The sequence below is a fragment of the Aspergillus piperis genome (assembly GCF_003184755.1).
Source record: "Aspergillus piperis CBS 112811 unplaced genomic scaffold BO85scaffold_2, whole genome shotgun sequence".
In the NCBI taxonomy this organism is placed as follows: Eukaryota; Fungi; Ascomycota; class Eurotiomycetes; order Eurotiales; family Aspergillaceae; genus Aspergillus; species Aspergillus piperis.
In genome coordinates this window covers 2953928-3081912 of record NW_020291592.1, presented here as the reverse complement: position 1 = coordinate 3081912, position 127985 = coordinate 2953928, and the positions used below count along the sequence as shown (strand labels likewise).

At 46.3% G+C, this 127985-nt stretch overlaps 43 protein-coding genes and 5 non-coding genes across 48 annotated transcripts; 16 read left to right on the top strand and 32 right to left on the bottom strand.

Annotated features, from left to right (window-relative positions):
* Window positions 1-163: 163 nt before the first annotated feature.
* BO85DRAFT_137273 (uncharacterized protein) lies at window positions 164-966 on the bottom strand. The gene has a single exon (XM_025654046.1). It carries the CDS (start codon window positions 789-791, stop codon window positions 327-329), a length of 465 nt encoding a protein of 154 aa, XP_025520409.1. The 5' UTR covers window positions 792-966; the 3' UTR covers window positions 164-326.
* Window positions 967-2738, top strand: BO85DRAFT_137274 (MFS general substrate transporter). Its single transcript, XM_025654047.1, has 3 exons — window positions 967-1337; window positions 1394-1767; window positions 1825-2738. The coding sequence occupies exons 1-3, from the start codon at window positions 1141-1143 to the stop codon at window positions 2583-2585; spliced, it is 1332 nt and encodes a 443-aa protein (XP_025520408.1). The 5' UTR covers window positions 967-1140; the 3' UTR covers window positions 2586-2738.
* Window positions 2551-4392, bottom strand: BO85DRAFT_516984 (uncharacterized protein). The gene is made up of 2 exons (XM_025664875.1): window positions 3483-4392; window positions 2551-3390 (listed from the first exon to the last, which is right to left on the bottom strand). The coding sequence occupies exons 1-2, from the start codon at window positions 4312-4314 to the stop codon at window positions 2891-2893; spliced, it is 1332 nt and encodes a 443-aa protein (XP_025520407.1). The 5' UTR covers window positions 4315-4392; the 3' UTR covers window positions 2551-2890.
* Window positions 4393-4769: 377 nt separating this feature from the next.
* Window positions 4770-6393, bottom strand: BO85DRAFT_390128 (pepsin-like aspartic protease). The gene is made up of 3 exons (XM_025656760.1): window positions 5987-6393; window positions 5072-5932; window positions 4770-5017 (listed from the first exon to the last, which is right to left on the bottom strand). The coding sequence occupies exons 1-3, from the start codon at window positions 6329-6331 to the stop codon at window positions 4943-4945; spliced, it is 1281 nt and encodes a 426-aa protein (XP_025520406.1). The 5' UTR covers window positions 6332-6393; the 3' UTR covers window positions 4770-4942.
* A 3527-nt stretch (window positions 6394-9920) lies between these two features.
* Window positions 9921-9992, bottom strand: BO85DRAFT_t34. The gene has a single exon. It is a non-coding gene; the product is annotated as a tRNA-Ala (tRNA).
* Window positions 9993-10293: 301 nt separating this feature from the next.
* Window positions 10294-11779, bottom strand: BO85DRAFT_137256 (DUF914 domain membrane protein). Its single transcript, XM_025654045.1, has 2 exons — window positions 11373-11779; window positions 10294-11311 (listed from the first exon to the last, which is right to left on the bottom strand). The coding sequence occupies exons 1-2, from the start codon at window positions 11597-11599 to the stop codon at window positions 10336-10338; spliced, it is 1203 nt and encodes a 400-aa protein (XP_025520405.1). The 5' UTR covers window positions 11600-11779; the 3' UTR covers window positions 10294-10335.
* A 752-nt stretch (window positions 11780-12531) lies between these two features.
* Window positions 12532-14962, bottom strand: BO85DRAFT_413768 (Arabinosidase A; the record flags this gene model as incomplete). Its single annotated transcript, XM_025657620.1, has 8 exons — window positions 12532-13116; window positions 13173-13661; window positions 13712-13863; window positions 13913-13945; window positions 13994-14070; window positions 14119-14202; window positions 14251-14765; window positions 14819-14962. The coding sequence occupies 8 exons, from the start codon at window positions 14960-14962 to the stop codon at window positions 12724-12726; spliced, it is 1887 nt and encodes a 628-aa protein (XP_025520404.1). The 3' UTR covers window positions 12532-12723.
* A 1212-nt stretch (window positions 14963-16174) lies between these two features.
* Window positions 16175-17016, bottom strand: BO85DRAFT_137220 (uncharacterized protein). The gene is made up of 2 exons (XM_025654044.1): window positions 16430-17016; window positions 16175-16247 (listed from the first exon to the last, which is right to left on the bottom strand). The coding sequence occupies exon 1, from the start codon at window positions 16798-16800 to the stop codon at window positions 16462-16464; it is 339 nt and encodes a 112-aa protein (XP_025520403.1). The 5' UTR covers window positions 16801-17016; the 3' UTR covers window positions 16175-16247; window positions 16430-16461.
* Window positions 17017-18038: 1022 nt separating this feature from the next.
* On the top strand, window positions 18039-19132 carry BO85DRAFT_502359 (uncharacterized protein). Its single transcript, XM_025664191.1, has one exon. It carries the CDS (start codon window positions 18423-18425, stop codon window positions 18807-18809), a length of 387 nt encoding a protein of 128 aa, XP_025520402.1. The 5' UTR covers window positions 18039-18422; the 3' UTR covers window positions 18810-19132.
* Window positions 18967-19305, top strand: BO85DRAFT_445897 (uncharacterized protein; the record flags this gene model as incomplete). Its single annotated transcript, XM_025659376.1, has 1 exon — window positions 18967-19305. A coding segment is annotated over exon 1 (274 nt), but the record flags the coding sequence as incomplete, so codon positions are not given.
* Window positions 19306-19894: 589 nt separating this feature from the next.
* Window positions 19895-20897, bottom strand: BO85DRAFT_474943 (uncharacterized protein; the record flags this gene model as incomplete). Its single annotated transcript, XM_025662687.1, has 2 exons — window positions 19895-20402; window positions 20464-20897. The coding sequence occupies 2 exons, from the start codon at window positions 20895-20897 to the stop codon at window positions 19895-19897; spliced, it is 942 nt and encodes a 313-aa protein (XP_025520400.1).
* A 590-nt stretch (window positions 20898-21487) lies between these two features.
* BO85DRAFT_t40 lies at window positions 21488-21577 on the top strand. Its single transcript has one exon. It is a non-coding gene; the product is annotated as a tRNA-Asp (tRNA).
* Window positions 21578-22259: 682 nt separating this feature from the next.
* BO85DRAFT_466176 (uncharacterized protein) lies at window positions 22260-23945 on the bottom strand (the record flags this gene model as incomplete). Its single annotated transcript, XM_025662116.1, has 4 exons — window positions 22260-22337; window positions 22388-22837; window positions 22893-23256; window positions 23317-23945. The coding sequence occupies 4 exons, from the start codon at window positions 23943-23945 to the stop codon at window positions 22260-22262; spliced, it is 1521 nt and encodes a 506-aa protein (XP_025520399.1).
* An 863-nt stretch (window positions 23946-24808) lies between these two features.
* On the bottom strand, window positions 24809-25959 carry BO85DRAFT_363788 (putative 2,3-diketo-5-methylthio-1-phosphopentane phosphatase; the record flags this gene model as incomplete). The annotated part of the gene is made up of 4 exons (XM_025655672.1): window positions 24809-24916; window positions 24978-25406; window positions 25475-25800; window positions 25914-25959. 4 exons carry the CDS (start codon window positions 25957-25959, stop codon window positions 24809-24811), a joined length of 909 nt encoding a protein of 302 aa, XP_025520398.1.
* A 1176-nt stretch (window positions 25960-27135) lies between these two features.
* Window positions 27136-28867, bottom strand: BO85DRAFT_484479 (MFS transporter; the record flags this gene model as incomplete). The annotated part of the gene is made up of 5 exons (XM_025663241.1): window positions 27136-27473; window positions 27527-27781; window positions 27837-27954; window positions 28022-28426; window positions 28505-28867. The coding sequence occupies 5 exons, from the start codon at window positions 28865-28867 to the stop codon at window positions 27136-27138; spliced, it is 1479 nt and encodes a 492-aa protein (XP_025520397.1).
* A 536-nt stretch (window positions 28868-29403) lies between these two features.
* On the bottom strand, window positions 29404-31689 carry BO85DRAFT_456415 (uncharacterized protein; the record flags this gene model as incomplete). Its single annotated transcript, XM_025661440.1, has 2 exons — window positions 29404-31134; window positions 31204-31689. 2 exons carry the CDS (start codon window positions 31687-31689, stop codon window positions 29404-29406), a joined length of 2217 nt encoding a protein of 738 aa, XP_025520396.1.
* Window positions 31690-31971: 282 nt separating this feature from the next.
* On the bottom strand, window positions 31972-32292 carry BO85DRAFT_137146 (uncharacterized protein). The gene has a single exon (XM_025654043.1). It carries the CDS (start codon window positions 32257-32259, stop codon window positions 32098-32100), a length of 162 nt encoding a protein of 53 aa, XP_025520395.1. The 5' UTR covers window positions 32260-32292; the 3' UTR covers window positions 31972-32097.
* Window positions 32293-33950: 1658 nt separating this feature from the next.
* BO85DRAFT_362354 (putative cytochrome b5 reductase) lies at window positions 33951-35402 on the bottom strand (the record flags this gene model as incomplete). The annotated part of the gene is made up of 2 exons (XM_025655626.1): window positions 33951-35257; window positions 35309-35402. The coding sequence occupies 2 exons, from the start codon at window positions 35400-35402 to the stop codon at window positions 33951-33953; spliced, it is 1401 nt and encodes a 466-aa protein (XP_025520394.1).
* Window positions 35403-36156: 754 nt separating this feature from the next.
* On the top strand, window positions 36157-38040 carry BO85DRAFT_390103 (cytochrome P450; the record flags this gene model as incomplete). The annotated part of the gene is made up of 3 exons (XM_025656759.1): window positions 36157-36289; window positions 36352-37188; window positions 37241-38040. The coding sequence occupies 3 exons, from the start codon at window positions 36157-36159 to the stop codon at window positions 37945-37947; spliced, it is 1677 nt and encodes a 558-aa protein (XP_025520393.1). The 3' UTR covers window positions 37948-38040.
* A 138-nt stretch (window positions 38041-38178) lies between these two features.
* On the bottom strand, window positions 38179-38268 carry BO85DRAFT_t33. The gene has a single exon. It is a non-coding gene; the product is annotated as a tRNA-Asp (tRNA).
* Window positions 38269-39261: 993 nt separating this feature from the next.
* On the top strand, window positions 39262-41272 carry BO85DRAFT_445895 (putative MFS transporter). The gene is made up of 4 exons (XM_025659375.1): window positions 39262-39805; window positions 39896-40384; window positions 40452-40593; window positions 40658-41272. The coding sequence occupies exons 1-4, from the start codon at window positions 39390-39392 to the stop codon at window positions 41045-41047; spliced, it is 1437 nt and encodes a 478-aa protein (XP_025520392.1). The 5' UTR covers window positions 39262-39389; the 3' UTR covers window positions 41048-41272.
* A 299-nt stretch (window positions 41273-41571) lies between these two features.
* BO85DRAFT_466170 (uncharacterized protein) lies at window positions 41572-43774 on the top strand. The gene is made up of 6 exons (XM_025662115.1): window positions 41572-41920; window positions 42007-42268; window positions 42338-42736; window positions 42808-43128; window positions 43196-43425; window positions 43490-43774. The coding sequence occupies exons 1-6, from the start codon at window positions 41577-41579 to the stop codon at window positions 43578-43580; spliced, it is 1647 nt and encodes a 548-aa protein (XP_025520391.1). The 5' UTR covers window positions 41572-41576; the 3' UTR covers window positions 43581-43774.
* Window positions 43775-44051: 277 nt separating this feature from the next.
* Window positions 44052-45910, bottom strand: BO85DRAFT_456410 (3-oxoacid CoA-transferase; the record flags this gene model as incomplete). Its single annotated transcript, XM_025661439.1, has 5 exons — window positions 44052-44186; window positions 44272-45025; window positions 45078-45264; window positions 45322-45606; window positions 45673-45910. 5 exons carry the CDS (start codon window positions 45908-45910, stop codon window positions 44052-44054), a joined length of 1599 nt encoding a protein of 532 aa, XP_025520390.1.
* A 288-nt stretch (window positions 45911-46198) lies between these two features.
* BO85DRAFT_456409 (uncharacterized protein) lies at window positions 46199-49119 on the bottom strand (the record flags this gene model as incomplete). The annotated part of the gene is made up of 7 exons (XM_025661438.1): window positions 46199-46899; window positions 46968-47041; window positions 47096-47172; window positions 47230-47368; window positions 47791-48315; window positions 48377-48871; window positions 48929-49119. 7 exons carry the CDS (start codon window positions 49117-49119, stop codon window positions 46199-46201), a joined length of 2202 nt encoding a protein of 733 aa, XP_025520389.1.
* Window positions 49120-49529: 410 nt separating this feature from the next.
* Window positions 49530-49602, bottom strand: BO85DRAFT_t32. The gene has a single exon. It is a non-coding gene; the product is annotated as a tRNA-Lys (tRNA).
* Window positions 49603-49624: 22 nt separating this feature from the next.
* On the bottom strand, window positions 49625-49697 carry BO85DRAFT_t31. Its single transcript has one exon. It is a non-coding gene; the product is annotated as a tRNA-Lys (tRNA).
* Window positions 49698-50268: 571 nt separating this feature from the next.
* Window positions 50269-51275, bottom strand: BO85DRAFT_137005 (putative SNF7 family protein Fti1/Did2). The gene is made up of 2 exons (XM_025654041.1): window positions 51116-51275; window positions 50269-50995 (listed from the first exon to the last, which is right to left on the bottom strand). Exons 1-2 carry the CDS (start codon window positions 51158-51160, stop codon window positions 50405-50407), a joined length of 636 nt encoding a protein of 211 aa, XP_025520388.1. The 5' UTR covers window positions 51161-51275; the 3' UTR covers window positions 50269-50404.
* A 289-nt stretch (window positions 51276-51564) lies between these two features.
* Window positions 51565-53255, bottom strand: hacA (transcription factor HAC1). The gene is made up of 2 exons (XM_025662114.1): window positions 52813-53255; window positions 51565-52751 (listed from the first exon to the last, which is right to left on the bottom strand). Exons 1-2 carry the CDS (start codon window positions 53016-53018, stop codon window positions 51650-51652), a joined length of 1308 nt encoding a protein of 435 aa, XP_025520387.1. The 5' UTR covers window positions 53019-53255; the 3' UTR covers window positions 51565-51649.
* Window positions 53256-55104: 1849 nt separating this feature from the next.
* On the bottom strand, window positions 55105-56704 carry BO85DRAFT_456406 (snoRNA-binding rRNA-processing protein ENP1; the record flags this gene model as incomplete). The annotated part of the gene is made up of 3 exons (XM_025661437.1): window positions 55105-55969; window positions 56025-56272; window positions 56336-56704. The coding sequence occupies 3 exons, from the start codon at window positions 56702-56704 to the stop codon at window positions 55105-55107; spliced, it is 1482 nt and encodes a 493-aa protein (XP_025520386.1).
* A 478-nt stretch (window positions 56705-57182) lies between these two features.
* Window positions 57183-57669, top strand: BO85DRAFT_136977 (uncharacterized protein). Its single transcript, XM_025654040.1, has 2 exons — window positions 57183-57258; window positions 57326-57669. The coding sequence occupies exon 2, from the start codon at window positions 57329-57331 to the stop codon at window positions 57569-57571; it is 243 nt and encodes an 80-aa protein (XP_025520385.1). The 5' UTR covers window positions 57183-57258; window positions 57326-57328; the 3' UTR covers window positions 57572-57669.
* On the top strand, window positions 57534-59802 carry BO85DRAFT_136966 (SPRY domain-containing protein). Its single transcript, XM_025654039.1, has one exon. The coding sequence runs from the start codon at window positions 57767-57769 to the stop codon at window positions 59618-59620; it is 1854 nt and encodes a 617-aa protein (XP_025520384.1). The 5' UTR covers window positions 57534-57766; the 3' UTR covers window positions 59621-59802.
* An 87-nt stretch (window positions 59803-59889) lies between these two features.
* Window positions 59890-61758, bottom strand: BO85DRAFT_466162 (glutamyl-tRNA(Gln) amidotransferase subunit HER2). The gene is made up of 4 exons (XM_025662113.1): window positions 61579-61758; window positions 61183-61507; window positions 60931-61106; window positions 59890-60858 (listed from the first exon to the last, which is right to left on the bottom strand). Exons 1-4 carry the CDS (start codon window positions 61715-61717, stop codon window positions 59984-59986), a joined length of 1515 nt encoding a protein of 504 aa, XP_025520383.1. The 5' UTR covers window positions 61718-61758; the 3' UTR covers window positions 59890-59983.
* A 222-nt stretch (window positions 61759-61980) lies between these two features.
* Window positions 61981-63783, top strand: BO85DRAFT_413720 (enoyl-[acyl-carrier-protein] reductase). Its single transcript, XM_025657619.1, has 2 exons — window positions 61981-62482; window positions 62566-63783. Exons 1-2 carry the CDS (start codon window positions 62253-62255, stop codon window positions 63605-63607), a joined length of 1272 nt encoding a protein of 423 aa, XP_025520382.1. The 5' UTR covers window positions 61981-62252; the 3' UTR covers window positions 63608-63783.
* On the bottom strand, window positions 63704-66241 carry BO85DRAFT_445886 (metallophosphoesterase family protein). The gene is made up of 2 exons (XM_025659374.1): window positions 65680-66241; window positions 63704-65616 (listed from the first exon to the last, which is right to left on the bottom strand). Exons 1-2 carry the CDS (start codon window positions 65877-65879, stop codon window positions 63921-63923), a joined length of 1896 nt encoding a protein of 631 aa, XP_025520381.1. The 5' UTR covers window positions 65880-66241; the 3' UTR covers window positions 63704-63920.
* A 342-nt stretch (window positions 66242-66583) lies between these two features.
* BO85DRAFT_362252 (pyruvate dehydrogenase (acetyl-transferring) subunit E1 beta) lies at window positions 66584-67942 on the top strand (the record flags this gene model as incomplete). The annotated part of the gene is made up of 4 exons (XM_025655619.1): window positions 66584-66825; window positions 66901-67024; window positions 67117-67403; window positions 67471-67942. The coding sequence occupies 4 exons, from the start codon at window positions 66584-66586 to the stop codon at window positions 67940-67942; spliced, it is 1125 nt and encodes a 374-aa protein (XP_025520380.1).
* Window positions 67943-68078: 136 nt separating this feature from the next.
* On the bottom strand, window positions 68079-69443 carry BO85DRAFT_466156 (putative C2H2 finger domain protein). The gene is made up of 2 exons (XM_025662112.1): window positions 69181-69443; window positions 68079-69091 (listed from the first exon to the last, which is right to left on the bottom strand). The coding sequence occupies exons 1-2, from the start codon at window positions 69223-69225 to the stop codon at window positions 68471-68473; spliced, it is 666 nt and encodes a 221-aa protein (XP_025520379.1). The 5' UTR covers window positions 69226-69443; the 3' UTR covers window positions 68079-68470.
* Window positions 69444-69614: 171 nt separating this feature from the next.
* On the top strand, window positions 69615-71234 carry BO85DRAFT_390064 (MCP1 family protein). Its single transcript, XM_025656758.1, has 2 exons — window positions 69615-70098; window positions 70185-71234. Exons 1-2 carry the CDS (start codon window positions 69864-69866, stop codon window positions 70970-70972), a joined length of 1023 nt encoding a protein of 340 aa, XP_025520378.1. The 5' UTR covers window positions 69615-69863; the 3' UTR covers window positions 70973-71234.
* A 70-nt stretch (window positions 71235-71304) lies between these two features.
* BO85DRAFT_445882 (tRNA (guanine26-N2)-dimethyltransferase) lies at window positions 71305-73676 on the top strand. Its single transcript, XM_025659373.1, has one exon. It carries the CDS (start codon window positions 71531-71533, stop codon window positions 73601-73603), a length of 2073 nt encoding a protein of 690 aa, XP_025520377.1. The 5' UTR covers window positions 71305-71530; the 3' UTR covers window positions 73604-73676.
* Window positions 73677-73687: 11 nt separating this feature from the next.
* Window positions 73688-79977, bottom strand: BO85DRAFT_136828 (trifunctional fatty acid synthase subunit FAS2). Its single transcript, XM_025654038.1, has 3 exons — window positions 79225-79977; window positions 74203-79151; window positions 73688-74143 (listed from the first exon to the last, which is right to left on the bottom strand). Exons 1-3 carry the CDS (start codon window positions 79751-79753, stop codon window positions 74033-74035), a joined length of 5589 nt encoding a protein of 1862 aa, XP_025520376.1. The 5' UTR covers window positions 79754-79977; the 3' UTR covers window positions 73688-74032.
* Window positions 79978-82407: 2430 nt separating this feature from the next.
* BO85DRAFT_484459 (tetrafunctional fatty acid synthase subunit FAS1) lies at window positions 82408-88733 on the top strand (the record flags this gene model as incomplete). Its single annotated transcript, XM_025663240.1, has 2 exons — window positions 82408-88200; window positions 88260-88733. The coding sequence occupies 2 exons, from the start codon at window positions 82408-82410 to the stop codon at window positions 88731-88733; spliced, it is 6267 nt and encodes a 2088-aa protein (XP_025520375.1).
* A 322-nt stretch (window positions 88734-89055) lies between these two features.
* Window positions 89056-91888, bottom strand: BO85DRAFT_390053 (transcription factor IIF subunit TFG1). Its single transcript, XM_025656757.1, has 4 exons — window positions 90348-91888; window positions 89978-90271; window positions 89681-89924; window positions 89056-89613 (listed from the first exon to the last, which is right to left on the bottom strand). Exons 1-4 carry the CDS (start codon window positions 91692-91694, stop codon window positions 89372-89374), a joined length of 2127 nt encoding a protein of 708 aa, XP_025520374.1. The 5' UTR covers window positions 91695-91888; the 3' UTR covers window positions 89056-89371.
* A 302-nt stretch (window positions 91889-92190) lies between these two features.
* BO85DRAFT_445876 (protein HGH1) lies at window positions 92191-94125 on the bottom strand. Its single transcript, XM_025659372.1, has 5 exons — window positions 93905-94125; window positions 93782-93827; window positions 93563-93666; window positions 93373-93486; window positions 92191-93315 (listed from the first exon to the last, which is right to left on the bottom strand). Exons 1-5 carry the CDS (start codon window positions 93923-93925, stop codon window positions 92524-92526), a joined length of 1077 nt encoding a protein of 358 aa, XP_025520373.1. The 5' UTR covers window positions 93926-94125; the 3' UTR covers window positions 92191-92523.
* A 1991-nt stretch (window positions 94126-96116) lies between these two features.
* BO85DRAFT_390047 (inositol monophosphatase family protein) lies at window positions 96117-98026 on the top strand. Its single transcript, XM_025656756.1, has 3 exons — window positions 96117-96607; window positions 96710-96791; window positions 96956-98026. The coding sequence occupies exons 1-3, from the start codon at window positions 96454-96456 to the stop codon at window positions 97632-97634; spliced, it is 915 nt and encodes a 304-aa protein (XP_025520372.1). The 5' UTR covers window positions 96117-96453; the 3' UTR covers window positions 97635-98026.
* On the bottom strand, window positions 97727-101555 carry BO85DRAFT_445871 (lipase ROG1 family protein). The gene is made up of 3 exons (XM_025659371.1): window positions 101118-101555; window positions 100196-101029; window positions 97727-99964 (listed from the first exon to the last, which is right to left on the bottom strand). Exons 1-3 carry the CDS (start codon window positions 101306-101308, stop codon window positions 98104-98106), a joined length of 2886 nt encoding a protein of 961 aa, XP_025520371.1. The 5' UTR covers window positions 101309-101555; the 3' UTR covers window positions 97727-98103.
* Window positions 101556-102126: 571 nt separating this feature from the next.
* Window positions 102127-103927, bottom strand: BO85DRAFT_435047 (glycogen synthase kinase mutation revertant; the record flags this gene model as incomplete). Its single annotated transcript, XM_025658499.1, has 4 exons — window positions 102127-102133; window positions 102417-102471; window positions 102682-102803; window positions 102867-103927. The coding sequence occupies 4 exons, from the start codon at window positions 103925-103927 to the stop codon at window positions 102127-102129; spliced, it is 1245 nt and encodes a 414-aa protein (XP_025520370.1).
* A 489-nt stretch (window positions 103928-104416) lies between these two features.
* BO85DRAFT_363203 (inositol polyphosphate kinase VIP1) lies at window positions 104417-108310 on the bottom strand (the record flags this gene model as incomplete). Its single annotated transcript, XM_025655652.1, has 3 exons — window positions 104417-104480; window positions 104552-105881; window positions 105931-108310. 3 exons carry the CDS (start codon window positions 108308-108310, stop codon window positions 104417-104419), a joined length of 3774 nt encoding a protein of 1257 aa, XP_025520369.1.
* A 1974-nt stretch (window positions 108311-110284) lies between these two features.
* On the top strand, window positions 110285-113872 carry BO85DRAFT_474917 (rRNA-processing protein UTP21). Its single transcript, XM_025662686.1, has 5 exons — window positions 110285-110448; window positions 110543-112045; window positions 112099-112356; window positions 112418-113056; window positions 113155-113872. The coding sequence occupies exons 1-5, from the start codon at window positions 110326-110328 to the stop codon at window positions 113737-113739; spliced, it is 3108 nt and encodes a 1035-aa protein (XP_025520368.1). The 5' UTR covers window positions 110285-110325; the 3' UTR covers window positions 113740-113872.
* BO85DRAFT_445868 (uncharacterized protein) lies at window positions 113783-116127 on the bottom strand. Its single transcript, XM_025659370.1, has 2 exons — window positions 115546-116127; window positions 113783-115483 (listed from the first exon to the last, which is right to left on the bottom strand). Exons 1-2 carry the CDS (start codon window positions 115794-115796, stop codon window positions 113857-113859), a joined length of 1878 nt encoding a protein of 625 aa, XP_025520367.1. The 5' UTR covers window positions 115797-116127; the 3' UTR covers window positions 113783-113856.
* Window positions 116128-127985: the final 11858 nt, after the last annotated feature.

Genomic DNA, 127985 nt, shown 5'->3' with positions numbered 1-127985 from the left:
GCTCACACTGATCTACAAAATGAGATTATCTCTTGACCTTCCCTGCATTGAAGGCGAATAAAGATGACAGGCTTTGCTCTCTGAAATGAACCAGATGGGTAACCACCCACCCAGTTGGCATCAATCAAAACATCTATATGTGCTAATAGGCTACGCTCTAGTTTATCGATGGTCGCAATGCAAAGCTCGGTTGATAAAGTTACACAGCAGGGTAGTCCTACGGACGTCAGCCACGTACAAATAAATGCGAGCGGAGAAGGTTCGCAAAGTTCAACTGGAAAGACCACTAAAGGCTCCAGCTTGAAAGATCCAGCTTCCCCTGGGTTCTAAGCAAAGATGGCTACTACCTGAAGAGTGACGAGCTTCAAGAGATTGAGCCGGAGATGAATAAATCGTCGGTTGCTTCGCCGGCCTTGCCGTGTTGTTTTTTGGTTTGGCGGGGGGCAGGGGGCGGTGACTGAATAGGACTTTAGACTCTGCTTCTGCTGACCTTGGTCTGATCTGATAGAATCACGTCGAGCCTTATAGTGTTTATTGTCGGACAATAAACCTACAGATAGTCTTTGTACTGGCCCAGTCCAATCACAACACCTGGCCAGATCATGCAGTGTTCGCATCGCTGCGGGCATCGCCCACACCTTCCCGACCGAGCACCCCCTTCTACCTACCTTCTCCGTCTTCCTTGTTCTCCCGTTTGCTCTCGATAAAATCTTCTCAGCAAGAATCAACCAAAAATCACCTAAATAAAACAACAGGCGAATCTGCTGCTTCTCTTGCTTTTGCATTAACATAGACCAACACCCCAGTACGAGATGACCATAGCAATAGCTTAGCTGCTTCGTCACGCTGCTTCATCAGCTGCCAATTATCAGCCAATAAGAGGCTTATGCTGGGAGTTAAGCTACAATGATCTCCTTTGCATATTCTGCCGTCCTTCTTAGGAGGCCGACAACGAAGCATTGTGCGATCCTCTTCTTCTGGTCTCTGACAACACCTTGGTCGGTCCTCAGACCAATGGGCGATTTCTGATGTTCATAACAACAAGCTCCATTGAAAGCATGATCAGTATTACAATATGGTGCTGTGGCCCTTGGGGTCCCATGTGTGGCCCCTCAACAATCTTCGCTCAAGGTGTTGACCATGGCTGTCCCCTCGGATAACGATGCTTCCTCAATACGTCCCCTGTCCGCACATCACATAGCTGAACCGAATAATGTAGAAACAGAGAAACACTCGGCTGCTCAGGATTCTGCTTTTCCATCCTCTCCTGCACCCGATGGAGGCATCGTTGCTTGGGTACAAGTAGCTGGCGCTTTCTTCCTTTTCTTCAACTCCTGGTCGGTCTGCTGGATCTTCCCTGTGCAGTCCCGTTAACTGACCCCGAGGACTATAGGGGCATAATCAATACATTTGGCGTTTATCAGAGCTACTATGAAACCAGGCTGCTCAAAAATTACTCCCCATCCTCTATAGCGTGGATCGGAACAGTTCAAAGTTTCCTCTTACTTTCACTGGGACTTGTAGTTGGTCCGATCTTTGATCGAGGATATATCAAGACCTTGCTAATAACAGGCACGTTTCTGGTCGTGTTTGGACTGATGATGACCTCGGTATCCAAAGAGTACTACCAATTCTTTCTGGCTCATGGCGTCACCGTGGGCATTGGTTCTGGCCTTCTCTTCATCCCTAGCCTTGCCATACCCGTCACATACTTTACCTCCCGACGAGCGTTGGCCGTTGGATTTGCTGCGTCAGGAGGCAGCGTCGGTAAGTCCAGTCTTAACGATTTCATCGAATTATACTTACTTGAAATTCACATGCTAGGCGCTGTAATTTTTCCCATCGTGTTTCACAAACTAATCGACCGCGTCGGATTCGGCTGGACCACCCGTATAATTGCTTTCATTGCTTTAGCCGGCCTCCTCTTCTCCATAGCGGTGATGAAATCACGCCTCCCTCCTCTTGAAAAGACTCGGCGGCTCCTTGATCTCACGGCCTTTCGTGAAGTTCCTTTCGTTATCTACTGCCTCGCGCTTTTCTTCGACCTTGTGGGCCTCTACTTCCCCTACTTCTATCTCCCGACCTATTTCACCATTTATCTCCACGCAGGTGATAACATATCCTTCTACATCCTATCCATTCTCAGCGCCTCTTCTTTTTTCGGTCGGATTGCACCCAACATGCTCGCCGATCGTCTGGGACCGCTGAATGTCATGATTCTCGTGAGTCTGATCGTCACTATCCTCGCATTCGCATGGATGGGCATACACAGTAACGCTGGCGCCATCGTCTTTGCTGTTTTCTATGGCTTCCCATCCGGAACGATTGTCGCCCTAGTATCTCCGGTTCTGGCGGGATTGTGTCCGGACTTGGCTATCATGGGGACGTGGTTGGGCATGGCTTCTGTGTTTGGGGGGCTTGGCATTCTCATTGGCAATCCTATTGCCGGGGCGTTGTTGGATCTGGAACATGCTGTTTTCTGGAAGGGGCAGCTGTTTGCGGCTGTTACGGTAGGAGCTGGGATGGTATTGTTTGTGGCGTTGAGGTTGTGGCAGTGGAAGGACGGAGCAGGGTGGAAGGTCTGACCGGGGCCCAGTGAGTGTTTCATTAGTGATTCAATTGAGAGCGATGGATAACACAACTAGATACGGAGTGCGAGATTGCTTCTATTATATACTATGTACATGCATGTGAACTCAAAGCCACTGGCATCAATGAAAAAGACGGAAATTGGTATTATATAACATCAGAAAACTGAAACTAACCAACCCACATAGAGGTGATACGATGAGCTTGCTAGTCAGGTGGCTGGTTGAACCAGAAGTAACTATAGACCGAGCGACACCAGGTGTATCTACTTTCTGTTCTAGAAAAACAACCCCAAATCAGTTCAGAAAAATTCTCTCTGGTCTCTCGCATCCTCATTCTCACCCCACATCAACTCCCACCCCCTTGCCAACACTTCCTTTGCACCGGTGCGCCCCAACCGGGCCGCATCCCACATAACATACCCCCACATGTGGAATTTATCAGGTATATAGCTTCCTAACATATTGCTGTATGTTCCTTTCCACAGAAGTGTCCATGCTAATGGCGGGTACGCTCCGTTAAAGTAATAGTAGTCGTCCACCCTATCACCCCGGAAAGGCAACGGCTCTCTTCGCTCCTTTTTCTTATCTCGCTCAGAAGGCGCCCTAACTCGACGTCCACTTTGTGCCGCGTTGGTGAACGCGCCGTGTACATCTCCTTCGAGGAACTCCTCGAGCCAAAGAACCAAGGTCTGCTCCATTACATTGACCAACTCCGCGTGCTCTTTAACCTTGAAGAAGATAGTCTGCAACCGCTCGAGGCCCTGTGTAATAGTCCCGATCAAATAAGCACGGCTGTGCTCTTCATTTGCGGGTTGTCTGCCAGTTAGCTAGGATCATACAGTAGAAAATTCACAATCAAAAAAGCTTGCATATATTTAGAGGCTCACTAACGTGGTATATCCACCGCCCCATCCGGAGTAGGCGGTCTTTCCTGGTCATCAAACCGAGGATTCCTCTCACTGAAATCCCAGGTCACAGCATCATGAATCTCACGACATTTTGTTTCCGCGAAGATATTGATGCAATTGATCTCCTCCAGTTCCCAGGGTTCCCATAAGTCTTCCAGCAGCTTTAGAATCTCGTCATCACTGAGTTGGAACTCTATCCTGAAAAGATCAAGCTCGTCCTTATTGGGTCCCACGCCGAATACGTTGCTGCATAATTGAAAGCGATACAGAGCGCGGATTATCCTAAACTCTTCTGTCTCACTCGGGTCTTCATCTATCTTAGTGTGTGTTGCTTCCGGCTCTTTAGCTAGGTTGCGTAATGCCCACGCAGAATAGTGCCGTGCGAAAGGTTTCAAGACTGAGAAATAAAAGGTTACCATATCTATGGTATCTTTCAATCCCAGTCCTGCCGGTATAAGATCTGAGTGACAGCGCCGCTGCGTGAGAGACCCGAAATATTTAAGGATTCTATCGTGGTTGCGTGTCTGCGAGAAGCTCACTGAGCTAGTCTCTTGGACTATACAAGCTTCGAAGAAAATGCTGCCCAGTGTGGTCGCTAGGCAGTTGAGGAGAAGGCGCTTGCGATCTAGAAGATACTGGTCATGATAAACGGGTGATGCTTGAACTAGTGATTTAAGCCCTTCCGCATTGAGTAGAAGGAGAATTTGGACTCTGATTTCTGGTGGCAGGGTTTCCAGGTGTATACGTGAGTTCGAACGGACCGAGTCGTTCGTCGTAAAACTTTCAGGAATTTGATCGACCAAGGATGAAGCCATGAGAGGAGTGATGATGCAAGAGGATCTAAAAGAGGCAAATTAGGGGTGGGAGGTTTGAGAAATAGAAGGGAGCTTTAGTATCTATTGTAGGTTTCGAGAAGTTGTTCGAAGGTGAGGGAATCCTCGTGTCGCTGACAAGCAGCCTGGTCTTCCTTTGCCTGGTGTTTCGTTAAGCGCCAGGAACAGCTGCAAAGACCCTTTCACCACTCCAACATGGGGGGGCTGGATTTGCTGATGACTAAATTAGAAATCTAGTGGATAACTTGCCTCAAATACTATCTGTCGAGATTATAGGCGGCGCCAAGCGCGATGGAATATAGTCCAATTATTGGTGCTCGTATGTCTGGAGTGACTGCTATGCGCCGTCGCAGGGGAATGCATGCTACAGATATCTACAAAATGATACACACTACTGATACGCCGCATCATGCTGCTAAGCACATGTACCAAAAATAAGACTTTCGTACTAGGTCTCAAACGTTCAGTAGTACCAAAACCTCAATTATTGAGGGTAGTAGCCCTTCGTGACTCATGAATTGAGGCGGAACACATTGCGAATGAGTATCGGGAAGTTGATTGACTTGCAATTACATAACATCATTAAACCATAATAGATCCAGTCACTCGTTTACTCCGACTTCAGGCTCTGGCGCAACTCCTCACGCTGGACGGCTCCAAAACGCAGGTTACCGACATCGAAGATCTGCAATCCAGTTAGTAAACTTCAACATCGTCAGCAGCAAACGGATACACTTACAGCGTAAATGCTCTTCAAAAAGGTATCTCCCAAGATATCCATGGTCATATCACCACGACTCTGGATACCTCCATATACATAGCCCGTCTTCGCCTCCGAAAAGGCCAGGTCCTCCTTTTGCACCACAAATTGCTTTTCGCCCACGGCGAAGGACACAGTGGGTAGCTTATCCTGCGCCGTATCGGTCGGATAGATCCAGCCCTGGACTTCCTGATCGTAATACGCGCCGTCAATTGCGCTATAGATCGCTTCACACGTGTCATCGTCCACCAACGCCAGCGTGGTGCCAGTATCAGCAATGGCGGTGTTACCCGACCGGTTAATAGTCTTTCCATTGACCGTTGCAGAGGTTGAGTTGAAGAGCCAGAAGCCTTGGCTGTTATCAACAGGAGTGTAGTAGACCTCTTCGCCTGCCGTCTTCACCAGATCTTGATCAATGAAGCCAAAGGTGTAGAATGACTCCTCATCAGTGTCCCGCCAGGTATCCAGCTTAGCCGTAAACAGCTCAGCCGACTTTGGAATGTCATCCTGCAGGATCATGTTCTCGACGGGCGTTTTCACAGACTTTGGCTGCACAGTGTTGATGTTGCTGAATGCTAGACCGAGCAATCCGTCCCCTTCGCCTTGGGCGAATGTGCTGGACATCTTCTCCGCCAGCTCGACGGCTTGGTTCTTGACCACTACGCCGCCGATGTTAACGTCGTCGGTGCCGACACTTCCCGATGCGGAGGATCCATCTCCGTAGGAGATTTGCCATGATTCACCTTCCAGGGTCTTGAAGGTGCTCGATTTGGACGAGTCGAAGATGGCATGGGTCTTGTTCTCGGATAGAAGGGTTGAGGGGAGTTTGTTCGACCAGACCTACATCTGTCAGTACAATGATTCTCATGTAGATGTTTCATAATGGAAACGTACCCAGAGGTCAGCGGAGCCAGTGTCAAAGTCCAACTTTAGATTCTGCGCCGGGGTTCCGATACCCACGGTCGCCAGGTACATGGAGTCGTTCTGCACATCTTCGGCCGGGACTTCGCCAACCTCATCGCTGGTGGTGCTCTTCTTCCGCACCAGCTGACGAATATGAGCCCGACCCCCGATGGGCTTGTCAGTGTACGGACGGCCGGTCTGTTGGATGGAGCTGCTGAGGGTGTAGGGGCCAGGCTTGGTGGGATGGAAGCGGTACTTGCGGATCAAGTGCACATAGGACTTGGTGCCTGAACGCTTGTAGTTGAGGTTGGGGATGAGCTTGATTTTGGTAGCCATGATGGAGGATGATCAATTAGACTGAGGGGCAATTGTTATGGGACAAAGTGAGTATGAGATGGAGAGAAAAATGACGAGAGAGAAAGAGAAAGCAGCGGCCTTTTAAACCACCTACCCAGCCAGCAGCTAACTAACTACTAGCTGGCTAGTGAAGTAGTAAGTGACCCAAGATTGAGACGTCATTCTCTCCCCTCCCGTCCAGCGTAGCGACATGCATCCACTGACAGTCTCGGCAGCCGACCCTTTCAGCTGGCCCTGGAATCTCGCCCCCAGTCGGGTGATGCAGATTGATTGAATGATTGGTTTCAGCTGATCGCGAGATCGGCACCGATGACGCGATAAGCCCATGACTTATCTTATCGTGGAGGCCCAGAACCGGGACATTCGTCGCACTATTCAGGCCGAGTTGTGTTAGGGCCAGTTAGTGGCGTGGTGCGACGGGCCTGTCATCTTGTCCCGTTGGACTTTCAAGCTCCGGTGATCGTCAAGCTTGGCGTCTCCTCCCCGAATTGCTTCAGGTCAGCCACTATCAGTGACCCCCGTGTTATTGGTGGGATTGCTTATCATCATTACGCAGGTCTTCTTCATGATGTGATGTGATTTATTTTGTTAGTTTCGTTTATTATTGGTGTCGCGTGTGTGTGTGGAGTGTCTGTCACGTCGCCACTTTCTCTCTTCTCCCTTCCCCATGATGGATGGCACTGAGATTCCGTGCCCTTATTTTGTTTCTCCTCCCGGGCGGCCCGACCCTAACCGGGTGGCTCTGTCTCCATCTTCTGTTTTTTGATAGCATATTCTTACACAACCCCTGAGGAACAAAGAGATGGCGACACTGTACAATTGAGCGATTTCTAGTCACTTGGTATATCTACACCGGTGTCATGTTCTACGTGCAGCTAGATTCGACCTCCCCTATGCAGACACCAGAAGTTGCAGGATGCGGAGTAGCGGGCCTCAGAAATGCCTCATGGCTCACAACAATCCAAAGCATCAATGGATTCTTTATGAGACCGGTCTATATGAATGATGTCATCAAGTCAGACAATGAGGGGATATAGCTGTGATATGGTTGCGATGCAAAGATGCCTATGTAACTAGTCATAATTGCACGCAAACCATGGCCGGAATCACCTCATGGAGTTTACTGTTTATCTCTCCGGTGCGGTAAGCAGCCTAGTAATTCTACCACGTCCAGAAAGGGCCATGTTTTACAAGGCTGTCACTAATACTAACTTTACAACAAAAGAGATCACTGCTTATCTGGAAGTTTGCTCAGATGAGAGCAATCAATTGTTTACAATGATCCAATACATACTCAAGTCGATACAAGGCAGAGGGGTAAGAACTTTAATCATATAAGAACCTTACAGTGATCAGACCAGCTGACCGATCATTGAAACGGACGTGACATGTCCCTTGAGGTCTTCCTCTTCTAGTGCTGAACCATGAAAGAGATCGCACATGGTATAGTACCACGGGTCTTTTTGTCGTGAGCCTTAGCAGCCTACATTCCTCTCTTCTTCGCTTCCTTCCTTTCTCTCTTGATCGAGGGAACCTCACACACAAGTCATGCCACATTAGTGGCTAAATATTTGTTTAATTCATGTCCAAGAACAACACGATCTTTGAGGATAGTTAGGGGGAATGATAGATCCATTAGGATGAGCGATCGATGAATTCAAACCCTGAAGTGGCGATCTACTGTCCTATTAGACTGTTAATTGCATTGGTATATCACGACAACAACTACGCATACTAGAAACCCCTCGAGAACATCTCACTATCCACTCCCAAACTCCACCACAACAGAAAAAGAAAAGAAATAAAGCTCATCTTAGCTTCGCCACAAGGCTACTAGACTCCAGCACCACGATGAGGTATACGCTTTGTCGCTGGAGACCTGTCAATCTGTTCTGGCAGGGAACAGGTACCCGCATCCACTTATAGCCCATGCAACGCTGGCCCAAGTTTCTTCTGCTGGGATTTTAGAGAGATGAGGCAGATGGGGATGTCCCTTCTGCGCTATTGAGAAGAAGTCCGGGTTAGCTAATGCCAACCATTCCGGTTACAAGAAGACTTACCTCCGATCTTGAGACGGATCTAGTCTTTGATGCCTGACCACTAGACAAAGCAGCTACTCCGAGCGCAATCGACGAGGTGCCGAACTGCAACACCGGAAATTGAACTGTCCTCCTGCTGCTTCCGGATGGCTCAACCGTGAGCATCTCGATATTGAGATCGTCATCGTCAACCGATGCATCTTCCGCCGGTTGAGCTATCTTCCAGCAACCCCTGCCCGGTTGCCTGCTGATGCATTGTTTCTCCCAGCGGACACAGTCGCAGGACGAAGATTCGAGCATCTCCTCCAGCTAATCCTCGCCGAATGGCTCGACCGCGACCATCTCGATATCGAGATGGTCGATTTCACCCGACGCATAGACCGCATTAAGCTACCCCCACCATCCCCGTTTTATTCTCTACCGAGGCATTATTTCTCTAGCGACCAGATGCGCAGGATGCAGGTTTGAGCCTCCAGGTACGGGCGTACTGTACCATATCTGGCATCACCACCACCACCGCCGCCATTACGGCGTCGCTGGTGACGCGTTATCATCAAACTTTCCTGTAACATCGACCGCATCTTCCAGTGGTTGAGCTGTTCGCTTTGACTCCCACTTCCTTTCCGATTGCCTACCGAGGTATGTATATATGTATAGTATGCTTGCAATCAGCAGCCACGTGCAGGGGATGGATGCTCGAGCGTCGAGGTGTGGGTTTGTTAACGTCATATTTGGAGCTTCCAGAAAGGGAGGGGTTTAGTATTTCGTTGACGGTGCGACGTAGGATAATACCCGATAGGTCAGGACTTTAACTATGTCTTTATCGATAGTGGGGCGTTATTCGGGCTTGCAGCGTGGATAGAAGGAAGACCGACCCTGCGATAGAAGAAGGCTTGGCTGGGGTTTGCTTAATCTTATTACAGAGGTTTCGATTGGCCTTTTATCAGTAATTATAGAATCTTCCTGGATAGATTATCCGTGGCCATAGGGGGTGGATAACGTCTTTTTGTTGAGGATATATATATCATCACTAATAGAGACTGTAGGAAGTAGCCATCCCTCCTTCAGATAGATATATATATTCGAGATTTTCCTGGGAAAGAAGAGAAAGAGTAAGAAGAAGAGCAAGAAGCAGCTTTATATAGACGATCCAAAGAGCCAGACAAGTGAAATAGCCTATCTACATTGAATCACCATATTCCCATACGGGCTTGATTCAAGGTATCTAAAGTCACATATCCTACCTAGATAAACTAACTAACCTACAGTCTCCGTGGCTGCTACAAAATGGTGAAAGTGAGGTGTCTAATGAGGTGAAAACGCCATCTGGTGAAGGTGTAAGGGTGAAGAATCAATTATTCATAGAATTCGGGTGGTAGTAGATGACTATGTACGGATCCCGGCTTTACAATGGTGTCTCATAGAATCGAACGAAATAAACTGACTGGGACAGGCGGCGGTAGAGGATTGCTCTCGGGTAGATAAGATGACGGCTAGGAAGAAGGCAACAAAAGGAAAAAGACAAAAAATGGAGCTGCGGGGAATCGAACCCCGGACCTCTCCCATGCTAAGGGAATATTATACCACTAAACCACAGCCCCATTTGATGAAAAATGACTACAACTTATAGTTTATCAAGGAGGCACAAGGCTCCACCACGTCGCGCGGACTGTTCAGCTCAAACGCTAGGAGGTACTCCGCACCTGACCCACGAGAATGTCAAACAATCTACAATCATATCAAGTGGATAATCCAGTCAAAATCCCATTTAGCAAAAACTGTTTGAGTTGCAAAAGTAGAAGAAATATCAATAAGATCACTCATATTCCATTACATTCCGTCCTGCACAGCAGACTCTAGCACTAGTACTATATATTAAGTTGAAGTAAATAAAAACCAGATAAACTTTTGTTCCCGTGCACAGTATTCTCATACCACCCACATCTAGACAATCGCATGTCCCGTCTGCTGCGCGCGACGGCCCGTTCCAATTCCATCCACTCCACCCTCCTGGTCCTTTCCTAGCCACGGCTTCTTCGCCTCACCCATCTCGCCCTCCATGATGAAGTACACAAACAGACCAATGACGATCAGCACGAAGGCAATGGGATACAGGAATTGCACGGAGTAATGGAACACCTGGATACCGATGATCAAGCCCCAGAAGTTCATCGTCAGCAAGGAGATGTTGAAGAACATGGCCGATGACACACGCAGCATAATGGGCGCCAGCGTGTAAAAGATGAACAGCACTATGGTGTAACCCGCAATGTACCCGCCCACCTTGTTGTCCCAGGTGGCGCCGTGGAAGGAGCTCCGGTCGAAGATGGCGCACTGCACGCCGTTGATGAACATACCCCAGAAGCCCATCTGGCCGATGACCTCGTACATGGGCCGCTTGGAAACCATAAACTCTTCGAACAGGTTGCTGAAGGCATAGATGGTGCAGGCCAGGAGGGCAAACAGGTCACCCTTCACTTGATCTTGGGCGGGGTAGTTGGCACCGCGCAGGTAGTCGGAGGCGATGAGCATGCCTAGACCACCGCAGGCGAGGAAGATACCAAGATATTGGGTGATGTGGTAGCGGACGCGCAGGAAGACGAAGGAGATGATGGCGACACAAATGATGGTCCAGAAGCTGAAAAGCTCGGCACTGAGCAGCGAGGTATAGCGGTAGGCGAGCACCATGAAGTAGTTGCCTTCGACATCCAGGAAGGAAAGAATGAAGTACCGCCAGCAGTCGCGATAGAGCATTCGAAACCATTTCTTAAAGCCGTACTTGTAGATGGTAATGCTGGTGTAGACGAGGTTGAGCAGGATGTAGTTCCAGAGGGTCTGGAAGGCGGGGATACTGTTGCCAGCGTTGGAGAGGAGGGAGGAAAAGGTAGAGGAGCTGATATCGGCCAGCGCGATGATTTGACTGTTCTAGATTAGTCTTTGGCCGCTCTTTGAAGTGATTTTTTGACAAGATATGCACTCACCCTAGAATCAAAACCAACCAGAAGTCGCGGGTCTTCATGTAGGCAAACAGCCTGGCCGCGCGACTTTGGGTTGGCTGCTGCTCCTGCTGAGCTTCCTGGTCTTGCGATTGACCGGTCTGCTCCGACGACTCGGTCACAGTATGCACCTGCTCTGTCTTTTCCGTGGAATATTGGGGTTGAGGCTGCACGTCGGCGACAGCCGTGGACTTTTCATTATCGGCAGACATGGCGGGGAAGCTGCAGAATGCGACGAGCGCACGGGAACTCAAAAACAGAAACAGGAAATGCGAAAGAGGGTATCCAATGGAGCTTTTCGCCAGCAAATGTGAACGCAAAGCTCCGAAGTCGTTCACTGCCAGGACCAAGGGGCGCAAAGAAGAAAAAAAAGAGAAAGAAAGCAGAAACGGGACGCTGGGATGAGAGGAGATTTAAAGCAGGCCAACGAGGCCAGACCGCGAGGGCGAAACTAAAAAGCAACTAAAGCAAAAAACTTCAGATTTCCTTATCGCGGAGTGGGCCGCCGCAGCGAATGGCAGGCCGGGTGGGGAGATTTCTATAATGTAAGTAGAATGCAGTAGTGTCTTTCCATGATGACATCTCGGGATGGGAACCACCAGACAATGTTTGGTGGACTTGAGGTCCAGCAGACAGTACTACTACTAGTACTATCCCTGTATGAGATGGTAGTAGTCAGCACTTGTCAAATCATAATTAACTTACAGTATTGCAAAAGGAGAAGTGGAGGGAAATAGCAGTTGTAAAAGAGAAAAAGTGAGGGGAGCTGCAGACGGAAGGCGCCCGAACCCGTCTCGGCGCACGGTCTTCGCTTCTGCCCAGTTCGAGTGGAGAAAAGGCCGCCCGTTTGCATCCAGTCACAACCAACCAATCCGCTTGTTTTCTCCTTCGCTTACCTGTGCCTTGTTTTTATCGTATCCATTGATTGTTTGGTTCAATGTGTCGTTAGGAGGCCATGACAGGAAGTAAGCATAAAGTGATCCGGAAGTACACGTTCGGGGATTGGGTGCTTCTTTCTCTTCGTTGGCGGTGTTCAAATTTCCTCCCCGACCGACCGCTACATAGCAGTCAGTCACACAGAGACACACAGTCGTCCTGTGCTACTCCTCCCTGCCTATTAGCATAGTAAGTATAGTACTAAGGTGTTATGTGTATCGCCACGTGTGGTGGCGTTGCCTTTCATTGGACAATGCCCTATATACAGGCAGGTATATAACATGGATCTATCATCGCTTCATCACTAAGTTTTCCCTACCGTGAATCAGGATACTGCAATACATGACATCACACCTGCAGATAATTTTCGACTTGCCGCCCATGCAAGCACCAGTCAACGCTAGTTCGCAGCCAGGACAGCCACCGCCCATGCCGGCAAACTAAAGGTAAAGGTACCATTGCTCGCCTGCACCGTCGATTCGCTCGGCGTGACCAGCGTCTGGGTGTCAGAGTTGTACGCGTCGGGGTCATTGTCCGCCAGCACCGTCAACTTGCCTGTGCTCGTTCCTGGGATGCTCACGGTAAGGTCTTGCGTGTCCGAGCCGTAGTTGGCCAGCTTCACGTAGTACGAGTCGCCGGCGCTCGACGCAACCCAGTACAACGGTCCAAAGTCGCTGTCAGAGGTCACCTCCTTGATGGTATCACCACGGTTGCGCGAGAACATTTCCTGCACGTAGTAGCTGGTCGAGAGGAAAATGTCATCGGGTGACTGGGTGTATCCGATCAGGTCCGGCTACCACTCGTTAGCTCATCCATGCCGTCGAATACCGCTGCGCAACAGTGACTTACCGTCCACTGAGTCGAGTTCACCAGCTGGAGCAATGGCGCATACGCCGCCATCTTGACCACATCGCTGTTCCTCTCGAACCCGATCATGAAAACAGCCTCGGAAACCGACCCCTTCATGTTGGGCCAGTCGATCTCCCAGCGCGAATACTCGCCGATGAAGTATGGCACAGAGCGGTCCAGGTTGTCGAAATAGTTGAACTGGCCCACCAGTCCATCGGGCGTGCTGTAGTCGTGGTAGTCGACCCAGCTACCCTCGGGCATCGACTCGGGCAAGCAATCCGCCTCGCTGGTGCTGGCAATAAGGATGAGATCCGGGTAAGCCGCATGGATCGCATCATAGAAGGCAGTAAACCGTTCGGCGTAGGACTCGCATCCGCCTCCCAGCATATCTTCATTGCCAATCTCGACCATGGTAAGGTTCCACGGCTCCTCTTGTCCATTGGCAGCGCGCCATGCTCCGTAGGTCGTGCTTGTATCACCCAAGATGTACTACCGTAGGGTTAACCTCAGCTACCAATGGGATTTGTTGCTCAACATACTTCAAGTTCGTTTAGAACATCATCGATATAAGGGGTCAGTGCGTCGCCTGTGATTGGGGTGTTGCCACCCGACTCCAGAGCGAACCCATCCCAGACACCGAGCACCGGCACGAGTCCCAAATCCTCACACCAGTAAAAGTATTCATGGAGGCCTACAAGCGTTAGTACCGTAGTTAGGTAGTTGCATATATTTGTACTTACCAAGGCCATCGGTGTTATAGTAAGTCCAAGTGCCTATTTACCGTCAGGAATGAATGTTTCGCTCCTGATGTTAAGACATACCTTCACGGCCGGGACGATCCCAGAGATCGCCGATTGTCTCGTTCCACTTCCAGCGGTTTTCTGCGCTGTTTCCCTCACTGTCTCTGGTGAGCGCCGCTATCCTTGCTAGATGAGCTGGGACTTACAGGTTGTTGCCGCCGGGAAACCTCAGGAAAGATCCTTTCATATCAGCCAACACATTGGCCAGCTGGGGCTTCAGGCCATTTTCCCTACACAATCAGCCCCTATGTCACTCTTCAGGATATAGACATGCAAACCTTGAGTTATAAGTCTCGCCAAAAAGCGTCAGGTATCCGAAGTTCAAAGACGAACCAGCAGCCACGCTTCCATCCACTGTGAGCTCGTACAAGACGTTGCCATCTGGAGCCTTGGTGGTGGGGAACTTGACGGAGGCTTGGGTGAAGTTGTCTGCTGTGGACGTATGGGTGATAGTGGCAGAGCCGTACTCCGTGCCGGTATAGTTTCCAACCAGTCGGACGGTGATGTCGCCCGAGTAATCTCCCTTTATCCAGAAGGAACTCTGGAATTCGCTGCCGTCGACTGGGATGCCCCAATATCCCTCATTGGTGAGACCCACCGCACCGGTAGCATCATCCGCAACATCCAGCTTTATAGTGCTGGGAATGGCAGAAGTCAATGGACTGTCACCATCAATCGCGATGGTAGCATCACCGACAGCCGCCCAAGCAGTCAGGTTGGGTGTCGTTCCCTGAAGGCCAGGGTTCTGCAGCAATTGCCCGTAAATTCCTCCGTCTCCTGAGTGATTGATATCCTAAACCATCGTTAGAGAATGAATTATCAATGGACCCCGTTTCTGCGGCCTACCTCAAACATGAATCCATACAGGATGGGGCTGGATGAGTTGCCACCCTGGGTGGAGACCTTCAAGGAAACTCCATGTGCATGTTGAACGAGGCAAAGCAGTAAAGAAAGAGCGCTGACGCCCGAAAGAGCTGAGAAAGCCACCATGTTGCCGGCTGTCTGGAGGAAGCTGAGCCTGGTGTCATTGTTGCGAACGGAGGATACGAGGCCTTTTAAGATCGGACTTCATGAAATTAACCGGGGGCAGTAAACAACCAAGGCAGCAGCGGATGCGGTGGGGTCATTACAACGAAGTCGAAGACAATCAACCGAGAAGCCAAGAAATCGAGGAAGAGGGACGATGCCAGTGGAAGAGTGGAACAGTGGAGGAGAGTGGAGGTGGAATGTGGAATGTGGAATGTGGAGGAGAAGACAGAAGGAGGAGGAAAAGCGTGACTGCACGGGGCATGCACTACCCTGCCACGATGTCTTGGAACCTCTCTCCTCCGCGTTCTCCGAGTCCCTCCAGTTGCTCACTCCACCATCTGTGCCATCTTTTTTAGCCGCACCCACGCTGAGATCCAAGTAGACAGTGAGTCTGTGTCGTACCGAAATAATCCCGACGGCTAACCCCAGAATTCCCCGGCTCTCCAATTTTAGGTCCCTTAACCGATCGTACGACATGCCGATCCACCCATTCTTCAGTTCTACAGAAAGTTTGGCGCATCAAAGCTCGGTTCATAGTCCCCGTTAGCAAAGGTTGATGTCTCAGACATGTCGCCTCAACTTCGTCGCAATGTCCAAACAACTGACAAGTTTTGTGCCTGCGCTTTACCAGTGCGGAGTCGATAGTGATACCGAACTCATATCTATGGAAGATATTGTGAGATAAAATTCAGTTTTCTCAACAGATGGCCAATCCATTGTCTTGAACCCTCAGGGTATGTGCTGGACTATCGGGCTAGTCAGCCGCCTAGCCTTTGCAGATCCACCCAAGCGAAACTCTGACGTCGGCCGTGCACTTTCCCCCTCATCGTTACTCCGCATTTTGATGTGGTGGATGTTCTCCGAGCAAGGGAAAACCCCGGCGGGACCCCTGAGAAAATCCTCCGATACTGGAGTAGACCTTGAGTTCCTGATCCAGCCACAGCCGTCCCTTGGTTCTTCCCGGCTTTTCTCTCTCCGGGATGTCACTGCCACCTTCGTCATAGTTAGACTGTTAGAGTTTGCCCCTGTTTCTCTTTTTACTCTAATCATTGATTCCAACCCATCCTAGTTCTGCTCTTCTCATCCTTTGATGACCGATGCGCCTACCGCGCTATGCGAGACATTATAAACTTAGACCTCAGTTATAATCGTTCATGCCAGTTATGGCGATCGGGTGCAATTTTCCATGACGCCTCACTGCAGGCACACCGGCTTAGTTTACTTCCGACACACCCCACTGGTCTCAGTAAGCTCCGATTTTCATACTTTAGTTAAGAATATAGCTGTATGCTTTGGTATTGCGGTACCCCGAAAATTGGGAAGAGTCGACGGTCACGCTGATCTCTCACTTTGCAGGCGTACGAAGTTTACCCGTCTTACTAGATGGTTGGCGCTGAGCTCCCTTTATGCGTGCTAACTTCGATCAATCCAGTCTTAAGATTTAGGACATCTTTGAATGTTTATATCGGTGTATTAGATATATTGATGGAGTCATATCCGAAGAAAACAGATGCTAGAGACGTGATGTTCGATTCCACAAATTTGCAGATACATATTGGCCTTCGGCGTTCTACTACATGCTCCATATGAAAAATCTTACAAGTGTGCTCTGGCTCATTTCTTTGAGCAACATTGTGTCTCTTACACAGATGCTGAGGGTGATCCTGATCATATTGGTAAGAGAGAGCTCGTCTTAGCTTCACCATAGGCAGTTCGCCCTGGCTACTAGACTCCAGCACCACGGTGAGGTGCGAGCTCATCGCTGGAGGCCTGGCCGAAATCGACCAGGCACCCGGCATCTACATGAGACCTGATAGCCTCGATACAGGCCTCATGCTCCGCTCGGGATTTTGTAGGTCATCAAGGAGGCCCTTGAATGCGAGGACACCTGACCCCAATTGGCCAGGCTCCCTTACTGCGCCCGAGTCTCGCATATACTCTATAGGCCAGGCGCCGTGCCCAACATGAGCCCTGATCAATGCGATAGAGGACTCATGCTCTGCTAGGGATTTTTAGCAGAGACACAAGATAGCTGGATGTCCATGTACCAGCACCCACTGACCACCTGATCGAAAAAGGACACAGGCCTCAGTCTCTGCCAGGGATTTTCAGCAGGGAAAATCGCTGGGCACCTGACCGGAATCGACCAGACACCCGCACCCACCAGTAACCTAATCGAGTCGATACAAGCACTGGTTGTCCACTCGAGACCTGGTCGGGTCAATACAGGCCTCAATCTCTGCTCGGGATTTTGTGCAGCGGAGTTATCTGAGCAGGGAAGCTGGTCGGAATCGACCAGAAGCCGGTCTCATTTGCTGCTAGGGACTTTTTAGCAGTATATATAAGCTGAACCTGATTGAATTTGACCTGATCGCATTTGACCTGGCACCAGCACCCAATGGTGGCCTGATCGAGAACGACCAGGTACCACATCTTGAAACTGCTAGGGGCTTTTTAGCAGTATATCCGAAAGCTGAGCCTGATCAAGGTTGACCTAGGCACCAGCACCCATTGGTAACCTGATCGAGATCGACCAGGCACCACTTCTCGGCCTGTTCGAGTTCGACACAGGCCAAGGGTAAAATCAAGGTTTCAGCAAGGTGACATCCATCGCCGGATCCTGATCGAGTCGACCAGGCATCGCATCCACTAAGCCCTTGTCGATCGACAGGGCCGGGTTTCCGCGGGCAAGTTCAACATCCTCGAGGAGCCTTTCGACTTCTCGCTTGCTGCTGTCGTTCCTCCTCCTGGCGGGCTCGCCAGGCCCGCGCCGGCGAGGGCGAGAACGTCTTCATGGTGGTCAGCTTTTTGGCCTCTCCGGTTGCTAGCCAAGGAATATTGTTCGTCTCGGCTGCCACGGTCAGAGGGCCGGCGGACCCCAGACGTCGCCAGACTCGGGCACCACCATCACGACGGTTCCGACGAAGTGAAGAAACCGAAATGCTGGGGAGGTTGACAGAAGGGAGGGAGGTGGGGGTGGAGAGAGGGAGAGGAAACACAAGGAGAAGAGGATGTTAAAACGAGATTGTCGACGTGTGAAAAGATAAAACCTGAACTAATCCTGTTGGCAGAGCCGTTTGAGATGGAAGCAGGTTGTGGTGAGAAGAAGAAGAGGAGGAAAGGAGAGAAAGAAGAGGCAGAAAAGTAAAAGGAAACACGAGAAGCGAAGAGCTTGCAAGTGAATCAAACAAACCGAATTAAATTTCTCCCACAACACAAGAAGGGCTGTACCACTGCGAGTATTCACTGAGCCTCGCATCCCCAGTCATCTACATCCCACATCTCATCATCAAGATCATGAGACTCATTCTTGTGTATACTCTCTCATATTGTCATAATGACGGCCCTCGTCCTTCCTGGACAGTAAATTGACTGGGAACTCCGAGCTAGAAGAGAAAGAGTCGCAAAGCAGACACTCCGGATGAACGTGAAGATATATTCGGCATCGCAAGTCAGCCTCCGACAATATCTCCTCTTTCGGACCCTCGTTCCCCCCATTGTACTGCCAAACCAGCTGAATGTCCAGAACCTTGGGATTTCGCATCATATGATGCAGGCCATTCAGTGGCTAAATTCCCTTTCCTTCAATGAATACATCGCATGTTTCTCCAACAGGCAGGCGCAGACGACTGGGTGGGTTTGGGGTGGCACAGACCGCCTGTTTAGGGTTATGGCCATGCAACAGCAAGAAGCTATTCGTAACCTCACTATTAACGGTATCAATTGCGGTGTATCTGAGTCGACAGTCAATACTGCTTTTCTATCTTTCTTGAATGCCATCTCAGACTTGGGCCCGCAGCCTGCTTAACGCCTATGGACGCTCACACGCAAGAAGCTTGTGGCGGACTTCAGCACACCGCAGCGCGAAAGAAAATTTGTGTCCTACACAGATGGGCAGCTGGAAAATGCTGTCACCGGCCGGGTTCTCGCACTCGTCGAATGCAAAGGTCCTGGGGGGACAATCACTCGCCGAAAGTGGATATGCAAGAAGTCGCGGAAGTGATTGCCTGGATAAAAAGCTTTCCTACGGCAGCGGGGACTGCTGATTCACGAGTACTCTTGTCCAAGGATGGTACCGAGCTCTACATTAGTATCTTTACTTACGATGATGGATGGTTGAGGTATCTGCAGGGGGGGGGCGCGGGCTGTCTCTCCAGAGCTGGGTTCGCGAACATGCGCCGTTTTGGCCCCTGGGACATATGCCGGCCAAACGACATGAGGAACTATGCCCTGATTGTTATTGCACTTTTATTGATTTAACATAATCATTTCTAGAGACCCTCCAATGCAACAAAGGGAAAGTTACTGCAGATAAGATCTCACTTCTTTATCACTTTATTTTTTTTTTCTCCCACAAATAACCAGCCATTCTAAATAAAAGGAGGAAGACAGAGTAATTGTAGATGGAATGTAAAAGTATCATTTCTCTTTCGCTGTATCCTACTCAGTGCCTTTCAACCCAACCTCTAGTGAAGATAGTATTGGACCATCGAAGAGCAAAAGACCCAAAAACATTTCATTCGTTACACCAGATGTAGGTTGGGTCTTCTCGATGTGAGAGGGTATCGGATTATCTTTTTTTCAAGTCTACGCTGTTGTCTGCGCGTGATTTCCCCTACGAGCTTGTGTTGTGCATTGTGGATCAGTTTCAAAGTCGAAGAAGAAGATTCCGATAGAAGATTTATTACTGTCACCGCATATAATATGCTCGCCAATCCGCACAAGTGCTCCTGAATGAGTACTGTCCCAAAATCAGCCGGACGACGCCGCCCCAATCTTTCTATTGTATATGACCAGCTACTACTGCGCAATGACCAAAGCAACGTAGCACAATGCATTGAATTAGTCCATAATAAGGAGATTCAAATTCAAAATGCCCTTAAGAACAATCTGTCAGGCTCCCGCCACAGGACGCGCAAACAGCCAAGACATGAATAGATCGAGCGGAGCATCCTGCTCTCTCTCGAAGCTATAAAGCTTCGACACGTGAATGATCAGAGCATGTGTATACATGGAGGCACAAAGCAGTCGTGCATGCTGTGGCCCCACAAATGAAACAAGTAGAACTGGAAACTTCTGTTCATCTGGGAAGGCTGGACTCTTCTGGGAAAGATCTTCAAGCTCTTGCTTATTCATATCAGATAGATCTTCTATCATCTCTTCACTTTCCACTTTAAACTCCTTGACGCGACTACGCATGATTGAGAGGATTGTAACGAGCTCACCACCCAAGATTGAACCATCTCTGGCATTCATTGGCTGGTAAGCCACTGCAGCAATATGGGGAAGTGGTGGAGTATCGCGAATCTGAGGCTCAAGGAAAAGACGGATGCCCCAGCAGCGTCCTGTAGATGGACACGGTCCAATTTGTGTAGCGTAACTCATGAAAGGATTCGGTGGCCTAAAGATTAGCATGCTTTAATGACTGAACCAGTGATCCAGCTGGAATATATGGTACTCACGTCATTTTGCGTACTTCGCAGAAATCCATCAGTGATGAGTACGGACGGTGGAAGACTCGATTGGCAGTGGCATATTTGGTAAAAAAAAGAGCAGCCTCATAGGAACAGTTCTCTTCGTCGGTCACCAACCACCCTTTTTTCCGAGCCTTGTCTCTGTCGGCCAGTGGGATGTACTCGGGGAATGGAAGATGAGAGGTAGTGGGGTGGGCTTGTAGAAACGACTGAGACCGCGGGACGAACGGTAGAGATGACGGGTATTCAGAGCTTGAATCAAGATCCCAAGAAAATACAGATATGTTATGCTCTTGCAGAAACAGCGGCATGACGTCCCCTTGTGAGCCAGGCGAATTAGAGACGAAAGGTGTACTATGCTCTCCTCCGACCACTTCAAGGTACAACGACCTCAATATCTTCCGAGCTTTACTCTCCGTCATCGTAGATGATAGTCAGGGAAAGAGGTCTAGGCCAGATTGAGGAAATTAGGTAGCCGATTAGTTCCGTGGATGACAGTAGAGTGTTTTGGGAGAGGGGAAACAGGGAGGGGGGGGGTGGCGGTTAGAGTAAAAGGAACAGAACGCAAGCCTGGCCACACTCATGTGACAGGGGTATTCACTGACAAACCTCACCAATTCTGACCTCAACTTGAGTGAGTTTCATAAGTAACAGATAGCTCATGCTGTGGATTGGTGTCTTTCTAGTATTATGACGATAACAGTATCTTGAATCCACTGCATCGTGACAATCGCTGCGCGGCTAGGGTTGCCACTATATATATCCGGCAACCATACCAGCAGGTTCTGATAGTACTAGTCACGTACGAGATACTCGGGTGATTACAGAGACACCTAGATCATGAATACGGGATGTAGATACACTCTAGGTTCTAGTCATATTATATGAACGCAAGCGACAACGTACATTGTAGATGGGTGGTGGTATGCTGCCTCGTTGAGCGTGATAGCCCGAGTCATTTGAGTAATTTGCCAAGAACATAAAGCAAAATAAAGCTCCAGCAAATAAGAAGTCCTCGATGGTCTAACGGTCATGATTTCCGCTTGTCAATCCCTTTCCGGAACAAGCGCGGGAGACCTGGGTTCGACTCCCAGTCGGGGAGATTTCTTTTTGCATATTTTCCATACCTACTACTACTTACTACTTACTACATACACTATATACTCTTTGTTGGCGTGATATGACCGCAACACAGGCAATTTATTTGTCAATTCAGTTTTTCCATTCGCACTTCCTCTAGCTCATCCAGTATCAATACTATAAAAGAAAGTCTCGACCAGCTGGCACATTTTCAGCTTAATTCGTGTTTTTTGATCATGATCCGCGTCCCATGCATTCTACGCAGACGGCTTTTTAGAACATGGCTGACATAGACCTGCATTTTGGTAATTACTCTCTGACGCAATAGCAAGCTTATGGGCCTTGATCAAAGGTGCCACTGGATGAGCTATTCTGAAAGCGCGGGTGACGAAGTAGGGGACGCTATGCTTCGCTGATCAGAAGCGCATCGCTCACCTATCATGCTCTGATCATCAATCGCTGCTAATACTCTGCCATTTTGTGTGACAACTAAAAGCCGGGCTTTTAAGGAACCATTTGAGTCGCATCCCATAACTGAAACGATGCAGGTACTCATTACCCTAACCAGTCTGAATCACTACTCTGCACGTCTTTGCTATTATATTGGCATCGCTAAATCCACCAAAAAAGATCAATAAAGCAGCAGAATTACCAAGTCCCGCTAAAGAATGAAGCGACTGATCGACGCAGAATCAAAACAGTGATTACGCCTGGAGCATCCGCCGAGCTTCCTCCATGTCTTCCTCCGAAGGCATATTGACAATCATGAGATAAATAATGTTCTGCCATCATGTTAGTATCTGCCAGCCATCGGAAAGGGTATCATACACACCTCTTTCAGAAGCTTCTTGATTCCTCCAATGGGACTTCCTAGAGGACCTGTCTGGCGGAGGTCTCTGATTCCACGTCCACGACCAGGAACGCTTTGGCCGCCATACGAAGTATGAGTCGGTGAATGCTGATAACTCTCTTCGCGGTGCATCTCATCCTGCCCTTGTGGATCTTCCATCGGTAATCGTCCAAGCCTAGCTGCACGAATACCAGCCGCCAGCCCTCCAAGGGACAAAGGTGGCGATTCAATTGACTGCCTGCGGAGACCTCTTCTTCTATCGGTTCCATTTCCGCCACTTCGAAGTTGCACCAATCTCTCACCAGTCATATGTCCACCCGTAAGTAGACCGACCAAGGAGCCGCTGCTGGCAGGGTGGCTAGGGTCGGCATAACGTGATGTGAACGTTGGCTTATGACCCTGGCTCAAAGCACTATCGGGGTTCTTCATCATCTAAAACCCCCAGGTCAGTTCCACTACCCACTAGTATATGGTCCCGATGACATACAAATTTGGCCTGTGACCTCCGGTCCCAGTAATCTGAGACGAACTCCTTTCTTCGCTTCGTACCCTTCAGTTTAGACTGATTGTCTCCTCGATGTTCTGCTAACTCATCCAGGTCGGGAAAGATAAGAGGGGCACACTCCGAGAAGGGCAAAGTGCCGTGCGTCTTAGCATCCGACGACTTGAGTCTATGCCGAACCTTGTTCATCAATCCTGCTCCACCATGCTCGATGGCTGCGGATATCGTGGAGTTCATATCGAAGGTAGCGTAAGGCGAGTCGGACCCGGGCTTCCATGTCATAACCAAACAGAATAGACCACGAGGGCGGAAGAACTCATCATTGATCTTGTCAAAGAATTTGTTCGTCCTATATACTATGCATCAGCATCACCTAAAACAGCACCACACCCTACCACACAAGCCTTACCTTCTCCTACCATCAACAGCCATAGCCACATCAGTCGCCAACTGTATCAAAATCGAAACAGCTATCGAAATAGGCTCAGGAATGAACATAGTCCCAATAGAAGCCAAATTAATAGCTTGCAACCACGGAGTCGCCTGGCATGCTCGGTTCGACGTCTCCAAAAAACCAAGAAACATAGTCTTGTCGATACCAAAGTCCTCCATAACAGGAGCATAGGCTCGAATGAAGCCTCGCTTGCGAGACTTCGGCCTTCGCTGAGGCAGCACCACAGGACAAGACAGTCTGGGCAAATCCGACGCGGGGGCGTACGGAGGTGGAGCGGGATAATTCTGAAGAAACGAAACTGCTAAACCTTCGATATCACCACCAGCAGGCTCTGAGTCGGCACGGTGCTCATCCCCAGCTAATTCATCTTGCGCCTCGTCAAGAACCCATTCCTCCTCGTGCTGCTCGTTGATGAGATGCTCGACTTCGACGGCATCCTCTGTAGTCGCTTCTCTGACAGTATTATCTGTGTCCGATGCATTCGCCTTTTTCTCTTCTCTACTTGCTTTATAGGCCGATATGCTCTCCGAGGCTAGACCGATGCCGGATGCGATACCCTTGACGAGGTTGGCTCTGAGAGCCATAACTTTTGGGGAAGCGTTGTCGCTGACGGTGTCTAGGAACAATGCCACGAGGTTGTGGGGCGTGTGAGACGTGGAAAATAAGTGAAATATGGGGTGAGACAAGCGCCCATCCGGACAAAGAACTCTTATAGTATTCTCTACGACTATACATTTAAGCTGATGTTTCGGCCATATCCGACAAACACTTGCCCCGATTAGGCAGTCAGCGCGACGGGAGGGTCAGATTACGAGGCTGTGCTGCAGCCACACTAGGCATCAGCCATTACATCTGTTGCAAGGTCAGGGTGTTACGCTGAAGAGATCATGTCGATTGGGTGGAATATATCAGGGGGTGCGCGACTCTACTAGGAAGAACATGAACCTGATTATTGGCGCACAAAATTATCTCCGTGAGGGCTGTGCACAAGGACACTTCGTATCGGCAAGCAGATTTATAATAACCCTGTCAATAATGGCAGCAATACTCGGTGCCAAGGTTGAAATCCAGTAACATATCTTCTCAGGGGATATACTCCAGAGCTTGTCGTCTCTTGGCAATTGCTTGGCCCTCGACGCCACATGGCGTGTCGATGAGAGTTTCGCATCAGTTTCCTTTTCGGGATCTCAATTACCATTTCTTTGTTTGACATGTAATGGTCACTATCCCATTCTACTAATCAACACCAAGCACTCAAATGCAAGCTCTCAAGGTGTGTACTAGCCAACCTAACGCCGTCCCAGTTCTCAACATATCCAATATAACACGAACACTATAGAAAATATTATAAGTGACATTCATTCGGACACATCTAGGATCTATGTACCCAGCTCACTCCACCAAACGCCTGAAAATGAATCATCCACACATTAACTGAGATCGGCTCTCACACTCGGATATCATCCGCATTCTTGGGTCGGTATTCGGAGAAGCTCTCTGGCCAGAGGAACATCTTCTCTTCGTTGGATGGCGTCGCAGCGACAAACTTCGGAACCTGTTGTGATATTGTTAGCTTCGATGAATTATGCGTCTGCAACACTCGAATATGTACTTACAGCCTGCCTGCTGGAAATCCGCCGCCACATGTTAGCCCGGGGGTTGAATCGGGCAGGCTTGCCCACACCCTTGGTCTTCTCCTGATCCTCCTTCATGATCGCTTCTACTTCCCGCTTGACGTCGGAAAATGAGTCGAAACCAATGTAGGGGATCTTGTTCTCAATGCAGTATTCTTCCAAACGCAGACCCTTGCGCGCAAAGAGAACATCTGCTTCGCGAGCAGCCGGGAGGTCGGACACGCCGTCGCCAATGAAGATGATAAGAGGGATCTCTCCTTCCAAAGCATCTTCTGCTGCTTGCGCACGACCCTCTTTGATAGACAGCGCCTTGTCGTGGCCAAGCTCTGTTTCATGCCTCCAGATCGGCTTCCACTCCGACCCGTCGGACTTGATTTCTGCATCATTGGCGACAATTTGAATGCGCGAAGCCTGAGACAAAACAATCAGCAACTACCCATCCAAACCCCCACTCCCACAATGAAATCAAATCACCATACCTCTTGCTCTCCCAGGAAAGTGTCCAGCACTTTCTGCAAAACAGGCTTCAATCCAGCACTGATCACATTGAACTCAATCCCCTTTTCGATACAGAACTTGTGAAATTCCTGGAACCCAGGATCAATATCCAGTTCCTCCTGCATCACATCGAAGCCGTCCTCGAAGGGGATCCGTAGCGAACCCCACATTTCCTCGGAGACTTCGCGGAACGAGCGCTCGCCGGACTTGATTTGCTCGTCGAGCATTTGGCGGCGCTTGGCGCCACATCCTAGATTATCGAAGAGGACATGGCCTGTGTCTTGCATGAATATCGTTCCATCGAAGTCTGTCCGATAAGTCGCGGATTAGCGGCATGGTCCAAGTGGAGATATACTGATCCACGGCACAAGAAAGCAAGAATACAAGTAAGGTACAGGGGTTACTTTTTCTCTTACATACCTGAGAAGCAGACAATCTTTCTTGTTGTGGTACCGCTGGACGACATATTCAGACAGGTAGGTGTTTATTTACTGGACGGGTTGAAAAACCGGTGAAACAGAAGTAATAATAATGCTGATAATGATGATGTATAGATGGCGACAGCCCAGACTAAGAATATGAGGATATGCCCCTGGTGAAATAGCTTCGGGGAGGATAAAAAAGAAAAAAGAAAAGAGGAGAACTTGTGGCGACGAGAAACCGGACCTTTCCAATGACGTACCTGGGCTGTGAAGAAACCGGCAATGATGCGACCACTGCCGACTGAACTGACTGACTAACGGTAGTCTAGCCCCAGTGGATCCAGAATTCCCCGGGGGGTAAGTTGTTGTTGTTCCATCTGGTGGGACCGACAGGGGACCAAATAATGGTGCAGCATGAAAGGGGGGGGAAGAGGATCTGTGGCTAATATTGGATCCCCTCGGCTTGCCGAGGGGACACTAAACAAAGTAAGTAAAGTTAGGGATTGGATTGGCTTTGGGGTTTCGCTCTGATTTTTTCTATAAACGTCATCGCCCCTTTGGTGACATAACCAACTGTTCGGATCTACTACCCTTTCATCCGGTTACGGAAGGTATCGCGGGCCAACATGCTCCCACATCCACCAGTCACACATACTGGACTTATTGAACATTGAATACTTTGTAAACTGCGTTGACTCTAAACATCTTCGCAATAAGCATGCATTCAGTTTTCAAGATACTCAGCTGTAACACATGGCATGCTCGGTTCCGAAGAGCCACCCGCCACAACTATCTTGCCGAGGAGTGGTTCCGCAAATCCGGATGAAGCCGCTCGGCTAGCGCTGGGTTATGACAACATTCCTTCTCCACCGGGTCACTTTACGCCCAACCAGAGGCCGTGCCATCCCCAGATATCATCAGTGCCTACATAGGCCTTTCCACGATCCTACATTAAAATCGAGAAAGTTATCATTATAGTATCTGTAGCTTGCCTACTTCCAACGTATATGCATGCATATAATACAGGTCACGTCCCCCTCTTAGGATATGAGACGGCCATTGCCATCATCGCATTCTATGTATCCAAATGACTATCAACAGCATCTCGATAGATAGAGTCTAGCAGGTACCGGAAAGAAGCAAAAATAGTTAAATGGAGGGTCTTCAAAAGCCACCCGATACCCCAGAAAACACATGGGTCGATGAGTGCGAATTCAGGATCATGCACCATGATTGCTCCATCGACTTTTTGCACGAATTCTTTTGCCAAATGCAAAGAAGAGAAATGGAACGGGGATCAAGACCGCCGCAACGCACCCAAATACCGTGATGCCCCAACTCACTCCGATGCCCTGGAACATCGGCTGCACAAATAGAGGGAATACACCTGCTAGGATGGATCGAAGAAGAGTGGTGGCCGCAACTGCGCTCGCGCTGACGCGCAAGAATGTGTCAACCAAATAATTGATTGAACTCTGAAAGATGGTGGTAAAGCCGAAGCCCGTTAATGCGATGCCAACGAGTGATAGCCAATAGTTGATATGAGGCGATGAGGTCCCTACATCTAGTCAGTGTGGCACAACAAATCATATCGGGGAGTTAGGGACTGACAGGCAAAAATAAATAAGCCTCCGGTGAAGGCAACCCCTCCAACCATCATCGGAGGCAATCGTGCTTCGGGCACGGGTTTGCCGTCATTCTCGCGAAGCTTTCTAAAGTAATATCGGTTGTTATAAACGTTGGCTAGAGCCGCGGCGAAGATCCCGACGAGGAGGGCGACGAAGGGAAGGCCTCCGGTAACATGGCCCCAGCCGCGCTTCTCCTGGAATTCAATGGGGAAGCTTTCAAGGTTTACATATAAAATCGCTGTTGACAGAGTGAGTAACCGCATCCACAACCCTTGCCAAAAATGAGTACCAACCGTAAACGAAAGACCCATAGATCGACATGAACAGTCCAATTGGGGTGTTCAGTATCTGGAAAGGACGGATCAAATATTTCTGCGACATTTCGGATATCGATACGTCCCATTCTTCGTGCTATTACTCAGTTAGTATGAAGCCAACTCTAAAAAGAAACAACTTTCTTGGTATCTGCCTTGCTCACCTTCGCGTGCAGAGCCCAGTTCTTGCCTTCCAGCCGCAGCCGGCGTGCTTTTCGGACCAACAATGCCGGTGCATAGCTCTCATCAAGAATCAAGAAATCCAGCACCGATTGCACTACCATCAAAATCCCCGTCAGGTATTCCGTCCAGCGCCAACCTAGGCTACTATTAGACACAAAGGCCCCGCCAATGATGGGACCAAGACAAGGTCCGCCAACGAGAGTGACCGAATAAACGACGATGGCCACACCGCGATGTTCTGGCCTCCAGATATCCGCCATTGCACCGCCAGTTATCGCCACGCTAGAGCTGCCGAAGAATCCAGAGAAGAATCGGGTGATCATCAATGTCTGGATATCCTTTGCCGTTGCCGTCCCAAAAGAGAATATCCCTGCTATGAAATAAGGCTGTATCACAAGTCAGCTCGAATGGCTAAACTTGGTGACTTGACGTCTGAACTAACGGTCGCATGATAGGGCACGTACCAAGATGGTGACCGTTTTACGACCATAAATCTCGCTCAAAGGCGCCCACAGTAACGGTCCTAGCCCGAGACCAAAGACCAGCAAGCTGATTCCCAATGTGGATACTTCTTTCGAAACGCCAAACTCGTGCGCGATCGGCAGCATCCCCGCCGAATAGATCGCCGACGCAAAGGTGATCCAGCATGTAGTCAATCCATATAAAATGGTCGTGATGGCCTTCTTCCGAAAAGGCCAATTAATGGAACGGTAGGGATCATCTTGGCCATTGAAGTCGACCAGAACATCAGAGGTTGTTGCCTCGTAGAGTAGGGGATGAGCCAAAACCGCTTCGCTTTTGGTACGCTCTTGGTGGTCGAGAGACATGGTTGATGTTAGTACCCAGTTTGGGATGAAATGAGAGCAAGCAAGCAGCGCTGCCACGCCTCACTTGGGGGGATTCCCTCCATTTAACAAGCATCCATGCAGAGGGGGTCCCCGGACAGACTGGTCTTATGCGCAACCGATGGCCGGAACGGAAGGCTCATGCAGTTTGGTCCGGGGTCGCATAGGCTTATCCGAACCCCGTCTGCCTCAGTCATAGTCCGTATGATCCCAATGACATCGAGCTTAGATCCCATGGGCTCCTCCACTCGGTCGCACTCATGACGACCAAAACGAAGATGTTGAAAGCCCGCTCTGTGCACCCTCATCCAAACTAATATCGAATAGCTTTCATCCTTACTTCTTCCTGCCAAACCCTTTGGCACGCTCGTACATACGAAAATGGTAATAGATTAACAAGGCTAAATTCGTGGTACAATTGTCGCTTGGATAGCCTCTAGGGATCGTGTACGTTCTGGTCTTATGATGTGAGACCTGCAGTATGCCGAAGAAAGGGAAATTGTGTCCCCTGCTTCACCTTATGTCTGATTGCCTGGTGATTTTCTCGCCCACCCCGGAACCAGCCACTCAGGAATATGGGAGTCATCAAGAAGAGGGAGCATTGGTCCGAAATTATTGCACGGTTCATGAGCGGAGCTTTCGACGTGCGGAACACCCGGGAAAAGCTCTTCAAAGGGATCCAAAGTCTCCGTCAAGAAATCGCTAGGAAGATTTTTTACTACATTGCAGGTTGGGTCGACAGGTGTAGACACATATGTCGTGTTCGTATCCCAGCACAATTCGGAGCCTAGGACCCCTTGCATATCATCTCGATTGGTCGGTGCTCGCTGTCTCCCTCTGCCAGCAGGGTCAAGCTCCTGCATCTCTCGTATGTACTGTGCCTTGGCCATCAGTCGTCTGATAGGCCGCCATAGGGTACCCTTTCTCCCGCTTTCCTTCACCTTCCAATTGTTATAAACGGTATTGACGTACCCCCATGCGCGGTCACAGTCTGCCGAAGGGGGCCGAGTGCAGATCTCAGAGAGCACAAAGGCAACGGCATGCCACTGAATGTGCGTCTTTGAGTGCCAACTCCAGTGGGCAATCCTTTTGTTTGTGAGGACCAAGCTGGATAGTTTCAGAACCTCAATGGATGACAAGAAGAGCTGATCGCGCACAGGGTCCGATAAATTGTCACCATGTTCCTTCTCACCTAGAGGGTATCGTGCAACTAGCCACGCACGTGCAACCATTAGACGGGCTACGAATGTTGAAGCCAAGTCAAAAGGCTGTGACGTATCACAATGCTGTAAATATCGCTCTTCAAGGCGATCGTGTAGGTTCTGCACTAATGCTTCACGTTCTTTCAAAGACGGCCTGCCAGTCCCATTTCTCGGCCCTCCCAAGCCTGGAACCACACAGCTAAGCTTCCACATGGTCTGCATAACCTCACACCTGATAAGACAGAAATACATGCCAGTTACACCGGCCCTCTCAACGGGTAGCTCGCTCATGTCGGCAGTCAGGTCAGCATCTTCAACATTGAGCGGTAGCTTCGTGTCAAAGGCTGAGCCCCGCACAATTGGCTCGCAGCCATGGTACTCTGATGAGCGGGCATCTAGAAGACAAATGTGCCACCACAGCCGCCGGCGTAGCTCTGTCTCCATAGGCTTGAGCCCGAACACGATGCCATCGCGGTGGAGGCCCATAGCTTGCGCGATGTGAAAGATGAGTGCTGTGAGCGACCAGACGGTCCGGGAATCATCTTCGTTGCGTAGCGCGAAAAGGAAAAGCACTGCGGCTTGCAATAGCATGACACTTTGCGTATTTAGCAGGTCAGCACGGGCTAAGGCTTGTTCTATGGCGAACAGATAGGTTTCTGAAGCATGTGCCTTGGAGACGCCAATAGTTCTTAGGCACTGCTCGGGCTCCATGCTTATTACTGCAGAGTAATATATGGCGAATAAGAGTGCTTCAGTATCTTTATCGAGCGATTCGAGAGACGCAACCGCATCCCAATAGTTGCGAACTAACGTGGGCATGTGGAATATACGCACCATCGGGGAAACGTTCTCCTGAAATACCCCGAAAAGGGTTACCGACTCAGTCAAGGGTGGATGATAGGGATGAAGCGAATGAGCAAGAGCCCGGAATCCCAATATTGAAGCATTGGAGCCTGTGGGCAAAGGTCGCTCTGAAACGGACTCCCCCGAAAAGGCAGAGTCTTCTTCTTCCAAGGGCTCATGTAGTAGATCCCGCAGTTCTGCAATCTGCACCGTTACTCGTTAGCTTGAAAGCGAACGGATGCAGTAAGGGTCTTGGCCGGGACCCGGACATACCTCATCGCCCAGATTCGCCCAGAGCACATTACTGACATAATAGCTCCGTGTTTCGTCTATCAATAGGCGGCCTAGATGCTGCTCGACTGAATTCTCCGAGTCTGAATTGCCCGTGCGGGAGACAGATTGAGTACGGGAAGTTTCTGACACTCTGCTGTCTGCTGAGGACGATAGCGTGACTGGCGCTGCAGAATGAGGAGTTGAGCTTCCCTGATTCGCATGGTACTCAAAACTCCTTATGATAGACTCGAGCCTAGTTAATCGGTGTGACAACTGCGCGTTCACAGCATTGCGGGGCCGCTTAGGAGCCCTGCCGCGTCCGGGGGGATAGATGCATTCCACGCCCGAGCGACTGCAATTGATACAAGGCCGTTGTCGGTCACATTTTATCTTTCGCTGTCGACAAGAAGAGCAAGTGCGGGCGTAAGTCTGAAGTGGAGAGGAAGCATCAGCCAGACTTTGTGGCATTGGGGATATAGCGCTCATCGTAGTTAGACTTTCTCGTCTCTGCGCTCGAAATGTCGTACCGAAGAAAGACACAACTATACGCCCGGCTCCAACTTATCCGATTTCTGTTCGCACTTCGTAATGACGAGGAAAAATATGAATTGACGGATTGCAGTTCAACGTTCCGGCTGAAGTGAAGTACTACTTACTACACGTGGGGCCGCCAAGCCGCATAAGCTTATGCGACCCCGACCAGCCCGATCGATGCTGACATACATCACTTGTCCATAAAAAACAGACTAGAAATTGCTTCTTCAGACAAATACCTTCTGCTTTAGTCCGGTGAGTAGTATTTTGTACACTAAAGCTGTGGCCAATGGCACTCATAGTAACGCAAGCGGGGCTACCAGAATGCAGCGCTGTATGTAGGCATTCATGTATAACATGTTAGTAGGATTTGGCGTGCTTCTCAAAAGCAAATACAAGTATATCTTTCGCTTCATTGGTCAGACATGTCATCTTGGATCGATCCGAATCAGTAGAAGCTGCTATATATCCACTTTCGAGACATTGGACGGCAGACAAGCATCTTAGGTAGGGTAGGGGCATTCCAAAGGTTGAATATGCTCAGCAGAGCCTCGTTCAGCTAGCTGATGATGATGATGATGATGATGATGATGATGATGATGATGATGCGTATTCTGATCAAGGATCAGGGTCTGGCAAACGCGGCTCAAACAAACGCGAAGCAAGCAGCTTTTGCTATGGCGGGTCTTGCCATAATGAACACCGGTCAAGCGAGCGTTCCCGCCTGGGCCCAGTCAATTGTGACGACCGTGTAACTTAACTGCAAAGGTAAGAGTTAGGATGTTCTGTGCGCATTCAAGGGGCGGCTAGGGAGTATAATGATCTTGTGGGGGATGTGGCCAGGCTTATGGAGTAGATTGATGAGAACTATTTATGAGACATCAGCCATGACAATTGACCCTTTATTAAGATGATGTAATTGGTGTCGAGGCCGTGCGCCGTGCCTTATGCAAAGCGGTGGGCTTGGTGGACACAAATCATCCTGGAAATGTGAATAATACAGGGGATACTTGTATATGATATCCGATGAGGCCACCGGCTTGCTGAATGAAGGATGGCAGGCTGCCGCATGCAACGCCTCGCACCTGCCCGGTCGGGCGTCCCCTACTCCGCCTACATGCTCTAGATGGTCTTCCGGTTGCTTTTTGCCTTATCCTTAGCTGGCTCTAGCACAATCAGAGCAGACCATGTCTTGTTGTTGTGTCATTGGACGCTTGGGTTCTATATTAAGCGAACCCAATCCTTTATCAGCATACGCATCGTCAGCAGCAAGCTGAACGAGGCAAGCAGGAAAGGCCAGAATGGAGGCAACAATTTCAAGCAGACACTGAAAGAGACACCTACCACTCTTCCTAAGACCGGAAAGGATTTCTATTCCAGGGAAGACCAGTCAATGTAGAGTGGATGCGATCCAACGAAAACACGGCAGAGAGTCGTCAGCCTGGAAACGGGACCCTCTCAAGGGAGTGAGGCATATAGATAGAATCTTTGAACCTCGGTTGTTTGGCACTCGTTTAATGACGAGGACGCAATCTGTTGTAGGTAGCGCGTCTGTACATTGGTCGGGAGCAGAGGCCGTTATGAACCACAAGACAATTATGCAACAACAACTGAAACAGCGGTGATTGGGGTGAAAAGATATGAAGCAAGAACCAGGATCACTAAACAGACTAAGCCACACAATAGGGCAGAGCAAAGGTAAGCCGAGGCACAACGCGAGAGAAGCAATTCTAGAAAGTGGAGGTCAAGTTGGAAGGTGGAGCGCCTAATTGTCAGGATGGAGCCACCAGTCTCGGTTAGGCAAGTATGGCCTAGTTGCCTCCACTGCGGCCTGCCTTTTCTGGCAAGACTATTCCATGCGATGCTCCATTTTCTCCCAACCACGCACAATTGACACATAACGGCTCACAAAGTGACACCACACTTACTGTGTACTCGGGCTTGGTCCGCTATCTCAGGAACCGAGATGGCAGACCTTCTTGACCCTTGTCATAACCTTCTTCACTAAACCGTACGTTTTAGCCCCTCTGACTTGCCAGCCAGTCGGGCCTTGCCCGTGCTGAGTGACCATCTTCGCCCGAATTGAGCGACAAACACCCGTGCGGTATAAATTTCTCGGGCGTCATTCCCCAGCATTGCGGACACTTTCATCGAGAAAATGAGTAGAAAAAGAAGTCTGGAGCATTAATTGGGTCTAATATTATATGTTCTATCTAGAAACAAAAGATCTGGTCACTCATCTTCGAGATCGTTCCTGACGTCTGGAATCCAATGGCGCCCAAGGTCTTTTTGCACGCATTTACCATGCCTGGGGGCCCACAGAGCATAACCTTAGTCTCTGCTGACGGGATTGGCAACCTTTCACGGAGGACAGTCTCATTCACGTAGCCCGACCCATACGTCCACCCCTCGGGGGCCGCGTCCAGCATGTACCAAAGTTTGAAGTTCTTGGGATACTTGCGAGCAAATTCCTCCAGCTCCTCGCGCAGCAGGATGTCCCCCTCGCTCCGATTAGCATAGATCAGACTGATCTCGGTCGTGTCACGCTCGTCTTCGCAAATAGCCCGAATCAGTTGATACATGGGGGTGATGCCTGTTCCACCAGCTACCATTCCAATCTTGGCACATAGCCCTCGGCTGTAGCGCATGGCTCCTTTGGGTCCCCTGAACTCCACCTCGTCCCCAACATTCAGGTTGGCAAGGTATTTGCCGCTCAGTAGACCATCAGGGTAACACTTGACGACCAGTTCGAGTCGGCCCAAGTCCAGATTGTTGGAGACAGGGGTATAGGATCGGCTCACTGTGTTCCCATCAATAATGGCGCGGATGGCAACATGCTGTCCAATGGGAAGGCCAATCACCCCCTTCGTATCAGGCAAAGCGAATACAAATCGGTACACATTGGGCGACAACAAATCCTTCTGGATCAGGGGTAGACGCTGGTATTCTTTGGAGTCGAGGAAGCCCTTCGCCATGTGAGGGTCTGCTCGGGCCACTTTCCGAGCTTTGATATGCGGAGGATAGCGCATGAACCCATGTTCGATCTTCATCATTTTGGCAGCTTGGCGCGCCACTACGCTGCCAATTGCACAGGAGAAAAGCGTAGCTGCGAGAAATCCATTGGCGAATCCACCGCCTGGTAGTCTGATTCCACTGAACTCTTGTGGCATGGCACTGCCAAGAACTTTTCTCATATCGAAAACTCCGGGACTCTTCCGATTCAGAACGTAAAGCAGTGTCGTTACCGCTCCTAAGGCCCCAGTGACTGCCAGGAGCGACGAACCATTGGTTGCCGGGTTTTCGGTCTTCTCTGGCTTCTGGGAAATTACACGGACTGCCTTTGGAGGAACAAACTTCTTAGCGTCTTTCAGGGTACCGATCAAGTAGTCCTGCAAGATCTCCCTGGAGTCTTCCGAATGGCCGACATCCTCGAAATCTGCTGTGGCGTCAGTGCCTGCGGTCTCAAGGAGAACATCCACGCCTCCTGGATGGTCCTGCAGGTACTCGGTGATGTCAAATACTATGTAACAGTTTCAGTAACCCATCATGTGAATACACCGAAAGCCCTTACCTTGCCCGTGGATGGCAATCCAGATGTCATCCTTGCGATTATGCTTGGCAACATCGGCCAATGTATACTCGGCAAGCTGGGAATCAGCTCCCATTGTGACCGTCGAGTCTAAGGGTACAGGTTGGGCCATTTTTGGCTGAAGGAGAGTTGGTGAAATTTAAAGGATAATCGTTCTGCTGGGAGGGAACGAAATGAACCAGGGCTCTGGCATTATAACTGCCAATTTTTTGTTCCGAGGTATAGCAGCGGTATGCGTCTAATGAAGCGCGACATAATTGTCAACTTGATACCCACATTGCGTTGCTAAAAGTCTCGCAACGCTTGGCTCGGCCGGCATCATTCCTTCGGAGATTGGCCACGTCTGACGCTTAACGGCCCGACTGGATGGTCGGCACGGCATAGCCGATGAAGCCACCCACCTCTTGGTTTGAGCCTGCCATAGCCTTCTCCTTTTCATGGCAGAAACTCCTTAGGCAGTGGGTCTGGGGTGGCGATCGTTGTCTTCTTTGCAGTTAGTTCGAGTTTTCGGTGACGGCGACTCACGAAACAACCGAGGCAGGCACCGAGGCCTTCAATGTCTATGCGCATAATTGTCTTTGAAATGAACGCCATTCGTGCACTATGGCTGAAACTAGAAACCATTTCATTTCGTGCTATGTGGATAGCGAAAACCATGGCCGGTCTATGTGGGTTCATTGTCAGTCTGGGTCATTCTCCTTGATTTGTCTGTCGCATCGGGGTAGTTTTATTAGAGATAGTACGTACTCTCTATAAAGCTCTACGATGACCCTTGGCGAGCAGAATCTCCCCAACCACCCGTCGAGAGATTTTCAACAACTGCTCTAATCATGTCTGCTAAGCTTTTTCATCTCCTGGGTGAGCCCGTGGCAACCGCTCGAGAGATCGAAGTGGACTCATCGCTAGATTATGATGGGCTTAGAAACCTAATCGCTGCGCATTTTGCGATAGTTGACCCCAATGGTACCAAACATCCTATCTCTCATTGCCCTTTTCTAGAATCACCTCCAAGCTGACTACTTTAGGCATTGGCTTTCAGTCTGAAGACGCCGTCTTCACCAGTGTGGCTGAGATCGTCGCTTCTGAAACCCCAATTAGTATCGCCATTGATGGGAAACCGGTGAGAGAGGTCCCGGGGCCAAAGGGGCTTCCGATAATTGGAAATTTCTTTGAAATCTATCCCGATCACTTGGGCAACCATCAGCGCTTGTTTGAGCAGTACGGGCCTCTCTTCAAGACTACTAATTACGGTCGCACGGTATACCACACGAACGACCCAGAGCTCAGTGCGATTGTTTTCTCGGAAAGTGATTTCTTCACTAAGAAAATCAACGAATCCCATCCGCTTCATGCAATCAAAAACAAGGAAGCGGGTGTGTTCCTCGGCGACACCGACACACCTGAATGGAGAACTGCCCATAAATTTCTCCCTCCCGCATTCGGACCAAAGGCTGTCCGTCATTATGCGCCAGTCATGCAGCAGACGGTAGAGGATGCCTTCAAAGTGTTTGATGCTTTTGATGAGCAAGGCGAAGCGTGGAATGTCTATCAATACATGTTGAAGCTTGGCTCTCAGGCGGTTGGAAAGCTAGTCTTGGGCATTGACTTCCAACACTTCTCCAACATGAATGCACCCCCGCATGAATTGATCCTTCTGATTGCCGAGTCCCTTGAATTGAACAAGAAGATCACTGCCAGAGGTGACTGGTACGCCAAGCTGCCCTTCGGAGACCCTAAACGTCTTCAACAAATCCGTGGTCGGGTCTGGAACATTGTCGACGAGTCCATCCAGAACGCTAGTCGTGGTGGTGTTGAGGATCTCCCACTTCAGGATGCCGCCCTAAAAGCCCATAACATGATTGGTATGTCAACCCAGAGCTATCACCTTCCAGACAGCCGCTAACTGCCGAACAGACTACGCTATCCGGGCGACGGATAACAAAGGCGAAAAGTTGCCCAAAACGAGCTTAATCCAAGCCTTGGTTGTCGCAACTGGAGCTGGCTTCACCACCACCAGCTCGCTGCTGTCATGGTTGATTTACAGTCTCGTCAACTACCCTGGTGTGCAGGATAGGCTTTTGCAAGAGCTCGTGGATAACGGCATCGACGCTGATACGCAAATCACCGCCGACCTGACCGACCGTTTGACATTCATGGACAAGTTTATTAAAGAAACCCAGCGCCGACACAACCCGTCCTACCAACCCGCGCGTACAGCCAAGATGGACATGATTCTGCCTGGTGGCTACAAACTGCCTGAAGACTCGGTCGTCATCGGCGCACTTCATCACCTTCATAACAATCCCGACGTCTGGGACAACCCGACGCGTTTCAACCCAGACCGATGGGATACTGAAGAGGTCAAGAACCGACACAAATCGTCCTACATTCCCTTTGCGGCCGGTCCTCGGATGTGCATCGGCTTCAACTTTGCTCTTCAAGAAGTTAAGGTGTTCTTGCCGAAACTGGTATACCGGTACAAGTTCACCAAGGAGACTGACGGCCCGATTGAGTACGATCCTATGTTCCAGCTGATCAGGCCGAATAACCTGTATGTACGGGCTGAACGGCGCGTCAAGTGGCCGCCAAAGACGGAGACTCCTATGACGGCGTCGCTTTGAACAGTTACTGAGCGAGGGATGAGAGTTGGAGCCTTTGTTGATTGTGTTTTGATGTGCATCGTTTATGTAAATAGAATAGCGTTTATATTGCCCCTATATCATGATAGATTTCTCCTTTCTGATTCTCTTGTTTCCTGTCATCTTACCCTTACAAAATTGAAATTTAACCAAGACATTATGGTGCCCCGATAGGAGCCGGACGAGTCAAAAAGAGAAAGACCAAAAAGACATCTCCCCGACTGGGAGTCGAACCCAGGTCTCCCGCGCTTGTTCCCGGTAGGGATTGACAAGCGGAAATCATGACCGTTAGACCATCGAGGATATTATATGCTCTGGAGTTTTGTTTATTGTTATAGACAGCAGAGTTGATGAGCGTAGTAATATCCTTTCTTTGTTTTCTGTCCATCGGTTCGCTAAACTTTCCCTCTCGCGCGACTGGATTATCTGCATCGTCAACTGAATAATTGACCAAGAAATCACAACTTTACAACGCTATAGAGAAATTAAGTCTGAATTGGGAAAAAAAAAAATAAAATAAAATAAAAAAATTTGCCATTACCACTTATTATGTGAGTAGGTCATGGTGGTTAGACGAATGGAGTGTGGAAAGGTTGACTTCTACTGTAAGGCTGAGCGTACGGAGTAATCAGCCCTATTAGTGGGCCACCCTCGGTAGTTATTACTCATTTGGTTCTTATAAGTTAGTACCTATAGCTCCCTACCAGCTGAATGTTCCACACTAAATTGGGATGTGGAACACAAGGAGATAGTCACAAATTTGTAGTGAGGATCTAAATCTCATCCTTGGGCTTTTCTGGTCGTAGTTCGGCATATAAGAGACTGACTGTCCTGGTGTAGCTACAACCGGTGAAGGTCTCAGTGAGGGTCTAATAGCTCTTTCTACATGGAATGGAGAAGCGAAAAGAGTCAATATAAAGCACAAGAGACTAGGTCATCATGGACTATGACAAACGAAAAAGTACAAGAGCAAAATAGGAGAAAGACAAGGACAGAGGAAGGATCAGGGAGTGTCATGTTGGCCGAACAGACATACTAACTCCCAACATGATTTGACGAAAATACTGGGCATTTCGTGAGTAATTACTTTAGAGCAAGCTGAACTTCTTCTAAGTGAGTTAAAGACTTGACTTGAATGCAGGTCCAATTGGAGTGTTGATGACAGCCGATTAATTGATGTTTCTGGATTGGACCCTGGATGGGGTGCCTGGCTGCCTGGAGGAGACGATCTGCAGAACTTCCAATCCCGCCTTCCCGTCCCCTCCATCCTTCTTCTATTTCTACTCTCTTCCTTCCCCCTCTTCGCTCTTTTTCTCCCTTCTCCCTCCTTTTCTTCTTGTCCATATTTACAATTTTATATTTACTACCATACTTTCTCAATTGAGGGGTTGATTGCCTGTTTTACATAAGGGCTCATTATTATCATGTCGGCTCCGTCCGATCCATCTTCCTCCGCCTCTTCGCGAGGAACGCGTGTGCATCACCGCATCCTCGCTGAACTTGGCCTGACTTCAGTCTGGCAATCCCCTCGAGATGTCAAACTGCTCTGCGCCCAGCGCTTTGTGCGTCTCTTCGCTTACGGTGGTTCAACTCTAATACTGGCTGCTTATCTCTCAGCATTGGATATCTCCGATGAACGCATCGGTCTTTTCATGACCTTGACCCTGGTGGGCGATGTCGCTATCAGCTTCCTCCTCACTCTGTTCGCCGATGCCATGGGTCGCAGGGCCGTCCTCGCCCTGGGTTCAGCTTTGATGGTCGGCAGCGGCATCCTCTTTGCTTCGGTCGGCAATTACTGGGTCCTTCTGGCGGCGGCCGTCTTCGGTGTCATAAGTCCGAGGTGAGTTCTCCGAATTCCGAGAGAAAAACCCGACTATTTATAGTATCCCCGACAATGTCCGGGCATACGGGCTTACAAACTCAATAACAGTGGAAACGAAATTGGCCCCTTCCGGGCTGTCGAAGAATCGACTTTGGCCCATCTGACCCCCAAAGAGATCTTGAGCGATATCTTCGCTTGGTACTCGCTGATTGGCAATGCGGGCACCGCCCTGGGCATGATGACCGGTGGATGGGCCATCAACCTGCTTCAGGTTATCTGGGGATGGCCCTACATCCCCGCCTGTCGAATGATCTTTTTTGCCTACGCCGCTATCGGCGCGCTCAAGTTTCTCCTGTCTATTGCACTGAGCTCCGCTGTCGAGGCCGAGACGAAGAAGCCTGCGCAACGGTCTAGTAATGAGGGTGAACGACAACCTCTGCTGGGCGATCAAACGAGCAACGCCGCCCCTCAAGAGCAGCAGCCTCAAAAGAAGAAATCGATCCTTTCTTTCCTCGGCGATTCCGAGGTCGTCACCTTGTTTCTGCGACTTGCGATCCTGTTCGCATTGGACTCGTTCGCCTCTGGACTGGCATCGCTGTATGGCAACTCTTTCAAGGCTGGCCCCAGAAACCGTATAGTTCGATGAGACTGACATGTCGTATAGGTCGTGGATGACATACTTCTTTAAGCGCAAGTTCTCCCTCCCTGAAGGGTCACTCGGATCCATCTTCTTCACAACTAGCCTTATCTCTGCGGCCTCGGTGCTGGTGGCCTCATCCATCGCCAAGCGCATTGGCAATGTCAAGGTTTGCTCTCTCCAAGATAAATATCCTTTTCCGGCATCTGGCCACTTTTTGCTGACTACTGCAGACCATGGTCTTTACTCATCTTCCCTCTGCTATTTGCCTGGCACTCATCCCAGTTCCTTCGGTTCTCCCGCTGGCGCTGACCTTTTTGGTGCTCCGCGCCTGCTCTCAAACTATGGATGTGGCTCCTCGCTCGGCCTTCCTTGCTGCAGCGCTGCCGCCGGACCGTCGCACGGCTATCATGGGATCAATCAATGTCGTCAAAACCTGTGCCCAGAGCCTTGGACCTCTGTTGACCGGTATCTTGGCTGATCGAGGTGTCTTCGGGCTTTCATTCACCATTGCGGGTATATTGAAGGCTGTCTATGACATTGGCATGCTGCTCAGTTTTGCCGGAAAGGAAAAGCAGCAGCGGCGACCGGCACCAAGAAATGAAGATGAAGAAGCCGCCTAAACTCTCTAGGCAGACTTTAAGGGTTTAGCCTTTGAGGAAGTAGCCTCATAGGATCAGATCTTGGGCCCTGGAACAAGAGCTCCTGGTATGGATATACTCTGTAAAATCTATCTATATATCCTAATAACCCTATCTTATCTACCTATCATTGATTGTACAACTAAGGGATAAATAGATAGATAAATAGATAGGAACTGGGATAAATGACATGCTAGCTCACCTGCAACCCCGCATTTCGGCCGATCCCAACCCGATTGATTAGAATTCGGTATAGAAGAGTCAATCAGTCCATGCAGTCCGGCTAAAAGACAGAAGTCAACAATCAAAACTTGCGATAAACCCGAACCCCACTGAGGGGAAGAGGGGGAAAAGAACTCGCACCAATAATGGGCGTCGATGGGGTTGTGTTGTCGTTCCCCCGCAAATGGAAAGAGATGATGTAGATAAAACACTGGTTTTCCCTGTTCCCGCTGTTTATGCGTACTGTGTGAGGATTAACTCGGATTTTTTGGTTCTGTTTCTAGACAAAATGTCGCGGTATCTGAGAGCATTCGTGCTCGCTCTCGTCGGATCTACTACCCTGGCGGTATCAGCCAGTACTAGCAATAGTAATGGCTGGTGCCAGTCATCCTGGTCAACAAATACATGCCAGCTATTCACCGAGTCAATGGATTACCTCGATCGGATATACGATGCTTCGGCGGGATATGTCTATGATCCGAGTGCTGCGACGGCGCTGCGACACGATACCAGGACGTCCGTGTGGTATGCCGTGGGATTGTTGGCTCGGGATCAGGGAGATGATGTAGCTCAGGCCATGACTATCATTCGAAACGTAATAGATGCGCAATTCAAGGATACAAGTGATCAATGGTGGGTGTGATTGACACTTTGGGAGAGAGACATTTTCCCCTAAATATAATAATTGACTAACCGGCCGGATTATGCGTCTCACACAGGTACGGAGACTACCAGCAATATCCCGAAGAACCTACAGTAGGAACCCCAGCATACCCGCCGATCATCTACGATACCTGGGACCCCAACTGGAGAGAGTTCATCGGCACAGCTTTTATCATTGCGCTCGAGGAGTTCCCGCATCTGATCGATGCAGATATGACGCAGCTGATGCACGCCTCGCTTTACAATGACACTACTGGGGATAGTTATCGGGTTGGTGGAGTGGATGATGATAATTTGTATCCCTCGTATACGAACCCGGTGCGTGAGGAACTACCAACTTTCATACGAACAAGTGAGAGTAGACTGCTGACTAGTTGCGCTGCGCAGTCCTTAATGCGTGCCATCATCACAGGCTGGACGGGACGCAAACTTGGTGACCAGAATATGACAAACTCCGGCGAGACATACGCAAAGGAGATCATCGAGCTGTTCGATCGCGCAGATACGCTTTCGGAATTCAACAGTGCCACGTACACGGGCGTTTCCCTGATTGCGCTGACCATGTGGGCCAAGTACGCTGCAGAGGACTCGGTCATGAAGGGGAAAGGGAAGGAGATGTTGCAGGATACGTGGGACACCATTGGGGAGTTGTATCATGCTGGGTTGAAGAACCTCGCTGGTCCTTGGGATCGAGCTTATGGGTTTGATATGCAAAAGTACTTTGGTATCATGTCGGGGCATATTTGGTCGCTGGTCGGGAAAGAGACTTCTCCGGTTATTGATAAGGTGAGCAGGAGCTGGGAGTATCATTACTGCATTTGTTGGGTCTGGGCGCTAACAACCGATAAAACACCAAGGTGTATATGATGTCTCATAACTCCGACTTTTCCATCTCGCCCCTGATAGCTATCCTGTCGGATTTTCATAACTTGCTTGTCCCGTCATCGGCCGTTCAAGCCCTGAAAGCCTTCCCTGGTGAGCATACGGTCAACACTTCCGCTTACTCTATTCCATATGACTCCTTCCCGCGACAGGTGGCTGCGTGGCTGAGTGAAAACATCAGCATTGGAGCAGAGACCTTCAATGAGTCTGTTGTCGGTGGCCCGGCTATCAATCCATCACAGTTTAACCCGGCTGTCATTCAGTGGGATACTGGGGCTGGAATTGGCTGGATAACAGTGGGTTTTTTCCCTCTCAAACAACGATACTGGTTCTCAAAAGCCATGACTAACATATATTCAACAGTTGTATGCGACGGAGCCGGCTCTGAATGCCGAGGTAGGACCCGGTTATCTGAACCTGACCTATCCGCGTGGAACGTCGGCCTCTCAGTTCCAGTTTCTGGTATCTCCGTTTGAGACCCAAAGGAATGTGGCCGGCTGGGAGGACATTGTCGGCCTGGATATTACCGTGTCGGGCAATATGGACCCGAATACCCTGAACATCTCGTATAGCTTGAGCGACCAAGTCATCAAGTAAATAAAGCCTCTCTAGCGCCCTTGTTTGGTGACCAATAAATAAGCTAACCCATTTCCATAGTGACTTTAGGTTTTGGAACTTCACTTATTCCATGCCGGCGAATAGCACCGCCATTCCGAATGTCCTCCTGAAGGTGCAATTGCAAACATGATATATACGCCGCATCCCCTCTCTATCTACTCTTTCGATGGCGAAAAGGACATTGGAGATGGTAGTAACAGAATAGATGCCCGTTTATACATCGGTTCCATGCCCTTTTGGGGGTGGTCGGCTATGTATGTCTTTTAGCTAGTACTACTACTAGTAGTAGTTCTCTGGAGGGTTTTCAATATACTTACAATACAGTCTTTGAAAGCTGGATAAGCTCACCTTAGCTTGCATGCAGTAAGTATATCCTTGATCTATTATATCATATGTGGGGTTGATTTCCTGGGTACGGTAAGTATGGATCAATGAGATGAAGAAGGCCGGGCAAGAGTAATGATATACTACTGCATATGATGTTGAGACTTTCACTCCAGCCAGGGTCAGCTGATCCTTTTGCCTTGGCAATATATAAACAAAAAAATAGATTTACAGGTAAGGGGCGGTTCATAACATGTACATCCAGCCTCGACTCATTTTACTCCATGATCTCCAGGTTTTCCGCAACCGTAAACTTCGCCCCAGTCTTGTTCTGAATCTCCTCGACCTCCACGCCTGGGGCCAGTTCCGTCAACAGAAGCTCGCCCTTGGCCCGGTCGACCTGGAAGACGCACTATATAGTCCGCTGTTAGTTCTGTCTTTTCTTCCCTGAAAGATTGCTGATTGCTGTCATCGGCCAGGGCTCTTTTCCCACTTACCAGTTCGGTGATAATAGTGCTGACACAGTTGGCGCCAGTCAAAGGAAGGCTGCACTGGTCCACAATCTTCGGAGATCCGTCCTTCGCCGTGTGGCTGGTGGCAACCACAATCTTGGTCTTCTCGGGGTTGGAGATCAAGTCCATGGCTCCTCCCATTCCCTTGAACACCTTGCCGGGAATCATGTAGTTCGCCAGGTCGCCGTTCGCGCCGACCTGCAAAGCCCCCAAGATCGACACGTCTACATGCCCGCCGCGAATCATTCCAAACGACTCACTGCTATCAAATGTGGAAGCGCCCGGTACCAGAGTGACGGTCTCTTTGCCGGCGTTGATGACATCCGCATCAACTTCCTCTTCGGTCGGATAAGGACCCATTCCCAGGATACCGTTCTCGGATTGGATCCAAACCTTTACGTCTTCGGGCAGAAATGAGGGGGCCAGTGTAGGAATACCAACACCGAGGTTGACATAGTAACCCTGCTTGAGTTCCCGAGCAGCCCGCTTGGCGATCCGGTTCCGCAGGATAGTCGCAGCGTCCTCTGCCTTCTTGTTTGCCTCATCACCCTTGTCAGATCGCAGTTTCTTGATTTCGATATGCTTTTCATCGGTTGCGGGGACGATTCTATCAACAAAGATTCCAGGTAGATCGACATCATTAGGGTCGATTGAGCCAATGGGGACAATGTTCTCGGCTTCCACAATGGTAAGGGCTGCTGCCTTCGCCATGATGGGGCCGAATGCCTTCGTAGTGTAACTAAGTCACATCATTAGCAATTCATCGTATATAAGAGTCGAGAAATGCCTACCGGAAAACACAATTTCCTGCAGCATCTGCCTTCCATGCTCTGAGAATCGCCACATCCCCATTGAGTGCAGTCTCCATCATATAAGTTTTTCCATTGAACTCCCTTGTCTCGCGGGGCTTGCCATGCTCGAGCACCTTTCCGGATTCGTCTACACGCACCGGGATCTCTCCCTTCTGAAGCAGAGTATCTGCCAAAAGCAAGTCAGTAAGTTATATCATGTATCCCTTAGTGATCAAAAACTCACGAACTCCTGTGGGGGTATAAAACGCGGGGATCCCAGCTCCTCCAGCACGTAGTCGCTCGGCCAGACTGCCTTGTGGACACAGTTCGATGGCAATATTTCCCGTCAAATATTTCTTCTCCAGAGCTTTGTTATTTCCCAGGTAAGAAAGTATGAGTCTGTTGACCTGTCCCGCTTGCGTTAGGGTAGACAGCCCGCCCTTCCCAGCGAGACCAGCATTGTTCGAAACCGCCGTCAAGGAATGCAAGTTGTCGGCCCCTCTGCGATGTATCGCAAAGATCAACGTTTCTACAGTAGATTTTTTTGTCAGTCAAGCTGAATTATTATCTGTCAAAGCGCGAGGAGAGACCTTACCTGCGACACCACATAGGCCGAAGCCTGAACTGAGAATGGTTGACCCGCTCTTCAGATCTGCTACGGCCGCATCCGCATCCTTGAATAACTTTGAAGCGGCACGATCAATCTTCGGAGCCCGCGGAGTTTGCTCATGTGTAGAAGTTGAGTATCTGGCCCGGTTACCGGCTTTAGTAGCGGGAGGCGCATAGAGGCTCGTGAGTGGTTGCGACCGTCGATAGCATTGCGGACGGAGCATCAACCTTCGCGACAAGACCGACGCAGATAATCGAATGGTTGCCATTTTCCCTCGTGGCGACAGAATAATCTGAATAGCAATCGAAAAAGTGTTGCAGAGGCTATCCAGTTAAAAAAAGCAGGGAATCGGGCTGGTTAATATGAGAAGCTGAGAACGGCACCCCTCGGCACTCGGCGCTACTTCTAGTCGCCGAGCGGCGGAGCTCCCAGGACCCTTCGGATCGGAACCAGAAATGAGATCATTCATCGATACGCGTAGCCACCGATCTGCGCGCAAGCTTCCACCCATTCAGAAGCCAAAATCTGCCGCATTTCCGACGTCGAACCAGTCCCAAGTCATTAGGTCATCCAGTGGGACGTCAGGCACAGTTGTCCCAAATGCAGTGCCAGCCCGGTTCACTGCGTCTATGATCTGGTCATCGGACATGGCAGAAAATCTGAGTGGTTCAGGCCATATAAAAGACGACGGTATCGAGGATGGCTGTGTCCCGGAAGCCACTGGGCAATACCCATCCAAGTCTGGCGGAGGTTGTAGGGCCCCAGTTTCGACCAAGCCCCGCGGTCCGTTCTGGGAGCCTGCGCTTACAGGAGCGCGTCTGACAAGCGCCCTCAAAAAGCGCCCATAGAGAACAGAGGCGCCGTTTCTATGGCGGGTAGTAGCTCCGATACGCTCGAGGACCCCTGCAGTTTCCTCGATCAGATTATGAACACTTGGCGCCAAACTAGACCTGCTGTCTTCTGGCATGACGCTAAGACTAAGTGCTGAGCATGCAGCAAAGGATATCATGATGACTGTGTTGTTAGGCATAGACTTCAATCGCGCCTCTCCTTGTATAGCTGCTCTCAAGACATTTAGTGCAGAAGATAGGCCGGCGGCACGAAAGAATCTTTTGACTTCCACGGGTGCTGTAGGGTGATTGATAACACCACCATATGTCGATAACCTCGTATGCGTTACAAGAATCTCCACATAGGGTGGAAGGGAGCGTGCTTGATGTAGATTAGCCGTTTGTACAATGGGTTGATGCGAGCCTGCCACACCCCTACGAGGGACTTACAGTGACCTTCCCCTATCTCAGGTGCCCATATCTCATACCACTGGTCGTAGAAGCTTTCAATCATATTCTTGATCCTGGGAACACCGTGAGTTATTCGCGTGTCCACAACATGTGGGATGCACACGTACGATTGCGCTACCTCAGACCCGGCATCTGTGACCTGGTGACTATCGCAATTGGCTTTTACTCTCAGGAAGAGACCATCCTATTCGCTCCGGTCAAAAAGGTCCTTTCGTACGCTTGAAACCGCCAGTGTACTTACCAGGTTCCGTCTGAGGACAGCCATCGAGTTCATCGGGCCATCGCGCGAGTCTGCAGAATCGGACACATGCCACTTATCGCAGTGGTTTATAAGGGCTGTCGAAGGAACTGTATAGCTTCGTCCGCGAGCTAAACATACACTGCAAGCCAAAGGTTAGACGGGTGCTACACCCATGTATAAGGAAGATGCTACCGCCACTCCAGCCAGGCGTCCTCTACATCACACTTCACTCGTGTCACAACCTGCCGCCCATCTTGAAGAAGGGTAAGACTTTCTGCTTATAAGGCTTTTCTCTTAGTACGGGCAGAAGCTCTATTATCTGTACTTTTGGTTAATTTCAAGCCCGATGCAGTATTTCGTACTTCAGATAGGTAAATATCTCTATCAGGAAGATGGAAGGGCCTCTGCCTGTACTAAGAGAAATATTCTATAAGAGAAAGCATTACCCTTCGAAGTAGGCAGCAGGGTGTGCCATGAGGGAAGTGTGGTATGGAGGAACCTGGCTGATGTGGTAGTAGTGCCTCACAGGTATAATAGCAGAGCTTCTGGTGAAATGCTTACCCTCTTTCGAGAACAAACAGCGCTATCCAAGTTCTCTCACGCCTTCGAAGAAGTCGTCGGCCCCATGCAGATGTCGGCTCTACGCCATCGAATCGGTCCATGTATAGAGCTCTCTTTGCATCGATAGTCTCGGCCTTGGCGAGTCTCCTAAGTAGACTCGGCTCAAAGCTAGATGATGGAAGCACAATCTTGTTCAACGAAAGATCTAAAGCAACAGCTAGAGCCATGGCAATGTAGGAACATGTATCGTCATCTCCTAAGCAACTACCTGGCTCCATCCATGGAACGTTTACCATGAAGGCCAGGACGATCTCAACAGATCTGTGGCGTCGAACAATGACATTCTGGGCCAGTGTCTTGCAGTGTCTAGATAGCCGCTTCGACAGTGCTGTAGCAGATGGCAAGAACAATGCAGCTGCGGCCATGATAGAGGTGAATAGAAATGCGGATTGGGTCCGCACAAACGAGACAGTATGGACCAGGGGATCAAGGCCCCATCGAGTATGTGCGAGGTTCTGATAAAAGCTGGCATCAATGGTAAGTAAGCTATGAAGGCACAAATTCAGTCAACGCAGCCTGGGCATACAAAGAGAAGAGCGACTCAGCTTCACTCGGAGTTACAAGACCGATGTCGATGGGGTCTATATCCGGGCCAACATCTAGACTTGCCCTGATAGGAACAAAATATGATTGCGCGGCAGGGTCGCTTCCTTCGGTGCTGTTCTGCAGCATGCCTGATGCTTGAATTGTTGAAGGTGGCCATTTGTGTGCACCACGCACCTCGGTCGGCGATAGCTGTAGATCAGATGCACGTGCGAGTAGTTGCAAAGGATTCTCTGCATCATCTAGAGACAGATTATCGTCGATATTATCCCGGGGCGAATGGTACGTATAGGACCGGTCAAAATCTTCGGACTGGTCGTCTGCCTCGCTATGTAACTGCTGTTCGCGTGTATTGCTGAGCATCTCTTGAAGGTCAGATATGAGCTTCTGGGCTGCCTCGGACCCTGACGCATCACTCCTCGGTCTTTTTATGGCCTGTTCAATCTGATGTAATGCTTTTTCAAGGCCTTTGCGTTTGCTAATTTCACCATGTCAGCTTGGGGGCCCTTGAAAGATCAATGCGTTTAACGCGTACTTTTTGACCCCTTTCTGTCTACCGACATGGTGACTGGGGATGATGCATTCAACGTTTGCCTGTTTGCATCTGCTACACGACGCATCATCCTGGCCTCGATTGCACCGGACCTTGCTTTTCCTACAATTCAAGCAGGCGGCTTGTCGACCATGAGATGCTTTGTTGGGATCCAACGCAGCGGAGCTATCCATCGCCTGTTACAAGGGTTAATTTAACTCAAGCAGCTTTGTGGTTATGGGGTATAGCCTTCTCGCTATCCCAACGTTCGTGGCGGGGTCTTGGAAACATACTACCGGCTCATGAAGATGACACGGCCCGGATCAAAAGTGGCTCACTGGCTGATAAATGACGATCACGGAAACATATTTTACGCGGCATTCATAGACAGCGGCGGAACAACATCCGGAAGGAAACGGCTGTGGTCTTGGAAAAGTGTTTCAGCTATGCTAGAACTGTAAGAAGGCCTACGAGAGGTCGACTGAATTGGGAGCACAAGGTACAAACAAGCATAGCAAAAGACGGGTGGAAGAAGAAAAATGAAGGACAAGTCATGTTAGCCGGGTGGTGAACACACTTTGTGATTGATGGGTAAAAAAAGGAAAGCCCAACGCGGGGCTCGAACCCGCAGCCTTGAGATTAAGAGTCTCACGCTCTACCGATTGAGCTAGCCGGGCAAAGGGAAAGAGGAAGTTGAACAGCCCAACGCGGGGCTCGAACCCGCAGCCTTGAGATTAAGAGTCTCACGCTCTACCGATTGAGCTAGCCGGGCTTGCTCGTTGAATACAGGTATTTATTTAGAATCTATGAGTCTACGACAGCCGTGAAGGGGCAATGAAGTATGATGCTGCGCCTACTGAGGATTTCCTCTATGCACCATTTGAATATGTATTGTTAACTAGCGGCCATAATCCTACAAACTGACCATGTCAGTGCTCCTTGAAACTCTTGTCTTGAATAGACGATGGTACCCCACGATGAGCGTATGGATAAAAGACATATTCTCCTTGCACCAATGCTCCATAATTCTCCATGCACAGAAAATAGAGCACGTGCATGGAAGAAACGTACCAATTCAAGAAAGGACCAAAAATGACATACTAGGAAAGATATCTATACCACTCGAACAGTATCTGTGCAGAGATAAAGTGCGTCTCTCTTATAAGATCGACCATTTGGGAATCCTTCAAATGCATGGCAAGGGATGAATGTATGCAGCAAGTGCCATTTTCACGGGCATGTAACGAAAGAGGTTGCAAGAACCCACAAAGCATGTAAAGCATAGCATGATGATGGACCATATAGTCATGAGCGCCCACAGAACAATATACTCTCAAGAGTAACTGAACCTCAACCCTAAAAATACCCAACGCGCTGTTAGTTACCCCAATAGTTCGCCGAATCCGAAAGCATATCAACAAGTACAAGGCCAAAGTTAACGTGACAGTAGAGGACGATAGAAACGAAGTAGTTCAAAATTCAGTTGGTCGCCCTGAGAGCTCGTAGCCTAGCATCCAAACCATCCTCAACTTCAGTGTCAACTTGTTTCGGAGCCTTAACCTCCTCCTTAGGAGCAGCAGCAGCATCCTGCTCCAACGCCATCCGGAGATCCACCCCAGCGTCATCAGCAAGTTGCTCCATCAGGCGATCCACATCAGCTTCACCCTCTGCGCCATTCTCCTGCATAGAGATCCCTTGCGCAACATCCTCGATCGCACTGCTAGCAATCTTGAAATCTTCGGAGCGCGCCAGGAAATTGTTCGCATGGGAAACCAAGCTCTCAAGATTTACACTCTTGGAAGCAGCATCCAAGCCCCGTGATGCCAATGCAAGCGTTCGAGACGTGTCCCGAGTGCTCTGCGCAGCCTTGAGCTCGTTGATAATAACATCTGCTCTAGCAGCCTCCGCCTTGAGGGTCACCTGTCTGCGTTTTTCTCGTACGGCAGAAGCGGCATGGATGCGGGCGATCTGAAATTCGCGGTTTTTCATGGCCTTGTCGGCCTTAGCTTTCTCGGATTTAAAGGTCGCTTCCGCACGGGCGGCCTCCTTTTTCAGTCGATTAGAGTGTAGCTAAAAGATGGACAATAATAAAATCAGCCAACTGACAATGACTCAGACAAGGGAGCGTTGATAAGCGGGCAAACGCTGAAATGTTGCCGCAGAGAGGGGGAATAACGGGGCACCGCTTACCTTGACATTGGTGCGGGCTTCAAAGATAGGATCCTTCCGAACCATTTTGTTCTAGGACTGAAGGAACAGGTGACGAAAAATAGAGTGGGCACAAAAAGGGTATCTAGGCAAAAAGTGAGGCTTGGGCGCATGGAAGAGATAGGAAGTTTGGGGTCAAAAGATAGGGAGCGGGAGGCAACATTCAGCCCCAGTGGACAGACAGTCACAGTCTAGATGGGAGGGCGGGGGACTGCGTGGCAACGTCATCCCGATCGCCGTATCCGCTGCGCGCGGAGATGCCACTCCAACCTGCATGCCGACTACAGTTGACAATAATGGCAGTAAAAGTATTACCGCTGATGCCTAAAGAATTGATGTGGTACCTACAATACTACGGTGCTCAGCTATTTGCAAACCCAACGGGATCAGACTAATATTCCGAGTCACCGACAGGTGACAAGAAGCGAAAGGAAAAATAATGAGCAGACCATTGACTGCTGTATTGAAAATCTAAAAAAGAATTATGAGAATTTATGATAATTTACAGCCGGAACCTCAACAATGCTTGCCCATCAGGAGAGACGTCAACGCCTCTTGGGTGCTTCGTGAACTCCATGAACTCCGTGTACTCCTTTGAGACTTGCCAATATTACTTCGCCGTCCAGTTTTCGCTGATTTCAAACCGCTCAAGATTCGTTTGCGTCGTCCCGGCTTTTCGAGTAGGTCTATCGTCCACGCCAAGGTCAACAAGAACTCCCAGCTCCATTGGACTCCGTTACCATCGATAGCCGATGCATCTCCCTGGCGAAACTGCTCGCTAACAGCCAGCTGCAATGCCCTGCCCGTCGCATCGCGAAGTGGACGCGCCAAGGCTGGGTTGCACGCTAGAAGTCTGGCGAGAAGTCTCATCCGGAAGACCGTGGGGCGGCTCGATGCCTTCGAAGCCAACAGATTCGGGGTCGAAATCAACCATAGAATCAAATGGAAATGCTGATAGATCTCCTCCGTCGAGAACGTCAAAGGCGAACCCGTCTTCAAGGACTGAAGAATCTGACCCAACGGGTGAATCAACGTTGAATAGGCGGTGGAAGTCATCGTCAGAAAGAGGAGCTGCAAGATCATCGGCAGCGTGAGGTTCAGGGTTTGAGCCGACGTCAAAGAGAGAGAGGGCACTTCCTTCTCCTTCGAGTCCAGCGACGGACACTGCAGGTCGCACAACACCGCTGCAGGATGTTGTGTCACGTCGGAGGACTCAGCCAGAGTGGAAGGCCTCAAGGTAGGGGAGTAGTCGGTGATAGAGGGTGTGGGGAAAGGAATCCGTTCAAGAGGGATTTCGTCGCGCTCTTGTTTGAACAGGGTGGGGGTGAGAGTAGGAGAAGCGGAGACAGGGGAGCCGGGCTTGGGAGTGTTGCCGCGGGAGCCCCGGACCTCAGCCGATAGTTGAGCGACTTGTTGGTTCAAGCGATTGTTCTCGGCTTCCATCTGGGATAGTCGTTGCAGAAGGAACTGGTTCTGCTGTTCCATCTGAATCTTCTCATTTTCCAACTTCTCCATTTCGAGCCTCTTGCGCTCGCGTGATGTTTGTGCTGCCGCACGATTACGAAGGACGCGCTCGATACGACGTTGCTCTTTCTCATCTTCAGTCTTGGCCCGTTTTCTTGTTATCAAATTAGCATCAGGTGAATAGATATAGTTGTATATGAATATGAATGTCTTACCTCGGAGGCAAGTTAGTCTTCGGGACAGGCAATTCCTGGCCCCATGACTTTCTCTTCTTCACAGGCTTCTTCTCTTCGGCTTTGGTCTCCCCTGCCTGCATCGACGAGTCATCAAGCGACGTGTCCGCCGGGGACACTGTCAGCAATGGCAACTCAGGCGTCGGGGAGCCGGCGAGGGAGTCGACTGGAGAGAATGCTTCTTCCATTATTGCAAGCGTGACAGGTGATTGATCTTTGATTGTGGATCAATCAGATTACTATGAGCCTTATCTTAAACCGCACTGCAAGGGAGGACGGTGATGTAGGTCGACACAGCTTGTTGTGGAGGAGGTCTGCTTGCCCGTGTCACAGGAACACAGGCCACGGTGTCATAACGGGGGAAGCTGGGGGGGGCCAGGCCTGGCCAAGTGGTGCCTGGGGTCAAGTGTACCAGACAACAAGAGGGATTGGGCCAAGAAGGACAGGTGTCCTCAATAACCAAGAAAGAATAAAAGGACGAGAGTGAGGACGATTTCCTGATCGACTGTGAGAGCTGGGGGAGTGAGCGACTCTTTAAAAGGCCAACGTGGTCAGATCAGGCCGCCTCCCTGCAAGTAAGGGGGCGGAGTCATCGTCGTCAGCCAAGTTCCGGTAACCGTTACGGACCCATTACGCCCCTGTGCAATGTCCGGTTGGGTGAATGTGCCCCTTTGCGCCCCAAATGACCGTACGGTAAATACTCCAGGCACCATGGTTCCCCGTAACTTTAGACAGTACGTTCTGTAAGCCAAATGCTCGGGAGGGGAGGGACTGCGAAGGGAGAGAGGGGACACCCCCAGTGTGTTTCCCCCTGCCACAACATTGGAAGCCCCCTTCTGGCCCCATCTTTCACACCTTCCGTCTCAAAGGCCTCTTTACCTGCGACAAGTCTCGCTCTCAAAGGTGGAACCCTCCCCCGGTGGCTCCCTGCGCCCCTCTTGTGGTCTCAACTCGCAATCTTGCGGATCATACTCCGTAGATACCTTGGAGGTAGGTACGTAGATACTAGATTGATGATTGACGGACTTTACTCCATTCCACTTTGTTCTAGCCCAATTCCCCACGGTGATTATTCTTCCGATGATGCCTGTGCCATTTTTATCTCTCGCACTGCCTCTATTTGAACACGACCCCCGCCGATGTCTTACTTCGTCCGGCAATTGAATCCGCAAGCTTTAGTAGATAGCAGTTCTATTCTGTATTACATACAGCCTTTGCTTTCGCTCTTTTGTGTGTAGTGTGTAGTCATAACTGTTTTTCGATCGGGGAGGCTTTAATTTTCATTGATGTTATCATCAATTACCATCCTTGTGTGAACGCGTCTGGACTCTTATTGTGCACCCCTTTTGAGTGTGGCATCCAGGGCTAAGTTGAAGAGTCTCCAGGGGGCAAAGAACGTTGTTGGCGCAGTTCATTGGTGATAAGACAAAGTGAATCCGTGGAACTTGATCCACCGTGGTGCCATTCTTAGAGACGGAGGTGTGAAAGATGGGGCCAGAAGGGGGCTTCTAATGTTGTGGGCGTGGCAGGGAAAATCATTGGAGCGCCGGTATCCTTGGGGTCTGGAACTTGTTATTCAATTTCCCGCATTCCTTGACCGACTAGGTTAGCGGGTGGAATGTACCAGAAACACGGGGGTCACCCTCGACGGGCTAATTATTGCGCAATGCGCATACACAGTACTATTCGGGTCATGGTCTGATATCTAAATAATTAAGTCCGACGGTCTCCCTTCGCCGTTAGATTGATCTTAGCTCCGATGCAATATTGAATATAGACACTTATCGAGAGACAGGGGGAGTGGGGGAGAGGGAGCAAAAAGCATCTCGTACTTAATTAATTAATAACGCTTCTAGAAATCCTACAGCCCTGTCAGGTTTGGGGCCGCCCCCTTCGCGCTTTGTTGCACTCCGTCGGAACGTAGGAATGATATATGAATGAATGGTGGCATGCGCTTATGAAAACAATGCTGTACGTAACAACAAATTGTGTTCACCCCCTCGTTTTCTATCCAGAGGGGTTGATTCTTTATCTACCGTTTACTGTGCTCAAGTGAGAGCACCTAGCTGCCAAACTCATGTGTAACCGTGGGAATAATATGTGCCTAAGAAACAAAAGAAATGGATGTAACAACTCAATAGCCCAAAAATAACGCCCATGCCGGTCACGACTCGTGATTGAATCATAGCAAGATGCAAATTTTTCGAAGTCACCGGGGGGCACCTCGTCTCGCCTCCCAGTTTACACTCCTAACGCGGTCCCGCAGCATTTCGTCTATAACGTGACATCCATCGTATCATCACCGGCATCAATAGCACCTTGGTTCTCCGGGTCTGGTGCAACCACACCTCGTCCTCTACCTGCCAGCAGTTCCCGCCTGACCTCGGGTCCGATATCCTTGTGTCCACGGACCAAAAGCAAATCCAAAAGCGCCTCACGCTGATCCTCGGTGATATCATTGCGGTAGCGTTGCGCAAACACCAGCAGAGACTGGTGCCAAAGGACAGGAAGCTTGTAAACCTTGTTGGCTTCACGGGATCCATCGGTCATCATGGCATCATTGTCGGTAGCACGGAAGCGCAGGAAATGGAAGACGAGGGCGTCAATCACCTTGTAGGGAAGCGCATACTTCTTCTCCAGGAAAACGCGAATGAACATGTTCACTGCACCGGTACTTTCCAAAGAGCGCAACGACTGTTCAGCAGCGAGATCACACATGCGGAGTAATGCTGCAGCTGAGTGCAAGACCGGAATAGAGACACGTGCAATGACGGAAGAGACAATGTGGGCTTCTCGTAGTGTGCAGGTTCCGCTCGACACCAAGGGGAAGAGTAGGCCCTTGAAGAAACAGGCGGGCTTGTATAGCGCTTTCTTCAACGCATTGTAGGTGTGGACATTGAGCTTCTTGGTCTCGTGAATTTCCTCCCGGACACGGTCAAGGAGCACTGTCGCGATGAACTCCTGTGCGACTGCTGGCTTCGACGAAATGAAAATTCTGGTACCGGCATAGACAGCATTGGCCGTCCAAGACTCAGGCCGTGTAATATCGAGAAGGGTGGGCCAGTTGGGCACGGAAGGAAGGATCTTGAAGGGCTTCGGAAGAGGTCCAGATTTGTAGCGAGAAAGTATCATGCCAACCCTTTGATTTTCGATTAGCCTTGCGTGAACCGCAACACGGCGCAATCCGTACTCACTTTTCATATACCTCTACCGCTTTCGCGGGTATTTGAACAGCATCCTCCGGTAATCCACCACCCTGAATGAAGGGCCCGCCGCTCTCTCCGCCCTGCTTCGCTTCATGTTCCGCGATCTTCTCCAGAATAAGATCGGCTAGGTTCCTAGTCTGACCTTCGGCTTCGGGTCCACTGGGGTTGAATATCGGGTCTTCGTCGCCTGCAGGAATGAACTTGTTGAACATATCAAGGTCATCGGGGTCGACCTCCTAATCGATATATCAGCAAAAGGGTTCCCAGAGATTTTTGAAGAAAAGATTCCAGTGACATACAACTTCCTCAATTTCCTCTTCGTCGTCCCATTGGTCGTCTTGGAACTTTTCGTCATCGGAAAAGGCCTCATCACCTTCCAGGCGAGACTCAAAATCAAAGGCTGCGTTCGTCATATTAGCAGCAGCGCCTGCTGTGGCTCTTTGTTCTTCAGCATCCTCATCAGCCAGTTCCTGTCCGATTTGCAGGATCTTCCGGGACATCTTCGCATCAACGAAGCGCTCCCCATCTTCTTGTTCGTCTCCCTCACGAGACTTGCGACTGGACTTTTTGGCCGATTGAGTTCTCAGATGACCAGCAGTCATATAATCCTCAGCTAGAGGATTGTGCCGGCGGCCGGCGGCGGAGCGAGAGGATGTTGCCTTGGGCATGGTGACGGGGCCCCTTTGGATGTGTGTCTTAGAAGCCGAGGTTTATATGATATCAAAAGGCTCCAGCGAGCACCGAATCCACCTAATCACCGGATAATAGGCACTGCGAACGTGGATCGTCTCTCTCTCGGGTATCAACCTCCAAGAAAATGTGTGTAAATTTCCAGGTCATGTGATTCAAATTTTTTGTCGAGCTCTTTTTTTTGGCGTCGCCAAAGCGGAGTCAGACCTCACCGCTTTATGCATGCTATCTCTTATTGGATGATATCTTCTACCGCCTTTACCCCTCTTATCTCGAGGCACCACTTGGCCCTCGACGCCTGCCGGCAATACTGTAGCTCACCGCCTTTAATCGGCGACAAGATTGCTTTCCGCTCGTCGCATGCAACTTGCGCATAAACAACAGGCATGTGATGCAGGACGGGCCTTGAAGCTTGCAAGAAGAGTTCAATCAACGACTATTTGACCTTATACGACTGCCTAATAAACTGAATGCGGTCTATCTCATAACTACAACTGGCTAATCTAAGTCGTGTCGACCAGCAGCCCTTGTGGTAAGTCCCAGGCCACTCCGAACCCACTTCCGCGTTCATCATCTCCAACTTTCTATGTGGTGTCCAGGGCATGGTACATATGGCACCTTCAATATCCCGTGGAGGCTCATCTCCGACACCCACAATGAGAATACAAAGACGGCTCTGGATCGAGTCTGATTCATATTTAATTCTGACCTTCTGCTACTCTTTAACAGGCGTTATTGCGACCCCGGGTTATCCTGGAAACTGTAACATCACCTCCGCTCATCGTATATCGAGACTTCTGGTCACTCTTGATAGAGTCGCTCCCCTCCGAGACCTGTACATTTGATTCGACAAAGCTGTGGTAACAGTATATCTGACTGGCTTTTCCCTGTCGTTGCCGATACCGAGTCATACGCGCAACCTACACCGGACTGTTGGGTTCCCATCAACAAGTATTCCATACTGACGTCTATCCTATCTGATATTGCCCCGGGCCTATAAACTCTTGCACCTAACATTGCATTTTTCGAGTCGATCAACAATGGCTTCCACACAACCGGCTGGGTCTTCTGCACCTTCGTCTAATCTGAACTCTCCGATCTTGCCTCCTGGAGGAACACCATTTTTCGCCGGTTCCTTACCCGATTCTAATGCGAGGTCTTCTCCTATACCTGCAAGCAATGCCCCTGCACAAGCCGATGGATTGAAGTCAAAGCGTACCAAACGTGACAGCCGCAAAAAGCGTGAGGCCAAGGGTCTGGATCAGGAAAGCATGCCACCGAAGAAGCGAGCAGTTGCTGTCCAAAACACTGCACTTCCCAGCTCAGATCTCAGCATACTAAGGCCTCTTTTGCTGGCAGAGCCTCGCTCATCCGATTTGTTACCCCCACAACCCCGGCAGCTGAATTTTGTCAACCGAAAAACATCAGACGTTATCGGTCAGAGCTGGGACTTCTTTGAGATCGTCGATAAGCTCACCAACAAGAATGGATTTCGTTATAGCTACGCCATAGCTGACCCCAGCTTTCCGCATATCAAATACCGCCAGACTGATGTTCAGCCTTACCACGCCCGCTTCAGCTTCGAAGACTCTCCAGCTGCCATACTTTTCAGTAAAGACGCTCTCGCAGTTACTTCTAACGAGCCTTGGCATACTGCACGCGCTAATGTCTGCGCGCGCGAGGGATCTTATTACTACGAAGCGCGCATCGTCAGTGGTGTCATGAATAATTCATCGACTCCCTCTTCAAATAGCAATGGAAGTTTACCGTCCAGGGGACATGTACGTCTCGGTTTCGCACGAAGGGAGGCAGACCTTGATGCCAATGTTGGCGTCGACTGTTATGGATACGGTATTCGTGATGTGAATGGCGAGGTTGTCAATCGGATGCGGTGCGAGTACTTCTTTCCAAAAGGCGAATCCATTCGTGAGGGAGATGTTATCGGCCTACTAATCACCCTCCCGCCACTCTCTCTTCACAAGAAAGTTGTAGAGGGAACTTATGAGTCAGGTGCGGATGGCGAGGTTTCAACACCAAGCTCAGAAGCCCCGTCAGTCACGAATATAGTCCGTGACCGCATTCCTTTCCACTATAAATCAGACTTTTGTTGGCAACAATCGAACGTGTTTCCAACAAAACAGCTACGCGATTACGCATTTAACCTCAAAGAAACACCTACGTTTGGGCCTCCATCTCCGTTCAATGCTGAGGATGCATCCTTGCGGACTCTACCCGGTTCAAGCATCACAATATACAAGAACGGTGTAAAGATGGGCACTCCTTTCGAAGAATTGTATGCTTTCTTACCACCGGCTAGCCGACTCGCCAATGGCACGAATAACTTGGGCATCGGTGAGCGCGAGAATGCAGATGATGGAATGATCGGTTATTATCCCGCTGTCAGCTGCTACGGCGGAGGCGCGGTTGAATGCCGCTTTGAGGGGCCATGGTGGGTGGGCCCGCCATCTCATACAGACAACGGCGAGCCAATTCGGGGGATTGGCGAACGATTCAATGAGCAAATAGTTGAGGACATAATTGCAGATATCGTGGACGAGGTTGAGGCGATGTGCGTCTGGGGCGGAGTAGATGGCAACGTTGTCAACAATGCAGAGATCGATGGCTCTGGAACTGGGGCAGTTGGTGGCTCCGAGGTGTTGAAAGGTGGTGTCAGTGCGGCTTATGAGTCCGCTATTCCTCCAGTTGCCGACGGTCAAACCGAGGCTGCTGCTAATCCCGCTGGCAATGGCAACGAAGCCGGAAGTGTGATGGACCTAGATTCAGGCCAGACCACGCTCGAAGACACCACGAGCGCCGATGCCACGGTCCCAGAGGCACCTCAGACTACAATACCCGACGCGCCAACTGGAGATGGAGATGTTGAGATGTCTTGAACGCCATACCTTCAACGCCTCGGCCACTGTGATTACGTCTAGCATCCCTAACCCAATCTACTACACCGGCTTTGCCTTAGGGAGGTCGGTGTTGGAATGATCGACCCGTGACCAAGGCACGTTACGGGGCTGGTAGAATTATATCACGACTTTACATGATTTACTAGTCTGCAATAGTTTCCTTTTCTTTGCGCTCCGAATCCCGAGCACATCTCAGTTTACAAGGTTTTATACAAACTAACAGCGACACCTCTTGGGAGTTACTGGCGCAGAATTTCTTTAGTTTATACATTTTAATCTGTATACATATAGACGTCTATGAATGGAGTCTGGGTATTCGCATTTATGGAGACAAAAGTTTTTTCATAGGTGCCTGCCCTCGAGCATCTCGGCAACCTTTAACACAAGCTCATCATCACCGTACTGACCAATGACCTGGATTCCAGCCAAATCTCCATCCTCGGCATCACCAGCGCTTTCTGTAGTGACCGGTACAGATATGGCCGGAAGGCCTGCCAGACTAGCAGGTACAGTAAAAACATCATTCGTATATGCCTCCAAGGGCGAAGCTGTCGCATCGGGTCCGATAAGGCTTGAAATGCGTGGTGGTGATGACGGCGCTGTTGGGCAAATGAGAACGTCAACACTGGCGTCTGCAGAATCCGACTTTGATCCCAGTTGCGAAGAAATCAGGGGTTGACGTGCCCTGAACGCGGTGTTAAAATCATGTTGAACAAGGCGGCGAACCCGCTGTGCTTGAATAAAGTAGTTATCCATAGCATCAGCGCTTAGGCTAAATGCCCCGAGCAGGATCCGTCTCTTGACTTCGGAGCCGAAACCTTCACCTCGTGTTTTCGCATATAGATAACTTTCTGACGATGCATTCCCATCTGGTGCTTCAGGGCGGCTCCCGTACCTGACGCCATCATACTTGGCCAGGTTGGAGGATGCCTCAGCAGGCGCGAGTACATAGTATGCCGACAACGCGAGTTTAGTCGTTGGAAGGGAGACCGTTTGGATGCTGTGGCCCTGTCGCTGCAAATGGGCCAGCGAGCGAGACCACGCATGTCGCGCAGATGGAGACAACTCTGATATGTTGTACTCGACTGGAACTCCTATCCTCAGGGGAGAGTTTGTCCGAGACGCCAAGGCAGGCATCCTAAGATGTGAATCTAGCCGCGACCGACTGGAGGGAGAAAGGTTAGTGGGGTCGCGTGAATCATGTTGGTTCACCACGCCTATGTTACGAGCACGGGTTAGCAAGTCGAGACGCAGCGAGACAGGAGGAATCCGACAAAGTCAAGACATACCGAAGACACGGCGAACGCTGGCCACGTCTCTTCCCAGTACTCCGACCGTGTCCAGTGAGTTGGCGTACGCAACCACTCCCCAGCGAGAAACTAGCCCATAAGAAGGCTTGAAGCCGACTGTTCCCGTATATGCGGCGGGCAATCGCACGGAGCCGCCTGTATCAGTACCCAACGCTCTATAAATATTCCAGCAATGTTAAGCCAAGCCGTTCCTAGCCCTATGATTCAAGGCGGATCCGGAGAGTTACATACGCATAACATTGGGCTGTCGCAACAGCAACCGCACTTCCACCCGAACTACCACCGGCCGAGAGATACTCGGCATGCAGGTCACGGCGCGAGCTTTTGACAGGACCAAAGTTCGAATGTATAGAGTGGGATCCCATTCCGAATTCGTCGAGATTGGCTTTGCCGGCCACGACGGCACCTGCGTCTTCCAATTGTTGAACAACTGTCGCGTTGAACGGACTGACGAATTTATCCAGAGCGTTTGAAGCGCATGTTGTTGGAAGATCGCGTGTGCATATATTGTCCTTAACGGCGACCAACAGGCCGTCTACCTCGGATTTGGGCGTCCCTAGTTGGCGAAACGAGTTTGTTAGCTCTGAAGAAAGCGAGGATTGGTTGCAATGCAGCCTTCATACTCACCCCGGGTGCGCCGCGCATCCGCATCTCTCACACGTTCCAACCATTGCCCTGACTGATGTAGAGTGGTGATTAGCGCATTTAGAGCCGCATGAGAGCCCTGATTAGCCAAGCACTTCTCGGCTTCGCGCAAGAGCGACATTGAGGGGTGTAGCTCTATACAAAAAGGGTTACCACCCAGACAATGGAAGCTTTCTAGAAAACTGATCGATTCATTGATCGATTGATTGTATGCGGCGGACATCCCCGCGGGCGGTGAACGAGACAGGGCGGTGAGTGCTTTCTCTCCATGGTATCATACTGTACGGTACCATACTGGTACTCGAGAGCTTCTCGAAGCTCCAGCGCCTGCTGAGTAGGGACTTGACGTATAGTAAACAAGGACCAAAACTCACTGCCGCACACTCAAGAATGACATGGGTTAGTCTTGGTAGCAATGTCCCTTGCATCTGTGTTTACGATTGTCTGTAAATATCCAAGGACAGACCTCATCCCCCTCCTCTGTCAATCCAGAGGGCCAAAATGAATACCCGAATCGGCGTCTTCATCTCCGTCGGCCCGAGGGCTGCAGGGACGACGTCATCAGGAATTTCCTCGCGACCGCATCGTCGTGGAGACTTCACCTTCTCTCTCATCTCACCAGACTAATCTGACTATACCAGTATACTGTGGTTACAATGATGTCTGGGGGTATGATTCGGTCCGCGGTGAGGGCTTCCGGAAGCCACGCTGCGTGCTCCATCAGAATTGGAGCTGCATCGCAATTAGCCTCAGTGAGCAAGCGCCAATTGCAAGGAGCATATCCTCATACTCAGATTGGGGGTAAAAGATGGATTTCGGTCTACGGGTATACGCAATCGAAGGCTCTCATCTACTCGCGCTACGGGGAGCCCAAGGACGTCCTGCAGTAAGTCCTCGCACCGCGTCGGATCCTACATTTCCGCGACCCGGCTATTGCACAATGGGACAAGGTATCTGACAGTCATCCAGGCTTCACAAGCACTCCATCTCCGCGCCCCATGGTACTCAAGTTAATCTCCGCCTGCTCGCTGCGCCGCTGAATCCTGCCGACGTAAATCAGATCCAGGGTGTATACCCGAGCAAGCCACCGTTCCAATCGACACTCGGTACGCAGGAGCCGGCCGCCGTCGCTGGAAATGAGGGCGCATTCGAGGTTTTGTCCACCGGCTCTGGAGTGAAAAACCTCAGCAAGGGTGACTGGGTTGTCATGAAACAGACTGGACAGGGCACCTGGCGCACTCATGCTCAGCTGGATGAATCGCAGTTGATCAAAATTGAAAACAAGGACGGCTTGACCCCACTTCAGATCAGCACGGTTAGTGTCAACCCAGTAACAGCTTACCGCATGATCAAAGATTTTTGCGACTGGGACTGGATGCGTGCCGGAGAGCACTGGTTGATCCAGAATGGGGCAAACAGTGGTGTTGGACGCGCTGCTATTCAGCTTGCACGAGAGTGGGGTATCAAGACCCTCAATGTCGTCCGGGAACGGAAGACTCCAGAGGGGACAGAAGCTCTGAAGAAAGAACTCACAGATCTCGGTGCGACTGCGGTGGTCACAGAGGCCGAGTTGCTTTCAGGGGAATTCAGGAACGTTGTACATGAGCTCACGCGCAAGGGGAAGGAGCCCATCCGCCTCGCTTTGAACTGTGTGGGTGGAAAGAGTGCCACCGCACTGGCAAAAACACTCGCACCAGGTTCGCATCTGGTCACCTACGGGGCCATGTCGAAGCAGCCAGTTTCTCTGCCGTCGGGATTGTTGATCTTCAAGAACCTCGTTTTCGATGGCTTCTGGGTTAGCAAATGGGGCGACAAGAATCCGCAGCTGAAGGAAAACACCATCAATGATGTACTGCAGCTGACACGGGCTGGTAGGTTTAAGGATATCCCCGTTGAGGAGTTCAAATGGAAATGGGACACGGAGGGCTCCGAGCTTGTAGCAGGCGTGCAGGAAACCCTCAGCGGTTACCGCAGCGGCAAGGGCTTGCTCAGGTACGAGGAACAGGAATGAACTAGCCAAAAGCTCATCTTCTCACTCGGGTGTTTCGTGTTTCGATAAATCCGAATCTGTACATTACGCTTTCTTGGCTCGAACGACTTCGGTTGATGGATAGCTAGTACAATTTATCCATAGCTATTTCTACCAGTCAAGTGGGAAGACCCCACATACCCACTAGTATTCTCTATCTAAAAACTCAGCTAGTTTCATTGCTTGTGCGCTGGTAGTAAGAACACATCTAAGGAAATAGTGGCCTGTTGGCCGTCATTGCACAATTTGCATGTATACGCCAGCCACCAACTGAAAGGCGATTCCCGGTGAACGCTCATACCTGCTCGCAGGGCCAGTTTCCTCTTATCCAGTCCTCTATCAAGCCGGTCAATGTTGTATTTGGCATATAGACGTCGCTGTCGCGAGAAAAATCTGCATCAATACCAGCGTATGGGGCCACTGCAGCCACGTTAGACTCGATGAAATCAATATAGACCAGGTCTACTATCTCCGGGGGTTCAGATGCAGCCCAACGAGGTGTTCCCCTGATAACATTCGGCACCCGGAAGAAGTCGATCGGCGAGTGAATGGTGTCATCGCCATCTTTGCCTCCATCATCATGGGTAGTGTATCCGGGAATTAGGTCAGGCTCGGCATCTCCACCACTCAGAAATGGGACTTGGTTGGTAAGGAAGCCAGCGCTTGATCGGCTACCACTGCTGCCAAATACACCACGGGTATACGCTGATTGGTCAGGGGGAGCAAGCTGCCAAGTCAAATTGTCTAATTGGTCGCCCTCAGTCAAGATTCCCGGTCCCCGGTTTAGCACATCGGCGAGACGGTAGGCTCGGGAGTAAGGGATATCTTTCACATAACGAAAGCCGCTTGTGAATGGGGAGACAATATATGTATTATCCTTCGTAAAAGAACCCTTAAAGATGTCAAAGCGGATGGCACCGGTGTTGACTATAACAACGGCTGGCTTCCCAGCACGAGATTCATCTCTCACGGATACGGGTAGCACTTCAGTCTCCAGCCAGGTATAAATATTACCCTCACCTGGATATTTCGCTTGAAACATGAACAGATCGCGAGGAGCACACCCGTACACTTCATCCAGCTGAAGAGCGCTCCGGGATTCCGCAATGAGTTGGGAAACGTTCTGTCCATGTTCCGTTGGGAACGTGGTCTCATCCAGGCCAGTGTGATGGTAGAATGACAATAAGTTATTATCGATATATTTCCGATTGAAATGGAAACGGTCCCATGGCCACAGGGAGGACGCTAAGGCGGACAGTCCGGGCTGACGGTGGGTCGGGAGGCCACTAATGGACATAAAACCGATCGTTTCCATGAAGCGACCGCTGGCCAAGCCGTAGGACATCCGATCATACTTTGCGTAGTCACGGATGTGATAATGACCGCCAAAGAATTGGATGGGTGTACTCCAGCGAAGAGATCTGATTTCTCGCCATATGTCCCAATACTCCTCCGAATGTACAGGGGCATGACCGATTACCAAGAAGAGGTCCACCTCATGGTCCCTGATAGCTTCCTGAAACCATGCCTCCTTTATCGTCTCCCTCACAGGCCGCACGACAGTGTTGTTAGCATTTCCTTTGAAGTCGAAGAGAAATCCAAAGGCCACGATGCGGATGCCCAATTGCTTGGTGACGATCTTCGTAAAGCGAGGTGCCAATGGCCTGAAAGCGTTTGTCCGTGGGTCATAGAAGTCTATGTTTGATGCAAGATAGTGTCCGGCGAAATTGAGTGCAGTGGTAAAGAACTCAGCTGATGCTGTGGATTCCTTGTACAGCTCATGATTGCCCGATGACATCAAGTCGATATGCTGCTCTCGCAGAATTTTAGAGATGTAGATGCCTTTGGGGTCTGAAGAGTCATAAAGTCCATTTCCTTCCACTCTATCGCCGGTATCAATGACTAGTAGATCGACACCCATAGACTCTGCCTTCTCGCGCATGCGGGTAGCGAAGGAGATATAGTCACCCCAGTCAGCGGAGTACGAGGGTCTATAAGGGTTTGGAAATCAGTAAGGCCTGGGAATGGCTCCGAAGAAGACTTCAGCGCCATACTCTTGTAAATGACCAGCTAACCAGCCATGAGTATCTGTGGTGTGAAGGAAATTGAGCTGGCCCCATTTCAGGTCACGCAATGGAGCCTCGATGGGCTTGGGCGCAGTCGGTTGTACAGCATAAACGAAGGAGGGTATAAAGAATAGAAGAAAGGTCACTAATGTAGAGAAGAGCATATAGTAGCTGCTGAACATGCTCATGCTCATGCTCCCTTAGGGATGATATTGAGAAGAATGATAGCAGATATTGTGGATTGGATATCTAAATACGAAGCAGGGATATTGACCGACAAGGAGCAATTAATGTAATGAATGACACGCGCAAGTAAACTCTCTCTCTCTAATCATGAGAAGGATGGAAAGAGAGTCGGATCAGTTAGCCATGCAACATCCGTGGTGGTAGATGGATAAGTGAGTAAGTACCTTGATGGTTTACGCACCGACACCAAGCTTATCACGGATAGGCGCTAACTAAATAAACGGAATAGTTCAGATAGATAGGAAGGGGGGACCCAGAAGTGCTTATCGGAGGGAAAGATCCCGACGAGACGCCAGGGAGAGAGGGAAAGAGCGAGAGAGAGACAAAACGGAGGCTACGGAAGGAGGCGACCGGTGAGACCGTCAGGAAAGAGCAAAACCGCAACACGGCTTAGTCAGCGCTAAGCCCAACAAGTCCCTTCGAAGCTTCTCACCAAAAACCAACCTTCCGCCGAAACCTCGTCGACGAAAAAGATTCCCCGAACCCCCGAAAAAGAGTGACGAGCCTCCCCATCGGCTGTTCTTTCTTCCTTTGATACCAATTGTCCAACAGACCGGTATTTCCGTGAAGTAATTCTCCTTTCCTCTACTCTTGCTTTTTTTTCTCCCCTTCCTTCTTCTTATATTATATATCTCACAGTCCGGCCATGGCTGCTCCCCGACTTTTCCGCCCAGCAGCTCGTCTGCTTTCTTCGCGCCTTACTTCGGCTCCCCTTCGCCCTCAGACCGCATGCGCGCCCTCAATCCTGCGCTTCCGGGGATATGCTACGGAATCTGGTACCAAGGAGGTCACTGTTCGTGATGCTCTGAACGAGGCGCTCGCCGAGGAGCTGGAGAGCAACAAGAAGACTTTCATTCTTGGAGAGGAGGTTGCGCAGTACAACGGAGCGTATGGCACCCTGTCCCTCGTCTGAATTGGCTGCAGTCCATGGATCGCATATCTGAACTCGCTCTACTATTATAGTTACAAGGTAACGAGGGGTCTGTTGGACCGCTTCGGTCCCAAACGGGTCATTGACACCCCCATCACGGAAGCCGGTTTCTGTGGTCTCGCCGTCGGTGCTGCTCTTGCTGGACTGCACCCCATTGTAAGTTCCTCGATCTGCTGTTACCTCTGGAAGTTCAACGTTTATCAGAGGGAAAATGCACAATATACTAAGACCTGCTGTCCGATCTCTAGTGCGAGTTCATGACCTTCAACTTCGCCATGCAGGCTATCGATCAGATCATCAACTCTGCCGCCAAGACCCACTACATGTCTGGTGGTATCCAGCCCTGCAACATCACTTTCCGTGGACCGAACGGTTTCGCCGCTGGTGTTGCCGCCCAGCACTCCCAGGACTACTCTGCTTGGTACGGCAGTATCCCTGGTCTGAAGGTTGTGGCTCCCTGGAGCTCGGAGGATGCCAAGGGTCTGCTGAAGGCTGCCATCCGCGACCCTAACCCCGTTGTTGTCCTTGAGAACGAGTACGTAGCCCCGTGCAAGTATCGGAGTATCTGTGGAATGTTTTTGAGTCTGACAATTCTTGCATAGGCTGCTGTACGGTCAGGCCTTCCCCATGAGCGAGGCCGCTCAGAAGGATGACTTTGTTCTTCCTATTGGCAAGGCCAAGATTGAGCGCCCCGGAAAGGACTTGACCATCGTCACTCTCTCCCGCTGTGTTGGACAGTCGCTCAACGCTGCCGCTGAGCTGAAGCAGAAGTACGGTGTTGATGCTGAGGTCATCAACCTTCGTTCCGTCAAGCCCCTCGACGTTGAGACTATCGTCCAGTCGCTCAAGAAGACCGGTCGCATCATGTGCGTCGAGTCCGGTTTCCCCATGTTCGGTGTCTCCTCCGAGATCCTCGCTCTCTCCATGGAATACGGTTTCGACTACCTGACTGCTCCCGCCGTCCGTGTTACTGGTGCCGAGGTCCCCACCCCCTACGCCGTTGGTCTCGAGAACATGAGCTTCCCCCAGGAGGACACCATCGTCAGCCAGGCTGCCAAGCTCTTGCGCCTGTAAAGGATGAGCCGTTGTATATGAACCGACGGTGAAGAAAAACTGAATTAATAAAATCATGTGTCTAGTACCCTATCATTGTTACAGCCATTTCTCCTTTTCCCTCATATTACCTCGCTCTCCTACTTCCTTGGATTTTGTACGACTATACAACACAATCAACGTTATTCTGCATTTCTAGAAGCTAATGTGCTCGGGCATGGTTGTATATTTCCGTAGCATGTTCTCATAATCGCATCTGGCTTTGTTCCTATTGGCGTGTGCCACCACAAACGAGCCCGCGATGAATTCGGGTCTGCTCCTCCGGTGCCGTTGCTATTACCAGATCATCGACCCTCGGCTAAGGAGAGAGACGGTTGAGAAACCACCTCCATGCTTGCAATGTCTCGTTTCTGGATAGCATCATCCACATACGTATTGGACGCATCAAGTCATTAGGAAGGAAATTGGGATAGTGATCGGCCATTTGACGTCACAGTACATAGTCGGTGTGATCGCCACATCCGTACTGTGCTCCGCATGATGCTCGTTTCAGACAAAGGAAGTCTCTAGAGGAACGTTCCTAGCACCAGCACACGCAGGGGAACAACCGGTGGGATTTCGAGGATTGTAATACACCCCATTCATACCCCCATCCCCGTCGTACTCTTCATCAGTATCGCTCTCCGCCTGATCAACCTGCATATTTTCGCGTTTCGTCGATTGGCTCCGAGCGCGCCGCAGAATCGCATCATCTGCTTCTGGAATTTCATTGTCATCATCGTCACCGCCTAGGACGTTTTTCTTCGTGGGAGCTGCAGGAGCCACAGGTCCTTTCACAGTGGTAAAGGAACTTTTGAACCCTCCCTTTTTAAACCCTCCCCCGCCCCCTGTACTTCCACCTGCTCCAGATCCCGTTCCCGTAGTAGATACTGATGCAGCTTTGGGTGTGTCGATGACTCTTAACCCGGCCTCGGCGTCGGCCTTCCGTTCGGCTCTTCTGGCCTTCTCGGCGGCATTGGGGTCCCGGGATAACTGCTTGAGGTCTTGGAGACGCTTGCGGTGTTGATGGTCATATGAAGAAATATGGGCCTCGTATTCTGGATGGCGAGAGTAAGACTTGTTGCAGAGCGTGCAGGTGAAGGAGCTCAGAGCGGAACGCGCAGATTCGGTCTAGTTTGAGATGCGGTGGTCCTGAGTTAGCATGAAAGCACGGGTCTTTACGTCCCTCAAGCTCCTTGAAACTAAGCCCTGAATCGCACCTTGGGAGTGGGATTGGTAAAGCCTCGCTGTGTATGTAGACGCATTGGTCAGCTAAGATTTGGGAACTTGTTGCTATGAAGATATATAACTTCAATAGGGGAGATGTTCGGAATCTGGGCACTTGCAGGCGCCATCGTTCTATGAGAAGTACGCAGATACACTTGCAAAGGGTTTTGTCGCGGACAGCGAAAGAGCGTATGTACGGGTTTGCGGATTTGCTGCTTGCTCGCTGAGCGGTGATGGTTTGAGCCTCTGATTGTCGTAACTTGTTAGGTAGCAATACATCTATCAGCGACTGCGCGTTGAGGTTGATACTTTCTGCCGAATGAAAACCACCGCCCGCGGAAGAGGAGCTTGAACTGGGGTTCGATTAGATACCGTCAATACCGGTGCAATACCGTGACTACGGAGGTCGACCATAACGGGCCAATCATGAAGCCTCTAATACGGAGGATCATCGCCTAGCAGTTCTTTACCAAGAAAGTGTCGATGAGATCAAGTTTCAAGGAAACCTGCTGCCCCAAATCACAGCGAGGAATTATTGTTCAAACGACCATGCTCTGAATCCAGACAACCCCCATCGCAGCCGGTTTGATTGGAATAGCTGACCAGCCCTAATTCTGGCTCCTGGCGTGGACATATATAACATAGCACCTGGTGGCCCGGTGCTGTTTTTTGAGCCATGGCTGCCTCAAAAGAAAGCATGCCATCCAAACCAGAGGATATCGAAACGCGCTCCATATTCTCAATGCAAGAATTAGACCCATCGCCAGTCCAAGATGAGTTTCCAGACCTCGAATCTGGTGAATACTTCCCCAGAGAACCAAGTCCGCCATCGGCACGCGAGCCCATCGCCGGGGGTGGTCGGTTCTCATCGCTCAAGTTAGGTCTTCGCGGACACAGTTGGGATTCATGGTGTATGGCTAAGTATATGCAAGCTATTGTGATAATGGCAAGAATATACGTTGTTCCTAGGAGCTAACAATGACCTCAATATCTCCAGTGTCTGCCTTCCAACGATACTCGACGTATCCACCAACCCTATTCCTTGCATTGCATTGGGTCAATACCTCTCTCATCCCTCTGGCTACTCGATCCGTACCCGATAGCGAGAGCTTCCTACTTCTCACCAGACCCGTCTATCAATCTCCGGGCCTCGAACATCTCGTCCTGACTGCGCCTGTTCTGATTCATATTGCGTCCGGAATTGCTTTGCGCAACATTCGTTCCGCACGGCGGGCACGACTCTATGGTGCCGAGACAAGGTCACAGAGACACTCGTTGACGTTTTGGCCTCGGATGAGTCTCCAAGCTCGGTTAGGATATTCGTTGGTTCCGTTACTTGGCGCCCATGTGCTCGTCAACCGCATCACTCCGTTAATGGTCGATGGGGGAAGCTCAGGAGTCGGGCTGGGTTATGTGGCCCACGGCTTTGCACGGGCCCCCGCACTCTGGAATCTATACTATCTGTTATTCGTCGCCGTTGGGGTGTGGCACTTCGTCGGCGGCTGGGCTGCATGGATGGGCTGGAGAGTGACAACGGTCCGGAAAGAACGTGACCGAAAAAAGGGCTCCCTAGAGGGTTATCTGGGAGCCTCGGAAAATGAGCAACGAATCCGCCGACAGAGGAAGATGTGGTGGACGGTCAACGGCATTGCCGCGGTGGGAGCATCCATATGGCTTGCAGGCGCCCTGGGCATCATCGGGCGAACGGGGCAAGGTTATGGCTGGGAGGCCAAGGGATGGAATGAAATTTATAGCCAGGTCCCCGTTATTGGGTCCTGGCTCTGACCCAATTGATTCGGACAAACATAGTTTGGGGAACATATCTCTCCGTCGCCTGGCTGACTAGACGCAGTATATCATTCTTGGTCTAGCGGTTAGTGCTTCGACACATAATACTTCAAGGACGGGAATAACGGCCGATATGATTGTATAATAAGCAAGAAGCAAGAATTAATGTTAATGACAGCTCTGATAGAATGTGAAGAGGGGAATGAATTGAGTTTATAGTTATGACATTTATGTGATTAGATAGTAGGGAGTTGGTCCGTGCTTAGCTGATCGGAAAGGTTGGCGGGCGGAAGTCAAAAAAAAAGTTTCCCGACAAGCAGAAAAGACGAAGGACTTGCTTGCTGTTCATCTATTGCCTAGCCCATAGCCAAGTCACCACCAGGTCAATTTCCAAAGTCCGGGTCCATGAGCCCACACCTTGGTGTCCTTTATCGTGCCCTCTCAGTCCAGTTTAGACTCCGCAGCCATCGCGCAATTGCCCGCTGCACCGCCCTAGGATTCCAACAACGCCCGCCACTCCGCCGAGTCTACTCTACCCGCTCATCGGCTGCGGAGATGGCTGAACAATTGATACAGTATGACGGCACTGAGTACAGAGCAGTGAAGGAAGGATTGGCGTACATTCTGAACCCCCCGGCTCAGGCTCCCGGTACGAAAAGGGATCGCAAAGCTGACGAGCAATCGCAATCAGTCTTCTACAACCCTATCCAACAGTTCAACCGGGACCTTAGTGTCCTTGCCATTCGCGCATATGGGGAGCATTTGCTGGCCCTGAAGAAACAGAAGGCCGAGAAGAGGAAGCAAAAGGCTGCGGCGAGCGACTTAGCGAAGGGCAAGAAGCGCAAGAGAGAAGAGGTCGATGTCAAGGAACAAACGGAAGATCAGAATCAAGGCCAAGGGAATCCGACTACAGCACAGCAGGCAGACCAGGACACGGCGCCGTCTTTTACGATTTTAGACGCCCTCTCGGCTACGGGTCTGCGTGCCCTGCGATATGCTTCGGAGATACCTTTCACCTCTTGCGTCGTCGCAAACGATCTGTCACCCTCGGCAATTGAATCCATGAAGACGAACATCAAATACAATAGTCTCGGCGAAAAGATCCGTCCTAACACCGGGGATGCGCGCGCTTACATGTACAGTCTCTTAAACCAACAAGCCAACACCCCAACTGTCGAGAACCACCTAGGAAAATTCGACGTGATTGATCTGGACCCTTACGGCTCTGCTGCACCGTTCATGGATGCTGCGGTCCAGGGTGTCAAGGATGGCGGCCTTCTTTGTGTGACCTGTACCGATGCAGGTGTCTGGGCCTCGTACGGGTATCCCGAGAAGTCGTTCGCCCTATATGGCGGAATTCCAGTGAAAGGACCGCATTGCCACGAAGGTGGCCTGCGTCTCATTCTGCACGGGCTTGCAGCCTCCGCTGCGAAATATGGACTCGCGATTGAGCCGCTTCTGTCCCTATCGATCGATTTTTATGCTCGAGTATTCGTCCGTGTCCATCGCTCCCCAGCTGAAGTCAAGTATATATCTGGAAACATGATGATGGTCTACAACTGCGATGCTGGCTGTGGCGCTTGGTCGACTCAGCCTATAACCCAGACGAAACAGAAGCTGGACAAGAAAGGAAATCCGTTCTATCACTTCGGCTTCGCTCAGGGTCCGGTAGCAGATAGTCGTTGTGGCCATTGTGGCTCTAGGACTCACCTCAGCGGTCCTATGTGGGCTGGTCCTCTTCATAATGCTCACTTCATCCGCAGGATCCTTGATATGCTTCCCCAGGCAGATAGGGACGTGTATCATACCATTGACCGGATCGAGGGAATGTTGACCACAGCAATGGAAGAAGACCTGAATCTAGAAATTCCTAGTGACGAAGCCAACCAGACACCTACTGGCACAGTCGGTGGGGATATCCCTGTGAACGAGTATTCTGCAATCATCCCACGGCTCGACCCCGCCGCCCGGGAAGAATACCCCTTCTACTTCAGTCTCAGCGCCTTATCCAAAGTCTTGCATACATCCACGATTTCCATTGATGCCATGCGTGGGGCTATTCGACACCTAGGCTACCGGTCAACCCGTAGCCACGCCAGACCGAATACAATTCGTACCGATGCTCCTTGGGAGGTGATCTGGGAGATAATGAGGGAATGGGTGAGGCAGAAGTCTCCCATCAGAGAAGGCGCCCTCAAGCCCGGTAGTCCCGGCGCTGTCATTATGTCCAAGAGCCGGGAGAACGTTCAAGGCTGTGAGGGGGAAGACCCGTCTCTGGCACTTCTCAAGACCGAGCTTCAGGCAGTCGCAGAAGAGGCAAAGGATGTCAAAGATATGGTTACCAAGATTGAAGCTGCCTTGTATCGCTCCGGTGCTCGTCAAGCGTTTGGAAGGAAGAGAAGAGAATCTGATCCCCAGCGTGAACAGCCGGGAACAACGCAGAAGGGCCCCCAGGACACAAAGCCTCCCCGTAGTCCCAATGGTACAGGCAGACCGCACCCTAGCACGCTGGAGGTTGTATTCGATGAGGCATTGGGCAGGGAGACGGCCAAGAAGCGGCTGGTGCGGTACCAGATAAATCCTCGTGAGAACTGGGGTCCTTTGAGCCGAGCATCCGGAGGCAAGTAGAACACTGAATTGCGCATTTATCTAGTGTAGTTGTAGATAGCTATCATCCATCATAACTGCACTTCAATTGTCATTGCATTACTTAATAGTACCTTAACTAGGCTTGAAGTTTACCCGTGTAAGCTTTGAGAATTTGTCCATTATGGATTCAATACACTCTTCTAAGTCGCCGTGGGAATACAACCGAGTAAGAGTTGAGGTGTCCGCTGTGAGGTCAGCAAGCCACGTATTAATTTGCTTATCGGAACGAAGCAGTGCAAATAAACATGAAGAAGAGACAATGATAAGTGAACACTTGAGCAAGCATTGGAATCAAACACGTTATGTATTGACAATCTAATACTGTCTAACGAGGCTAGGAAAGAGACATGATAGATTACACTCAAGGTACATGACATAAATTCAGGCCATTATTCCTCATCAAGCGCATTAAAATTTGGAGACCGCGACCGCGACTGCCTGGGTATCACTGTGGCTGATGCTGACGCTGACCTGTTTGACGCCAGCCTGCTTGGCAGCTTCAGCTGCAGCACCGTGAAGCTGGATAGCAAGTTAGTCGGGATTTCCTATCGGCGGGGCAGTTACAAAGTAGTACTTACATTGACGACGGGAGCCCCGGTTGAGTCACTGGAGATCTCAATGTCCTTGAGAGGGGCACCTGCGCCCTTGCTGCTGACACCCAAGGCCTTGAAAACAGCTTCCTTGGCACTCCACCGTCCGGCAAAGGATGATCGAGGAGACGCTGCCTTTTGGCAGTACTCTTGCTCGCTTGCAGTGAAATTCCGTTCGATGAAGGTTTCATTTTCAATATTGAAACTTTCGATGTTCTCCACATCCACACCGACCTTCGAGTCTTCAGAAGCATTAGCCTTAGCCAGCGACTCGATCATAGTCTTTGTGCTCTCAAGTCCTTTGTCATCAGCCTTGGGGGGCTGGGCAGGAAATTTGAGTTGCGAGGTCTTCTTGTCGGCAGCCACACGGTAATCAGGGTTGAGGAAGACCTTGCTCTGCTGGGCATCTTCGTAAGGAGCCTTATCCTTAGCGACGAAGATGCTGTTGTTGATGAGGCCGTTGTGGAAGAAGCGGTATGCCTTCTTCTGTCTCGCCTCGACCTTGGCCTTGTAGGTCTGGTACTGTGCCCGATCCAGGGTTGCGTAGAGGTACTTAGGGTGAATACCAATAACCTGTGCACCCTTCTGGCCGAAACCAAATGAAGTGACAGAGAAGGCATTGATACCGTCAGTCTGGATGCTGCGGCTTGGGTAAACGATGTAGTCGAATTTCTCCATCACCTTGTCGACGTTATCAGCGTTGCGGTTGCCAGGAACCAGACCACTTTCAAGAACCTGAAGACAGCCGTTGAACATCCAGGCACCAGCAGCACCCTTGGGATGTCCAGTGAGATATTTCTGGAAGATACCCAAAAGGGCGTTGCCCTTCTTCCGACCCAGGTGCTTCATCTGCTGGCAAATGACGTCCGATTCGTTCTTGTCATTAGCGACAGTAGAAGTACCGTGGAATGAGGCGACACCGATATCATCAACAGTCAGACCCCAGGTGGCGAGAGCACCACGGAGAGGAGCGATACGTGAATCCTGCTTCCAGAAATTGTTTCCAAGGCTGAACTGGGCATCCTTCTCCTGGCGGATAGCTTCGCGTTCAATGTGCTGAGCGCGCTCGTGAAGGTAGCCAGAGACGTCGAAAGATTCATCAGCGGCCTGGGCTTTCATAGCCTCGGCTTCTTCCTGGAGGTACAACAACTCGGATTCTTGCCATTCCTTAATCTGCTTCTTACGCAGGTCAAGCTGACGGCGACGGTACTTGATGTCCAGCAAAGGAGATGGGAACTTGCCAGGGTTCTCACGCGCGGTGGTGAGAACTCCTTGACCGGGTGCGGGAACAGAGCGACCAATCTTGTCGGTAGCCGTGGTGGTCAGCGCAATGATACCATAGATCGGTACACCCATGTCCAGAGCAAGCTGGGCACTCATAATGAGTTGCATACCGCAACCCTGAGACTCCATGAATCCAGCACGAGTGGTAGTGGTAGGCCGCGACATTTCTTGCGGGGTGCGACCATGGGCAAACTCATCTTCGGCATTGCTGGTCGCCTTCATGTTGGCGAATTCATAGGATCCTTCTTCCTGGAAATCGTCGAATCCTCCAACAAAGCAGACACGAGCCTTTCCTTCCACGATCGTCTCGTAACCAATGTCAACGGATTCGACCGCAGTGGCGCAAGCTCCGACTGGAGTCTTGATCGGGCCAGTTGAGGACAAGAGAAGCATGTTAACCCAGGCACTCATAGTGTTGATGAAAGATTCCTGCAGAATGTCCTTTTGAAGAGGCTTGTCCAGGTAGCGGTCCTTGTACATTCCCCGCAACGCGTGGGTACCACCGATACCCGAGCCGATGCAGTTTCCGACCTCAGACAGGTGGACGTACTTGTAGAATTCATACGGATCGGTAATACCAGCTGAAAGCATAGACTCAGCAGTGCAGACAAGGACGAACAACGTGACTGGGTCCACTTGTTCGATGATATCGTCAGGGATACCGTATCTCTTAGCATCCCAGCCAGTAGGGATCTGGCCAGCAACAAGGCGGTCGAACTGAAGGGCCTTCGGGATCAAGAGAGTGGCTCCCTTCTTCAGACGCACAGTGTACTCGCCGGACTCTGGCAATTCAAAGATCTCCACCTTTTCGCCATGCTCACGCTTGAATTCCTCTGCGGTCTCTTTCGAAGCTTCAAACGGATCCAAGTCCTCCTGGATGACAATTTCCTGGAGCAGCTGCTTCTTCTTGGGGTCATAGCCCTTGAACAATTCGGGCTCGATAAGCCGAATACCAGAATGTTCAAGGATGAACTTCTCGTACTTCGGCTTCACATCCTTATCATCCACGGGCTCCCCAGACTTCGCATCGACCCATCCTGAATAGGCCTTACCCTTCAGTGGACCGTTGTGGTGCTTGATAAGACCCATGATCCATGCCATCTCCACACATCCTTCAAGGGAGAATTTGCCGTAAGCCTCCATCTCCCAGCGTGTGCGAGAGTTACCCCAGGGTCCGACCTCCGAAAATCCGGTGACCACCACGACCTTGTCCAGGTTGACCATGCCTTTCAGGTTGTCGTTAAGTGGCTTCACATCCTCCTCCCAGTTAGGCAGATTAGGGAACTGGAACTTGATGTTGGCACGGGGCTCAGCGATCACCCGTTTATAGAGGACCTCACTATCCTCTCCATTGACGATCTTGTTTTCGATTGCAGTCTCTTTGATGACTGCCTGGCGAACATCACTTGTCTCCATGATTTCCGTGCGAAGCTTGGTCATGAGGTCCTTCAGGTCAGGAATGAATTGGAGACCACCATTAAGGTCGGCCCAGACAGGGTCGAGCTGACACAGGTTGACGATCGCAGGCGCCATGAGACCAAGCAAGTTGAAGGCCATCTCTTGCTGGGAAAAGGTACGGACACCGAGCTTCTCAACACCTTCGGCAACCATGTTGTTGCCGCTCATGAGACCTGTACCCCGAGTCCATCCAATCACAGCACCACAAATGGTCAGGTAGTTGTTCCAGTTCTCCGAATACCAGCGGTTGAAGAGGGTTTCCAAAGCCAGCTTAGACTCAGAGTACAGACCATCGTTTCCGAAAGTACCATGGTTAGGAGACAAGGGGAGGATGACTTGAGCGGGACGGGTTTCAAAACCGTTGCTCTGCTTCTGTGTCTTGATGCAACCCAAAAGTCGCAAGAGGTTTGTCAACATGATGCGGTGAGCCAGTTCAGACTTCGAGTCAATCGAGTCAATTTCACGTCCATTCTCAGGAATGGCGGCAAATGGAACAACGAAGTCCAAATCCCAGCCGAGACCCTTCTTTGCGTCGTAGATATAGTCGACAAGTGCTTCCACATCTTGCTTGCTACCTTGGTTGAAAGGCACCACAACAAGCTGAGAGCCACGGCTACCATAGCGGGCATACATGGCTTGGTAGTACTCAGTGACCTCACGAGAGTATCGGCTTGTCGTGACAACCACCTTGGCGCCACCACTAATCAGGCCTTGCAGCACTTCCGCTCCAATGGAACCTGCACCTGCGCCTGTCATCAAGACGTTCTTGCCTTGGAAGGTGAGACCTGACCGTGCAGCAGATTCCAATACGTCCAGGTAAACACCGGTGAGTTTCTTGCTGTAATCCCAGCCGTGTTCGGACTTCTTCTTGAGATGCAAGAAGGGAATGGTCTCCACTTTACCTGCGCGGGGGCTGCCGTTGCGCTTGACACCATTCCTGCCGGTCTTCTTGCCAGAACCGTTCTCTTGGGGCATGATCTGGTTCTCATTCATGCTGAGAGCACGAATAACTTCCTTGTAGAGCGCATTGAACTGAAGTTGCGATGACTTGGACAAGCGATGTTGTCTGCGGATCAACTTGTAGACACTGCGGAGATCATTCTGGACCTTCGTGCGGTTGCTGTACTCGGAGATAGGGCCTCCCTCCGCCATTTGCTTCACGTAGTGTTCCAACTTGCGAGCGCTAGCCCGGGGAACCTCCTTGTACCCAATGTTTCCTCTGGCATCGACAGTAGTCTGGGGTCCGGTGGGCACAGCGACATCCTTGTACACAGGGGCGACACCCAAGACTTCCTTGCAGTTTTCGATGAGTTGCTCACCAAGTTCCTTGGCCAACTGATAAGTCTCACCCCGATCAGTGGGGCAGTTGTCAATGTGGTACTGCATGAACTCAAGAAGCAGTGGGTTTGAACGGTTCATGATGCGAATGCACTGGCTCACAATCTCACGATCTACGACCTTGAGCCTGCCGAAAATGATGTCGTAGTACATGCTCAGAGCATCCTGGCGGGCCCAGTTCCAAGAAGAATCATACACGCGTGCTTTCAGGGCATCGAAAGCCGGCTCGATACCAGAAGCATAGAAATCGCCATGCTCGGCCTGCCAAAGGTCCAGCTGGGCCTGCAATGTTTTCTGAGACTCCTGAGAAGTGATGTAAGCCTTTTGACCGGCGCGTAGATCCATCTTCAAATAACGCGCAATTATCTCCAGCTGCTGCTTGAACAATGCCCGTTGGTCTTTGGTCAAGGCATCAATGGCGGCCGGATCCATAAGCATGCCGCCACCACCTGCCCCGCTATCACCACCAGCTGCCGGTGCCGAAAGGCTGATGCCGGCGCTGGCAGCGTATTTGTTGGCAACATCATCAAGGTATGACTTGGCCTCAGCCTCGGAGCCAATACGGGAGGGTGGCTCCATAGTGAGAGCAAGGAGAAGGACGCCATCTTGACGACCAGATCCCAAACCCCATCTTGTCTCAAGGTATTTGCGAACTGCGGTAATGTTGAAGCCACCGGGCATCTTCGATGAGACTAGGCGAGCAATGAGGGATGAGGACTGCTTGCCGAGTTGTCCATTGAATGTCGCCTGCATAGATGCGCCTAGCTCGTCCAGAGGTGTGTCTTCCGGTTTCTCGGGCGTCGAACCGAATTCCTTTCCGAGATCTCCCAAAATTTCATTCTGCAGAGTGGATTTACCTGGTAGTGAAAGGGAACCAAATTAATATCCATTTGCAATGATGTGGAGGCGGATGAGATGGCAAATACATACCTCCAACCAGATCTTTGATGGCTTTACTCAAGGGCACATCCGACAAGCTCTTCTTCAACTTCTGCGCGACCAGAGTCCTCAGCACATCCACTGCCGTAACCGGTGCATCCTCAATTGCTGCTGCAGGGCCGGCACTAGGTGGAGCAGCAGCCGCGGGAGCAGCAGCGGCAGGAGCAGCAGCAGGAGCAGCAGCAGCAGGGGCACCGGCCGCAGGCTCTGCCGATGGTTGCGCTTCTTCTTCCTCCACGGGATCAACATCGTAATAGACCTCCTTCGCATCTTTGTTGTAGCAAAGTATTTGACGCTGCACGGAAGTAGCAGCATCGTATGCCTCATATTTTGATGCGAGGGTCCGTCTCGCCATACCACCCAGTGTGTCTGCGGGACCGATTTCCACAATTCGCTCTGTCCTTTTCTCTGCGAGAATGACATCCTGGGTCTCAATCCATCTCACCGGTGAAGCGAACTGGTAGGCCAGAAGTTCAACCAGCAAAGTGTGAGCCAGCTCCTGCTCGATTTCGGGCCGCATATTGAAGGAGACTAGGTAATAGAATAGCAAGAGTATAGAAAAGAGCCCCGGTGCGGTTCAAGAATAGCGGTCGCAGTATCAGGAAATTGCGACAGACTTGGTGGGGGGAAGATACGACTGGAAAAACCGGCTCGAGTGATAATCCAGGAAGAACAGCGGCCAACGGTAGGGAAATCGAGTGATGAGGCTTAGGGTAAGAGAAGAAGAATATAATTAAACTGATAATATAAGGTGATGATGGTTGAACAGTTTCAGTTCTAATTGAACAAGAATCAGTCAGCAAAATAGAGAAATAATTACTTGGAAAGAAGAAGTTGTTTTCTGGCTCCTGGTTGAACCGCACATACAACCAGCCAGCGGAAAAAAGATGCTGGAACGGAAGGGAAAAAAAGTTGTTAGAGGTGGGAATTAAGAGTACTCACCCCAGCCTGGAGCCACTGGCGGTGGGGAGAATTCGCCGATGCCCTGGGACCGAGATGTCCCAAAGAAAAGTGGATGGGATAGGGGACAAAAAAAAATCACGATAAAAAAAAATAAAATAGTAGAATTATGAATTTCTATTAGACGAAATAGGGAGATTGGAAGATACTATCTATGCACCGACAGAAGAGGGCTTACAGAGTTATGGGTGGATGGGATTTTGGACTAGAAGCTTTTGGTGAGTGTTGGGGCGGGAGATTACTTTCGTGCGGTACGGAGTACGGAGTATGGATGTACTCCAGGAGGGACGTTTTGGGGAACAACTCATGGAAACAGCCATTAAATTGGAATGGAACAGGGTAGAACTTCTTCTCCCCTCCAATGAGAGTCCATGATGGTGATAATAATAATAATAATAATAATCATGATAAACGGAAATATGGAAGTTGGAGTCAAACCAAATCATAAGTTGAGCTAACCTGGCTCCGTAATTTTTCTTCTCATTACCCACGCGTAATAAATGACTTAGCTAATACCTACACTCCATGAATACAAAGTATACTCTCTACAATACTAGTAGTTACTTATCTCTACTAAGTAGTGCCTGTTCATCATTGGTGCCTTTGTATAGTCACTCAGCAGCATTTTCTAGCTTTACCATACATACTATCAGGAGTTTAGAAATTGGAGATCTCAGAGTTAATTAGATGGTAATGGTTGGGAATTGTGTAGCAAGTACTAATCTACATCTGGGCTTCAAGAAGTATGAAACGGAATGCCTCAACCAGTGACAGCTAGGCGATCATTGACAACAGTGTACCACGGAAGTAGTACTTCTTTGATCGACTATATGCCACTCGTCAATTTCTGTGAGTACTACTATGATAACATTCGAGTAGCATTGATTGGCCCATTATAGTTGAACCGATCTTGGGTCCCCATTTCCCAGTAGACGTCCTTGCATAAGTAATAAATGTGAGAGCAGTATAAGCGACTACGTTCAGGCTAGAAACGGGGCTAGATACATCTCAAATACGAGTTATGAAGGGACTAATACTTTTGCCTTAGCATATTATCTGTCTCGATGTAGACTATGGTGCGCATATATGGCCATTGATGGAGGGAGTAGCTAGGTCTTTCAGAGCTCCTATAGATTTTCTTTTTAAAATGCAAGGTATACATGTATAATGCGGGTAGGTACGCTACCTTTATGCTACTACAACCAGTAAGTACAATTGCAATTTAGTACCTACATTGCAGGCAGGAGTTGAAAATACGGTGCATGGATATATAGATAGATAGATAGACGGAGTAGTTATGAGTACTGGACTAACTCGGGTAGAGTGGGAGGGTACTACATTGGTGGTCACTGGTCAGGTATTGTCATATCCAACCCTACGGGCCAGCCCAACCATTTTGGACCTTTGGGGAGATCCTCTTGCCCACCATACCTAATCCGGTCAGTTCCCATTCAACCAGCCCAAGCCGGCGGAATTCTGCCTCCGCTCGGCCGGTTCAACAGAGTGTGTTGTGGTTGTGGTTGCTTGGTTGTGTGGGCAGCGTTGTGTGAGTGCCACACCTATCTCTGCACGTGTAATAATAAAATATCGCCTGGATGTGGTGAACAGCTTTTTTTTTGTACCAATTAAGGTCTGGTTCACCCCGTCCACTCCAGTCTGTACCAGTTCACCTTCTCTCCCTTTTTTCCCCTTCTATTGTCATCCTTCTTCATTTTGTTCTTCATATCTATTTTACCGTTTTTTCCATATTGTAATATTTTTCCTCCTCTAAAACTTGCCCATAACCTCATTACACCGCTATCTTCTCATCGGTGGACGGTGGACCAGTCGATGACACTCGGCCAGACTTGATCAAGTATTGTTCGAAAGAAAAGACCCATCCGTGATAGAATTAGGTAGGATACCCCGGGAACAGTTGATTCAATTGTTCATAACCTTCACTCAACTTCTTGCACTCCCATCCTTGGGAAAGAAAGAAAAAATTTAAGTGTTTTCGTTCCGGATTTCTTCCCCGCAAGTGCCTTTCCTACCCCATCATTCAGAGCCTTGCCATTGCAACATCATTCCTTCCTCGAAAATTTCTAGGGTCTTGCATAACGCTTATACATAACAGAGTCTCTCGATATATCCTTGTTGATAATACCTTCGCCATTGCTTGGCTTTCAATTGCGTTATTTCAGACCAAACCAATAGAGACATACACGAGACCACGAGATGTACGGAACGTCCACTGGCCCCCAGACGGGCATTAATACCCCTCGCTCGTCACAATCGTTGAGGCCCCTTATTCTCACACATGGGTCACTCGAATTTTCCTTCCTTGTGCCGACCTCCCTTCATTTCCATGCGTCGCAATTGAAGGATACCTTTACAGCTTCTTTACCACAGCCGACGGACGAGCTTGCTCAGGATGATGAGCCTTCCTCAGTTCCGGAACTGGTGGCTAGATACATCGGACATGTTGCACATGAAGTTGAAGAAGGCGAGGATGATGCGAGTGGAACTTATGTGGAGGTTCTGAAGCTGGCTCTGAACGAGTTTGAACGCGCCTTTATGAGGGGCAATGACGTCCATGCTGTTGCTGCCAGCCTACCCGGCATTACCTCCAAGAAGGTTACCGTCGTTCAGGCTTACTATGCTGGGAGAACAGCAGTTGGTCGCCCTCTTAAGCCCTACGACTCCGCATTGTTCCGAGCTGCCTCGGACGAGAAGGCGAGCATCTACTCGGTTTTCGGAGGACAAGGGAATATCGAAGAGTACTTTGATGAGCTGAGAGAAATCTACACCACTTACCCTTCCTTCGTCGACGATCTTATCACTTCGTCCGCGGAATTGCTGCAGAGTCTCTCTCATGAGCCCGAAGCCAGCAAGCTCTATTCCAAGGGATTGGATATCATGCAATGGCTTCAGGATCGTGACTCCCAGCCCGACACCGACTACCTTGTGTCGGCCCCGGTGAGCTTGCCGTTGATCGGATTGGTTCAGCTGGCGCACTTTGTTGTGACCTGCAAGGTCTTGGGCAAAACGCCCGGTGAGCTTCTGGAAAGGTTCAGTGGAACCACTGGCCATTCCCAGGGCGTCGTAACAGCTGCTGCAATTGCCTCTGCCTCTACTTGGGAGAGTTTCGACAAGGCCGCCAAGAATGCCTTGACGATGCTTTTCTGGATTGGTCTCCGTAGTCAACAGGCCTACCCCCGCACTTCCATTGCCCCGTCTGTCCTCCAGGATTCGATCGAAAACGGAGAAGGCACGCCTACGCCTATGTTGTCTATCCGAGACCTCCCAAGATCTGCCGTTCAGGAACATATTGACACTACGAACCAGCATCTTCCCGAGGATCGCCATATCTCCATTTCGCTTGTCAACAGTGCTCGGAATTTCGTTGTCACTGGACCGCCCCTCTCTCTTTACGGTCTCAACTTGCGCCTGCGCAAGGTCAAGGCTCCGACAGGTTTGGACCAAAACCGGGTGCCCTACACACAACGTAAAGTTCGCTTCGTTAACCGCTTCCTTCCTATCACCGCTCCGTTCCACAGCCAGTACTTGTACCCGGCATATGACCGGATTCTGGAAGATCTTGAAGACATCGAGATCCCTGCCGGGTCCCTCGCAATCCCGGTTTTCGATACGAAGTCTGGCAGTGATCTGAGCAAGTCCGGTGAAGCTAATGTTGTTCCCGCCCTGGTTCGAATGATCACTCACGATGCCGTTAATTGGGAGCAGGCAACTGTCTTCTCAGGGGCCACACATATCGTTGACTTTGGACCTGGTGGCATCTCCGGTCTTGGAGTTCTTACAAACCGCAACAAGGATGGTACCGGTGTCCGCGTGGTTCTTGCTGGGGCTATGGATGGCACCAACGCCGAAGTTGGCTACAAGCCTGAGCTCTTCGATCGCGATGAACACTCCGTCCAGTATGCCATTGACTGGGTTAAGGAATATGGACCGCGTCTCGTGAAGAACGCAGTGGGGCAAACCTTCGTTGATACCAAGATGAGTCGACTGCTAGGCATCCCTCCCATCATGGTTGCTGGAATGACGCCAACCACTGTTCCATGGGATTTTGTTGCCGCGACCATGAACGCTGGCTATCACATTGAACTTGCTGGTGGTGGTTATTACAATTCCAAATCAATGACCGAGGCCGTCAACAAGATTGAAAAGGCGATCCCCCCTGGTCGTGGTATAACAATCAACCTGATCTATGTTAACCCCCGGGCTATGGCTTGGCAGATTCCCCTGATTGGCAGGCTGAGGGCTGAGGGTGTGCCAATTGAAGGTTTGACCATCGGTGCCGGTGTGCCGTCTATCGAGGTGGCCAACGAATACATTGAAACGCTGGGTATCAAGCACATCGCCTTCAAGCCGGGCTCTGTCGATGCGATTCAGCAAGTCATCAATATCGCAAAGGCTAATCCGAAGTTCCCTATCATCCTGCAATGGACTGGTGGACGTGGTGGTGGACATCACTCCTTCGAAGATTTCCACCAGCCAATTTTGCAGATGTATAGCCGCATTAGGCGCTGCGAGAATATCGTTCTGGTTGCCGGCAGTGGTTTCGGCGGCTCGGAAGATACCTATCCCTACCTGTCTGGTACCTGGTCTTCTGGCTTCGGTTACCCGCCTATGCCTTTCGATGGATGCCTGTTCGGCAGTCGCATGATGATCTCCAAAGAAGCGCATACATCCAAGAACGCCAAGAAGGCCATCGCCGAGGCTCCGGGTCTCGACGACAAGGACTGGGAGAAGACTTACAAGGGCTCGGCAGGTGGTGTCGTCACCGTACTTTCGGAGATGGGTGAGCCTATTCACAAGTTGGCCACTCGAGGTGTTCTCTTCTGGCACGAAATGGACCAGAAGATCTTCAAGCTTGACAAGGCAAAGCGTGTCCCCGAGCTCAAGAAGCTTCGGAACTACATCATCCAAAAGCTCAACGACGACTTCCAGAAGGTTTGGTTCGGTCGCAACGCTGCCGGAGAGACAGTCGACTTGGAAGACATGACTTACACCGAAGTGGTTCACCGCATGGTGGACCTCATGTATGTCAAGCATGAGAGTAGATGGATTGATGAATCGTTGAAGAAGCTGACCGGCGATTTTATCCGTCGAGTTGAAGAACGATTCACCACTACTGAGGGTCAACCGTCTCTGCTTCAAAACTACTCGGAGCTCAACACACCGTACCCGGCCATTGACAACATCCTGGCTTCCTATCCGGAAGCGGCAACTCAGTTGATCAACGCCCAAGATGTCCAGCACTTCCTATTGCTCTGCCAGCGGCGCGGTCAAAAGCCAGTGCCGTTCGTCCCCTCTCTGGACGAGAACTTCGAGTACTGGTTCAAGAAGGACTCCCTGTGGCAAAGCGAAGACCTTGAGGCGGTTGTTGGTCAGGACGTTGGTAGAACATGTATCCTGCAGGGTCCGATGGCTGCCAAGTTCTCGAACATTATTGACGAGCCAGTTGCGGACATCCTGAATGGTATTCATCAGGGTCATATTGAAAGCTTGACCAAGGATGTCTACGGCGGCGATAACAGCGGAGTGCCTGTTATTGAATACTTCGGAGGTCGTTTCCAGCAGGATGTTGATGATTCGGACATCGACGGCCTCACCATCTCGGAAGACGCTAACAAGGTCGCCTACCGCTTGTCGTCCTCCCCTACCGCTGACCTGCCGGATCTGGACCGTTGGTTGCGTCTCCTTGCTGGACCGTCATATTCCTGGCGGCATGCCATGTTCCTGGCCGATGTATTTGTCCAAGGCCATCGTTTCCAGACTAACCCGATGAAACGGATTGTTGCGCCCGTTCCGGGTATGTATGTTGAAGTTTCTTTCCCGGATGATCCTTCGAAGACGACTATCATTGTGAGAGAACCTTATCAGTCTGGCAAGCTTGTCAAGACAGTCGAGGTGAAGATGAACGAACAGAGTCAAATTAGCTTTACTATGTATGAAGGACGAACGGCCGAGGCCGGCGTTGTGCCTTTAACTTTCTTGTTCACATATCATCCTGAGGCAGGCTACGCTCCCATCCGTGAGGTCATGGACGGCCGCAATGACCGCATCAAGGAGTTCTACTACCGTGTGTGGTTTGGCAACAAGGATGTTCCGTTTGATACGCCCACCACTGCCACTTTCAGCGGCGGGCGTACCACTATCACGTCCCAAGCCGTTGCTGATTTCGTTCATGCAGTCGGTAACACTGGCGAAGCCTTTGTCGACCGTCCCGGTAAAGAGGTCTATGCTCCCATGGACTTTGCCATTGTTGCTGGTTGGCAGGCAATCACTAAGCCTATTTTCCCACGCACCATCGATGGTGATCTCTTAAAGCTGGTTCACCTTTCCAATGGGTTCAAGATGGTCCCTGGAGCTCAGCCTCTCAAGGTCGGAGATGTTCTGGACACTACTGCTCAGATCAACGCTGTCATTAACCAGGAATCTGGTAAGATGGTTGAAGTCTGCGGTACAATTGAAAGAGATGGTCAGCCTATCATGCACGTCACCAGTCAATTCTTGTACCGTGGAGCCTATCTGGACTACGAAAACACCTTCCAGCGCAAGGACGAAGTGCCTATGCAGGTTCATCTCGCTTCCAGTCGGGATGTTGCGATCCTTCGCTCGAAGGAATGGTTCCGTATGGACGGCCCTGATGTTGAGCTGTTGGGTCAGACCTTGACTTTCCGTCTTCAAAGTCTGATCCGTTTCAAGAACAAGTCTGTATTCAGCCACGTCCAGACAATTGGTCAAGTACTCCTCGAGCTCCCCACTAAGGAGATTATCCAAGTGGCGTCTGTGGACTATGAAGCCGGTACTTCTCACGGAAACCCCGTGATCGACTACCTTCAGCGCAACGGAACGTCTATTGAACAACCGGTCTACTTTGAGAACCCCATCCCTCTCAGCGGCAAGACTGCCTTGGAATTGCGCGCTCCTGCGTCCAACGAAACATACGCTCGTGTCTCTGGCGACTACAACCCCATCCATGTATCTCGAGTCTTCTCCAGCTACGCCAACTTGCCCGGTACTATCACTCACGGGATGTACTCGAGTGCTGCCGTCCGCAGCTATGTTGAGACGTGGGCGGCCGAAAACAACATTGGCCGCGTTCGAGGCTTCCATGTGTCCCTGGTTGGCATGGTCTTGCCCAATGATGTCATCGCCGTTAAGTTACAGCATGTTGGTATGATCGCTGGTCGTAAGATCATCAAGGTCGAGGTCATCAACAAAGACACTGAAGATAAGGTTCTCCTTGGTGAGGCTGAAGTAGAGCAACCTGTCACGTCGTACGTCTTCACCGGCCAGGGATCCCAGGAGCAGGGAATGGGTATGGAATTGTACGCCAACAGCCCAGTTGCCAAAGAGGTTTGGGATCGTGCAGACCGCCATTTCATAGAGAACTACGGTCTCTCAATCATCGACATTGTGAAGAACAACCCCAAGGAGCTGACTGTCTACTTTGGTGGTCCTCGTGGTAAAGCTATTCGGCAGAATTACATGTCGATGACCTTTGAAACCGTCAACGCAGATGGATCCATCAAGTCTGAGAAGATCTTCAAGGAGATCGATGAGGATACCGCGTCTTACACTTACCGTTCACCCTCTGGCCTGCTTTCCGCAACTCAGTTCACTCAGCCGGCTCTGACTTTGATGGAGAAGGCAAGTTTCGAGGACATGCGTTCCAAGGGTCTCGTTCAAAGAGATAGCAGCTTTGCAGGTCACTCGCTGGGTGAGTATTCGGCTCTCGCCGCACTTGCCGATGTCATGCCCATTGAAAGCTTGGTCTCTGTTGTTTTCTATCGTGGCTTGACGATGCAGGTTGCTGTTGAGCGAGACGAGCAAGGTCGCTCTAACTACTCTATGTGTGCTGTCAACCCGAGCCGAATCTCCAAGACGTTCAACGAACAAGCCTTGCAATATGTGGTGGAGAACATCTCTGAGGAGACTGGCTGGCTCCTGGAGATTGTCAACTACAATGTCGCCAACATGCAATATGTTGCTGCCGGTGATGTGAGTCTTTCCCCCTATATCTACAACTTATCGTGCGTTCTGTTCTAACTTCTTTGTAGCTTCGGGCACTCGACTGTCTCACGAACCTGCTCAACTATCTCAAGGCTCAGAACATTGACATCCCTGCACTTATGCAGAGCATGTCTTTGGACGACGTCAAGGCGCACCTTGTCAATATTATCCAAGAGTGTGTCAAGCAGACAGAGTCGAAGCCTAAGCCTATTGCTCTCGAGCGCGGCTTCGCCACCATTCCTCTCCGAGGCATTGATGTGCCCTTCCACAGCACCTTCCTTCGCTCTGGTGTCAAGCCCTTCCGCTCTTTCTTGCTCAAGAAGATCAACAAGACTACTATTGACCCAAGTAAACTGATCGGCAAATATATCCCGAACGTCACAGCAAGACCGTTCGAGATCACCAAGGAGTACTTCGAGGATGTTTACAGACTCACCAACTCTCCAAGAATCGCGCATATCCTAGCCAACTGGGAGAAATATGAGGATGGTGAACGCAACACTGGAGTGGCTGATGCCTAGGGGTAGATTCATTTACCAATATATATAGGAGTTCTGTTGTTGTTCGTTTGTTTCTAAATCTCAGTCTTGTTCTAGCGCTGGTGTTTCGAAATTGCCCCTAATATCACTGTTCAATATGTCAGACCCTTGGCGATTGATGTAGGAATATAGTCGTATCAATCAACTGTTACGGTGCGAATGAGAATAAGAGATAAAATTTCTTCACATACTCTATTACGATTTGAGGTGATTTCAAACTGCTCATATGCATTTGTTACTACTTGCAACATTATTCTACGCACAAGTCGATTCGCTCGATGCTGGATTGACGCTGCCTCTTTCGCTACAATTACGAAGACTTTGACAACGATCGTGCCTAAAAAATCACTTTGCCTTGACAGGTACGAAGGGCATTCAACTTATGTAGATTATCGAATTAAGATTAGATACACCGGTGGCGCCTTTGTCTCTTGTGCCCTATAGCTAGCTGTACACTGTCCAGCAACCCCTACAAAAACCATGGCGATTTTCCTTTAGGTCAGTGCAACGGCAAGGCTTTTTCTGGTCTTTCCATTGATCGCTCACGCTTCGCGAAAGCACTTTGTTCGTTGGTGCGAGACAACACTGTCATATGATCTGCATGATAGTGATGTATCGGTTTATGTCTCTTTCAGTGAACCAGGTCGTAGGAGCCTATCTTCTTTCCCGTACACTCCAACATCTTTGACAATTGCTATGAAACGCCGGTGGTTCTCTTTGGATTCCCCAATACGAGGACGGAAGATTCTAAGCAGATCACTACTTCCAATACCAGACTGCGGAATAGCAGCATGGATTTCCGCGGGTGTTGGGAAGCCCTGGGCACTGCCAGATGGACCCGGGGTTGAAATGCGTGTTGGACCTGCAGGTGTACAGCCACTCAGTAAATCGATTCGTAGTGCACAGAATGATAGAATCATATAACTTACCCCTCAAAGATTCCGGACTGCTAGCACGACTGCCAGAGAAGCTCTTGCTGCCCAAGGGAGCCGGACTGCCGGCCCTTGAGCCCTGCGGTGTCCCACTCTGTGATGCCACTGACGGAGGATTGAGCTTTAGTTTCTTAACCTTTCCACTCTCACTCATTTCGCCCCCCGATCCAGCCCCGCCGTCAACATCGCTAGCAGATCCCGCGCCGCCTGCTAACACATTCCGAACACGCTTTTTGCTGACCTAGGCGGAGTCAATAATCGAAACAAATGCAGTTTAACGAATGTAAAACGTACGGGTAATGATGACGCGCTTGGAGACATAGGACGGGATGGTGGCTGAGGTGTCGGCTGGGAAGACGGATGTTTGCTCTTCCCCTTCTTGCGGGACGTATCTGTACCACTTGCATCAGAAGGAGACCCTAGTCGCTTTCTAGGTGCTGCGGCAGAGCCTTTCTTGGCTGGATCGGCGTGTCGTGAGCGACCTGATGGAGTAAGGTTGCCTTTTGAGGGCTCTTTCTTGTTCTTGTCCTCCTCGGCTTTGCCCTCTTCCTCCTCCTTCTGTCGTTCGGCTTCACTGTCGTCCGAGCTCTGTCCAATGTCAGATCGTCACAACAAAAATACTGTACAAATGTACATATGAAAAGGGTAAGGACGAAAAATGTACCTCCTCATCTGAATAAGGGTTCACATCTGAACCGCTACTATAATCATAATTCTTTTCCCTTTTCTGGAGGGCCTTCCGTACTTTCTTTCCAAGCACTCGACGGGCTTCCTTTTCTCTTTTCTCTCTAAGTTCCTCCTCTTCATAGTCCTTTTCGTTCTTCAGATCAAACACATTGGCTTTCAATTGGTCTTGCTTTATTCGCTTTTCAGCGGCCTTGGCTTCCTCATCTTCGTTGAAAAGATCATCATGCTCCTCATCATCGGCAAATCTATCCTCTTCGAAGTCCATTTCATCCGCTTCTAGTCCTTCGACACCGCCTGGGGTTCCCTGTTTACCAGCGTACACTTTTTGTTGCCTGGCAAATTGTTCCAGTTCCTTCCGTTGAGCTTGTTCTTGTTGTTTCTCCATGAACCACCGCGGATCTTTGATCTTCTTAGCCATAAGTCTCTCGGCTTCTTCTATGGTCAAAGCCTTGAATGTATTCTTCGCGCTGAAGCGATACCACTTCTCAACCGGTATCATTCTCATCTTCCCTGTATTCTCAAGCACAAAGACTGCGTGAGTCTCTGACAACGCGGCTTCATAATTTCCTACCCAGATATTTTTGTTGTCGAAATCCTCCAAATGCCACGGAAGGGCCTCCTCATACTTGATCCGGGTCCTAGCAATCTCCTCGGGGGTCATGTCTGTTTTAGTCACTTGCTGAGTTTTCTGTTTGGGAGCATTATGCCTTTTCGGCGCTGAGCCGACGGAAGGGGCTATTTGGGCCATATTATCTGCGCGCTCTTTTTCACGAGCTGCTTTTCTAGCCTCCAACTCCTCGCGTTCAAGTTCATCCATCTGGGTACTTTGTTCGGAGCCAGGTTTCGAATTGGGTTGGCCTCTCTCGACGTTCGCGTCGTTCGGCCGAGCTCGTGGATCTCGGCGCTGGAGTCTAACAGGGCGAGTAAACTGACTTTCGTCGCGAGGATCGACGGACTTTTTCGAGGTGAACCTGGCGATATGGTGCTTCAAGCCTTCGCGCAATGCTCGTCTTGTAGTCACGATGGGGTAATCAACGTACTCAGACAACAACTGGCCGCTGAAACCGTTTGCCGAGAAATCATTCTTTGGGGTCAAGCTTTTCTCAGCGCGAGCCCCTGGTAGCTGGCCCGAAGTGACTGGTCTGGAGTTGGGCATTCTTGATGCGCCATTTGCTGCCGACGTTGGAGCTGGTGGTCTCATTGCCGGTCTCCTCTTGGGTCGCACTAGAGGATCAGCCACTTTTGGCCGGCGAATGCGCAGTGGTGGAGGGCCGTTCGACCCCGTCGGGGTCTTGAGAGCCTGATCATTAGTAGGTGTGGTCATAATAACGTTCTGTAGTACTTGTCGGGGTCAGGGAAGGCCTTGGCAAGTCTTCGAGGAAAACTGGCTTGAATGCTGCAAGTGTTGTGCTTAAGGCCAGGTTCAGATTGTCAGATTCATGCGGTGTGCCGGGTGGAAGATGAAGATCTCGAGCGAGAGTAGATAACTACTCAGGCGTTGAGTACTTGAAGTGAAGCCGGGCGGACGCGAGATGACTGAAGTGAAAGTGATTATGTAAGTGGGCATTCATTTGTTGACAAAGGTGGTGGCGTCACAAAGGTACAACGGCATACTCCGTCTGGCGTTACCACTGCTCAGATAATGTCACTGTGGGCTACATTGTATTCTTACAAAAACTCACTCAAGTTGTCAGCCCTTATGGTGTCTATTGGACATTATCACTATTATGCGAATTACCTTTTACCTCGGCCTGGACAGATCAAAGAAATACTTTGAAGTATTGGATACAAAGCGGACTGTGGGTATGATCTATCTTCAGTCTGATATATCATGCGAATTGCCTGGAGCAAGCAGGCTGGATTTATAGGTAAATATATACATAATGTATAGTATGGGCAACGATGCGAGCAAATGCATCCGTCTAACTACTTTAAGTAAATAGTTTGACTAGACTTCAGTCTGACAACAGCGTCACAGGTCTAGACTACAATACACGACGGCCCAAGCTTACAGGTCAATTCATTATCGAGAGATTTTGAAAAGATGAATTGAAAGACTTTTAGGATGTTTTGTATTAAGGCCACTAGGCTCGTCTATTGGTACGGGCTCCCGAATGCCTCACAACACATGCGCACCTTTCAAATGCAAATCCTTAGAATAACTCCTCAACCTTTTGGTCATCATCATATACATTCCTGTCGATAGGGGGATGCGGCTTTTCTTCGCCCTCTTCATCCCGCATCAAAACCTGAACTAGCCTATCGCAGGCTTCCCGAACAGCATCGTCATCAACATGGAGGTGACATTCTCGGATTATAGGATATACTTTGATGGCCCTCATCTTATCCCGTCCCTCACGCGTCGTGGTGAGCAGCAGCAGAGTCTCAAGGTGTGTCACAATGATACTAGTGTCGCTGTCTCTTTGTTTGTCGGGCGGCAGCAGCTGGAGATCTGGCAGCATATCCATAGATTCTTCGTCATCATATTCCTCAGCGCCCATGATAGGCAACAAGATATAGGGAAGAATATCAGCCTCGTCTTCAGACAGGAGTTTGGGATGGAAAGGCAGGTCAAATGCGACGTTTTTGATAGTTGACGCGACTCCCTTTCTCCGGATCCCACTCGTGTGTTCCGTGAACACGGTTAGTTTCGTCACCGGCACAACATCATCGTACTCTTGCTTTGTAGTGAAATAGGCCCGCCCTTCCTCATATTTTGAGAGATCGGCAAACAAATAGGACAGATAGTCGAAATTGGCGTTTTTGTTAAGGGTGCCCTCGGCCCCTTTGACGAAACAGTCCATCAGCTGATCGATCGCATTAGCAGAACTGGATACCCCCTCAGGAACCTTCCGTTTCAGCGCGAGCAATTTTTTCATCTTTTCTGATTTCGCGAGGTTGGCGAACAACATGGCGACATCATCCGCATTCGGCTCCTTGACATTCTGTAGAACTGGGTGTTAGGCCGCTATGCAGATATTGATATCAATTAGGCAACTCACCGTCAATTTAACTAAGAGGGTTTCGACGAAAGCATCGTCTTCCGCAAGAGCCGCTAAGACTTCATCATCGGCCGAAAGGTTGATAAGTATTGTTATCGCATTTTTGGCGATAGGCTTTCGGGGTCGGAAGAAGATCAGCGAATGCCTTAATCAATGTTTGTCGGCACAAATGAAGGACCCGAGTACTGACTGTGTAGTCGCGGACCAAAAGCTTCAAGTCACGGACTGGTAGAAGCTGGTGGCGTTTGAAAAGTTCTGGTTGTGAGACCGAAAAGCCAACTAGATTTTCGCATGCTGAAAAGACCAGAAGTTAGAATGACGCTGATGTATGCCTCGGAAGATGGCGAGATATGAAGATAGCAGAAATCTGCGGTCTAAGAAGCAGAAGTCTATGCAATCTGTAGCTTACCAATCTGTCTGATCGGGGTGTTTCCATGGTGGAGGAATTCAACAAGCTGATCGATGCGAATACATCAGTCTCCAAATTGAGGACCCTGGGTTTCCTTTCAGTCAAAGGCATGGTTCTACCTACCTCTTCTAGCTCTGTCGGCATGTTAAAGGGTTCTCAACTTCAAACTGATGGAAGAGGTAAAAGAGGCGACAATTTGCACACGCTGAAATCAATGTAATATGTGCTTTCTCTTCCTTTTCTACGTCTTCTTTTCCCCGCCGGCTGGTGGGGGTCAACTATTTCAGACTTCGGTACCGCCCACTCGATTGGGTAGCCATCCAGCCATAGTAGGTTCCTCCTGTTCAATCTGGCTTGAGATACTACATTCATGTGAAGTTTCTATGTATAAGTATCAAGACAGACTACTGGATTTCGGTAAAATAAACGCGCGGTATTAGACACTGCTCGTGATTGAGAGGAGGACCTTCTAATACTGGGCTGGGCGGTGACCCCTCTCTTCCGAGTTGCGTGCCCGCGATGTATACAAAATTATATGGTTGTCACAGAGACAGAAGTCAACCCTATTGTCACCATTTGATCAATTAAGGACTGAGAGCCCTAGGGCCATAAAAATGTGTTATCGAATTTAGCATGATTGTGCGCATGCGGACTTACAAGAAGACGCACAATGTACTATTGACGCTCTAGGGAGCTGCGACAGCATCAAGGCAAGGGGGAGTTGCAAGGGTGAGTCAATACAACATGGAAGGGAGCAATCCAAAACAGAGTCCTTACCCACCGCACTCGCTTTGTCCACTTTCTCATTGATGCCGGCCTCTTCGCCTTCCTTCTCCTTCTCGTCTTCCTCGCCTTCATTCCCGTGTGGCCTCAACGACTTCTTCAGGCCAGAACAATCACCTCCAAGGAGTAAAGCCGGGCTGCGGCTGCTGTGCTATTTGCCATTCATTGAATTGCCAGCCACCGCGCCTAATCAAACTCGGGCTATCGTTTCACGAGATATTCGCCAATTAGACAAGTTTTCCGCCAGCCCGTTAAACCACGCGTAGGCAGAGGGCAGCAAGTCTGCCATTGAAACCCACTTCATCGTGCGCAATGGGTCTTCTTCGTCTGTCCTGTTAATGGGGCGGTGATCTATTTCTTCCTCCAAAGTAACGCGGAGCAGGAAGGCGGCAATCCGGCAGAGTTGATCCTTGCAGACGCGAGTTGAGGCCACTTCAGCGAGAGAAAGGAGGTCAAGTTCAGCCGCTAGGTCCTAGACATTGTCACGAACCCGTTAATCCAGTAGTCTGCCATGTCTGGTACGATGAAAGGGAAGTCATCCCAAAGTTTTTCATCTCGGTCCCTTGCCACATCAACACCAGGTACCCCTTTTACTGGCCTGGATAGTGGGCCTTTGCCCTGAATGCGGGGAATGTCTAGGACAATAGCATCATGCTCAGCACTCTCATGCGACAAATACCTACCTGTCTGGTGATATCAATGCCAAATGTTGTGCAAATATCTTTCCAGCCTGTCCATGCTATTTCCGATGGTGCAGTATCTGTTGGTGGTAATCCAGACTCTGCTGCTGGGGACAGAACGCAGTTCACTGATGCTTTTCCGGGTAGCTTCTTGACGAAGCTCCTCCCGGTTTAGACCAGCAGCATTAGCAGAGACTTTCTCATCACCGCCTCCTGGTAATAAAGCGAGTAAAGCCTCGGAATGGTGTTGTATATTACTATGATGGTGGCATGTCACTGGTCTGATAAACTCGTGGTGAAACGGCTTGATGGGCTTTACGAAGCATTTATCATCCAATGCCCCGGATGAGACCACAACCCAGTAAACACTGCTTGACAGCTGTAAATAGGTTCCAAGGATATCGAACAAAGAACTGGGCCCGGGTCGTTGATCTCCAGTCAAGATTGAGGTGGCAATAAGGCTTGTGAAGCAGCATACATGCACGTCTCCAAGAATTATTTGGTATTCAGTATACTTGGTCAGACCACCATCCAGGCTGCACTGTTTGGATGCTGTCGATTGGTGCTAAGGGCCCTCTTAAAAAGAAATGAGCCAGAGCGTTAGGGCCTTCAGCCAGTGATGACAATTGTTGAATTGTCGGGTAGTCACTCGGATACGAATAGATATCATAAGTAGAGTTGGACCTTGGCGCAAAACTGATCTTCTTCCTGATTGGCATTGCGCAACACTCTCCTGATTCATGGATGCAGAATGACATCTGCGGGCACAGAGCCACGGATGCCGAACCGGCCAGTCCATTCTTCAACATAGTTTGGGTTTACCTATATTCGAAATTAGACTACAGGACATTCAAGCTTAGACTTCCCAGCAATTTACACATCTCGTAGATGTGGTACTCACGACCGAGTTCAATATCACTACCGCCAGGACACGCAGTCAACCGACCTGCCAACCAAGGAAGGTCCTACCCCTTACATTCGGCGGCCCGAGCCGGGCATGGCTAAAACCAAAAGCATCAGACAGTCAAGGTTCGGGGGCCCCTCTCCGTTCTCACGCGTAAGCGGCTTCTCGTTCCTCCTCACCATCTTGTATCTCTCTTCCTCGTACCCTGGTATTTAATCCATGAATTGGTGCCCATCCCACTCTACAAACGGAGCATCCACTAAAGTCAGACACTTTTCCATTTCCTTCGAACTCCATTCCTATGCATGAGAACCATGGCTCCTAAATTTTACCAACATGACGGCAAACCCATTGATCTTGACGAGATCCATGATTACCTGATCAGCCTGGCATTCCGTGCTGGGGATATCATCAACAGCGCTCTACCTACCGATGATAGTACTGGATCAAAGATGAATTGTAAGACTACTATATATGCCCCACCAGCTTGATGTACACGCAATGTAGCTATGCGGTTTGGTCGTGCAGATGAACGAAGCCCCGCTAACCCCATCCTTTTAGCTGCTGATATCGTCACTCGATATGATAAAGCCGTTGAAACTATGATATCCTCTGCCTTAATGGAAAAATATCCATCATACCAGTAGGTCTATACGGACTTATTTATCATCCCCCTTTCCCCAACAACCATGCTTCATGGTCCAGTCCTCACCTACCTGCGCTCTAAAGTGCGGCCCACTACACTCACTCTCACTGACACCATCTCACTTTCAACTCGATGTTGTTCTTGACTTACATGACCGACAGGTTTCATGGAGAGGAGACCTATGACCCAGCCCATCCCCTAACCGATGCACCCACGTTTGTAGTTGATCCTATCGATGGTACGGTCAATTTCGTGCATGGATTTCCCTGCTCCTGTATTTCTCTTGGATTCGCTGTTCGCCGTGTACCCATTGTAGGTGTCGTCTTCAACCCTTTAACACGCACTCTTTATTCTGCAATACAAGGCCGTGGGTCATACTTGAACCGCACCACCAAGCTTCCCTTAAAGGGCGATGATATAGGGCCATTGAAAGGCCTGGAGAATTCACTCGTCGGTATTGAGTGGGGCTCGGAGAGGACAGGTGCCAATTGGGAAACAAAGGTGCGAACTTTCGAGAAACTCGGCCGAGCAAAGGAAGATGGCGGTGCAATGGTCCGTTCGATGCGCAGCATGGGTTCTGCGGCGCTGAACCTCTGTGCTGTCGCAGCTGGGACTTTAGACATATACTGGGAAGGGGGTTGCTGGGCCTGGGATGTTTGTGCAGGCTGGGTAATACTGACCGAAGCAGGTGGTGTCATGATAGATGGAAACCCAGGAACGTGGGAAGCAACTCTCGATGGAAGAAGATACCTTGCTGTTAGAGCATGCTCCGATGAGAACAGCAGGCTGGAGCTCATTAAGGAGTTTTGGGGGCAGATTCAGGGAAGTTTTGAATATTGATACCTGCACTTAGCGGATCAAATGATTCGGTCTACCGTGAGTCAGCTATGTCTCAGATCAGTATCATCGTTTACGGTGTGCAAATATACTGTGCTGTGAATGAGTAAAATTACAATACTATATACTATATGACGTACATATGCATCTCTACATGCGCAAGTATTTGTGTCTTCAGCTGAATATATATATATGGACGCAGCCAGCACTTTCCTCCTCAGCCCCAGCTCTGATAGGAGACCTATCATACGAATCGAAAAGCAATCAACACATATTGGCGTACATGTTGAGCAATCCTTGGCAAGCCTCAAGATCCCAACAGAAGCATGAACCCATGGAACGCGAGAAATTCAAAAGAAACCAGTATCGGCTCATAGATTCCTTTATTTTGACCCCGAACTGTATGTGGGTTAGGGTCTAGACCTGAAATGAGTGTTCAGCCTTTCAGTATGTATAACATTGGCAACAAACTTCATGTATCCAATTGTGGTTCTTGTAAAGTGGCTCGAGGTTCATCACCATTCTTCGAGCTTTCAGTTTCGGTTGCCGATGCATTCAACGGGTCAGCGCACTGTCCATTTGCATCATTGTAGCGAGCTATTGATGGGGGTCCGAAATGGGTATTGACGAGGTGTTGCACAACAGGCCAGCCATAGGCATTGGTGAACATTCGCCGTACAATAATGTTGTTGTGAGCGTCAGGCTCAAGGCGGACAAGGACTTTGCGCCATGACAAATCACGGTGATAAGCTCTAGCGATTTTTTCTTCAAGCCTAAGGCCACTCTCAGTTTCGTTGACGGGAAGTGACTTCTCCCGGGAATCGACTCTCGGAGCAGGTTGTGCATTCGATGGTTTTTGTTGTAGAGATCCCAATGTCAATGCTCGCCGCTTAGGCGCCATCGGGGGCGGTATATCTTCGGGGTTGTAGATGCGATCATGGAAGATTGTTCTCGGCCTCTTAGCGGGATCGAGTATAAAGTCTATGGAAGGAAGAGGCGGCATAAGAAGATCACTAGCTGATTCGAAGAACGTAGTTTGGGGAGGGGTATGAGGCCCGTAATCATGGAAGTCGCCAGCAGCAGAGGGTCCCTGAGCGCAAGAACTGGCAACGGTTGGGCTCTCCATACCACCAAGTGTGTCAACGGTTTGGCTGCGCTTGTATATCCTCGTTTGTTTATTTCCCGACTGTGTTCTGGCTGTCTCCTTCGGTCGCAAAATCGAAAACATCTTGGACAATGGGCCCATAGACGTAGATCGAGACAAGACCTGTCTGGGAGTAGTATTTACACTGTTTCCAGGTGAAGCAGGATACTGATGCTGTTCAAATGACGGGGGGTTAGTTGTACAGCTTGTAACACCAGCCGCGATTGTAACATCTTGTTCCGCAGAGGCATCGTCTGTTGTTGACCGAGCCCCATTGCGATAGCTGCTCTGCTCATTGGTGATTGTCAGTTCTACCTCGCTGGTCAGATGGGTCCGTGAAGAATTTGAATTAGCTCCTGTCAATTCTGCCCAGCCCCATTCGGCCATGGTGCCCACAATGCCATTTTCCCTCCTAGCCTTTTCAACCCGGTCAAGCCCTTTCCAGTCAAGAAAGAGCAAACAAGAGGTCCGCAGAGGTACTATTCCATCATTTACAACATTGGAATAAATTGTGCGGCGTTGAAATTTTGTAAGAACCTCATGGGCAGGACCACAAGGAAGCACCCTCAGCAAAGGCTTGGAACGAGCGTCTGAAACTCCTTGGGAGTTTACAGAATGCCCCCTTCCTCCTATCAAAGTCTCCCAGCCACCCCTCACCCTTGGTGCTGTCCAGCTAAGCCCTAAATCCTGGCCTGTCCGACCAACAAGTCCCAAATCTAAGGCAAAACGAACATACACCGGATTCTCATTACTTAGACCAAGAAATGGGGTTGCCAGGGCTATGAAATTCACCGGTCTAATTTTGTCGAAGAAGTCAGGGAAGTGTTTTTGAATATAGGCGATCGCGTACGTTTGAACGAGACCGCCAAGTGAATGACCGACAAAGCTGATACTGGTGACCTGATAACCACCATTCCGAGAGAGCGACGGTTCTCCGTACATATCGCGAGACTGGTCATGTTGAGAAGGCTCTCCAGTGGCTCGCTTCCACGGCGAAAACGGCGCTGGATTCTTTCCTACACCTTTCTGGGAACCGAAAGGCTGCTCCGGACATGCGATTCGCAGAACATATTTTGCGAGACGTTTGCCAAGGTACTGTATACCACGCTCTGTGCGGGTTGCATTTCCGGGAAAGCCCCTTACTATTACCTGCTCATCGTCGTTCTCGCTGTCTTCACAATCTGGCCTACTATAGGCTTAAGTTAGCAATTCATCCTGTGAGTCATTGAATTTTCTTTCTTGAAAAGATGATAATCAGAGTGCGGAAGAGGAGGAGAATTCGGAAGTAAAGAGTCCGTAAGAACAAGGAAAAGAACATTTGTTCTAAGCCATGTGTGGAAAGTTTCGCGCAAGGCAACCGATAACTGTAATAAATTGGTCGCTGCAGCATTCGCATGTGGCGCACCAACGCTCTGCTTACCTTTCCATTGCTGGGTATGCTTCGGCATTTTGCTGATCTCCGTGTCCCTGACCTTTAGCTTTCGCCTTACTTTTAGCCATCCTCACGGCAGCATCAATGCTCTCTTTCAGGTAAAGCATGTCTGCCCCCAGATTGCTGTGTAGTCCATGGGTCAACACAACAAGGTGAATTCTTTTCATCTGTTTGTCTTTAGTCGGCTGGCTTTGGTTATCACCGTTTGTTGCTGAAGTCTGCTCATCATGAGAGCCCACTGGTGGAAGATGCGGTGTGTTCCAGAGACTAGCAGTGTCGTCCAATAGTAAAGTTATAGAACGAGAGTAGACGCCCTTGGTAGCAAGCACCTGCTTGCCCCTTGTCTCAACTGACCAGTGCTCATGCAACTGAGCAGCCTTCGGTAGCCCGGCACCAAAGGATACACCCGTAGCTAGTGATTCTACCGAATTCTCATCACGACCAACTAGCAGCTCGAAATTGACGGTTGCAGTGCTCGAGAATACGACTTGAGATATAATTTCAATGACCCAGGTCGTACTTCTCTCAGATTTGTAGTGGATTTCTCGATCGTGGCAAGTATTCTGGGGTACAATTAAGGCCGCATTCCAGCTGCCCCCGGCTTTGAGATACGGTTCATATTGTGGAATACACTCTGATTCTTGTTGGTCGACGCCAATATTCGGGTTGTACGTGGATGGATAACATGACGCATAGAGAGTGTACGGGCCATGTAGATATGCAGCTCGTAGGGGCAGCGCAGATGTATTCTTAACCTTGACGTGTAGCTTATCCGGAGGAGGGCGGATGTTGTCTGCCGCAGGTGTGTACGTCAACGTGTATCTGTTTCGGCAGGTTCAATAAGTAACAGGTTTTGCATGTAGCATAGCTTCTATGATGAGGGAGGAGCCAAGGGATGAAGGTCACAAACCTGATTATCTCGCCGACACGAACACTGCCGGCCTGATGAATCAGTAACATTTCAGGAGCTCGGCTAGCAACTGTCGCGTCTGCACGCCACCCTTGAAGCGTATGATACTTCAGTTGGTTTTCACTGGCGGCCAAGCGAAGCCCTTGATCTGGTGTTTGCGATGCGGAATATGTTCGTGGAGATATGAACATGGGAGACAAGTATATATATTACCATCGTAGACGATGACTGACCGGTTCTCTGAACGTCAGATAAGGGTATATGGCAGGTGGCCGACTATGTCCAGGGAGATAGATAAAGTATGTGTTTCATTAAAGCTATCAATGAAAGGCCTGCAGATCGGTGTAAAAGAAGATGCTGCCCGGTCACCCGTCCATTATGCCATGGCTGAAAGTGTAGTACTATCCCCTGACTGGACGGGAGGACTGTCAAATAAAGTGCTAGGATTACTACTTACACTATACTTTAACTAATAAGTTCTTCGTTTCCGTCCGCACTAGCATGACCGCCTTTCTCCTATTCTGCTCGCCAAATACGTACTAGTGGTAGCAGATATTCTGCCTGGTATTTCTACTTTTATTCCCTTGTTCAAATCACTTCTATGGTTAACCCCCCCAAAAAAAGAGAGACGACGTCCCCCATCGAATAGCTCGGACAAGTAGCGCTTCTGAGAGGTATAATAATCAGATTGGCTGTAGAAAGCTACGAAGAGGTATGGATAAGTAGTCTCCACTGGACCCTGGTCCAGTCAGTGCATTCATATCACGCTAGAACCCTCCGAAACTGAATTGCGGTAACTAACTAACGTATTCCACAATCGCGCGGCCCATCTTGTAAAACTATACAGTATTTATTTTTTATAATGATTATGATATCTCAATAACTACATTTTATATAAGTCTAAAATGATAAATAGAGATTAATAATAATAAAATGAATATATTAGAAATATTCAAATATTCCTTTAAATAATTTATTTAAATTACAAGTGAATTACAGGTATTTTATATTACCAGCTATTATATATGGTTATTAAAATCTGAAAAAGAAAATTAAAAATACATTTTTGATTATTGTAATCTATTTCTTCAAAGATAAAGTCATATGATGGCATAATGGTTGAGATATTAAAGATTAAAAAAATAGCTTTTATATAGCATTATTTAATGGGCCGTGCGATTGTGGAATACGTTACAAGCAATAACCATTAGTCACTCAGTGCAGTGTTAACTACATAGTTAGTAACTAACTAACGGGTCGGGTGGCCAGACCTTCAAAGCTTAACTACTTCAAACGTACAATGTAACTGAGCCAGGGGCTATGGCAGTGGCCACCCCAGGCTTGACCTCTGCAACTAATTTATCCTTTCATGGTAACTATCTCAATCGTCATTAAATCCCGGGCGAGGCCTTCTGGTGCTGCAATATCGTAAGTAAGGCCCTGGAAGTTTTATGTATTTCCACCCAACCACCATCTTCAACCGCGATGATCTTTCCATCGATGCAGATCCGCCTCCATCTCTCGTCTGCTTCACGAAATTCAATCCGGAATCCTTCAATCTCACCATAAGAGACACTTTCATCCTCCACGTGCTGCCCCGCCTGGTATGCAGAAGCCATAACTTGCATAACCTTTGATGATGACATTGGCTCAAAATGAACCATCCACAGCCGACCGTCCAAAGGCCTTGAGCACGGAGAAATCATGAAATTTCTCTCGAGACTCGAGACAAGACTAGCCAACACATACATATGCTCGGTGCACGCCAGCAGTTCTTCGCGCGTGCTCCTACTTTGGTCGTCCAACTTGAAAAGTGTAACCTTGCCGCTAAACTTATGGGGTTCGGCACTGTCAGAAGGGTAGAGCAATTCTTTTGCGGCTAGCTTGAACCTATCGGCTCCAAACTTGCGATACTGAACAGTATCGCTATCGGCAACCAATGCCGCATGAAGACCCCAACTCGCAACAACGCCACCGTAAACCTTGGGGGTTCCTTGAAAGCTCGCCGAATTGCGTGTAATGGGAACTCTTTCACGGCCTTCGTCAATAATATATCTCGCTCCCGGTGAAAGTTCGGCGACAAATGTAGGTACACCAGTCGGTGTTCCTTGTAATAATGCTACCAAACTAGCCGTTGGGTACGTCAACAATCCTATTGAATTCGCCATAGCATTTCCTGTTCCAGTGGGGATGAGAGCAATGGTTGGAGGCACGAGAAGACTCTCCAGGGTACTGTGGAAGGCATCAATTATGTCGGTTAGGCCTCCATCACCTGAGAGGAGAATAATTGTCTGCGGAAGTCTTTGCTTGGCACGTGGAATGAACTTTTCGTAGCATAAATCTGTGATAGTTTGAGTCGACTTCGTCTCATGGAGCTCATAATCTGCTACTCCGATGTATGACAGTAACGGCCGTAGGATGTTGCTACAGAAGCTCGCCCCTGTTCCTGTTCCAGATGTGGTAGAAACAATAATATCTATTTTCGCCCCTTCAGGACCAGAGGAGCGTAGGTAAGGCGGCAACTCCGTAAACAGGTGCTTTTGCAATTGTGGAGGTAAAGTAGCTAGCTGGATGCTTTCGAGTAACGTGTGTTTGCTCTCATGGTCGCATGTGTCGTCGTCATCCCGGAAGAATAGCAGGCGATACAATTTATCCCCATCCTTTTTTGGGGGCACTATGGAGATAATGCTATCACAGGCGATTATTAATTCATTTTGATCGTGTTGGGATATGCACCGGATGTTATCTTTGTGTGCACCAGAGTCATTAGAGCACTCAACGTCGACAGTATATACAACAGAAGATGACATGTGGGGCGAACGTTTCGAAGGTCACCTATCCGGAAAAAAAAATGGAATGGGCTTAAGGAGCGTGAAAAGAAGCAGAAAAGAAGCAATAAGCAGTAGACTAACGGCCTAAGAAGGTCAGGACCACGCCGGAATATATAGGAATGTCCATGGATGTCAGCTTCCTAAGCGGGACTATCTATCTAGACCCAAGTAGCTCTAAGAGCGGGGCACACTAACACTTTCATGTCATCAATCCGGGCACCAAGTAAATCGACCAACTAAGACCCCATGATTGTTTCGCCATTTTCGCTGGTAAGCTATAGATTGTTCTACATGAAAGGGTTTGCTCGGAAATATGTGTCGCACCGCAACATCCTGTGTAGATGAGCCTAATACCAGGGGACCTGCTCAAGAGAATGCACACGGGAAAGAGGAGAGACCATACAGCCACAAATTCTGTATGACAGGAACTCAAACCCGTGTATGAAACCATTATATATGGAATTCTCGTCAAGAGTGTGATCCGTGCTTATCACTAAGGTTCACTGCGATGAATGTCTTAGGTAGCTTTACTCTGGAAGATGATAGTGACTGATCAGTATAAAAGTATCAATTTCATGTATAGCGCTTGAGGGCGTAACTTACGTGTCGAATCTCGCCTTCAAGGTCTCGATAACCTCTTTCCAGTCCTGATGGGCAGTCAAGCTCCTCCTTGGTGCACATCCAATGGCATGCCGGGAATCGAGTTGCACGTCCAGTGGATCAAAAGCATGACAACCAGGGCTTATTGATATCCGAATCGAGTAGGAATTTGTTGAAGATTCACAATCTTTGGCCTCATAGAGCTCGAAGCAGATCTGAGATAAGTAGTCCAGCTCGGGAATGGCAGTCCTGGCTATCTTGGTCTGTATCCCCCCTTCTAAGATGCAGTTTAAGAGAGTATAAATGTGTGACTCCTTCGTGAAGTAGAAGAAAGACTTTGCGTCCGGCGAAGCCTGGACCTCTTCCAAATCCCTCACTATTCCTTGCAAGAGTGGCAAGGATGTCAAGAGGCCAATTTCCAATTTCTCCGTGTCCGTTATCCCATATTCCTGCGGTGTCACATAATCAAAGAGTACCTTGGCCAGTTTATATAGCTCCCTCAGTTTCGAAAGTCTCCCGTCAATCTTAGCCTTCGTTGAGCTGGAGCCTGGATATAACTTGAAATAGTGGTCGTAACTGTCATCAAGTGCCCTGAAGTGTGGCATTAGTTCGAATGCATGCATGCGCTTCTTCCATCCGAACCGATGGGCAAAAAGAGAGCCTTCTGTTTGTTCTTCATTTTTATCATTGTCACTCTCATTGTTAGGGCTGACAGAATCATCTCGTCTGGTATTCTTCGGGGTATAATGATGCTTTTCGTCTTCACTATCGTCGCTATCGGGTGGCATAAAGACCCATTCTAAGAATTGTCGGTTATGAAGGGCATCGAACTTCATGCTGTCGTAAAGCTCAGAAAGTTTACTGGGATCAACCTTCTCTGTATCGCAAAATTCGGCAAAAAGCTTCTCCCATCGTTCTTTGAAAAGCATGGGATCTTCACCTGTACACCATCTTCCTTGAATGGAAGACAAAGAAGGCTTTTCGCATCCTGTGTTAGGCTGGAAGGATGGGCAGCCGTCGTTTATTTCATCTGTCCCAGAAGGCTGAGACGATGATTCGTCAAATCTGCGGAAATTGTGTCTCATGACATCCCGATGAAACTTCATCAGTTCAACGACAGTAGCTAGCACGACTGATGGTTCCGGGATATTGTCCTTCGGCCACGTAAACTGCGAGGGCGCGGATCCTTCCCTTAGAAGGAGCTTTAGCTTCTTCTTCACCTTATCCATGAGATCCTTGGCAGCATTCGAGTCATCCAGAAGATCTTTTCGGACTTGTATGAAATTTTCGGGAAGCTCCTTCTGATCGAGAAAGGAGCAAGCCCATATTTGGGCTATTTTACTCATTAGAATAAGACCAGAAAGAACATTGTCTTGACGTACCACTCGTGCTCACTCTTCGTTCAGAGCTTGTATATATGCGGACATTATTCAATGCTTCCTTGTTCATGAGCTTCAGATCATCACGCATGTTAAGCCCTAAATCCTGCGATTGATAGCGTGCTGCATGCGTTGGTTCTCCACCCCACTTGATCACGAGTTGGAGTTTGTCTAGGATCAGGTCGTTTTCTGCGGCAGAGAATCTCGAAAAGGTTGCACCGGATATCGAGTCACTCCGCGTTTGAGGCCGACTGAGTTGATCATTTTCTGCGGAATGCTGGTCTTGCGTAGATACAAGTAATTCATGCTGCGGTGGCTCAGAAGGGGATGTCGGGAGGACCGACGAAGTCTGCCCGCGTAGCTCTTCTGGCTTCCGCTTGCGAAACATTGGTTTGATTTGGACCTTAGTCCCTGGCCAGCCACCTTTCTTCTCAAGTGACGTTCGGAGCAGCTTTAACTTGTCCATATCTTCAAGATTCTGGTCCATGGCAACCTTGACCGCATCCGAAACGCTTGCCAATGCAGCCTCACCCTTTATCACTACCTCTTCTTGATGGCCTTTGAGCAAGTCAATGAAAGGCTGGCTGTGAAACGTAAATTTAAACTTCTGCTTGGGTGTGCGATCTGCGTGTCTAATGACTGCTACCATTCCCTTGAGTTTCCATGAGTGTTTCGAAGCTGGCGGCGGCGGCGGCGGCGGCAGGCCCTCGGTAGGCAGATCCACTGGTAATATTGACGACTTAGAGTTCTGCGAAGTATAGATCTTGGGGTGCGCGAGTTTATCAAGCCCACTAGGGTCTGCATGGCCGTTTCCATTGTCGACCTTCTCCGCGGATGATGAAGTTATTGGTCGCGAAACAATGGAATCAGACGAGCCTGTGTCAGAACTTCTTAGGCCGGCTTGGCTCCCATGAAGCTTCGATGCACTTGGAGATTTCAAAAGGGTCTTCAGGGTGTGTCTGTGAGACATGGAATGTCTCCAAGAATGTCCAGAATCAGCAGGAATAGCATCGACGGGCTCAATAATTCCTTCGAGTTTGCGCCTTTCATTCAGGAAAGTGTCTCTCAGAATAGCAGCGCATCTGTCGTAATAGTCATTGTTGTCTTTGACAAAGCTCCAGCCGTTAACGTCAATCACATAACTTTTCTCCCCCACGCGAAGCATGTCGAACCCGCATATTCTCTGGCCAAATCCATTTGATATTTTAGAAGCAATAGCTGCTTCATCCTTGCTCAGTTTTGTTATATACCTGAGCTCCTTTCCATGGGTATTGCGGCGAACGAGTCCGTCAACCACAGGAGACTTCCGCGTCTCTGCATGGCAGAAATCTGGACCGACTGTATAGGCTTTGACGTCCTCTGAATTATCGACCCTCAGGAACTGTTCATAGATGTAGCTTGTATCCGTTTCTGTGACTGATCGGGGGACGGTAAGGTCGGGGTCGTATTCGGAGCTTTTGTTCCCGACCTTTCGAAATAGCCTTCTACCACCGCCACTATATTGCTGGTCATTAGGGAAGTATATATGAATATTGTGGTCTTCCCCGTTTACTGGCTTCTCAACGAAAGGTTTTCTGAAAACCTTGCCGTCAACAATAAGAGAATCGCCATCGTCAGACATCCTCACGTTCATTGTTCTCGAGGCTCCTCCACCAGTGCCGTCACTGGGACCCTCGAGTTTCACTCCTGTCAGATTATATACATGCTCGGCGAGTTCTGGGGATTCCAGGGTAGGCCCTCCGTCTCGGTTAACCTCCAGTCTCTTGGGTGTTGGGACGCTCATCTGATCTAGTATCTTCAAGCAGAGACGCCGGTCCCATAATACCTTCTGCATGGGAAGATCATTGACACAAAATGGCTTTCGAAGTCTTGCATATGCGATAGCTTTGTCCAGCGGAAACCCATCAGAAAAGAACGCTATCAGGTATTCGCAGATAGGCCAATTCTCTACAGCTTCGTCGAGGATCACCTTGTCACCAAAGACAATTACTTCGAATCCACCTTTGGACTGAAGACGCGTCAATATGTTTTGGCTAGGCTTGCTGCGAGCTTTCACGTCCAATGCACAGACACCAATTCTTCCAAGGTGCGGTGTTCCGGAGACTTCAGCTTCACTGATGGAGCTTGCAGCCGTGCTCCCACTGAGCCTTCTGGGCGCTCGACTAGATGAGCGGACTGAAGGGTTAGGGCCTTGTCCAACGTTCCAGTTACTTGAAGAACTTTCGAATTGGTACGGCTGGGATCCTTGGACCTGCACGCCATTGGTGTTTCCCTTCGAAGAATTTGGGGCGGTTGGTTCAGAGAGGAGGCTGAAGGAGCCTTTGTCTATGCGATCAGAGCCTACACTCGGCGACGATGCTCCGGAGTCTGGCTTCGCTTCCATACTGGGGACTGTGGTGCCAACGTCACTAGAAAGAGAGACAATGGGCTCACTGATATCCATTGAACATGAGGCTTAGAAATTTGGCATGAAGATGTCGGATAAAATGAGCTTGGTCACAGGATGGCACTGATCAGGTTCTGGGTAGGAGCTTGCCGAACGTGCAGTCAACAGATAACGAAAAGTCAGTGAATGACGTATTTTCGTCTCAGAAAATATGTTCTTGGTGTCCAATTTGTTTGTTGATCCTTTGCCTCGAAAGGGAAAATTGATATAAAATATAATAAGTGAGAAAAGAGAAAAGAAAAGAAAAGAGAAATAGATCGGAATTGTTTCTATCCTCGCTTTCTTTCAATTGAATCTGGCCCGTTGGCGACCGCTGTGAAAGTGGCGCAATTAAACCCTGTGGTTATCCAGCAGGAACGATTGTGCATTGTGGGTACGTACGTATTGACCTTCCCGTTGTGCCGGGTCCAGCTTAAGGCAAATCGCAGGTTGGCCTTCTGGTCAATACTACTAAATCCATTGAGGATTGCGGGCTGCGTTCAGTACTATAGAATTGTAATCAGATTTGCTAACTGAAAGATAATTTAGGTTTTGAAGGTCTACAGAGCACATTTCGCAGATATATTGTTCTGCTTGGAACTCCATACAGTGTATAACTATACTTACGTACAGTGCGACTTGAGTATTAAGCTAATGCATGCAGTGCGGAGTCAAGCCATTTAGATCCACAACTCGGATCACCAACAATTTATTATTGTCACCCCCGGTTCAGCTCGTTCCCAGCATACACACAGTACACAGGCCTATAGGCAATGGCGAATTCGGTTTGTCTGTTGCCTTGCCTTTTTACCAAAGTAAGCGTAAGAATATAATGAATCTGTTTGGAGGTGCTCACAATACAACCATATCGAATAAGTACTACTACCATACCATTGATTGCCTCACGAAGCAATAGTTACTACTTATAGTAGTAGCATCAACTAAGTACCTACCTTGATTGAACTGCCAAATCACGATCTGCAGCTTAACCACATTTTGGTCGATTTGTGGGTTTGTGGGTCAAGAGGGGTAGATGAAGTATTATTCTACTTATCTCTGAAAGGGGCAGACAATGAATACTTTGGTACTTTTTACGTGTAGACGCCCTAGAGATTGCAGTACGTCGTAGAATATTGTCTAGTCCACCGATCAGCGTGGCCAACCTACAGAGGACTAGCATGACTTACAAAGTCGTCTGTTTTACAGTGGCGTTCCACATACATCATTGGTTCATCGAAACGCTCTAAAACTATTTGCGTGATTCGAAAATCGAGAATATTTAGGCCCTACTTTCTAGCTTTGCAAGAGATGATATTAGTAGATGATTCAAGATCAGGCAGTTAAGCAAAGCTATGCTTAGTGCTACCATAGTAATCAAAATGAATGTTTCAATTGCTGAGCCATTGCCTCCGCAGTACCATACCAATCAGCAGGGTATATGTGCATGCTATGGAATCGTAAGAAGTACAACAAGTCATATACGACTGTCACATACGACTTAAAAGCCTACGTACATAAAGACGTTCATGTATGAAAATAGTGTATACCCTTGAATAAAGAGCTTTACTTTATTACATTGTCTGTGGTAATTATCATTACGGAAGAACCAAGTGATATAGATCATGTGACTGTGACTGGTTAGTGTAGTTTACTTTCAAAAGACACCTGAACCAGAGTAGTACAGAATCTCAAGGTAGGGTAATATGATTGAATTTCCTTAAAAGAATTCTAAAAATGTTTCCGCAAGAGTAGTCCATAACATTGTCATCCAGTAGTTACAGACGCAGTACCTATCGAGTACTAGTAAGTAGTAGTCGTACTTGCGCACACTGTAATTTGGACCAATAGGAGGGGTTCCTGTAAGCCGGAGATACAATAATTCCGTCACAGATATGCCTCCAGAAATATTTACTTTAGATACCATTAGCTTTCCGGCGCCTCGTTCACTCAATTACAGTTGAAATAAACGAATAATGCCGTCTTTGAAAGATGATGGCTTTGATTTGCCTCTGGCAAAACGGCAAAAGAGAACAGTCGCAGAGGAAACTGAGAAATCCCCGCGAACGCCTGGATCTAAAATCTTTTCGCCCTTCCGGGTAAGCAAAAAAACCTTACTTTGACGAACGTTTTTTCTGGAGGCTTGCTAGCTACCCAGATGTTATATAATGAAATATACTAATTCTAATGCAGACTTTAGGACTGGTATCAACCGAAGTTCCCTTCACCTCTGTCCGCCTAGGCAAAGCGACATTCCAAATCACCACATCTGTAGGGCGCTGCTTGCAGACCTACGATCTGAAGCGAGGTCTCAACTTGGTATTTATTAGTCGTCCTCAGACGCCAGATATCATCACTGCTACTTGTGCTTGGCAAGACAGGATCTTTGCAGCATGGGGAACTCTTCGGCCCGGCTCGGAAGGGGGTATATGGGTGTTCAAGAGAGGTAAAAAAATTGCGTCTTTGGAAGTGCCTGCTGGGTTTTCGGAGCCCATTGAACGGCTGCTTGTATTCGGCACATGGATTGTTGGCTGCAGCAGCAGGTGCATTCAAGTGTGGAAAAATGCCTCGTATCAACACTACACGACTCTCAGACCTCAACGTGTCAGTAACCTTTCAGATGGACCGGTATATGCCGGTCAAATCTGCAACATGCCGACATACCTCAACAAAGTATTCGTTGGCAGATGTGACGGAAAGGTTGACATCTGGAATGTAAAGACCGGGAGGCTAGTATATTCAATGCCCCCAATGTCAGCACATGCAGGTGCAGTGACTGCTCTTCAACCAACACCCGCGTTATCCCTGATTGCCATTGCATACAAGAGTGGGGCACTCTCTATCTGTAATGTTGAGACATGCCAACTGGCTATGACCTTGCGTGCAGGCTCTCCACAAATGGACTGCGTCACATCGCTCGCCTTTCGGCAAGATGGCCTAGGTGCGGGCGAACATGGACGAACTGCTGGCATGATGGTGACTGGTTCTGTTGAAAGTGGTGATGTCACTATATGGGACCTGAACAACGGTGGAAGGGCGATGGGCGTCCTCCGTCGGGCACATGCACTCGCTGGTGAATCGGGTTCGGGAATAAGCCATTTACAGTTCTTGGACGGCCAGCCTGTCCTGGTCTCATCTGGGAAAGATAATTCTCTCAAGACATGGATTTTCGATGAAATTCCATTCTCGCATATTCCCAGGCCTCTTCACATAAGAAGTGGGCATTCGGCTGCAATTACTGCCCTAGAGTTCTTGCCTTCAGGGTCTGATGGCTCTGAATTCAGTGGAAAGTGGTTGCTGAGCGCTAGTAAGGATTGCAGCCTCTGGGGTTTCAGTGTACGGAAGGATAGCCAGAACACCGAGATTTCTCAGGGAGCCGTTGAACACAAATCCAAAAGAAGGGGTGCACCCAGCACCTATACTGGCGTCACGCATGCTAATTTGGAAACCGACTTCCGGGCACCGGAAATTACCTGTATCGCCTGCTCCCTGAACCGCGATGGCGGGATGGGTACCACGACGTCCGGCCCCATCTGGGCGAATCCTAAAACAACAAGAGCAGAAGATTCGAGCAAGACGGGCTGGGAAAGTATAGTTACTGGCCATCGTGGAGATAAATATGCTCGAACATGGTTCTGGGGCAAAAAGAAAGCCGGGCGTTGGGCGTTCGAAACCAGCGATGGAACTGAAGTCAAGGTAAGCAAATACCTCGGTATATCGAGAACTTCTTTCTGATGTCTCTGTGATAGAGTGTGGCTCTTTCACGTTGCGGAACCTTCGCAATAATTGGGTCTGCGGGAGGTACCATTGACATGTTCAACATGCAATCTGGTCTATACAGACAGAGTTTCCCAGCCAAGTCTCCCAAGGGTGATCTTAAACAACGGCCTACTCCGTTGCCCATCTCTGAGAGCCATGATATCAAACACACCAAAGCAGTGACTGGCTTGATGATTGATGGACTGAATCGCACTGTTATTAGTTGTGGACTCGACGGTAAAGTCAAGGTAAGACTAACTCCCCTCTGTGCCTGATCTAAATTGTACTGAAAATGTCATTACAAATTAGTTTTGGGACCTAGTGTCGGGTCACCTGGTTGATCAGCTTGATTGGTATCCTATGACTTCTATCATTGGACTTCGAAGCAACCACACAAACGAGCTTGTTGCATTCAGCTGTGACGACCTCTCAATTCGCGTAGTTGATGTTGAAACCAAGAAAGTCATTCGTGAATTTTGGGGATGCGTGGGCCAAATCAATGATCTCACTTTCTCAACCGATGGACGCTGGATCATTGCAGCTTCCATGGACTCTACAATCCGCGTTTGGGATTTACCAACGGGCCATCTCATTGATGTATTCCGCGCCTCAAGCACATGCACCTCTTTGGCGATGTCCTCAACGGGCGAGTTCTTGGCTACTGCACATGCTGACGGGGTAGGGATCAGCCTTTGGTCCAACAAAAGTTTGTTTGTACCTATCTCAACGCGGAATGTGGATGAGCATGCCATGACAAATGTTCACATCCCCACTTCTTCCAACGACGGCTATCCTGGAGTTATCGAAGCAGCATTTTCAGATGGCTCTGATGAAGCAGAAGTGGACGGCCCGTTACCATCCATCGAACAGCTCAACGGGGATATGGTCACTCTTAGTGTTGTTCCTAAGAGCAAGTGGCAAACGTTGCTTCAGCTGAACTTAATCAAGGTGAGCCCTTTCCCGCTATTTGCTGTTACAGCTGCAGGTTCATCAAATATATAATGTGCCTCGCCTTGGCCTTATGATTAGCTTCTGACCTCTGCCAGGAACGCAACAAACCTAAAGATCCACCGAAAGCCCCCCAGAAGGCTCCATTCTTTCTTCCAGCTGCCGGTGAACAAAAGCTCCCTGATAGTGACCCGAATACATCAAGTGAGGGCACGGTTGCTGAGCGCTCGCGAATCGCGAAACTCCACAATTCCAAGGATACATCCGGAATTATGAGCACGCGTTTCACTGATCTTCTACATTCAGGTTATGTCTCGGGAAACTTCGATTCGTTTGTTGAGCACTTGAAAGGTATGCCTCCAGCAAAGGCAGATCTTGAGATTAGGTCACTGGATCCACAGGTACGAGACGGTTACTCTGAGCTATCCGCCTTTGTCTCCGCGTTATCTACTCGCCTGGGATCGAGAAGAGACTTTGAGCTCGTCAACACATGGATGGCAGTCTTTTTGAGAATACATGCCGATATTGTGGCAGAATGCTCTGGTACCAATGTGGACGAGGAAAACGCTTTGAAATCTGCCCTTACTGGATGGAGACAGGCACTGCAGCGGGAGGCAGAGCGCTTGGCTGGATTGGTCGGTTACTGCAGAGGAGTAGTTGGGTTCTTGCGGTCTACACGCTGATGATATTTTCGTATCTACTTTTTGGAAAGTTGGGCCACACGAGCTAACATGAATGAATGGTCTTCATTATAGCACAATTCGATGTATAGTGATGTATCGGTACATAGGGATGTAAATTTATTGCTCTGAAAGTAATTCGTACATGTTAGCTAGCGTCCTGGTAGATCGACTAGCTCGGGCATCCCCAGATCCATTAACTTCTGTGGGTGACGATGCAGACTCATCTCGACCTGTGTGCGACTCGGCCATGTAGTCTGGGGAGTCTTCTTCATATGAGCTATTTCCCAAGAGCTTAACCAGCCGATCTACAAGGTCACTGACGGAGCAGTCAGTGCGAAATTCCTGAGTCATCTCGTGTACAGGCCTCATCAAAATATGGAGGGGGGGCAAATTATCCAATATAGTCCTAATTCGAAGTGTCAGATCGTCGGTAAACCCTGTAAATCCAAGGATTTGTCTGAGAATCCTCAATGAATATAGCACGGATTGCATCTGCGCCATTAGATGGACATCAGCCCAATCAAGGTTGTCACCGTTTCCCATCATTAACAGTCGCCTTAAATGCTCCGTATAATTGATAGCAGAACCGGTTTGCTCATAGTGAATTATATAGAATGCGAGGATTCTCCAATATGCTGGCGAAGCAATTTCAAGCCGCGACTGAAGATGTACTGTGTCCAAAAGTGAACATAGTGAACTCATTTCCAGCAGAAGCCACTCCCTATTTCCCAGTGGTATGCGGTCTGTCGTAATTCTACTTCCTCGTCGGACATACTCGTCGACGAAAGCATAGCTTTCGTCAGCAGAGAAAGATATATTGAGAGCGGTATACGCCATGCTTCTATACAGCTTGCCCTGAGCCCATGCACATTGTCGCGCAGGGTCCTCATTCAGAAGGACGAGATACATGTATAACTGTCCTGAGGAGTCCTGAATTCTCCCACGCAATGAGAATAGCTCTGATATTCTTGGATCAAGGTGTTGGGGATAGCTTTCACATAGCATTTCCTGGGAAAGGCTTGGTCTGCTTTTATATTCTTCCACAAAGTGACAATATCCCGGTATATGTTCGAAGGATTCTTTATCCTTTGATTGCTGTATTATCTGCTTCAAACCAGTGTCCGGATGACTTTTCAACTCGTAAGCCAAAGGAAGCAAGCTTGTCAGACCTAGCCGATTTGCGACTAGGTTTGGACACAGTCTTAAAGCTCGAATCAAGGTGTGCTTATGTCGAGAGATTTCGCACGTCCACGGCTCAATTGAATCCATTAGGACGACGGAACCATGTTTCCCAAGGTCATGAAGCAGTAGATCCGAGTCATTAGTGAGTATAGCACAGCCGGTGAGCCTAGCAACATGGGCGCAATATGTATCTGCTTCACCTGGGACCATCATGACAGCATCTCTCCAGGGAAAATCGCTTAAGGAAGCAGTATCCAGGTCTGCAACGTCTTTTACCACGCTGTTTATGTTCTTCTTGCACCATCGATCTTTGAGATCTTCGAAGACCGCAGGAACGATAAAGGGATTTTCGGGAATATTAGCACATTTTGCCGGTAGGCTCCTTCTCTGCAAAATGTTCTTCGGGCTTATTGTGCGAGACCTGGGTGAGCTACTAGACTTTTGAAAGCATTGTGGTGAATTGGTCCGGAGCGTCACAAGTTTTTTTCTTGACCTCTCCAGTCGAGCAAGGCGCGTTTCCCGTTTCTCATCAGGTAACGCCCCATCAAAGCATATCTTATGTCTATCAAGAATTTAGTTTCAACACGGCCTATTATAGGAAACACAATGGACTATATACTGTACATTTTCACACCGAGCATGTTCAGTTGCAAGAGGTAGACCATCACCGCACAGCTTACTTCATCGCAGGTTGGCTGAGAGAAAGTATTCGACAGCGATAACAGGCGCGTAGAGACATGGTAAACAAGACTTGGTCCATCTATTACAACAGCCTCAACATGTTCTGTTTGTTTGTGCTGGACTTCCTGGGACTTTCCCAATATGACGGCCTCAGCAAACGGATACAAATGACGTGTGAGAAATGGTATTCCCATGGTGGACAGATTGGCTACTACACAAGCAAGGACGGTGTGTAGTGTTGCACTTCACCGAAGGCTCGGATGTTAGGTTGGGTGTGCGAGAAACACAAAAGATATTAACAGAATTGGATTGCTGATTGATCCACAGTTATGCAACTTGTATCACATGGCCCACCATTATCCCATGTCTCATTATTTGATACATACATGATAGTCATATAATCTATCGGATTTTAGGGACTAAAAATGATAACAACTATATATAAACTCAAACGAATATTACGAACAAGACCGTAAGAGAGGGCTGAAAGACTTGGAAATATTTAGACTATTTCATGAAATTACAAAGAGATTGCTAGTGGGCTAGGTACTGTGAGACCTCAGTCGTCCGATGCCTTATCACACGTGACTGCTGCGCAAAGGTCACATGACCTTTCAGACTAAAAGAATTGCTGGCAGTAATCTCTGGAGAGATAATTAAGATATAAGACTTGCTAGAAAATAGAACAAGAACTAACTGAGAAATGAAAAAGGAAATAAAAAATGATAAAATTAATATAAAAATAATAAAAACAAGATAGTGTTATGGGACAGGTCTCTACTAGAGGACTTGGCTACCCAGTCTTATTACTACCTGCTGATTAACTACTACATATAAAATCTTAGAAATTCTGAGACCCTGTTTAAATACCAGCTATTTTTTTTCTTATTTAATATAATTAAGAAATAATTTTTAATATTAAAAATAGCTCTTCTAAATAATCTATAAAATATAATCTAATTATATAACTAATAAAATAGAATAGAATAGAATAAAAAATAATACATAATATAATACAATTATAGTTTTTTATCAATTTTATAAACAGGTTAGAAAAAGCAGAATAATAAATAATAAAATAATAAAATTATTATTAATAAAATTTAATAAAGTAAATATAAACTGCTGAATTAATACATTTATAAATTATAAAATATTATTAATATATAAATAATAAATAATATTTTTTATAATATTATTATCTGTTACTTTTCTAATACATAATCTTATAACTAAGGTCTTTATATTTTAAAATCAAATTTTTTAATAGGTAGGATAAGCAGGATTATTTTGAATTTAAAAATATATTTATAATTTAAATTTTTATAAATTCAGTTCTATATTCTAATAATATATTATAAATAATTTATATATTTAGATAACTAGAAAAAAGTATAGAAAAAAATCCCATTATAATATTAGAATATAGATAGTATAGTTATCCATAAAAAATAATAAAAAATTAAAAATAAAAATTTTGAAAAAATTATATTTTTTTATAAGATGACAGAAACTTTAAAGCTTTTCTAGAAGACTTTAATATTATTCTAATTTAAACCAGTAATATAATATCTGTGACAGCGAGTGATGTTTCTGGATCACATAACTTCTGTTTCATTTATTTTATTTATTTATCTTGTATAGCTTGCTTACCTTTATATGAGTATATATTTTTTCTGAGTTTCTTTCTTTTCTTTTCTTATACTAGAAATTCTTGTTAAATAACACTAAATTTAACTATTTAAATAATTTTTATATAATTTCTAGTATTATTATATCTTCTATTTTTTTAATTAATATTATATATTATTAATTATTTAATTTAACAGCTAATATTACTTTTTATATATACTTAGTAATATCAAATATAGTTAAAATAAAATAATCTAATTAAAATCTAAATTAGAATAATTAATAAAAATATTTATAATAATTAAAAAAAGCTATATTAAATTAGTATTATATATTATTAATTCTTAATAATACTTAAGTATTCTACTAGAAAAGGAATCTGATAATTAAAAAAATATTATTTATAATTAATTTTATAAGCTGTATATAAAGAATTCTAAGAAAATTTTTAATATAATTTTTTATATGATAAAAAAAATAAAAATAAAAATATATAAGATTATTTACCAGTAGAATAAATTTAATAATAATTATAATAAATTAATATATAAATATAATTTATATATAGTCTAATTTTATAAGTTAATAATTAAAATAACTGAGTAGCTGAACTCTCTAAATTTAAAAAATTAATAAAAATTCTTGATTTATCTCTATTTAGTAATAATAAAATTATTAGTTTTAAAAATTAGCTTTTGATAATATAGTAAAAACTAGAAATTAATATAAATTATTTAAATATAATTATTATTAAATAAGCTTAAATAATTAATTATTATAAAAATAATATTAAAAATATTTTTAATTTTTTAATTTTATTTTAATATTCTAGATTTTTATATAGATGTAACTAACATGCTTAAATATTTAAAAATTATTTATATTAATTTAAATAAATTTTATAATATATATTAGTAATATTAAAAGCTCAAAATAATAATTAATAATAAATCTTATAATTTTATATTTATATTTTATTATCTTGCAGTAAAGATAAATATTATTAAAGTTTTTTAAAAATAATTTTTATTAATATCTTTTATTAAAATTATAGAAATTAATAATATTTTATTTTAATAATAATAATATAATATTTAAATAATACATCAAGAACTATATTTAATTATTAAATTTAATTAATAATATAATAAAATATTATAATAAGATAAATACCCTAAACTGCCAGCTATTTATATTAATTATTATTATTATTATAATTATAATCTTTTTATTCTGGTTAAAATCTTTTATAATATTAATTATATTATTAATATAAAACCGGAGAAACACACTTATATAATATTTAAAAAATACTATTTTATTTATTAAAAATAATAATATTTAATTTAGAATTATAAAAAAAAGAAAGCAGGCCAGATCAAGTTATTAAAAACAATAAAAGATAATAATTGAATAAAAAATAATATCTAAAAAAGGCTTTTTTCTAGATAAAATAAATATTAATATTAATTTATTAGATTTATAAAACCTACTAGGTCAAGAGAATATAAATTTTATTATTAAAATTTTAATATTAAATAATAGATTAGTAGTATCTATATATATCTTTATTAATATTAAAATTAATAAAAATATTTATATAAATATTATTTTTATTATTCAGATAGCCTGCTGCTTCTGAATTAAGATTATTTTTTTAAAATTAATTATATTATTATAGATTTTAATAATTAGATTATAATATTCTTAATTCATATTATTTAACTTATATTTATAATTAACAGATACTAGTTTTATAATATATTATTTTTAATACTTAAAGTGGACTGCCATAATATTATTTTAAAATAAATATAATTTATAAAATATAAGATTTTATTAAATTATTAATAAAATAAGTTTATATAATCTGATTATTTTTTATAAGATAAGATTAAGGCTAGATTATTATAATAAATTAGAGTTTTTAATATTAAATTTTAAAAATTATCTAGAATTTTTTTTAAAAAAAATTATAAAAATTAAAATAATTTTTATCAAGACTGTTATCTTTTATGAATATTTATTGAATTTTAAATTAAAGGTATTTATTATATCTCTGAATACTATTAAGAAAATTATTATAAAAAACTAAATTTTAAAATAAAATATTTTAATTAATTAATTAAAAAAAGATAAAGTAGATCCTTCTGGAGTATTATTATAATTTAATAAATATTTCTTTTAAAAAAATTAGATATTTTATTTTTTTTCTAGTTTTATAATTATTGTATCTAGCTAGAAGAAAATAATTTATTAAAAATAATTTTTCTATAAAATAATTTTAAAGAAATTTAAAGCTGTCCAGAATTAAATTATTAAAAATTTAAAAAAATTTATTATATTTAATATAATTCTATTTACCTTCTCTATTCTAATAATAAAAAAATCTAGAGAAAAATTATATTTATATATTAATTACTGTAAGCTTATTATCCTGATTTAAAAAAATTCTTATTTTTCTTTAATTAATAAGATAATAGACTGTCTTTGAAATATAAAAATATTTATAAAATTTAATATCTGTTAAAAGTTCTATTATATTTATATAAATTCTAAATCTGAAAATCTAATTATTTTCTAAAATTATTATAAGATTTTTAAATATTAAATATTATTATTTAAATTTATAAATAGACTAGCAACTTTCCAGTATCTTATTAATAAGGTTTTTATAGCTTTTCTGGATAAATTAATTATAATATATGTTGATAATATATTAATTTTTAATAAAAATAAGATAAAATATAAGTTTTATATTTATTAAATTTTTAAGTCTCTTTAAATAACTAGATTCTAAGTAATAATTAATAAATATAAATTTTATATAAGAAAAACTAGATTTCCAGAATTTATTATTACTATTATAGGTATTCATGTTAATTTTATAAAAATTATTATAATTATAAAATAATAATATTTAATTATTATTAAGAAAATTTAATTATTTCCCAGATTCTATAATTTTTATCAATATTTTATAAAAATTATAGTTAGATTACTAAGTCCATAAATTAATTTTATAAAGATATCTTCCAGGCTCTGAAACAGATTTTAATATTAATTTTAATATTAATTTATTATAATTTATTATTTAAAAACTATATTTTTATTTAAATATAATTATAATATTTATAATAAAAAATATTAATAATTATATATATTCTTATAAAATAAAGAGCAGAGCTAGAAGGCCTATAATAATTAAAAAAATTTATAATTTTAATAATATTATTAAATTTTAAAATATTTTATAATTATTAAAAAGTTTAATATCTGATAAGCTTATTAGGCAGAAATATCATTCTAATATTATTTTATTATTAAATATTAATTTAGAAAAAATAATATACTAGCTAATTATTTTATATAAAAAAAGATTAATTTAGAGATAATTAATAATTATTATTATTAAATATTATTAAAGTCTAAATTTTTAGAATTTGGTATAATTCCGGAACCAGTATTAAAAATTTCTATAAAATAAGATTTTTATATTATAAGTATATTCTGAGAATTAATTATATTTATTTTTTCAAAGAATTTCCAGAAGTAAGCCTGTTAATAAAAAACTAATTATTTTTTATAAAATAAATATTTTTATATTAAAATAGATTAATGATTTTTAATAAAAATAATTTATAAATCTAATTATTAAATAAAATTTATTAATAGCTATTATTAGCTTATTCTAAATAAATAAAAATAATAATATTAATTAAATATTAATACTTCTGGAGTACCTGGAACAGAAATATTTAATATTATATAAATAATTATTTATAAAAGAAAGAATATATATTAAAACTTATTATTTAAATTATTTTAATTTTCTTTAATCTTTAATCAGATATAATAGTATATATTTATAAATTTCTACATTTTTCTGAAAAATTATTATAGATTTAATACTATCTTTATAATAATAGATTATTTTAATAAATATATAATATTTATTTTTTATATAAAGCAGACCTCTGTGTAAAATATAATTTATTTATTTATTAATTAAATTTATATTTAAATAAATTTCTCTGATATTATTATCTCTAATTAAAAAATTAATTTATAATTAATTTTCAAAATAAATTTTATTAAATTTTATAAATTAAATTAAAGTTTTTAATAATATATTATTTACAAACTGATAAATAAATAGAGATTATTAATTAATATATAATATAATAATTTATTTTATTTATTAATTATTTTTAAAATAACTAGTTGAAATTATAATTATTAATTAATTTTATTATTATAATTCTGCTTTATAAATCTACTAGATTTATTTATAATTAAAAAAAATAAATCTTATATATTATTTAATTAAATTTTTTTAATTGTATATCATTATTCAGAATTAAATTTATAAATTTATTTATTATATAAAATAAATCTAGATTTTTATGTAAGATAAAATCTGTAAAATATAAAATTAATAAATATAATAAATTAATTAATTCTACTACTCTATTAATTTTAATATTAAAAATAAAGTTTTTATTAATATTTATAATTAGAGATAAAATTAGCTTTTATAAAAATTATTTAAAAGTTAACATAGTCCTGTACTTATTATTAATAAAATAAATAATATATATAAAACTTATCTATTTAAAAATATATATATATATACTTTAATTTTTATTTTAAGAAACTTTATTTATATAATATATTTAATTTATTGTCAGGACAGATCTAAAATATTATTATATCTATTAAAATTAATAATTAAATAAAATAAAAGATTAAAAATATTCTAGTAAATTATTTATAATATAAATACTTTCAGTATAAAATTAAGTAGCTAGTATTTGATATAATAAATTATATTTAATATTTAATAAAGAACTTCAAGAATACTCTCTTCTAATTTTAAAATTATTATATAAAATATTTCATTTATTCCGGACTTCCCAAGTATCTTTTATAATAATTAATAGCTATAAAGACTGACAAATTTATACCTGACTATAAAAAAAATTATTACTAGTTAAGAACAGCCAGACTTAAGCAGGGGGATAATATAATAGTAAATAATATTTCTGGATTATATAACTTCTGTTTTATTTATTTACCTTGCATAGCTTACTTATCTTTGTATAATCATATATTCCCCCCTGAGCTTCTTCCTTTCTTTCCTCACGCTAGAAATTCTCGTTAGATAGCACCGAATTTGACCATTTGAACGGCTTCCACATATAGAAAGTAATATCTAATGAATAGTAAAAATAATATAAATAATTTTTACTGTCAGTTATATTCTATAAGAGTATTATATATATAATCATTGTTATTTAATAACTGATTATTCATAAAAAGATAAGAAGAATATTAAATTTAGGATATATTTTATTACCTAATTACACACAAATAGTAAAGTAAAAGAATAATTAATTTATATTTTTATTTTATTTTATATACTTAAACAAAGCATCTTAAATACGAATAAGAAATAGTAATAATAAATTATCTTTTCTTATTATCTCTATAGTTAATTTTCTAGAACTGGTAAATTATATACCAGAAAGCTCATATTATCATTTGAGATATAATCTAATAGTAATATAAAATATTACCAGGCTATACCTAATAATTATTATAAAATATTCAAGTAATAATATTCATCAGAAATCTATTATATCAATTCATTTAAATTATATTAAATATATCTAATATAAGAGAACTAGTCACTGATATGCAGAAGTAATAGTTAATTGAATAATAATAATATTTAATATTGTTAACAGAAATTATATACGAAAAATTACTGATTACTGTTGACATACGACTTCATAAAAATAAAATACTAATAATTTTAGAAATATATAGAATAATTATAGTATACTAAATAAAGAAAAATAACAGCAACCATTATATAGTAGTAGTAGAACAAGATATAAAAATACAATAAATATAATAGAAGAGAAATTGATAATAATAATAATTATAATAATAATAATAATAATAATAATAATAATACCAGTATAAATAGTACCACAGATAAAAGTAAGATGTAAAATATAAAAAAGATTATCTTTATTTTTATTTATAAATTTTTTTAATAAATAATAATATACCAGGCCACGTACTTTGAAAATAAAGGAAAAAAACAATACTCTAATATATAATATATAATTAAACTCTATATAAACTTATAATCTGTATAATATAATTATCTTCTTATATAAAGTACAGATTGTATATTCTTATTATATAATATAAATAACAGTCAGACGGGCCACACGGTCAGGCAGGTCATCTGGTAATAGTATATAAAAATCCATTTTTAAACATAATATATCTCAACCCTCAAAGTCTAGAAGTATTATATTCGTTTTATATATATTTTAAATATTATAAAAAAATCTTTATATACTTTTCAAAAATTCTTAAAACTAGATCTAATCAATTATTACAATACAATACTTGTATTTTTTTTATCTGTAATATATAGAAAATTAATATAATTATACAAATAAAAATTATTAAAATCCGAGAAAAATGTAGAATATATTATTATATATATAATCGATTTATAAAATTAGAAATCCTTACAAGCAGTATTGGTTGATTTATAAAAGAATAGAAGAAGCAAGTTTTATATAGGATAATTAGAGCCTTAGAGGGCCCGCCCGACCATTATTTAACATTAGAATATTACCCACGCAGAACATCCAGAGAAATGTATTAAATGACTACTTCTATGAAATAATCAAAAATGTATAAATAGATTATTTTTATATAGAAAATATAATCAATATTAAAAATAAAAAAATTATTATTAAATAAGCAAGACAGTATTATATTATATCATAAAAAAGGCAGAAAAAACTTGCAAAATAAAGAATTAAGAAGACTTTCAATTTCATATAATTTTTATTATTATAAACCAAACACAACCAATTGTAAAATTATCTAAAGATAAATCTTGATCTATCAAAATAAAAAATTATAAAACTATATTTATTACTCTATACCAGCTTGTCATAAATATATACATATAATATATCTATATATAACTCCAGAACAAGAAATATATTATATAATAATAATAAAAAATTATAGTCTTAATATTCTAACTAGTTAGATTATTATAACTTCTTAATTCTCTGATTAAAAAAACTATAAAATTCTATAAGTTTTTCTATAACTGCAGGGACGCATTCTCTACAAAGAGAAAATATTAAAATAAAATAGCCAGCTTATTATAATCCAGCGATTATATAATTTACTCTTATATTATATCTTACTAGCTTTTCTAGTATTACAGAAGAGAAGTAATCAGTTCTAAGTAGAACAGTAGCTAGTATTTATATATATCATAAATTTATTATATCTTTCATATCTTACTTAACAAATTAACTATTTACTAGATTACGTTAAATTTATTAGAGCGGGTTGGCTGGCTCACTGTGACCTAGCAGGCCATGGAGGTAATATATAATTACAGATCATGTGAAATAGGTAAAATCATATAATCTGTTTTTAAGAATGTATCTTACTACTTTCCGACATTTAAAAATAATAATAATTAGTTTAAAGCAGAATAGTAGCTAGTTTTATATATAGTAATTAAATTTATTATATCTCTTATACTCTTTTAACAATTCTAATTATTTTTTTGAAAAGAAGTCTGATAAGTAAAATAATATTTTATATTTAAAATATTATACCAGGAGAAGACACAGAAATTTCTAATTATTTTATTATTAGATTTCTCTTAATAACTGAAACTATAAATAATAAATACTGAAACTATAAATAATAAATACTGAAACTATAAATAATAAATACTGAAACTATAAATAATAAATACTGAACTAATACAGAAACTAATAGGATCTTTAAGTTATATAAATTCTCTGATAATAAAAATATTATAATATTAAAGTAAGAATTATATAAGAAAAGAAATCTTATCAGAAAATTATAATTACAAAAATAATTTATAGATTTAAATAAGATAATAAAAGATATAAAATAATAATATCTTAAATTATAGAATTTTTTACTAGGTTTTTATAACAGAGAAAACCCTGAGAAAGAAATAAGAAAAATTTATATATTTAATAAAATTAATAGCTAGATCTGTAATAGATAAGAAATATTAATATTATAAAAAAGAATATTTAATTATTATATTTATATAACTTATATAAAGAATTATTTTATATAAAATATATATTACTTTATATAAGATAATCTAAAGATGATATATACTATTTTTTATTTACATTTTTATTACTTTTTTATAATGAAAATAATATAATAAGAAAATATTTACTAGCAGATAATTTACTTTAATCTAATTAAAATAATATGATTTCTTTTTTCAATAATTTAATAATTTTATAAATTTATAAAGATATGTAAACTAATACTATTGAAATATAAAATATAAAATTATTAATCTATATATAAATTTATATAATATATTTACTAATAATATATTTTCAATCTCTAAAATTATATATAAAAAATTAATAAACGAACTATCTGTGTGTCCAGATATTAAAGAAATTTATAAAAAAAATCTTAAAATATTTTAAAAAACTACATATATATAATGTTTTAATGATTTATTTATAAATTATTAAAAACCAAATACTAAAATAACAGGAAATATTTATAATAAAATAAAAGAATATTAATATAATATCTTTAAAAAATTATAGTAATCCAGATAATACAGAATCCAGGAAATATAAATAAGATTTTAAAATAAATTTAAATATAATAAAAAAATTTAAATAAATGATTTTAGATCTGATATCAAGTACTACTGATACTAGAAGCTAGAATATATAATAATTTATTATTTAAGAGATATAATATAATGAAAAAATAAATATCCTAATTCTGCATGTAATAATAATACTAAAATTTTAATTATTAAAAATTTTTATTTTATTGATATATATATAATAATTGACGTGCCTAAAAATCCTGTATTAATATATATTTTAATAAATTATAATATATAAATAAACTTTATAAGTTAATTATAGATAAAGTAATAGCTGAATTTATTAAATTAAGTTTTTTATTATATATAAATCCTGGACAGGTACTATACATTTTTATATAAATGATAATCTTGCAATAGATGCTACAGATTATAAAAAGAAAAAATAAAAATTAACAGTATTTTAATATAATAAATATATAAGATTTTATTATAGTACTAGGCATGTCCTAGCTGTGAAACTAAAATCTAGATATAAATAAAAAAATTAAATACTACTATATAAAAAAATATATTTTGGAATAATTAATAAAAGAAATATTAGTATTATCTTTAAAGGAGTATATATTTATATAATATAAATTTATATAAATTTAAATATTATTTATATATAAGTAATAAAAGCAGATACTATATCTGAGTTTTTAAATAAATATAATAATTTTATAAATATCTTTTTAAAAAAATAGATAAATATTTTTATATTATATCTTAGCTATGACCATATAATTAAATTAAAAATAAAGAAATAACTTTTATATTAATTAATTTATAATGTTTCAGAGACTGAGCTTCAGACTTCATATAAATATATTATAATTATATTATAATAAAAATATATTTATTTCTTTCAAAGTCTAATAGATATATTTATTTTATTTATCTCTAAAAAGAATAGTATATTATATCTTTATATAAGTTATTATAAATTGAATATAATTATTAAAGATTATTATCTCTTATTTTTAGTCGGTAATTTTATAGATTATCTTAATAGGATTAAAAATTTTATAAAGCTTGATCTGTATAATATCTACTATCATATTTAAACTAAAGAAAATAATAAATAAAAACTGTTTTCTATTTTATTATAATTATTATTAGCCTAGCTAATATACTTATTATATTTTAGAATTATATAAACTGTATATTTAGTAATCTACTTAATATTTATTATATTATATGTCGGCTGGTAAATCCATTTCCTTATTACTTCAATTCTTATTTAATTATCAAAAATCAATAAATCTAGAAACATCCAGATTGACTACAATTCCTATATAAATTATATAGAGTTTCTAGCTCAGAAGAAAAAATATAGGCTAGATTCTTTTAAATTATTATATAATAATTTTTACATGCAAATTTTCATGTTTCTTAATATTATAATTATTATTTTAATTATTTACTACTATATACCCCGCTTTTAATCTTACTTTTTTTATTTAATAATTAATTAATAATTTAATCATAATCTAGATTATTAGTAAATTAAATATAAATAAGATTTTTCTACTCTTACCTGACTCTTTCTAAGTAAGTTAAATTATTTAACTTACTTTCTATTTTAGAATCTATTTAATTCCTATTTAAGAAGATGGTTTATTTTTTAACTAGTTTATTAATTATGTTTATCTTTATTATTTTAATATTTAGTTTCTTATTTTGGACTAGTATCACCTGACTTAATTATATAAAGATTATATATAAAGATTATATAATTATATTTTATAATACTAGACTTACTTATTTCTGCTTAAGAAGAATTATACTTTTTTAGATCTAGTAATACTAGACTACCTTCCTGTTAGACTTAGTATTATTATTATTATCTGATAATTATGAGCCTGGAATATCTCTATAGGGAGACTTACTTAATTATATAATTAATATTTCTGACAAGTTTAATTAGTTTATATTAATTACTAATTAAATTAATAGAATTAAATAAGCTTATTAATTAATTAATTATCTTATGTGATTAGCTGGTATGAATTAAAAA

What these genes read in the sequence shown, in the direction of transcription:
- BO85DRAFT_137273 (XM_025654046.1), bottom strand. Translation starts at nt 791, where the DNA reads ATGTTAATGCAAAAGCAAGAGAAGCAGCAGATTCGCCTGTTGTTTTAT.
- BO85DRAFT_137274 (XM_025654047.1), top strand. Translation starts at nt 1,141, where the DNA reads ATGGCTGTCCCCTCGGATAACGATGCTTCCTCAATACGTCCCCTGTCC. An exon ending in TTCCTTTTCTTCAACTCCTG is followed by an intron (nt 1,338 to 1,393) that starts GTCGGTCTGCTG and finishes CGAGGACTATAG; the next exon opens with GGGCATAATCAATACATTTG. An exon ending in TGCGTCAGGAGGCAGCGTCG is followed by an intron (nt 1,768 to 1,824) that starts GTAAGTCCAGTC and finishes TTCACATGCTAG; the next exon opens with GCGCTGTAATTTTTCCCATC.
- BO85DRAFT_516984 (XM_025664875.1), bottom strand. Translation starts at nt 4,314, where the DNA reads ATGGCTTCATCCTTGGTCGATCAAATTCCTGAAAGTTTTACGACGAAC. An exon ending in TGGGGCGGTGGATATACCAC is followed by an intron (nt 3,391 to 3,482) that starts GTTAGTGAGCCT and finishes CCGCAAATGAAG; the next exon opens with AGCACAGCCGTGCTTATTTG.
- BO85DRAFT_390128 (XM_025656760.1), bottom strand. Translation starts at nt 6,331, where the DNA reads ATGGCTACCAAAATCAAGCTCATCCCCAACCTCAACTACAAGCGTTCA. An exon ending in CTGGCTCCGCTGACCTCTGG is followed by an intron (nt 5,933 to 5,986) that starts GTACGTTTCCAT and finishes TGACAGATGTAG; the next exon opens with GTCTGGTCGAACAAACTCCC. An exon ending in TTTTGAAGAGCATTTACGCT is followed by an intron (nt 5,018 to 5,071) that starts GTAAGTGTATCC and finishes ACTGGATTGCAG; the next exon opens with ATCTTCGATGTCGGTAACCT.
- BO85DRAFT_137256 (XM_025654045.1), bottom strand. Translation starts at nt 11,599, where the DNA reads ATGTCTGCCGATAATGAAAAGTCCACGGCTGTCGCCGACGTGCAGCCT. An exon ending in TGGTTGGTTTTGATTCTAGG is followed by an intron (nt 11,312 to 11,372) that starts GTGAGTGCATAT and finishes AATCTAGAACAG; the next exon opens with TCAAATCATCGCGCTGGCCG.
- BO85DRAFT_137220 (XM_025654044.1), bottom strand. Translation starts at nt 16,800, where the DNA reads ATGCCGGGTGCCTGGTCGATTTCGGCCAGGCCTCCAGCGATGAGCTCG.
- BO85DRAFT_502359 (XM_025664191.1), top strand. Translation starts at nt 18,423, where the DNA reads ATGAACGTGAAGATATATTCGGCATCGCAAGTCAGCCTCCGACAATAT.
- BO85DRAFT_137146 (XM_025654043.1), bottom strand. Translation starts at nt 32,259, where the DNA reads ATGCCCCTACCCTACCTAAGATGCTTGTCTGCCGTCCAATGTCTCGAA.
- BO85DRAFT_445895 (XM_025659375.1), top strand. Translation starts at nt 39,390, where the DNA reads ATGTCGGCTCCGTCCGATCCATCTTCCTCCGCCTCTTCGCGAGGAACG. An exon ending in TTCGGTGTCATAAGTCCGAG is followed by an intron (nt 39,806 to 39,895) that starts GTGAGTTCTCCG and finishes ACTCAATAACAG; the next exon opens with TGGAAACGAAATTGGCCCCT. An exon ending in AGCGCATTGGCAATGTCAAG is followed by an intron (nt 40,594 to 40,657) that starts GTTTGCTCTCTC and finishes TGACTACTGCAG; the next exon opens with ACCATGGTCTTTACTCATCT.
- BO85DRAFT_466170 (XM_025662115.1), top strand. Translation starts at nt 41,577, where the DNA reads ATGTCGCGGTATCTGAGAGCATTCGTGCTCGCTCTCGTCGGATCTACT. An exon ending in CTGGAATTGGCTGGATAACA is followed by an intron (nt 43,129 to 43,195) that starts GTGGGTTTTTTC and finishes TATATTCAACAG; the next exon opens with TTGTATGCGACGGAGCCGGC. An exon ending in TTGAGCGACCAAGTCATCAA is followed by an intron (nt 43,426 to 43,489) that starts GTAAATAAAGCC and finishes CCATTTCCATAG; the next exon opens with TGACTTTAGGTTTTGGAACT.
- BO85DRAFT_137005 (XM_025654041.1), bottom strand. Translation starts at nt 51,160, where the DNA reads ATGGTTCGGAAGGATCCTATCTTTGAAGCCCGCACCAATGTCAAG. An exon ending in AAGCCCGCACCAATGTCAAG is followed by an intron (nt 50,996 to 51,115) that starts GTAAGCGGTGCC and finishes TCCATCTTTTAG; the next exon opens with CTACACTCTAATCGACTGAA.
- hacA (XM_025662114.1), bottom strand. Translation starts at nt 53,018, where the DNA reads ATGGAAGAAGCATTCTCTCCAGTCGACTCCCTCGCCGGCTCCCCGACG. An exon ending in AAGACTAACTTGCCTCCGAG is followed by an intron (nt 52,752 to 52,812) that starts GTAAGACATTCA and finishes TTTGATAACAAG; the next exon opens with AAAACGGGCCAAGACTGAAG.
- BO85DRAFT_136977 (XM_025654040.1), top strand. Translation starts at nt 57,329, where the DNA reads ATGGTACATATGGCACCTTCAATATCCCGTGGAGGCTCATCTCCGACA.
- BO85DRAFT_136966 (XM_025654039.1), top strand. Translation starts at nt 57,767, where the DNA reads ATGGCTTCCACACAACCGGCTGGGTCTTCTGCACCTTCGTCTAATCTG.
- BO85DRAFT_466162 (XM_025662113.1), bottom strand. Translation starts at nt 61,717, where the DNA reads ATGTCGCTCTTGCGCGAAGCCGAGAAGTGCTTGGCTAATCAGGGCTCT. An exon ending in GGATGCGCGGCGCACCCGGG is followed by an intron (nt 61,508 to 61,578) that starts GTGAGTATGAAG and finishes TTCGCCAACTAG; the next exon opens with GGACGCCCAAATCCGAGGTA. An exon ending in GCGACAGCCCAATGTTATGC is followed by an intron (nt 61,107 to 61,182) that starts GTATGTAACTCT and finishes GAATATTTATAG; the next exon opens with AGCGTTGGGTACTGATACAG.
- BO85DRAFT_413720 (XM_025657619.1), top strand. Translation starts at nt 62,253, where the DNA reads ATGATGTCTGGGGGTATGATTCGGTCCGCGGTGAGGGCTTCCGGAAGC. An exon ending in GAGCCCAAGGACGTCCTGCA is followed by an intron (nt 62,483 to 62,565) that starts GTAAGTCCTCGC and finishes ACAGTCATCCAG; the next exon opens with GCTTCACAAGCACTCCATCT.
- BO85DRAFT_445886 (XM_025659374.1), bottom strand. Translation starts at nt 65,879, where the DNA reads ATGAGCATGTTCAGCAGCTACTATATGCTCTTCTCTACATTAGTGACC. An exon ending in TTAGCTGGTCATTTACAAGA is followed by an intron (nt 65,617 to 65,679) that starts GTATGGCGCTGA and finishes AAACCCTTATAG; the next exon opens with ACCCTCGTACTCCGCTGACT.
- BO85DRAFT_466156 (XM_025662112.1), bottom strand. Translation starts at nt 69,225, where the DNA reads ATGCGTCTACATACACAGCGAGGCTTTACCAATCCCACTCCCAAG. An exon ending in TTACCAATCCCACTCCCAAG is followed by an intron (nt 69,092 to 69,180) that starts GTGCGATTCAGG and finishes ATCTCAAACTAG; the next exon opens with ACCGAATCTGCGCGTTCCGC.
- BO85DRAFT_390064 (XM_025656758.1), top strand. Translation starts at nt 69,864, where the DNA reads ATGGCTGCCTCAAAAGAAAGCATGCCATCCAAACCAGAGGATATCGAA. An exon ending in ACACAGTTGGGATTCATGGT is followed by an intron (nt 70,099 to 70,184) that starts GTATGGCTAAGT and finishes CAATATCTCCAG; the next exon opens with TGTCTGCCTTCCAACGATAC.
- BO85DRAFT_445882 (XM_025659373.1), top strand. Translation starts at nt 71,531, where the DNA reads ATGGCTGAACAATTGATACAGTATGACGGCACTGAGTACAGAGCAGTG.
- BO85DRAFT_136828 (XM_025654038.1), bottom strand. Translation starts at nt 79,753, where the DNA reads ATGCGGCCCGAAATCGAGCAGGAGCTGGCTCACACTTTGCTGGTTGAA. An exon ending in CATCAAAGATCTGGTTGGAG is followed by an intron (nt 79,152 to 79,224) that starts GTATGTATTTGC and finishes TTTCACTACCAG; the next exon opens with GTAAATCCACTCTGCAGAAT. An exon ending in CCGGGGCTCCCGTCGTCAAT is followed by an intron (nt 74,144 to 74,202) that starts GTAAGTACTACT and finishes CTTGCTATCCAG; the next exon opens with CTTCACGGTGCTGCAGCTGA.
- BO85DRAFT_390053 (XM_025656757.1), bottom strand. Translation starts at nt 91,694, where the DNA reads ATGACCACACCTACTAATGATCAGGCTCTCAAGACCCCGACGGGGTCG. An exon ending in CAAGCGCGTCATCATTACCC is followed by an intron (nt 89,925 to 89,977) that starts GTACGTTTTACA and finishes GACTCCGCCTAG; the next exon opens with GTCAGCAAAAAGCGTGTTCG. An exon ending in CAGTCCGGAATCTTTGAGGG is followed by an intron (nt 89,614 to 89,680) that starts GTAAGTTATATG and finishes GTACACCTGCAG; the next exon opens with GTCCAACACGCATTTCAACC.
- BO85DRAFT_445876 (XM_025659372.1), bottom strand. Translation starts at nt 93,925, where the DNA reads ATGCCGACAGAGCTAGAAGAG. An exon ending in TGCCGACAGAGCTAGAAGAG is followed by an intron (nt 93,828 to 93,904) that starts GTAGGTAGAACC and finishes CGCATCGATCAG; the next exon opens with CTTGTTGAATTCCTCCACCA. An exon ending in CACCCCGATCAGACAGATTG is followed by an intron (nt 93,667 to 93,781) that starts GTAAGCTACAGA and finishes TGGTCTTTTCAG; the next exon opens with CATGCGAAAATCTAGTTGGC.
- BO85DRAFT_390047 (XM_025656756.1), top strand. Translation starts at nt 96,454, where the DNA reads ATGAGAACCATGGCTCCTAAATTTTACCAACATGACGGCAAACCCATT. An exon ending in TACTGGATCAAAGATGAATT is followed by an intron (nt 96,608 to 96,709) that starts GTAAGACTACTA and finishes CCATCCTTTTAG; the next exon opens with CTGCTGATATCGTCACTCGA. An exon ending in GAAAAATATCCATCATACCA is followed by an intron (nt 96,792 to 96,955) that starts GTAGGTCTATAC and finishes CATGACCGACAG; the next exon opens with GTTTCATGGAGAGGAGACCT.
- BO85DRAFT_445871 (XM_025659371.1), bottom strand. Translation starts at nt 101,308, where the DNA reads ATGTTCATATCTCCACGAACATATTCCGCATCGCAAACACCAGATCAA. An exon ending in CGTGTCGGCGAGATAATCAG is followed by an intron (nt 101,030 to 101,117) that starts GTTTGTGACCTT and finishes CTGCCGAAACAG; the next exon opens with ATACACGTTGACGTACACAC. An exon ending in GCATACCCAGCAATGGAAAG is followed by an intron (nt 99,965 to 100,195) that starts GTAAGCAGAGCG and finishes TTAAGCCTATAG; the next exon opens with TAGGCCAGATTGTGAAGACA.
- BO85DRAFT_474917 (XM_025662686.1), top strand. Translation starts at nt 110,326, where the DNA reads ATGCCGTCTTTGAAAGATGATGGCTTTGATTTGCCTCTGGCAAAACGG. An exon ending in AAATCTTTTCGCCCTTCCGG is followed by an intron (nt 110,449 to 110,542) that starts GTAAGCAAAAAA and finishes ATTCTAATGCAG; the next exon opens with ACTTTAGGACTGGTATCAAC. An exon ending in TTCAGCTGAACTTAATCAAG is followed by an intron (nt 113,057 to 113,154) that starts GTGAGCCCTTTC and finishes GACCTCTGCCAG; the next exon opens with GAACGCAACAAACCTAAAGA.
- BO85DRAFT_445868 (XM_025659370.1), bottom strand. Translation starts at nt 115,796, where the DNA reads ATGGGAATACCATTTCTCACACGTCATTTGTATCCGTTTGCTGAGGCC. An exon ending in AACATGCTCGGTGTGAAAAT is followed by an intron (nt 115,484 to 115,545) that starts GTACAGTATATA and finishes AATTCTTGATAG; the next exon opens with ACATAAGATATGCTTTGATG.